At 52.3% G+C, this 121,896-nt stretch overlaps 10 protein-coding genes across 25 annotated transcripts in view; 3 read left to right on the top strand and 7 right to left on the bottom strand.

The window, feature by feature from the left end:
• The first annotated feature begins 7,138 nt into the window (after positions 1 to 7,138).
• Positions 7,139 to 9,970, top strand: DAZAP2 (DAZ associated protein 2). The gene is made up of 4 exons (XM_090128328.1): positions 7,139 to 7,265; positions 8,389 to 8,510; positions 8,897 to 9,139; positions 9,770 to 9,970. Exons 1-4 carry the CDS (start codon positions 7,139 to 7,141, stop codon positions 9,896 to 9,898), a joined length of 621 nt encoding a protein of 206 aa, XP_089984454.1. The 3' UTR covers positions 9,899 to 9,970.
• A 1,959-nt stretch (positions 9,971 to 11,929) lies between these two features.
• On the bottom strand, positions 11,930 to 18,507 carry SMAGP (small cell adhesion glycoprotein). Of its 5 annotated transcripts, none has more exons than XM_090128330.1 (4): positions 18,419 to 18,507; positions 13,475 to 13,547; positions 13,079 to 13,153; positions 11,930 to 12,998 (listed from the first exon to the last, which is right to left on the bottom strand). In XM_090128330.1, the coding sequence occupies exons 2-4, from the start codon at positions 13,503 to 13,505 to the stop codon at positions 12,826 to 12,828; spliced, it is 279 nt and encodes a 92-aa protein (XP_089984456.1). In that variant the 5' UTR covers positions 13,506 to 13,547; positions 18,419 to 18,507; the 3' UTR covers positions 11,930 to 12,825. The 5 variants fall into 5 exon arrangements, with proteins under 5 accessions (XP_089984456.1, XP_031459124.1, XP_089984455.1 ...); XM_031603264.2 differs by lacking the exon at positions 18,419 to 18,507 and adding an exon at positions 16,622 to 18,319; XM_090128329.1 differs by lacking the exon at positions 18,419 to 18,507 and adding an exon at positions 16,736 to 18,319.
• Positions 18,431 to 26,175, bottom strand: BIN2 (bridging integrator 2). Its single transcript, XM_031603261.2, has 11 exons — positions 26,021 to 26,175; positions 24,761 to 24,841; positions 23,733 to 23,787; positions 23,494 to 23,588; positions 23,300 to 23,395; positions 22,224 to 22,331; positions 22,054 to 22,139; positions 21,703 to 21,778; positions 21,192 to 21,274; positions 19,119 to 19,680; positions 18,431 to 18,694 (listed from the first exon to the last, which is right to left on the bottom strand). Exons 1-11 carry the CDS (start codon positions 26,093 to 26,095, stop codon positions 18,587 to 18,589), a joined length of 1,425 nt encoding a protein of 474 aa, XP_031459121.2. The 5' UTR covers positions 26,096 to 26,175; the 3' UTR covers positions 18,431 to 18,586.
• Positions 26,176 to 27,022: 847 nt separating this feature from the next.
• CELA1 (chymotrypsin like elastase 1) lies at positions 27,023 to 31,797 on the bottom strand. Its single transcript, XM_090128307.1, has 8 exons — positions 31,534 to 31,797; positions 31,350 to 31,432; positions 30,884 to 30,984; positions 30,131 to 30,256; positions 28,979 to 29,115; positions 27,806 to 27,951; positions 27,563 to 27,733; positions 27,023 to 27,034 (listed from the first exon to the last, which is right to left on the bottom strand). The coding sequence occupies exons 1-8, from the start codon at positions 31,571 to 31,573 to the stop codon at positions 27,023 to 27,025; spliced, it is 816 nt and encodes a 271-aa protein (XP_089984433.1). The 5' UTR covers positions 31,574 to 31,797.
• Positions 31,798 to 35,385: 3,588 nt separating this feature from the next.
• GALNT6 (polypeptide N-acetylgalactosaminyltransferase 6) lies at positions 35,386 to 58,829 on the bottom strand. 4 transcript variants are annotated; one of them, XM_090128312.1, is made up of 11 exons: positions 58,647 to 58,829; positions 50,014 to 50,417; positions 48,622 to 48,794; positions 47,249 to 47,398; positions 46,890 to 47,124; positions 44,711 to 44,828; positions 44,419 to 44,619; positions 41,616 to 41,747; positions 38,500 to 38,601; positions 37,869 to 38,021; positions 35,386 to 35,585 (listed from the first exon to the last, which is right to left on the bottom strand). In XM_090128312.1, the coding sequence occupies exons 1-11, from the start codon at positions 58,713 to 58,715 to the stop codon at positions 35,472 to 35,474; spliced, it is 1,851 nt and encodes a 616-aa protein (XP_089984438.1). In that variant the 5' UTR covers positions 58,716 to 58,829; the 3' UTR covers positions 35,386 to 35,471. The 4 variants fall into 4 exon arrangements, with proteins under 4 accessions (XP_089984438.1, XP_089984436.1, XP_031459118.1 ...); XM_090128310.1 differs by having other exon boundaries at positions 50,014 to 50,571; positions 58,647 to 58,824; XM_031603258.2 differs by lacking the exon at positions 58,647 to 58,829 and adding an exon at positions 57,805 to 57,942 and having other exon boundaries at positions 50,014 to 50,571.
• Positions 57,973 to 65,838, top strand: LOC116235241 (uncharacterized). Of its 4 annotated transcripts, none has more exons than XM_031603260.2 (4): positions 57,973 to 58,087; positions 59,952 to 60,074; positions 61,652 to 62,145; positions 63,014 to 65,837. In XM_031603260.2, the coding sequence occupies exons 1-4, from the start codon at positions 58,039 to 58,041 to the stop codon at positions 63,167 to 63,169; spliced, it is 822 nt and encodes a 273-aa protein (XP_031459120.2). In that variant the 5' UTR covers positions 57,973 to 58,038; the 3' UTR covers positions 63,170 to 65,837. The 4 variants fall into 4 exon arrangements, with proteins under 4 accessions (XP_031459120.2, XP_089984440.1, XP_089984439.1 ...); XM_090128314.1 differs by having other exon boundaries at positions 58,012 to 58,087; positions 59,834 to 60,074; XM_090128313.1 differs by having other exon boundaries at positions 58,028 to 58,087; positions 59,802 to 60,074.
• A 2,015-nt stretch (positions 65,839 to 67,853) lies between these two features.
• On the top strand, positions 67,854 to 87,040 carry SLC4A8 (solute carrier family 4 member 8). Of its 6 annotated transcripts, none has more exons than XM_090128299.1 (25): positions 67,855 to 68,021; positions 72,684 to 72,765; positions 73,894 to 74,028; positions 74,934 to 75,069; positions 75,142 to 75,302; positions 76,202 to 76,354; positions 76,518 to 76,606; positions 76,734 to 76,891; positions 77,334 to 77,421; positions 77,935 to 78,081; positions 78,170 to 78,261; positions 78,907 to 79,081; positions 79,267 to 79,400; positions 80,196 to 80,441; positions 80,537 to 80,642; positions 81,437 to 81,598; positions 82,559 to 82,672; positions 83,008 to 83,169; positions 83,715 to 83,966; positions 84,713 to 84,781; positions 85,323 to 85,496; positions 85,748 to 85,885; positions 86,296 to 86,396; positions 86,595 to 86,706; positions 86,884 to 87,040. In XM_090128299.1, the coding sequence occupies exons 1-24, from the start codon at positions 67,977 to 67,979 to the stop codon at positions 86,680 to 86,682; spliced, it is 3,207 nt and encodes a 1,068-aa protein (XP_089984425.1). In that variant the 5' UTR covers positions 67,855 to 67,976; the 3' UTR covers positions 86,683 to 86,706; positions 86,884 to 87,040. The 6 variants fall into 6 exon arrangements, with proteins under 6 accessions (XP_089984427.1, XP_089984425.1, XP_089984424.1 ...); XM_090128298.1 differs by having other exon boundaries at positions 72,681 to 72,765; XM_031603257.2 differs by lacking the exon at positions 67,855 to 68,021 and adding an exon at positions 70,524 to 71,254.
• Positions 87,041 to 90,627: 3,587 nt separating this feature from the next.
• Positions 90,628 to 94,046, bottom strand: LOC116235255 (exendin-3-like). Its single transcript, XM_031603278.2, has 5 exons — positions 93,996 to 94,046; positions 93,346 to 93,454; positions 92,518 to 92,652; positions 91,792 to 91,857; positions 90,628 to 90,764 (listed from the first exon to the last, which is right to left on the bottom strand). Exons 2-5 carry the CDS (start codon positions 93,444 to 93,446, stop codon positions 90,755 to 90,757), a joined length of 312 nt encoding a protein of 103 aa, XP_031459138.2. The 5' UTR covers positions 93,447 to 93,454; positions 93,996 to 94,046; the 3' UTR covers positions 90,628 to 90,754.
• A 12,642-nt stretch (positions 94,047 to 106,688) lies between these two features.
• On the bottom strand, positions 106,689 to 110,639 carry AQP5 (aquaporin 5). Its single transcript, XM_031603287.2, has 4 exons — positions 109,841 to 110,639; positions 108,480 to 108,644; positions 107,959 to 108,042; positions 106,689 to 107,419 (listed from the first exon to the last, which is right to left on the bottom strand). Exons 1-4 carry the CDS (start codon positions 110,201 to 110,203, stop codon positions 107,234 to 107,236), a joined length of 798 nt encoding a protein of 265 aa, XP_031459147.1. The 5' UTR covers positions 110,204 to 110,639; the 3' UTR covers positions 106,689 to 107,233.
• An 8,158-nt stretch (positions 110,640 to 118,797) lies between these two features.
• AQP2 (aquaporin 2) overlaps positions 118,798 to 121,896 on the bottom strand; it is a 4,305-nt gene continuing 1,206 nt past the window's right edge. The window contains exons 2-4 of the mRNA XM_031603286.2: positions 120,646 to 120,810; positions 119,775 to 119,855; positions 118,798 to 119,013 (exon numbers count right to left, since the gene is read on the bottom strand). Coding sequence (XP_031459146.1) covers positions 118,798 to 119,013; positions 119,775 to 119,855; positions 120,646 to 120,810 — 462 coding nt within the window. The remainder of the gene's footprint in view (positions 119,014 to 119,774; positions 119,856 to 120,645; positions 120,811 to 121,896) is intronic.

Here is a 121,896-nt window from a genome sequence, read left to right as displayed (position 1 = left end):
CTGCAGGAAGGTTGGGGGTCTGATCCTATAAAGGCTGCGGGGGAGGGGGGAGGTTCAGGTCCTATAGAGGCTGCAGGAAGGTTGGGGTCTGATCCTATAAAGGCTGTGGGGGGGGGGGAGGCTCAGGTCCTATAAAGGCTGCAGGAAGGTTGGGGTCTGATCCTATAGAGGCTGCAGGAAGGTTGGGGGTCTGATCCTATAGAGGCTGCAGGAGGTGATGGGGGTTCTGGTCCTATAAAGGGTGTAGGGGGGGCTGGGGGTTCTGGTCCTATAAAGGCTGCAGAAGGGTTGGGGGTCTGATCCTATAAAGGCTACAGGGGTGGCTGGCAGTTCCCATCCTATTAAGGCCGCAGGAGGGTTGGGGGTCTGATCCTATAGAGGCTGCGTGGGGGGGGGAGGTTCAGGTCCTATAAAGGCTGCAGGAAGGTTGGGGTCTGATCCTATAAAGGCTGCGGGGGAGGGGGGGTTCTGATCCTATAGAGGCTGCAGGAAGGTTGGGGGTCTGATCCTATAAAGGCTGCGGGGGGGGGGAGGTTCAGGTCCTATAGAGGCTGCAGGAGGGTTGGGGGTCTGATCCTATAAAGGCTGCGGGGGGGGGGAGGTTCAGGTCCTATAGAGGCTGCAGAAGGGTTGGGGGTCTGATCCTATAAAGGCTACAGGGGTGGCTGGCAGTTCCCATCCTATTAAGGCCGCAGGAGGGTTGGGGGTCTGATCCTATAGAGGCTGCGTGGGGGGGGGAGGTTCAGGTCCTATAAAGGCTGCAGGAAGGTTGGGGGTCTGATCCTATAGAGGCTGCAGGAGGGTTGGGGGCTCTGGTCCTATAGAGGCTGCAGGAAGGTTGGGGGTCTGATCCTATAAAGGCTGCGGGGGGGGGGAGGTTCAGGTCCTATAGAGGCTGCAGGAGGGTTGGGGGTCTGATCCTATAAAGGCTGCGGGGGGGGGGAGGTTCAGGTCCTATAGAGGCTGCAGGAGGTGATGGGGGTCTGATCCTATAGAGGCTGCAGGGGGGGCTGGGGGTCTGATCCTATAAAGGGTGTAGGGGGGCTGGGGGTTCTGATCCTATGGAGGCTGCGGGGGGGAGGTGGGGGTTCTGGTCCTATAAAGGCTGCAGGAGGGTTGGGGGTCTGATCCTATAGAGGCTGCAGGGTGGGCTGGGGGCTCTGGTCCTATAAAGGCTGCAGGAGGATTCAGGGTCTGATCCTATAGAGGCTGAGGGTTCCAATCATAAAAAGGCTGCAGGGGGGGCTGGGGGTTTCCATCTTATAAAAGCTGCAGGAGGGTTGGGGGTCTGATCCTATAAAGGCTGCAGGGGGGGCCGGGGATTCCAATCCTATAAAGGCTGTGGAGGGGCTGGGGGTTCAGGTTCCTATAAAGGCCGCAGGAAGGTTGGAGGTTCCCATCCCATAAAGCTGACAGGAGGGATTGGGGGTTGCCTTCCTATAAAGACTACAGGGGGGGGCTGAGGGTTCTGATCCTATAAAGGCTGGGCTGGGGGGTTGGGGTGGATCTTTAGAGACCCCTCCAATGGGGCGCTGGTTTTGTGGATGGGGATGCAGGGACGCAGAGCAGATCAGGTGCGACGTTACCTTAATTGTCACCGGGTAATTAATCACCAGCAGGTAATTAAAAGAAGGCAGGGCGCCGTTTCTGTGGTTTTTACCTCTTCCACAGCAATGTAAGCTTGGGAGGGGGACACCTTCTGCCTTCTCCGCTGGCTGAGTTATTTCTGCACCCCATAATACTCCTCTTGTGGTCAATCGTTGGGCTTTCCATCGCTTGCCCCCTGATCATTGTGAGAATGGAAAAAATGCGTTAGAACTTACAAAATGGGGTTCCTGTCGAATGAGAGGCTGGAATTGAGCCCTCTGGAGAAGAACTTGTGGGTCCCGGTGGCCAATGGGGTGACAGTGAGCCAGCAGTGAGTCCTGGTGGCCAAAATGGCCAAAGGTGCAATGGTTGGCTAATGGTTGACCAAAGATTGAGCAACACTTGACCAACATTTGACCAGCGGTTGACTACAGATTCACCATGAGCCAGCAACGTGTCCTGGTGGCCCAGAGGCCAATGTTGTCCTGGTTGACCAGTGGTTGACCAGCGGTTGACTAACAGTTGACCGATAGTTGACCGTGAGCCAGCAGTGTGCCCTGGTGGTCTAGAAGGCCAATGGTTGACCAACGGTTGCCCAATGAATGACCAGTGGTTGACCAATAGTTGACCATGAAGCAGCAGTGTGCCTCAATGGCCAAGAACACCAATGTTTTCCTGGTTGGCCAATGGGTCACTAGCAGTTGACCAACAGTTGACCAACGGTTGACCAATGGTTGACCAACGGTTGACCAACAGTTGACCAACGGTTGACCAGTGGTTGACCAGTGGTTGACCAATGGTTGACCAATGATTGACAAATAGTTGACCAACAGTTGACCAACGGTTGATCAACGGTTGACCAACAGTTGCCCAATGGTTGCCCAATGGTTGCCCAATGGTTCACCATCAGTTGACTAACACTTGACCAACAGATGGCCAATGGTTGACCAGCAGTTGACCAATAGTTGCCGAACGGTTGACCAATGGTTGACCAACAGTTGACCAACGGTTGACCAATGGTTGACCAATGGTTGCCCAATGGTTTCACCATCAGTTGACTAACACTTGACCAACAGATGGCCAATGGTTGACCAACAGTTGACCAACAGTTGACCAACAGTTGACCACAAGCCAGCAGCGTGCCCCGTTGGCTCTGAAGGCTAATGGTTCCCTGGTGGCCACATCACAGAGCGTGGCCAGCAGGAGAGAGTGAAGGAGGAGAAGAGAAAGAGGGGAAGGGGGAAAAGAAAAAAGGGGAAAGGAGGAAAAGAGAAAGGGGAGAAGAAAGAAAAGGGGAAGGGGGGAAGGAGGAAAAGGGGAAGCGGAAGGAAGGAGGAAAGGGGAAAGGGAAGGAAGGAGGAAAGGGGAAGGGAAAGGAAGGAGGAAAGGGGAAGGGGAGAGGTGCTCCCCACTCTGCTCTGCACTGGGGAGCCACATCTGGAACACTGGGCCACATTTCCATCCAGAATCGCATCGGATCCATCGAAGCACCCCCTCTGCACACAGCTGTTATTTGAGACCGCCGCGTGGTTCTGCTGAGAGCCCGCTTTGCATACGCTGTGCTGCGATTATGAATATTTAAACGCTTCCATCTAGTTAAATTTCTGCCTCATTTACATACATTGGCATACTGCTTAATATAATGCACATGGGGAAGAGGGTGCACGTTGCATTTTTAATTTCCCTTCGAGAGGAATTGATTTTACGAGTGCCGAAAAGCTTTTTTTTTTTCCTACAGGAAAACAACTTGTTGGAGGTGGGGGGAGGGGGGTGTTAATTAACTGTTTGATGGGAAGAGCTGGCAGAACTTAAACCCTGACTTCACCTTCCTCTCCTGTGCTCCTTTTGATGATTCGGCTGCAGAAATCACACACGGCTCCAGGGCAGGGAAGGGTTTGCAGCTGACCATGTGGATTCTGGCACATCAGATTTGCCGTATAAAACGTTTCCAGCCCTGCAAGGGGAACGTGCGTGCTGCAAAGCAACTTGTTCTGTGTGTTCCCAGAACTCAGTGATCGGTGTTCCAGATGTTCCCAGAACTCGACGATCGGTATTCCAGATGTTGAACATGCAGGGAGAAGCGCACCGGGCTGCTCTTGGCTTCTGTGCTGCCAAACACACAAAACTTCCACGAATCTGATCTTAATTGTGGCTTTTAGCTCTTTTTTAAAGGCTCTCTTCCCCATTGCATCGAGGGCTGAGCTCTGCTGGGTTGAACTGCAGCACGGCCATCTGCTGTGTGCTCAGCAGCTCCACGTTCCTCCTGCCTCCCATCACCCACAGGAGCAAAATTCCACTGGCACAGATCTGATCTTAGGGGCACTGATATCAGCATCTGAATTGTTCCACTTAAAGGAGAGATTTGTGAGGTGCACGAGGTTGTGGTGATGCTCAAAGGCTGCCTGGACTTCAAGGACCCTTCCAGCCCAACCATCCCATGGTTCTGTGACCTTTCAGGACCATTCCAACCCAACCATTCTATGGCTCCATGACCTTTTAGGAACATTCCAACCCCACTGTCCCATGGTTCCATGACCTTTCAGGACCCTTCCAACCCAACCATTCTATGGCTCCATGACCTTTTAGGAACATTCCAACCCCACTGTCCCATGGTTCCATGACCTTTCAGGACCCTTCCAACCCAACCATCCCATGGTTCTGTGACCTTTCAGGACCCTTCCAATCCAACCATCCCATGGTTCTATGATCTTCAAGGACCCTTCCAACCCAAATGTTCCACGGTTCTACGATCTTTAAAGACCCTTTGAACCCGCTCTATGGGTCTATGATCTTTCAGAACCCTTCCAACCCAACCATCCCATGGCTCTATGATCTTCCAACCCATTCCACGATTCCATGATCTTTAAGAACCCTTCCAACCCATCCTATGACTCTATGAACTTTAAAGACCCTTCCAATCCAACCATCCTATGATGCAGTGACCTTCAAGGACCCTTCCAACGCAACCATCCTGTGGTTCTGTGTTCTTTCAGGACCCTTCCAACCCATCCTATGGTTCTATGATCTTTCAGGACACTTCCAATCCAATCACCCAATGGCTCTGTGCTCTTTCAGGACCCTTCCAACTATTCCTATGCCTCTCTGGTCTTTATGCCCTGCTTTCACCCACCCCACCCCGCAGTGCCATGGGCACGCTTCCAGCCATTCTCCCACTTCGAAGGGTAAATACAGCTCTATCCCAACACACAGATGTGTACTTTGCAGCTCTGGCAGTGCTGCTGCGATGCACAGAGCTCTTCCCGTTGCATTATTCACGAGCCCTCCTAGGCACAGCAGCCAGCTGCATATTCATCAGCAATACTGCATTATTCACGAAGTGTTGGCTTACACCGGGGGGAACACAATGCCAGCACGGAAGGCAAAAAGCTGGAGAGCAGAGGGCTGTGCCCTGAGACTGCAGAAAAACCATAAAAGAGAGCTGGGGGTTCTTTGTTGGGTGTTAGGAGCAATTTCTCTGCTGGGAGAGTGGTGATGCGTTGGTTGCAAGGAGGGGTGGGGGGGTCCAGAGCTCCACATCTGGAGCTGCACATAAAGAACTCCACATCCAGAGCTGCACATCCAGAGCTCCAAATCCAGAGCTGCACATCTATTGTTCCACATCCAGAGCTAAACATTCAAAGCTCAACATTCAGAGCTCCAAATCCAGATCTGCACATCCAAAGCTCCACATCCAGATCTGCACATCTATTGCTCCAGGTCCAGAGCTCCACAGCCAGAGCTCCAAATCCAGAGCTGCACATCCATAGCTAAACATCCAGAACTCCACATCCATTGCTCCAAATCCAGAGCTCCACATCCAGAGCTCCACATTCAGATCTCCACATCCAGAGCTCCAAATCCAGAGCTGCACAGCCAGAGCTGCACATCCATTGCTCCACATCCAGAGCTTCACATCCAGAGCTCCACAGCCAGAGCTGCACATCCAGAGCTCCACATTCAGATCTCCACATCCAAAGCTTCATATCCAGAGCTGCACAGCAAGAGCTAAACATTCAGAGCTCTACATTCAGAGTTCCACATCCAGAATTTCATATCCAGACCTCCGCATCCAGAGCTCCAAATCCAGAGCTGCACAGCCAGAGCTCCAAATCCAGAGCTGCACATCTATTGCTCCAAGTCCAGAGCTCCACATCCATTGCTCCACATCTAGAGCTGCACATCCAGAGCTCCATATCCAGAGCTAAACATCCAGAACTCCACATCGAAAGCTCCAAATCCAGAGCTCCACATCCATTGCTCCAAATCCAGAGCAGCACATCCAGAGCTGCACATCCATTGCTCCACAGCCAGAGCTCCAAATCCAGATCTGCACATCTATTGCTCCAGGTCCAGAGCTCCACAGCCAGAGCTGCACATCCAGAGCTCCACATTCAGACCTCCACATCCAAAGCTTCATATCCAGAGCTGCACAGCCAGAGCTAAACATTCAGAGCTCCACATTCAGAGTTCCACATCCAGAACTCCATATCCAGACCTCCACATCCAGAGCTCCAAATCCAGAGCTTCACATCCAGAGCTGCACATCTATTGCTCCAGGTCCAGAGCTCCACAGACAGAGCTCCACATCTAGAGCTGCACATCCAGAGCTCCATATCCAGAGCTAAACATCCAGAACTCCACATAGAGAGCTCCAAATCCAGAGCTCCACATCCATTGCTCCACATTCAGAGCTCCACATCCATTGCTCCAGGTCCAGAGCTAAACATCCAGATCTCCACATCCATAGCTGAATATCCAGAACTCCACATAGAGAGCTCCAAATCCAGAGCTCCACATCCAGAGCTGCACATCCAGAGCTCCAAATCCAGGGTTCCACATTCAGAGCTGCACTTCCATTGCTCCACATCCAGAGCTGCATATCCAGAGCTCTGCTTCCAAAGGCGATGGATTTTCCTAACAGCGTTTGGACATAAAACATCAAATTAATTGGAGGCTGTGGCAGGAAACTTCACTGCCACTCTCGACCGTGGACTGGTTGGATTGGAAGGGTCCTGCAAGGTCACCATGGGATGTTTGGGTTCGAAGGGTCATTAAAGCTCTCTACCACTCTGTATCCCATCGTGGAATGGGTTGCAAGTTCGTTGTTTTGTTTTTAGGGTTTGTTTTGTTTGTTTTGTTTTAATTAGGGCTGTGCTGGGTGGGGCTGTGAAGGAAATGATGGCGTTCAGCACAGCACCATGGGGAGCCGCAGTGGGATGGGGGCCACAAAACATCCCCCCCCAGCGACTCCCAGGCCTCACCTCTCCCTCACAAATCATTCCTGGGCCACATATCCCCCTCCCCCCCCACCAAAGACCCCTGGGCCACCCTCCATTGACCCCCTCCCACCCCACACGCCCCCGCAGGCCCCACCTAGAGCCCCTCACTACTACATGCTGCCCCCTCCAAAGCCCTGAGTGGGCCCCCCCACTACTCTATGATCCCCTTCGCCCACCTGCCGCCCCCCCGTCTCTGAATTCGGCACTCCCCCCTCCCCCGTCTTTAGGGCTGCGGTCCCTTTAAGAGCGCTCGGCCCCGCCCCCTCTGCGTGATGACGCAGCGCCGTGCGTGCGGCGCCCACTTCCGGCCCGCCGCCCGCCGCAGTGACAGGCAGCAGTCAGAGCGCGGCGCGGGCACAGCGGGACCGCCGCCCCCCGCCGCCGCCATGAACGGCAAAGGCAAGCACCGCGCCGCGCCCGGGGCAACTCCGGGGGTCACGCCGCGCCGCCGCTGTCACCACCCGGGGGTCGTCTTTTAAGGGGGTCGCGGCGCCTTTAAGGGCCGCGCCGCAGCAGCGGAACGGACCAATAGGAGCGACGCTACGGGGGGCGGGCGCGCGTGTTGCCATGGCGACGGGCGGCTCGGCCGGGGTTTAACCCTGTGTGCGCCGCGGGGGACCGCTTGGGGGGGAATCCCCGGATGACGTCACGAGGGGCTGCGTTCAACGCCAGGGGGGAGGGGCGGAGCGGAGACCCCAGCGGATGAGGAAGGGGGGGTGGGCCGTGGGGGGGTAAGGGGAGGTATTGGGGGGGGTTCTCTCTTTGCGGGGAGGTCGACAGGGACAGGGGGCGTTGGGGAGCCCCTCCTGGGGGATGGGTTGTGGGGGGGGGGGGGGGGGGCCGTGGAGGAGCGGTTGTTCCCTCCTCCAGTACTGGGATTGGGGGGGGGGGGGGGGAGCAGCTGTATCCAATGTCAGGGGGTGAATGGGAAGGGGAGACCCCCAGAGGGGCAACGGGGGTTCGAACCCCATGGCACGGGGAAAACACCCCCTGTACAGGGGGTCACCAATTGCGGGGAATTGGACCCCACCGAGGCAGGGTAGGAAGCGACCCCCACCCTCCCTCCCACCTCCCACCCCCCACCCCCCAAAACAAAGGGGTCAGAGCTTCCCCTCCCCCATGGCACTGCTCCCCGTGCTCCGCCCCATAGCCCAGCATGGCACAGGGGAGACCCTGGGGCTCAGCACCCACGGACCGGAGGGGGCCCCCCTGCTTTGCTCTGGATCCGCTATAACCCTGCAACCCCCCCCGCTTCCTTCCCCCAACCCCAGCGTTCCCCCCCCACCCCGTGTGCCCCAACCCCGGCCCGGAATCAGCTGCAGCATTCCCAGCAGCTGCCCTCATCGCTGAGATTTCATCACATTTCTTCACCAGACTTCCCCTTTCCCCATCTCCCTCCATCCGGCGCAGCACCGAAACTCCAAAACTCCACTTTCCCGTGGCCAGAACCCTCCCAGCCTCCCCAGCAGGGATTTGGGGGCTGTGTGTGGGTCGGGCTGTGACCTCCTCTCTCCCCCCATAGGGCAGTACCCCACGCAGCCCTCCTACCCCGTGCAGAGCGCTGCCAACCCCCCCGTGTACCCACAGACTGTGCCCCTCCCGCAGCCCCCGCCGTACACCGACGCTCCTCCTGCGTACTCCGAGGTGAGCATAGTTTATTTGCTTCTGAAATAATAAGAATTAAAAGCAAAAGCAAACGAACAGCACAACAGCAACTCTGGGTACGCTGAGAAATGCATTTTTCCTTTCTGCCTGGGGGACTTTTTGCTGCCCCGATTGCCACCCCCTTAATCTCTCCGTGAGAACTGAAGTCTGAGCACTTTTGTGTTTTTTTTGGAGCAGAGGTGGCACAGAGCCCCTGGGTGCAGAAAAAACAACAGGGTGGGGGGAAGGGGGAGGGAAATTTTATAAGAATCAGGGTGGGGGATGGCAGAGCAGGAGGGTGAAAGTCCACCTGGAGGCTGAGGAAGCAGATGGGTGTGTGGGGTCATAAAGCCTGGAATAACGCCCTGCCTCGTGGCTCTGTGCAGCTCTACCGTCCCAGCTTCGTCCCTCTGGGGGCTGCCACCGTCCCCACCATGTCGGCAGCATATCCAGGTGCATCTGTCTTCCTGCCCGTGGCCCAATCCGTGGCCGTGGGGCCCATCGGTTCCTCCGTCCCCATGGCGTATTACCCCGTGGGACCCGTCTATCCGCCGGGCTCCACCGTGCTGGTGGAAGGTGGCTTTGATGCTGGAGCGAGGTTTGGGGCTGGAGGCACCGCCAGCATCCCTGTGAGTACAGACTGACCCCAAAACCCCGCGGGGAGGAGACGTGCCTTGATTTCTGACCTGGGAGGCGGGAGGGTGGGGGGCACAAAACTGCAGCTGCAGGCTGACTGTACCCTTGGCTGCATCAACAGACTGGGGGCAATGGGGCAGGGAGGGGATTGTCCCCCTCTGCAGTGGGGCATGGAGGGGGGTCGTGCCCCTGTGCAGTGGGGCATGGAGAGGTTTGTCCCCCTGTGCAGTGGGGCAGGGAGGGGGTTGTCCCCCTGTGCAGTGGGGCAGGGAGGGGGGTCGTCCCCCTCTGCAGTGGGGCAGGGAGGGGGTCGTGCCCCTCTGCAGTGGGGCAGGGAGGGGGGTCATGCTCCTCTTCAGTGGGGCAGGGAGGGGGTCGTCCCCCTCTGCTCTGCCCTGGTGAGGTCTCATCTGCAATGCTGCCCTCACATCTGCCCCCCCCAGCTCAGAAGGATGGGGTGGGGGGGCTCTGAGCACCTTTCCAACCCCCCCATCCTATGGTTGGTGACCTCCCCCTCCCTCTCCCCATGCCCCCATCCCCCATCCCAACGCATCTGGGGATGTTCTCCCACCCTTCCAGCCTTGGTTTTGACCCCCCCCCCCACCATGCTCTGTATTTTGCAGCCCCCCCCTCCCGGCTGCCCCCCCAACGCAGCACAGCTGGCCGTCATGCAGGGAGCCAACGTGCTGGTGACGCAGAGGAAGGGCAACTTCTTCCTGGGAGGTTCAGACGGTGGCTACACTATCTGGTGAAGAAGGAAAGGGGGTGGGTGGTGGTGGTGGTGGTGGTGGTGGTAGTGGTGTTGGGGGGGGGGGGAGGGGGGGGGTTTAGGGTTAGGGGGTGGGGGGGGGCTACGTGTGTGTAAGGAACGGCGTCACGTACCGTCAGCACTTCTCACCATGTAACTGCTTCAGTCCTGTATTAACCTGAGGTCGCAGAGCCGAGGTGTCTTCCTGCTCCTGAACCCCACCACGGTCGCCATCCCTCCATCGGGGTTTGAGGGAGGGGGGGGGGGAGGGGAGGGGGTCAGCACCGCTGCCTCTTCTTTCATCCCAGGGGTTTTTGGTTGTGTTTTTTTTTGGGGGGGGTTGGGGCACACGGAGGGGGTGGGGAGCGGAGCACTGAGACCTGCAGCTCACAGAGCAGAGGTGCAGTGCATCCTTCGCCCAATTCCCTCTGCGGACCCCCCCACCCCCCCCCCCGTGGGATCCCAGACCCCTCCAAGTACGCTTGGATTTCTTTGCACATGTAGGTCTAATCAAAGCCATGCTTTGGTGCCAGAAACACGATGCAACTCATGTCAGAACATTTCATTCGATGCTAACTCTGCTTTTAGATGATGCTTAATAAGCAGGTTTTCCCCCCCCTTATTCCCCCCTTCCCCCTTTATTCCCTCTTTATTCCCCCCTTTATTCCCTCTTTATTCCCCCCTTTATTCCCTCTTTATTCCCCCCTTCCCTCTTTATTCCCCCCTTTATTCCCCCCTTCCCCCCTTACTCCCCCCTTCCCCCCTTATTCCCCCCTTCCCTCTTTATTCCCCCCTTATTCCCCCTTCCCCCTTTATTCCCCCCTTCCCCCCTTATTCCCCCCTTCCCCCCTTATTCCCCCCTTCCCCCCTCTATTCCCCCCTTCCCCCTTTATTCCCTCCTTATTCCCCCCTTCCCCCTTTATTCCCCCCTTCCCTGTATCCCCCCCATTGTATCCCCATTTATCCCCCCCTTTATTCCTTCCCTTATCCCCCCCCTTTATTCTCCTCCCCCCCTTCCTCCCCCTCCCGTTTTTCTCCCCGTTTTCCTTTGCCCCCTCCCCCCCACCCTTTTTTCCCCTCCCTTTTTCAACCCCTGACCCCCCCCCATCCCACTGTTGTCAAACAGGGGCTGCCCCCCCCCCACCCCCCCATCCCCACACAGTGTCCCCCCACCAACAGCAGCGTGAGGGCAGTGGGTCATTATAGGAACACACACTGCAGAACAGCCGGGGGGGTGCGATGGAGTCACAGTAGGGTGATGAAGAACATTTCAGGGATCCTCAATGTTTCCTTTTCCGTCGTCGTCGTCGTCGTTGTTTTACGAAGGAAAACAAACAAACAAACGAGCAAACAAAGATCAGAATTCAGATCTGTGTTATCAGGAGGTTTCGGTTGGGTGTAAAATCCGCGTCCCTCTGTGTTGTGTTCAACCATCGGCCGACTGTTAAAGGAAGATCCGCGTTCCGTCTCTCTCTGTATTCACTGTGGTGCACTTAACTTGTGGATTTTTTTTTTTTTTTATACTAAAAAAAAAAAAAAAAAAAGAAAAGAAGAAGAAACGAGAAAAAAAAAAAAAAAGAAGTAGAATAAAGACTTATTTTGAAAATTTGAATGCGGGAGCACGTTTGCATCACTTCTTCCCTCCCCCCCCCCCCAACCCCTCGTGGCTTCCACCCATCGCTGTTTTTTGCTGTAGCATTGCAGCTCTTCCCCTTTGCTGCCAGTTTTGCAAACTTTCTCCTCCTTTGGCTTCAGTTTGGGGCGTGATGTGAAGGGGGGAAGTTTGCTGATGGCATCAGGCTGAGCAGTGCGGTGGGAAGGAAGGGGTGCCATCAGAGGGACCTCGAGAGGCTGGAAAGGTGGGCTGGGTGAACCTGATGAGGTTCAACACGGCCGAGTGCAAGGTTTGGCACTGGGGCCGGAGGAATGGCAGGCATCCATACGGACTGGGAGCAGCGGGCCTTGAGAGCAGCCCTGCAGAAAAGGACCTGGGGGTCCTGGGGGGTGAAAAGCTGAACACGAGCCAGCAGGTGTCCTTGCGGCTCGGGAAGCGAATGGGATCCTGGGCTCCATCAGCAGAGGGGTGGCAGCAGGGACAGGGAGGTGATTGTCCCCCTCTGCTCTGCTCTCGTGAGGCCCCAGGGCTGGAGCCCCCAGGACAAGAAGGACAGGGAGCTGCTGGAGAGGGGCCAGAGGAGCCACGAAGATGAGCAGGGCTGCAGCACCTCCCTATGAGGACAGGCTGAGGGAGCTGGGCTTGTTCAGCCTGCAGAAAAGAAGCTGCGGGGTGAATCATTGCAGCCTTCAGCACCTCAAGGGAGCCTGCAGACAGGAGGGGAGTCAGCTCTTGGGAAGGGGAGAGAAGTGCAGGACGAGGGGAAATGGCTGGAGTTGAGGGAGGGCGGATTTCAGCTGGATGTCAGGGGAAGTTGTTTGCTGTGAGAGCGGTGAGGTGCTGGAACAGCTGCCCAGAGAGGCTGTGGATGCCCCGTCCATCCCTGAGGTGTTGGAGGCCAGGTTGGATGGGGCCCTGGGCAGCCTGGGCTGCTGTGAAACGTGGAGGTTGGTGGCTTTGTGGGGTTGGAGCTTCGTGATCCTTGAGCTCCCTTCCAACCCAACCATTCTGTGATTCGCCTCCCAATCAGCCATGCTAATGAGCCGGCCATGCTAATGACCCTGCTGCTAAACCCAGAGCAGAATCGCTCGATTGTGTGGCGAGATAAGGCAAAACAACAGCAATTCTTGGAGCGTTTGTCACTGGGTTGTATTGAAGGCACCCAAGGGAGGGGATGGGGTGCGGAGCTGCAGGCAGGCAGCAGCATGCCTGGCCTTCACCTTCCTCTGCCTTAATTAATAAATTACAGAGAAAAAGAAAAAGAAAAGCTGCCAGAGATCAGACTCCGGGTGGTTCAGGCGACGTGAAGATGGACCCTATATGAAATATTCCTCTTTCTCCTTGGATGGGTCATCCTCCATCTGCACGGCCGCGTCCTCCTCGGCCACCGGCTGCTCGTAGGTGAGGTAGCTGCCCTTGTTTCTGTACAGGTAGATGACGATGACCACCAGCACCGTCAGCAGGGTGAGGAACACCAGCGTGATGACCACTGATGGGAGGAGAGGAGAGGAGCGGCGTTCAGCCCCGTGCAGTGTATGGGGAGCACTGGGGGTGGTGGGCAGCCCCTACCTGCGATGACGGCAGTGTTGGCTGCTTCGTGGGGAGCTGGGGGGTGAGATTTCTTCAGCCCCGGCGTTGTCAGCTCTTCTCGTGGAATGGCAGAATGGTTCCAATCGGGTTGGATGAGACCTCTGAGATCACCCCCTCCCACCCAAATGCATCCCCACATCCCTGCAGCTCTGATTCCCCTCTTTCAATGGGGATGGTGACCCCTTCCCCTGCCAACTGCCGACCCACCCCACCGTGCCCACTCATCATTCAGATGGGGGACAACACCTCCAAGGTCAAATCCGACCCCAACCCATCGCACCACGGCTGGTCATTCAGGTCATGGAGTCGTTAAGGTTGGAGAAGACCTCTAACAAAGCACAAACCCCAGTGCTCAGCCCCTGCCCCAAGTCTTACCTGGGGGGAGCGTGGGCAGAGCCCCCTCCATGGCATCGGCGTGGGTGAGCTCGGGCTCAGGGCTCCTTCACAACTGTGGAGAGAAGGAAGGGACGTGGTTAATGCTGCCATGCAGTGGGACGGGAGGGGAGCAGCGGGCACCTGGGGAAAGCATCCGCATTTCGCCTTTTGCTCTGCAAGGTGAAGTTCTGCGGGGCTGCAACACCACCTTCACCCCCACACCCTCGCAGAGCCTCGCAAACCGCACACCAGGAGCTGCTGCAGCCCCAACCGCTCATCAGAGCTCCCTGCCATGCACCAACCCCATCCCACCAACCACCTCTGCGACCCCGAAAGCGGAGCTGCGCCGCTGCAGCCCGAGGGCAGCGACTCCTGCACCGGACACGAGTGACTCAGCGCTCTGCAAAGAGGCACCGCTAGATGTCAGGAGCAAATGCATCTCCCCCCAAAAAAGAAAATCGATCAGTAAGAAGAGCGAACTGAGCGGCAGGAGGAGCGGGGCGGGCACGGCTCACCACGCCGACTGGGGTTTGCAAAGCGCGGAGCAGCGCTGGCGTTGTTGGCCCCGCTGTGACTCGGAGCTGCTCGGCTCGCTGCTCCCAAAACGCAGCGCTTTGCGTTCCCTGCTCGCAGGGTGCAGCCGTCGGGGCTGCAGGAATTCAGCTCAGCCCCTGCGCTGCTGGGTGCGTGCACCATGCCCGCCCCATTCCCGTTCCCATTCCCGTTCCCATTCCCATGCTCATTCCCATTCCATTCCCAGTCCCTCAGCACCTGTGCCGCTGTGTGCACACATTCCCGTTCCCATTCCTTTCCCATTCCCATTCCATTCCCATTCTCATACTCTCAGCTCCTGCCTCACTGTGTGCACAAAACATTTTCACCCCATTCCCATTCCCATTCCCATTCCCATTCCCATTCCCATTCCCATTCCCATTCCCATTCTCATTCCAATTCCTCTCCCAATTCCCTCAGCCCCTACCCTGCTGTGTGCAGGCACCGTGCCCACTCCATTCCCATTCCTTTCCCATTCCCACTCCCATTCCCATTCCCATTCCCATTCCCATTCCCATTCCCATTCCCATTCCCATTCCCATTCCCATTCCATTCCCATTTTCATAATCTCAGCTCCTGCCTCACTGTGTGCACAAAACATTTTCACCCCATTCCCATTCCTCTCCTAATTCCCTCAGCCCCTACCCCACTGTGTGCAGGCACGGTGTCCACCCCATTCCCATTCCCATTCCCATTCCCATTCCCATTCCCATTCCCATTCCCATTCCTTTCCCATTCCCATTCCATTCCCATTCTCATACTCTCAGCTCCTGCCCCACTGTGTGCACAAAACATTTTCACCCCATTCCCATTCCCTCAGCCCCTGCCCCGCTGCATGTATGCTCCACGCCTGCTCCATTCCCAATCTATCAGCCCATCCCTCTGTGCACATAACATCCCCACTGCATTTCCATTCCCATTCCATTTCCATCCTCATTCCCATTCCCTCACAGCTCCCGCCCCACTGTGCACACACAACATTCCCACTCCATTCCCATTCCCACTCCATTCCCATTCTCATTCCCCTTCCCTCAGCCCCTACCCTGCTGTGTGCAGGCACGGTGCCCTCTCCATTCCCATTCCTATCCCCATTCCCATTCCCAGCAGCCAAACCCTATTTTACCAGGACCCCCCCCAGGCCCAACCCCTTCCCCCCCCAGGCTGCAGCGCAGCACCGGCCGGTCCGGATGGCGACAAACCAGTGCTAAACCAGTTTGTGGGGCACAAGGCAGCCGGTCCTGCAGGCGCTGCACAGCTCTGCACTGAGCACCGTGTGGGGCAGAGGTGTGGGGCTTGACTGCAGGGAATGTGCTGCAGAGCTGGGAGTGCTCATGGGATGGGAAATGCTCTCTTGTTTGCACTGCTGGGTGCAAAGGGGGTTGGGGGAGGGCTCTCTGGGTGAGGGTTTGTTATGGACGCAGCGTTGCTCTTTATTCCCTGTAACCTCCCTGGAGCCCTCGAGTGGTTCCTGCAGTGCAGCCATCCCAAAAACTCAACGCAGGGGATGCGTGGCACCATCCCACCTCCAAACCCAGGGGAGGGGCCCACGACCCCGCTGTGTTCTGCTCCATCTCATGGGATTCCCCCTCTCCTGACTCAGCGTTCGCTCTGCCTTCTGCAGGGCTGAGTTCCACCTGAGCCTCTCCATGAGCAAAACTCCATGCACTCGATACCCAACACCCCATACCCAGCACCCCATACCCAGCACCCCATACCCAACACCCCATACCCAGCACCCCATACCCAGCACCCCATACCCAGCACCCAACACCCTACACCCCATACCCACCAGCCCATACCCACCACCCTGTACCCAAAACCTCATGCACTACACTAAAACACCCAACACCCCATACCCAGCACCCCACACCTAACACCCAACACCCCAAACCCAACACTCCATATCCAGCACCATAGCATGACACTAAACGCCCAACATCCCATACCCAGCACCCCATATACAACACCCCATACCTAACACTCCATACCCAACACCCCATATCCAACACCATGCACCCACCACCCCATACCCATCACTCCATTCCCACCACCCACCACCCAACACCCTACACCCAACACCCAACACCCAGCACCTCATACCCAAAACCCATACACCCACCACCCCAAAACCACCACCCCATACCCACCACCCCACATCTAACACTCCATACCCACCACCATGCACCCACCACCCCATACCCACCACTCCATTCCCACCACCCTATACCCAACACCCTACACCAAACACCCAACACCCAGCACCCCATACCCAAAACCCATACACCCACCACCCCACATCTAACACTCCATACCCAACACCATGCACCCACCACCCCATACCCACCATTCCATTCCCACCACCCTATACCCAACACCCTACACCAAACACCCAACACCCAGCACCCCATACCCAAAACCCATACACCAACCACCCCAAAACCACCACCCCACATCTAACACTCCATACCCACCACCATGCACCCACCACCCCATACCCACCACCCCATTCCCACCGTCCCATTCTCACCCCCCAACACCCCACACCCATCACCCCAAGCACAAAGCACACCCCAAATCCCCCCCACTCCCCCATACCCGTGCCGGCTGTGCGGGGCTGCAGGCACCATGTGCTGCTCCTTGCAGTGCAGCGCAGTGTAATGCAGTGCAGTGCAGCGTCGGCCTCGCCCGGGCGTTCCCTTCCTGCCTCACCTTTCCAGTTCCACTGCCCCTGATGATGACAGAGCTGCAATTCCTCCTGCTTAACCCTTTGCTGGTGCAGGATGGGGCACCCTGCAGCGGCACGGCCCGTGCAGCAAAGTGCATTGCACACACGTGCAGCCTGTAGGGAGGTGGGGCACAAATCCCATTTATGAACCTGTCTGTAAGACCCACAGGAGCTGCCCCATGGGGAACCCCAAAGCTGCACCTCTTTGCAGCACGGAGGTTTGCATGGGATGCTCCAGCAGTGTGCAATGCCAGCTGCAATGCAAAGCCCCCAGATTTGGTGCTGGGGGTGGAGCTGTTGTGCACCCCATATCTGCACCTTTGCAGCACAGAGGTTGCTCCAGCAGTGTGCAATGCCTGCTCAATGCAAACCCCAGATTTGGTGCTGGGGATGGAGCTGCAGTGCACCCCAAAGCTGCTCCTTCACACCACAGAGGTTTGCACGGGGTGCTCCAGCAGCGTGCAATGCCAGCTGCAGTGCAAACCCCAGATTTGGTGCTGGAGATGGAACTGCAGTGCACCCCAAAACTGCACCTTTGCAACACAGAGGTTTGCACGGGGTGCTCCATCTGTGTGCAACACCTGCTGCAATGCAAAGCCCCCAACTTTGGTGCTGGGGTTGAAGCTGTAGTGCACCTCAGTGTCCCTACTTTGCAGCACAGAGGTTTGCATGGGGTGCTCCAGCAGTGTGCAATGCCAGCTGCAATGCAAACCCCGGATTTGGTGCTGGGGTTGAAGCTGTAGTGCACCTCAGTGTCACGACTTTTCTGCACAGTGAGTTTGCATGGGATGCTCCAGCAGTGTGCAATGCCAGCTGCAATGCAAACCCCATATTTTGTTCTGTGGATGGAACTGCAGTGCACCCCAAAACTGCACCTTTGCAACACATTGAGTTTGCACAGGATGCTCCATCTTTGTGCAACACCTGCTGCAATGCAAGGCCCCCAGATTTGGTGCTGGGATTGAAGCTGTAGTGCACCTCAATGTCACGACTTTGCAGCACAGTGAGTTTGCACGGGGTGCTCCATTTGTAAGCAATGCCTGCTCAATGCAAACCCCAGATTTGTTGCTGGGGATGGAGCTGCAGTGCACCCCAGTGCTGCACCTTTGCAGCACAGAGGTTTGCATGGGGTGCTCCATCTGTAATGGCAGCTGCAATGCAAAACCCATATTTTGTTCTGTGGATGGAGCTGCAGTGCACCCCAAAACTGCACCTTTGCAACACAGAGGTTTGCACGGCGTGCTCCATCTGTATGCAACACTTGCTGCAATGCAAAGCCCCCAGATTTGGTGCTGGGGTTGAAGCAGTAGGGCACCTAAATGTCACAGCTTTGCAGCACGTTGAGTTTGCACAGGATGCTCCATCTGTGTGCAACACCTGCTGCAATGCAAGCCCCCAGACTTGGTGCTGGGGTTGAAGCTGTAATGCACCCCAAAACTGCACCTTTGCAGCACAGAGGTTTGCATGGGATGCTCCAGCAGTGTGCAATGCCTGCTGCAATGCAAACCCCAGATTTGTTGCTGGGGATGGAGCTGCACTGCACCCCAATGCTGCACATTTGCAGCACAAAGTTTTGCATGAGATACTCTGTCTGTATGCAATGCCTGCTGCAATGCAAACCCCCAGATTCAGTGCTGGGGATGGAATTGAGGTCCAGAAAATCCGACCTCCTCTCTCAGTGCATTTCCAGGTGCTGGCGCTGCCCTCTGCCTTTATTTCAGCCCTGTGTTGTGAAGCACATTCCGGTTACGCGCAGTGATCTGCAGGCAGTCCCATAAAGCTGCTCCCCCTTCACTGCCTGCACTGCTCTGGGCGTGGGGGCCACAGAGTGGGGGTCACAGTGGGGTGAGGGATTCGCTGGTGTCCTGGGGGGGGTCACAGCTCACGTCCTGCTCCAGTGGTTCGGGTGTGCCTTGCTCATGGGGCCCTTCATCCGACCCCACCTGTGGGGATAGCAGCGATGCGTGGGGTGGGGGCTCATACCCTGATCCCCTCACTCTTCCCCCCACCCCCCCAAAACCCCATCTCTTTGCATAACCCTCACTCTTCCCCCCACCCTCTCATAAACCCCATCTCCTGACCCTCCCATCCCCAAATCCTTGAATCCAGCTGGGGTTCATCCCCCCCTCCCCATGTCCCTGAACCATGGACCACCCAGGTCCTGTGTCCTTGAATCAGACTGGGCCTATCCCCAGACCCCATCCCTGCACAAAGCTGGGGCTCATTTACAGCCCCCCCCCACCCTCCATCTCCTCTATGGGGGCTCTGAGAACCCCAGGGCATCACCCCATGTGCCTCCATGGGGTGCAGACCCCAGCACACCCTTCCAAACCCTCCTCCCAGTGCCCTGACTTGTGCTTTGCTCACCTCTGGGGACACATCCGTCCCCTCCACGCTCTCCTCTGATCCCTCGGGGGGTGGACCTTCCCCTGCCCCCTCCACAGGGCTGGTCTCACTGTCGATGCTGTCCCCACCATCAGTGCCATCGCTGCCCTCCGGAGCAGCACCGGTGGCTGCAGCGATGGCCTCGGAGAGGATCATGGAAGCCATGGATGCAGCGATGCCCTCCACTCCCCCCCCGTCACCCTTCTCTGTTTTGGGGTGTTCAGGGCACCCACTGCCCGCGGACACCTCCATCTCTTTGGGGCTGAGGTCGATCTCATGACTCTCCTCGCTGCACTCCGACTCCGACGCGGACCCCACACTCGCGGGTGAGGCTGGAGGGGGTCCAGGCATGGGGACACCCGGCTCAGCTGGACCCGGTGCTGCGGGGCCATTGGGGACATCCTCAGTGGCATCGCTGCCCGCACCAGGGGTCGTTGGTGTTTGCTCTGCTCCTGATGAGGGGTCCCAGTTGGGTGCCTTCTCCGGGCAAGGGTAGACGGCTGGGGGGCTGACGGGGGCCGAGATGAGCAGTGAGCGGCGGTTGCTGCATAGGGGAATGACAGATTGGGTTCAGTTCCTGTGAGACCCTAAATGCAGCTGGACACTGCTCTGGGGTCGTGGTGACACCGTGTCCCCAGCCCAAATTGCATCCCCGACCCAAATTCATCCCCAAGCATCCCATTAGCTTGGAGGGGCACCAAAGCCAAAGGTCCCAATTCGTCACCCAACACTGGGATGTGCTCAGCCCCAGTTCAGCCCTATAGCACCCAGCACCAGGAGAGGATCAGCCCCAATTCAGCCCTATAGCACCCAACACAAGATGATCAGCCCCAGTTCAGCCCTATAGCACCCAACACCAGGAGAGGATCAACCCCAATTCAGCCCTATAGCACCCAGCACCAGGAGAGGATCAGCCCCAATTCAGCCCTATAGCACCCAACACCAGGAGAGGATCAGCCCCAGTTCAGCCCTATAGCACCCAACACAAGATGATCAGCCCCAATTCAGCCCTATAGCACCCAACACAAGATGATCAGCCCCAGTTCAGCCCTATAGCACCCAACACCAGGAGAGGATCAGCCCCAATTCAGCCCTATAGCACCCAACACAAGATGATCAGCCCCAGTTCAGCCCTATAGCACCCAACACGAGATGATCAGCCCCAGTTCAGCCCTATAGCACCCAACACCAGGAGAGGATCAACCCCAATTCAGCCCTATAGCACCCAACACCAGGAGAGGATCAGCCCCAGTTCAGCCCTATAGCACCCAACACCAGGAGAGGATCAACCCCAATTCAGCCCTATAGCACCCAGCACCAGGAGAGGATCAGCCCCAATTCAGCCCTATAGCACCCAACACCGGGAGAGGATCAGCCCCAGTTCAGCCCTATAGCACCCAACATCTCAGTGTGTCTGCATTCAGCTCCATTTCATCTCCACAGCACCCACAGTTGGGAGATGCTCAGTCCCAGTTCAACCCTAAAACACCCAGTGTTGGGAGATGCTCAGCCCCAGTTCAGCCCTACAGCACCCAAAGTCTAGACATGCTCAGCTCCAACTCATCTCTACAGCACCCAGTGTTGGGAGGTGCTCATCCCTATAATACTCAATTTTGGGAGGTGCTCAGCCTCAGTTCATCCTTCTCCCACCCAACATCAAGAGATGCTCAGCCTCAGTTCAACCCTGAAGCCTTCAGCATCGGGAGGTGCTGCAATTCAGCCCTGTAACACCCAATACTGGGAGGTATTCAGCCCCAGTTCATCACCCAACGTCAGGAGATGCTCAGCCCCAATTCAGCTCTACAGCACCCAGTGTGAGAAGGTGCTCAGCCCCAATTCATCCCTACAGCACCCAATGTCAGGAGGTGCTCAGCCCCAATTCATCCCTACAGCACCCAATGTCAGGAGGTGCTCAGCCCCAATTCATCCCTACAGCACCCAACACTGGGAGGTGCTCATCCATCCCCATTGGTCACAGGCAGAAATAGAGGAAGGCATTACATCCACCCCCTTTTTGGGGGAGGGGGCTCTGGGGCACCATGGGACCCCCCTTACCTGGAGACACCTTTGATGATGAAGACTTTGCTGGAGTGCTGCTTGTCAAGTTTCCCCATCACCTCATAGAGGTCACGGTTGAGCTGCGTGGGGGGAGAGAAACTCATCAGAGCCCCCTGGGACATCCATGGGTGGGGCTGCATCCCACAAAAGGCAAATTTGGGTTAAAAAGAGGTCATATGGAGGCCGGAAAGCACCAGCTATGAGGAAATGGCTTCTCCCATCCTTCCTCTCCCTGATGCCCTTTGGGGGTATATTTGATCCCCACGGAAGAAGCAAAACTCGAAAACTCTTTCCATTTTTTTTTTCCCCACCATTGAAACGATGGATAAAAAGACTTTTTTTTCATCCCAAAACTTGGTGGTGAAGCAGCACTGCTCACTGCTGACAGCAGCACCGGAGGACTCGAGGCCATGTAAATCCCCATCAACCCCAGAGAGCGGCACAGCACCAGCAGAATGGGGAGGGGGGGGGGCGAGGGGGTGTCTGTAAGGGGGTTTTGGGGTCCCACCTTGCTCATCTCTTTGTAGAAGATGTCACGCAGGTTGGAGATGTTCTGGAAGATGGTGACGTAGCAGGCAATGCGGCTGCAGGGAGAAATGGGGCATGAGGAGGAGGGGGCCGGAGGGGTGCAGCCCTTGACCCCCATCCTTGGGGAGGGGGTAAATGGGGGGCATGAAAATGGGATGAATGGGGACGGTGCTTGGAACAGCGCTGCATCCCAATGGGGTGGGTTTTGGTGTGGTTTTTTTTTTTTGGGGGGGGGGGGTAGAGGGGGGAGTTGGAATGCTGCATGTGTGTTTGCAAAGCTTTTTCAGGGGGGATTTTGGGGAGGGGGCTGCGGGTTGGGTCAGCTCAGTACCTCCCATACAGCACGGGCAGCTCGTCCCGCAGCTCCCGGTTCAGCTCCTCGAACACCGCCTGCGCTCTGTTGAACTCCTCCTCAGCCTGGGGGGGGGTCCGGAGGGGTTGTGGGGGTTAGGGGGGATGTTAGTGGGGCACAGCCCTCTCCTGGAGCAGGCTTGTACCCACCTTGGCAATCTTGGCCTCGTCCTTTTTCTTGGAGTTCTGCAGTGCTTCCAGGTGGTGCCGTGCGCTGTCGTAGTCCACCAGTTTGCGGCCGCGTTTGGCGATGCGCTCCTGAGTGGGGCAGAGGGGGCTCAGAGAGATGGAAAAGTGCCGTGCTGTGCTGTGCAATGCTGTGCTGAGCCATGCCACGCCGTGCCATGCCATGCAATTCTGTGCCATGCTGTGCTGTGCCATGCCATGCCATGCCAATGGCCGCGCCGTGCCTTTCTGCACTATGCTGTGCCATGCCATGATGTACAATGTCATGCTGTGCCATGTGTCATCCGAAATCACGTGCCATGCCATGCCATGCCGTTCCATACCATGTTGTACAATGCTGTGTTGTGCCATACCATGCCATACCATGTTGTGCCATTCCATGTCACGATATACACTGTTGTACTGTGCCATACCAAGTCATGGTGTGCCATGCCGTGCAATGTTGCACCAGGCCATGCTGTTCCATGCTGTGCTATGCCTTTCCATGCCATGCACTGCCACAGCATGCCGTGGTATGCAATGTCATAATGTGCCATACCATTCCATGCCATGCTGTACTGTGCTGTGCCATGCCATGCAATGCTGCACCATGCCTTGCCATACCATGCTGTGCCATGCCTTTTTGTGCCATGCCATGCTTTTCTGTGCCATACCATGCCATATCGTATCATGCCTTGCCACTCCTTTCTATGCTGTACCGTGCTGTGCCATGACTTTCTGTGCCATGCCATGCCATGCCATATCATATCATGCCATGCCATTCCTTTCTATGCTGTACCATGCTGTGCCATGCCATGCCATACCATGCTGTGCTATGCCTTGTTGTGCCATCCCATCCCATCCCATCCCATCCCATCCTATACCATACTATGCCATGTCATGCCATGTTGTGCCGTACCACACATTACCATACCACGCCATGCCCTGCCACAGCACACCATCCCATCTCATCCCATCCCATCTCACCCCATCCCACCCCATCCCATCCCATGCCATGCAGTGCCACGCCACTCCATGCCACACATTCACACCCCACATGCCTTAATGTCCCCAAACTGAGCCAGGTAGTTCTCCATCAGGCGCAGCGCCTGGTCGCCCAGCTTCGCCTCATAGTCTTCCCACAGCAAGTCGTTGCTCTACAGGAGGGAAGGGGATGGGAATCGGGGACGTGCCGGGCTCTGTCCCCGTGGACTCATCTCCGTGACCCCAACCCTCAGGGGACAGCAGTGCTCACGTCTGCGATGGCCTTCAGCTCCACGTGTCCGTCCCATTCGCTGCTGTAGATCTCCTGCAGCGTTTCGGTCACTTTTCGTGAGCTCTCGTGCATCACTGCAGGGATGGGGGGGTTGCAAAATATGGGATCGTGGTGAGGAAATGCACCTCAGGGCCTGACAACCCCCCCCACCCTTCCAACTCCCCCGAATGCTCTGTGCTTCACTGCCCAGGGTGTGCAAAAGGGGCACTGCTCTGTACCTTTCACCGCGCCAACAAAAGCCTTCAGGTCTTTGTAGAGTTTGTTGCCTTCATTCTGTAAAGCAATTGTATTGAGGGGGGGGAAGGGGGCAGGTTGGAGCCCCTGGGGTGGGGAGTACAGATAGGGTGTGGGGAGTGGGGGTGGGAGGAATGGGATGGGGGTGCATTGGGGATGGGATGGTGATGGTGTGGGGGTGGCACTGGGGTTGGATAGGGGTGAAACAGGGATGGCATGGGGGTGGCACTGGGGTGGGGTGGGGATGGAGCAGGGACGGGATGGAGGTGGCACTGGGGTTGGATGCGGATGGAACAGGAATGGCATGGGGGTGGAACTGAGGTGGGAATGGGGATGGGAAGGAGATGGAATTGGGGCGGCACTGGGGAGAAATGAGGATGGGATGGAGATTGCATTGGAGTGATGGTGGGGTGGGATGGGATGGGATGGGAGGGAGGATGGTACAGGGAAGGGATGACATGAAATGGGGATTACACCAGAATGGAACAGGGGCAGCACAGGGATGGCCATTGGGATAAAATGGGGATGGAGTAGGGATAGCATGGAGATGACGTGGGGATGGTACAGGGATGGAATGGGAATGGCATTGGGGTGACATGAGGATGGCATTGGAATGATATGACGGGTCAGGGATGACATGAGAGTGGTGCAGGGATGGGATGGGAATGGTACAGGGATGGCATGGGGATGGCATTGGCATGATGTGCAAATGGAATAGGGATGGCATGGGGGTGGTGTGGGGGTGGAACAGGAATAGGATGGGGATGGCATGGGAATGAAATGCAGATGGTGTGGAGATGGAGCAGGGGTGGAAGGGGAGGACTTGCAGGTGCCATGGGGATGAAACAGGGGTGGCATTGGGATGATATGGAGATAGCATAGGGATTACATGAGGATGGAATGGGGATGGTATGAGGATGGAACAGGGAAGTCACAGGGATGACATGCAGATGACATGGGGATGGCACGGAGTGTCCCTCTCCCCCCAGTCCCCTCTGCCCCCTGGTGCCACCTGCTGCAGCTGGAAGTTGTTCGCGCTCTGCTCAAACTGCTCGTCTTTGGTTTCCACGGTTTTGCCCAACTTCTGCAGAACCTGGGATGGAAAGGGGAGCATGTCAGCATGGAGAGTGGGCAAAATGCTGGAAGTGCCCCAAAGGGTGCCCAGGATCTGACTGTCTCAATGCGGAGCCCACCTGAACTGAGCTGTGCTTGAGGGATGCCAAACTTCTGCCCATCCCTTAATGCTCTTTATTTTTAGAGGAAATCTGTGGATTTGGGGAGCCAAACCAACACGGTGTATCCCCACTCAACACTGCCTTCATTTGTGAAATTCTACGGATGCAGCCCTGCGCTCCCCCCTGCACAGGTGCATTGGGATGACATGAGGATGGTATGGGGATGGAACAGGAATTGAATGGGGAAGGGATGGGGATGGAACAGGTACGATGGGATGGGGATGGTGTGGGAAAGGAACAGGGATGAGATGGAGATGGAACAGGGATGGTGTGGGGGTGGTATGGGGATGGAAGAGGAATGGGATGGGGATGGTATGGGATTGGAACAAGGGTAGTGTGGGGATGGAACAGGGATGGGATAGGGATGGTGTGGGAATGGAAGAGAGATGGGACGGGGATGGCATTCGGTGGTGAATACTGATGCAAATGAAGCCCTAAAGTGTTGCCCCAGTGGGAATTGGTGACACTGTTGCGAGGAGGAAGAAGAGGAATAGCTGTGGGTGAAGGCCACCCCAATGTCCCCACCGCAGAACCACGGAAGCGTGTCCTGGGCTGATATAGTCACGGAAGAGCTGAATTTAGCCCTAATGAGGAATCATGGGAGCTGCTCCTTCCATTGTTGGGGTTGAAATGTCCCCAAACCACGTCCAATCGCCCCATTTCAGCCCACTTCCGCAGCCCTTCCCCCCGCTTCCTGCCACAGGCTGCACCCGCACTGCGGGGCCACCCTGACCCCGAGTTCTGTTGGCCCTGGGGGACGTGGGGACAGTCCCATGGAACCCCCTTCCAGCATCACCCACCCCATGGCCTGCCCCACAAGTACTTCTGGGGAGAAAATCCCACTTCATGAAGCATTTCAGGGGGCACTGAGGAGCGGATTGCAAAACTGAAGCCTTGCAGCACCGTGGGGCACCCAACCGGATACCCATGGGAGGAGAGAGGTGCGTGGTGAGCACGGCCCATCGGGGCTGCCCCACCTCACCCTGCAAAAACCCAACCGAAAAATGAAAGTCGAGGGCGGTGAGGCCATGCCCTACCTTCTCCTGTGCCCGGCTGAAGTGCTTCTGGACCTGCTTGGCGAACAGCCCGGCCCCGCTCTTGCCCTCAGCCATGGCTGCTGATGGCTGCAGGGTTCTGCTTGCAGCATCAGCTGTGGTTTGGTGTCAGCTGCGGAAGTTCGAAGCGATGCATCCGCTGAGCTCGGGGCACCCCCGAAACACCCAACCACGGGGTGGGAGGGGAAGGGGAGAACACACAGTCGAGCCATGGCAATTCTCACCCACGTTTCTGTTTTGAGTTTCAATTTTGCTTTTGGAGTCACTTCTGCAATTCTTTGCTGTTTGTTTCCCACCTCGAGCACCATCAGCCACTCACCAGTGGGGTGCGTGGATGTGCTTCGACCCTACAGCACTGGGCGAGGTGATACCAGCACCACATCCATCCCCTCTCATTGCAAATGAATTTGCTCTGGATGTCATCGAGACCAATGGGGGTGTGGGGAGCACGAGGCACTGTGGGACACGGGGGTGGCATGGGGAGGGGTTGGGGATGGGGGTGGTGTGGGGGTGGAATGAGAATGGGCATGGGATGGGATAGAACTCGGGTGAGTTGGAAATGGAATGGGGATGGGGATGGGATGGGGACTGTAGCAGAGTTGAGGGACTGGGAGAAGTCCTTCCCCTGACAACTTCCTGCTCCTCAAGGGAGCAATTTTTCCCTTCTTTCACCCAAGGACACTTTGGCTTTCCAGGTCTGGTTGCTTTTTCCAAGACTCTGTGCAAGGCAGAAAGGGATCTGGCCAAAGGGAACCTGACAAAAGGGATACTCCAAAAGATGAGATTGGAGAAGAATTGCCTTAACGCAGGCAAAAGAGGTGGGGCAGGGCATCCCCAGCCTTGCTGAGGAGAAACAACAGCCAGCTCTCACTGAAGAACAAAATTTATTGATGCCAGCTTTGAGACATAAATGTCCCCAGCTGAAATGCTCAATGTCCACATTCAGGGCTGGGGTTGGGGTTCTCCTCCTCCTGCTGCTTTGTTCTAGGAGATCACCTGGAGAGACAACAAGGAGTGTAACCCCACAAATCCACAGTGCTCCCATTGAGTCACTACCGTGGCCCCAATGGGTGCTCCACACCCCACTGAGTTCTCCATTCCCCATTGGGTACTCCATTCCCCGTTGGATGCCCTATTCCCCCCTGAGTGCTCCATTCCCCTTTGGGTGCTCCATGCCCCATTGGGTGCCCTATTCCTCCTTGGGTGCTCCATTTCCCATTGGATACTCCATCCCTGTTGAGTACTTCACACCCCATTGGGTGCTCTATTCCCCGCTGGTTGTTCCATTTCCCTTGGAGTTCTCCACTCCCTGTTGGGTGTTCCACATCCCACTGGGTGCTCTATCCCCCACTGGTTGTTCCATTTCCCATTGGGTGCTCTATTCCCCATTGGGTTTTCCATTTCCTGTTGGGTTCTCCATTTCCCATTGGGTGCTCCATGCCCCCTTGGGTGCTGCACACCTTCCCAGTGGGTGGAGAAGCCATGCAAGTCCCCTTTGCACGACCCCACTGGAAAAAACAAAACCCTTCCACCCCGCCTCCTTACGCTGGATATCCAGGAGATGTAGGCAGAGACACGGGTGAAGACAGTGGGCTTGTTGCGTACGTTGCAGCCCAAGCTGGAGACGAAGCTGGTGACGCCGTGCACTTGGTACACCCCATTGACTGCACAGTGCAGGGGGCCTCCCGAGTCGCCCTATGGAGGGGCATCCATCAGAGAGGGGCTGTAATGGGGCTGGGGGGTGACAGTGAGGTGACAGGGCTGTACCTGACAGCCGGAGCGCACGCCGTCCCCGCCGGCACAGATCATGGTGCTCTTGACTGTGGAGCCCCAGTAGGAGAAGGTGGAGCAGGTGCTGTAGCTCACGACGGGCAGGTACGCCTGCTGCAGCACACTCGACAGCTGCCCATTGGCTGCAAGTGAGCAAGGATCCATTAAAACCCACAGATTCCAAAATATTACCTCCCAAAATATTCACACGGCAGCACCCAACCTTGAGCGTCCCATAGAACCTCTCAAAATATTTGCACAGCAACATCCATCCCTTGGGGGACCTCCTCCCATGTCCAAAAGTGATTGACCTCCTCCATTTTCCCACATTCTTAATGAATTCTGATGAGCCCTATAAAACTCCCCAGTATTTTTGCATGACTTCATCCAACCTTGAGCATCCCCGTATCTTGTAGGACCTCATCCCACTTCCAAAAAGGATTGACCTCCCCCATTTCCCCATTTTGTTAGGGGATTTTGGTGAGCTCTATAAAACACCTTAAAATATGTTCATGATTGCATCCAACCTTAGGCATCCCACAAAATCCCCCCAAATATTTGCATGACTACATCCATCCCCATGCATGGCACCTTGTAGGACCTCAACCCACTTCCAATAACGATTAACCTCTCCCATTTTTCTCACATTTTTAGTGAATTTTAGCAAGCCCTGGAAGACCCCCCAAAATTTTGCATGACCCCAACGGGGGTTGGACTCGATGATCTCTAGAGGTCCGTTCCAACCCCTACAATTCTGTGATTCTGTGATCCAACCCTGAGCATCCCCATGTCTTGTGGGACCTCAACCCCTTTCCAAAAAGGATTTACCTCCCCCCTTTCCCCACGTTTTCAGTAGGTTTTGACGAGTCCCTTAAAACCCCCTCAGTACATTTCATGATCCCATCCAACCCTGAGTATTTTCATGCCTTGTAGGATCTCAATTCGCTTCCAGAAAGGATGAACCTCCCCCATTTTCCCACCTTTTTAGAGGATTTTGTTGAGCCCCACAACACTCCCCTATACATTCCCACCACCAAATCCATCCCCACGCACAACGCCTCGTGGGACCTCAACCCACTTCCAAAACCCGACAAGCAACCCCAATTCCCCCCAAATTTTCAGGGATTTGGGGATGAGTGTCCCTGGGACGCCCGTGTTGGTGGCACTCACTGCGGGTCAGCCCCCAGCCGCTGATGTAGCAGGGGTAGTTGTTGGCCAGCACTGTGCCCTGGCTGGGCAGCACCGCCAGCTGCACGTAGCTGTTGAGCGTGGCATAACCCGACAGGCGGAGCAGCGCGATGTCATAGCTGTGGGCAGGATGCAAAGGGCAACTTAGAGCACCTGGAGAAATACCCACCCCCCTGAAGTGCTCGATGACGGAATCGAGTGCACCCTCAGCAAGTTTGCTGCTGGCACCCAGCTGAGTGGTGGGGTTGACACGGTTGAAGGACGGGATGCCATTCAGAGGGACCTCGAGAGGCTGGAAAGGTGGGCTGGGTGAACCTGATGAGGTTCAACACGGCCAAGTGCAGAGTTTTGCACTTGGGCCGGAGGAATCCCAGGCATCCCTACAGACTGGGAGGAGCGGTCCTTGAGAGCAGCCCTGTGGAGAAGGACCTGGGGGTCTTGGTAGACGAAAAACTTAACATGAGCCAGCAGCGTGCCCTTGTGTCTCGGAAGGCAAATGGGATCCTGTGCTCCATCAAAAGAGGGGTGGCCAGCAGGGACAGGGAGGTGATTGTCCCCCTCTGCTCTGCTCTCGTGAGGCCCCAGGGCTGGAGCCCCCAGGACAAGAAGGACAGGGAGCTGCTGGAGAGGGGCCAGAGGAGCCACGATGATGAGCAGGGCTGCAGCACCTCCCTATGAGGACAGGCTGAGGGAGCTGGGCTTGTTCAGCCTGCAGAAAAGAAGGCTGTGGGGTGAATCATTGCAGCCTTTCAGTACCTAAAGGGAGCCTACAAACAGGAGGGGAATCAACTCTTTGAAAGGGTGGGTGACAGCAGGACAAGGGGAAATGGTTTTAAGCTGAGGGAAGGGAGATTTAGGTTGGACGTCAGGGGGAAATTCTTTACAGAGAGAGTGGTGAGGTGCTGGAACAGCTGCCCAGAGAGGCTGTGGATGCCCCGTCCCTGGGGGTGTTCAAGGCCAGGTTGGATGGGGCCCTGGGCAGCCTGGTCTAGCATTAGGTGGGATGGTTGGTGGCCCTGCGTGTGGCAGGGGGTTGGAGATTCATGATCCTTGAGGTCCCTTCCAACCCTGGCCATTCTGTGATTCTGTGATTCTGTGCTCCCTCCTGACAAACCCCCTCCCCGGGTGCGTTACCCTGCTGCAACGTTGTTGGAATTCCAGTTGGGGTGGATGTGGATGCTGCTGACGCTGAAGGTCTGCTCGGTGCCCTCGCTCTGGTAGATGTTGTGGTCACCGGCGACGACGCGGAAATTCAGGTTACTGCAAAAAAGCACGGGGTCAGGATTTGGGGATCCACACTTAATGCTTCAACGGTTCACACAACAGGATTGAGGAAGTGACTTGGCTCTGATGAACAAACTTGATGAAGAATAATCAAATCGTGTTTTCAACTCAACATTTCTCATGTATACAGTCACGCTTTCTCTGCGTGTGCAATAGAAACTCCCAATTCTTTATTGACACCATGGACATAGGGATAGAAAGAAAGAATAATAATCCTATGGTTCTATGATCTTTCAGGACCCTTCCAGCCCAACGTTCTATGGTTCTATGATCTTTCAGGACCCTTCCAGCCCAACGTTCTATGGTTCTTTGATCTTTCAGGACCCTTTCAGCCCAACGTTCTATGGTTATGGTTCTATGATCTTTAAGGACTCTTCCAGCCCAACCATCCTATGGTTCAGTAGTGAAGAGTCATCCATGCAAGAAGATGCTTGCAGGGATCATTCTCCTTAGTGGAAAGATCAACAAAGACCCCCAGTCCTTAACAGAAAGATCAGCAAGGACTGCCACTCTCTGGGTGGCGACAGCTAATTTTTTCCTTTTTTTTTTTTTCCTGGAAAAATGGCATTTTCAGGAGACAACGGGGCTCCCATGGCTGCTCACCTGTCTACGCAGTGGGCTGCTGTCAGCACCCAGTTCTGTCGGATGAGGGACCCTCCACAGGTGTGGTGCCAGCTGCCCCCGGAGTAATACTGGAGGGAGATCTGGGGGGAAACAGCACACGGTGAGATGTGGGGACAGGAGTTCCCAGGGGATGGGAACACAAAGGGGAAAGGAGACCCAAAGGGGATGGGAGACCCAAGGGGAAGGGAACCTGAAAGGGACAGGAGACCAATGGAGATGGGATACCCAAGGAGACAGACCACCAAGGTGATAAGATACCCAAGGGGATGGGAACTCTGAGGGAATAGGAGACCCAAGGGGATGGGTTACCCAAAGGGGATGGGAACCGAAAGGAGATGGGAGCCCAAGGAGATGGGAGATCCAAGGAGATGGGAGATCCAAGGGGATGGGAGACCCATGGGATGGAATCCCACTGGGTTCATCACCGGTCCCCAACCCAACCCACCTGTGAGGGCCAAGCATGTGATTTCGCCTCGGTCCCCCCAACTACACGTTGCATCCCATCAGTGCCTGGCTCTGCATGGCATCCTGTGGGAAAGGGTCAGTGACAGCCGTGCACCCATTGCTCCCTGGAGCCCCACATCTCAGAGCTCATTAGCAGCCCATGAGCCCTTGGCACAGGAACTCACCACACAGCGCGAGGGCAGCGAGGAGCAGGAGTTGCAGCATGGTGACGACGTGGCCAAGACTTCACCTCACGCTGCTTTATAGGGGATGGAGAAGGAGGTATGGGAGCCCCACAGGTGGCCTGGCCCTATCAAGCAGCCTTGGTCCCTTTTCCAAAACACATATGGCCATGAAAGTTGGAAGCCAAGAGCTAAAAGTACTCTAAATGCAAGCAAGCTGTGGTAAACTCATTTATTTTTAACTCATTTTTCACAATGGGGACAGGATGCGCTCACCTGGCTTCAGCTATCAGCACAGTGCACCTGCACGGCCATATCTACACCTGTGTATTTGTTTAGCTGAAATATTTTGGTTTGTCACAAGGAAACTGACTTTTGGCAAAATGAATAAATTAAAAAAAAAAAAAAATATCCAGCCTATGTATATTTTTTGCCTGTTAGAAATGAACAGAGGCTGCTCTGGGGTCCCTTGGCAATGGCACACTTCTTGCAGGGTGCAATCCAAGTGAAGGGTGGACTGTTGGGTGGAGAAGGAATTGGTTGGATGGTTCAGGTGGAGGTGGTGATGGGTGGTGATCAACAGGGGTCTGTCTTGGGAGTGGTGCTTTTCAATGTCTTTAACAGCGACATCAGGGATGGGATCAGTGTGACCTCAGAACGCTGGCAGATGGCACCAAGCTGAGTGATGCAGTTGGTATGACAGAAGGAACCATTCTACAGTTCTATGATCTTTAAGAACCTTTCCAACATCCTGTGATCTTTCAGGACCCTTCCAATCTAATTATCCTATGGTTCTATGATCTTTAAGCAACCTTCTAAATCAATCATCCTATTGTTCTATGATCCTTAAGGACCATTACAACCCAACCATTCTATGGTTCCATGACCTTTCAAGACCATTCCAACCCAACCATCCTATGGTTCCATGACCTTTCAGGATCATTCCAACCCCACTGTGCCGTGGTTCCATGACCTTTCAGGATCCTTCCAATCCAACCATTCTATGGTTCCATGACCTTTCAGGACCATTCCAACCCCACTGTCCCATGGTTCCGTGACCTTTCAGGACCATTCCAACTCCACTGTCCCATGGTTCCATGACCTTTCAGGACCCTTCCAACTCAATCATTCTATGGTTCCATGACCTTTCAGGACCATTCCATCCCAACCATTCTATGGCTCCATGACCTTTCAGGACCCTTCCGTCCCAACCATTCTATGGCTCCATGACCTTTCAGGACCCTTCCATCCCAACCATTCTAAGGTTCCATGACCTTTCAAGACCATTCCAACCCAACCATTCTATGGTTCCATGACCTTTCAGGACCCTTCCAACCCAACCATTCTATGGTTCCATGACCTTTCAGGAACATTCCAACCCAACCATTCTGTGGTTCCATGATCCTTCAGGACCATTCCAACCTCATTGTCCCAAGGTTCCATGACCTTTCAGGACTCTTTCAACCCAACCATTCTGTGGTTCCATGAACTTTCAGGACCCTTCCAATCAAACAATCCAATGGTTCCATGACCTTTCAAGATCATTCCAATCCAACCATTCTATGGTTCCATGATCCTTCAGGACCATTCCAACCCCACTGTCCCAACCATCCATGACCTTTCAGACCCCTTCCAACCCAACCATTCTGTGGTTCCATGATCCTTTAGGACCATTCCAATCCAACCATTCTATGGTTCCATGACCTTTCAGGACCATTCCAACCCCACTGTCCCATGGTTCCGTGACCTTTCAGGACCCTTCCAACTCAATCATTCTATGGTTCCATGACCTTTCAGGACCATTCCAACTCCACTGTCCCATGGTTCCATGACCTTTCAGGACCCTTCCAACTCAATCATTCTATGGTTCCATGACCTTTCAGGACCATTCCAACGCAACCATCCAATGGTTCCATGACCTTTCAAGACCATTCCAACCCAACCATTCTATGGTTCCGTGACCTTTCAGGACCCTTCCAACCCAACCATTCTATGGTTCCGTGACCTTTCAAGACCCTTCCAACCCAACCATTCTATGGTTCCATGACCTTTCAGGAACATTCCAACCCCACTGTCCCATGGTTCCATGACCTTTCAGGACCTTTCCAATGCAACCATTCTATGGTTCCGTGACCTTTCAAGACCATTCCAATCCAACCATTCTATGGTTCCATGATCCTTCAGGACCATTCCAACCGCACTGTCCCATGGTTCCATGACCTTTCAGGAACATTCCAACCCTACTGTCCCATGGTTCCTTGACCTTTCAGGACACTTCCAACCCAACCATTCTATGGTTCCATGATCCTTCAGGACCATTCCAATCCAACTATTCTATGGTTCCATGACCTTTCAGGACCCTTCCAACCCAACCATTCTATGGTTCCATGACCTTTCAGGACCCTTCCAACCAAACAATTTAATGGTTCCATGACCTTTAAGGACCCTTCCAACCCAACCATTCTATGGTTCCGTGACCTTTCAGGACCATTCCAACCCCACTGTCTCATGGTTCCATGACCTTTCAATACCATTCCAAGACAACCACTCTATGGTTCTATTCTATGGGAGAAGCAGCACCCAGGTTTTGCTCCTCCAACGGAATGGGCACAGGAAAACAGCACTGGGCGCACATCCCAGGTTCCATGGGCACAAGAGAAAAAAAAAAGAAATAGGAAAGAAAAGAACACACCTGTCACATTTCTGCTCTTATCGCTGTAGGAAACATGAGATTTCATGGGGAAAAATTGTCTCCAAATAATCACCTCTTCGTTTTTATCAGCACAGAAGGGCACACACAGCAGAGGCAAAACCCAACTCTTCCCATGGCAAGCCTGAGCCCCCAGAAGTTCAACACCTTATTGCAAGAATGGGGCTCCAAAGGGGCATTTGAGCTGCAGATAATGAAGAGGACTTCCAGGGCAATGGAATCAGAGCAGGGCTGGGGACTTGGGGGCAGTTCTGGGGGAGGAAACAGAGCCGAGATGGGGTCTGTAAAATAAATCATCTCTTTATTTCAGGTCACGTACCCAAAGGTGGACCCTCCCCATCCATTTACAGGAGGAGCTTTCCCCAACTATCAATGAAACGGTACCAAAATTGGAGTGGGGGGAGAAGTGGGGCTGGGGAACAGCAGGGACTGTGGTTGGGTGGCCCCAGCATAGCACCCAGGAGCACCCCACAGCCCTGCCCCTTCCTCCTGCTCAGCACGAGGACCAACGGAACCACCCCAAAAACAACGATCACAACATCATAATGACCAAAATAACAACAACCCTCTAATGTTTCCCCTACAATCAAGGCTGAGATTTAAGGCAGGTGGCCCCAGAGAGCTGCCTGAGGATCCTCTCCCCGACCATCAGTGGGGACACTGGATGCTGGTGTGGGGCTGAGTCCCAGCAGCCACCCCATACATCCCAGCTCCTCTCTATAGGGCTGAGCCCCTACTCCATCTCCCACAGCCGGGCCAACCCCACTGCCCTCCTCAGGTATAGGGAAGGGGCAGATGTGGGGCAGCTGTGACAGCTTCTGGAATGCCCCAAGGGCAAGTTTGGAGTTTCTTCGATGAGTCCAGCATGAGTCCAGCATCATCTCTCCCATCCAGGCACTAAAATGCAGCACTGGGCTCTTCCATGACCCTTTTTGGGCTCCTCCATGACCCCCTTTTAGGGTTCCTCCACAACCCCACTTTGGGGTTCCTCCATGCCCCCTCTTTGGGGCTTCTCACATTATCACCCCATCTCCACGGGGTTTGCAAAAGGCATAAGGGCTGAGTTCAAGGCCAGACGTGAATTGCAGCATATTTAAGGCTTTTTGCTTCTTTTAAATTAAAAAAAAAAAAAAAAAAAGGTAATAATATTAAAAAAAAAATAATAATAATAACGAGGGGAAAGAGTTGGCTGCCAGTGCCCTGAGCGTGGCTGGGTCCCGGTGTGCTGCCATTAGGTGAAGGACCAGAGCTGGTGGGGGTCCGAGGGGTTGCAGGGGGCCATGGCTGGGTGCTTTCCACGTGCTGTCAGACACATCCGGGATGCATGGTTCTTAATGAGGTGGTCCTGGATTGAGAGAGAGAAAAACAGAGTCGAGCTCAGCTTGGCCCTAAGGATGCAAGCAAGGAGATGCATCGATAGCATGACGAAGGGACGCAGCACTGAGTGCTGTGTGGGGATGCAACAAGTGCGTGGTGCAGCGTGCAGTGTGGGGTGCAGCAGTGAGCACATGGTGCAGGGCTCCAGCACTGAGTGCGTGGCACGGGGGTGCAGCACTGAGAGCACAGCATGGAGATGCAGCAACAAACGTGCTGTGTGGGTTTGTAGCACTGAGCAACAGTGCAAGGAATGCAGCGTTGAGTGCACAGCGCTGTGGCATCAAGTGCATGGTGCTGGGATGCATCACATGCATGGCCCAGGGATGCAGCAGCGAGTGCAGGGCTGCAATCGAGTGCAGAGAGAGGGGACACAGCACTGAGCACAATGCACTGTGCAGAGCTGCAGCACCGAGTGCAGGGATGCAATACCCTATGCACAGCAACGGGGTGCAGTAAGTGCATGGCTCAGGGATGCAGCACCAAATGTGCAGTGCCAGGAGGCAGCACCAAGCCCTCGATGCAGGGATGCTCCAAGTGCATGGTGGTGGGACGCAGCACCAAGTGCAAGGCACTGTGCAGGTAATGCAGCACCAAATGCACAGCACAGGGATGCTCCAAGCACACAGTGCAGGGATGCAGCATCAAGTGCACAGCCTGGGAATGCAACACACAGAGCACAGAACAGGGCTGCAGCACCACATGATCCACGTGTGGATGCAGCATGGAGTGCACAGTGCAAGATGGCACTGGGTGCCAGAGTGCAGCAGCACAGGCACGGTGCAGGGATGCATCGAGTGCATGGTGCTGGGGTGCATCATGGTGCTGCAATGCTCTGAGTGCATGGTGCTGGATGCACTATGGTGCTGGGATGCATCACGGTGTTGGGATGCACTGAGTGCATTAAGGTGCTAGGATGCACTATGGTGCTGGAATGCTCTATGGTGCAGGGATGCACTGAGTGTATTATGGTGCTGGGATGCCCAATGGTGCTGAGATGTTCTGAGTGCATTATGGTGCTGGGATGCATTATCATGCTGGGGTGCATCACGGTGCACTGAGTGCACAGTGCTGGGATGCACTGTGTACATCATGGTGCTGGGATGCATCAAGGTGCTGGGGTGCATTGAGTGCACAGTGCTGGGATGCCCTGCATGCATCACGGTGCTGGGGTGTAATATGGTGCTGGGGCGCATTGAGCGCACAGTGCTGGGATGCTCTATGGTGCATTATGGTGCTGGGATGCCCTGCGTGCATCACAGTGCTGGGATGCATCATGGTGCTGGGATGCATCATGGTGCTGGGATGCATCACGGTGCTGGGATGCCCTGCATGCATCACGGTGCTGGGATGCATCATGGTGCTGGGATGTCCTGTGTGCATTATGGTGCTGGGATGCATCATGGTGCTGGGATGCTCGATGGTTCATTATCAGGGTGCTGGGATGCCCTGCTTGCATCATGGTGCTGGGATGCATCATGGTGCTGGGATGCTCTATGGTTCATTATGGTGCTGGGATGCATCAGGGTGCTGGGATGCCCTGCATGCATTATGGTGCTGGGATGCATCAGGGTGCTGGGATGCCCTGCGTGCATCATGGTGCTGGGATGCTCTATGGTTCATTATGGTGCTGGGATGCATCATGGTGCTGGGATGCCTTGCATGCATTATGGTGCTGGGATGCATTATGGTGCTGGGATGCTCTATGGTTCATTATGGTGCTGGGATGCATCAGGGTGCTGGGATGCCTTGCATGCATTATGGTGCTGGGATGCATCATGGTGCTGGGATGCCCTGCATGCATTATGGTGCTGGGATGCATCAGGGTGCTGGGATGCCCTGCGTGCATCAGGGTGCTGGGATGCTCTATGGTTCATTATGGTGCTGGGATGCATCATGGTGCTGGGATGCCCTGCATGCATTATGGTGCTGGGATGCATCAGGGTGCTGGGATGCCCTGCGTGCATCAGGGTGCTGGGATGCTCTATGGTTCATTATGGTGCTGGGATGCATCAGGGTGCTGGGATGCCCTGCATGCATTATGGTGCTGGGATGCCCTACGGTTCATTATGGTGCTGGGATGCCCTACGGTTCATTATGGTGCTGGGATGCTCTATGGTTCATTATGGTGCTGGGATGCTCTATGGTTCATTATGGTGCTGGGATGCTCTACGGTTCATTATGGTGCCGGGACGCCCTGAGCGCACAGCGTGGCGACGCTCGGAGCACCGGCGATGCTCGCAGTGATGCTCACCTGTGTCAGCTCCCACTCCTCATCGGGGGGCACACGCGTGGGCTGCCCACGGAAGCGGCACTCCCCGAGCTGCACCGGCCCCGCGCCCGCCCGCAGGCACAGCTGTTTGCCCACGTTGTGCCGCAGGTCGCGCTGAGTCGTGTACTCAAAATACTGCGGGGGGAAGAGAGCAGAAATGAAGGGGGGGGGGGGCACAGCAGCCACGTGGGAGGCAGGGATGAGCCCTCGGGGCAGGGGAACGCCCAATAAAGGTGACTTTGGGGGGGGGGGTATTGAGGGGAAACAGCCCGTAGGGGTGAGAAACCATTCAGAGTGAGGGGAAATTATGGGGGAGGGGGGACATGAGAAAATAGCTCTGGGGTGGGGGGGGGGGGGAACGGATAAGAGCGCCTGAAAGGGTGGGGAAAAGATGAAACCAACCCTCAGCGTGTGGGGGAACACAATGAAATGAACCTGAGGGTGGGGAAAAGCAGCTCCGAGAGTTGGGGGGGGGGGGGATAAGATCGAGCTGGGGGGGGGGGGGGGATGAAATGAGCCTGAGGGGATGGAGGGATCAAATGGCTCTCGGTGGGGGGGCGCTGATAAAACAGCCGTCGGTGGTGGTTTGGGGGCGGGGGGGGCGCTGGCCCACCTGGTTGCCCCCCATCCCGTGGCAGGGATACATGATGAGCGGCTTCCCCCCGTGGTTGTTCTCCCCCACGTCCAGGCAGCTGTTGGTGCCGCCGTTCTTAATCTGCGCGGGGAAAAGTCATCATTGTCAGTGTTAAAAAAAAAGAAGAAAAATCAGTTAAAAAAATTAAAGTGAAAAAAACACATCGAAAGAATTTAAAAAAAATAAAAAAAAAATATCGAATTTACACAAGTAAAATGAAAGAATAGAAATACTTAGAATATAGAAAATAAAACAACAAAAAAAGGAAAAAATACATATTTAATTTTGTTTAATTTTTTTTTTTATCTAGCATTAAAAAAAGTTTTAAAAATAAAAAGCCGTACGATTAAAGGAAATAAAAATAAAATAAAATATAGTATGTACGATTTAAAAAATAAGGAAAATTGAAAAAAAATCTGTAAATTAAAAAAATGAAAATAAAAAAGATTAAAAAGATGTAGAATTAAAAATTAAAAATTAAAAATTAAATAAATGGAAAATATATAAAATAAACAATGAAAAACAGAAAAATAAAATAAAAATATAAAATTAAAATATGTAAAATTAAAAATTAAAAATATATAAAATTAAAATAAAAAATTAAAATACATAAATTTTAAAAATAAAATAAAAATAATTATAAGATTAAAAATATGTAAAATAGAAATAAAATAACTAGATAATAAAATAAAATATAAAAAAAGTTAAAATATATAAAATTAAAAAAATAAAAAAGAAAGCAAAAGTTAGAAATATATAAAATCAAAAAATAAAATTAAAAAAGGTAAAAAATAAATCTAAAAATTACAAAAAGAATCTAAAAATCACAAAAAGGCCTAAAATAAAAAAAAAATTAAAAATATATAAAATAAAAAAATCTAAAATAAAATAAAATAAAAATCTAAAATAAAATAAAATAAAAAAATCTAAAATAAAATAAAATAAAATCTAAAATAAAATAAAATAAAAAAATCTAAAATAAAATAAAATAAAATCTAAAATAAAATAAAATAAAAAATCTAAAATAAAATAAAATAAAATAAAAAATCTAAAATAAAATAAAATAAAATAAAAAATCTAAAATAAAATAAAATAAAAAATCTAAAATAAAATAAAACAATAAACCTAAAATAAAATAAAAAACCTAAAATAAAATAAAAAATCTAAAATAAAATAAAAAATCTAAAATAAAATAAAAAATCTAAAATAAAATAAAAAAACTAAACTAAACTAAAATAAAATAAAAATCTAAAATAAAATAAAACAATAAAATCTAAAATAAAATAAAAAATCTAAAACAAAATAAAATAAAAAATCTAAAATAAAATAAAATAAAATAAAAATCTAAAATAAAATAAAATACCTAGAAAACGTATAAAATTTAAAAATTTTAAAAAAATATATAAAATAAAAGAAAAAAATATTGGGAAATAATTAAAAAACCTTAAAAAAAAAAAAAGAAAAAATATTAAAAAAAAATTAAGAAAAAAAACACCAAAAAGGAAACACACAGCACAAAAAGGGCAGCTGCCCCTGTGCTGGCTGTGGATCTCAGCCTTGGCGCTGGCTGCCCGGCTGCGGCTCTCCTTCCTTCCCAGGCCCTGGTGAGGAACGGCCGGAGCAGCGCCTCCCCGGCCATGGGAGGTGAGCAAAGGTTGAGGAAACGAAAGAACAGAAAAAGAGCAGCGGGCAGAGCTGAGCCACGTCACCACCAGCAGGGCCACCAGCAGGGCGGCCACCAAGCAGGGCCACCAGCAGCAGGGCCACCAAGCAGGGCCACCAGCAGCAGGGCCACCAGCAGCGCCACCAGCAGTGCCACCAAGCAGGGCCAGCAAGCAGGGCCAGCAAGCAGGGCCACCAGCAGTGCGGCCACCAAGCAGGGCCACCAAGCAGGGCCACCAGCAGCGCCACCAAGCAGCGCCACCAAGCAGGGCCACCAGCAGCGCCACCAAGCAGGGCCACCCAGCAGGGCCACCCAGCAGGGCCACCAAGCAGGGCCACCAAGCAGGGCCACCAGCAGGGCCACCAAGCAGGGCCACCAAGCAGGGCCACCAGCAGCGCCACCAAGCAGGGCCAGCAAGCAGGGCCACCAAGCAGGGCCACCAGCAGCGCCACCAAGCAGGGCCAGCAAGCAGGGCCAGCAAGCAGGGCCACCAGCAGCGCCACCAAGCAGGGCCACCAAGCAGAGCCACCAGCAGCGCCACCAGCAGCAGGGCCATCAGCAGTGCCACCAGCAGCGCCACCAAGCAGGGCCACCAAGCAGGGCCACCAGCAGGGCCACCAAATAGGGCCACCAAACAGGGCCACCAGCAGGGCCACCAAGCAGGACCACCCAGCAGGGTCACCCAGCAGGGCCACCCAGCAGGGCCACCAGCAGGGCCACCCAGCAGGGCCACCAAGCAGAGCCAGCAGCAGCGCCACCAGCAGCAGGGCCATCAGCAGTGCCACCAGCAGCGCCACCAAGCAGCGCCACCAAGCAGCGCCACCAAGCAGGGCCACCAAGCAGGGCCACCAGCAGGGCCACCAAGCAGGACCACCCAGCAGGGCCACACAGCAGGGCCACACAGCAGGGCCACACAGCAGGGCCACCAGCAGGGCCACCAAGCAGAGCCACACAGCAGGGCCACCAGCAGCGCCACCAGCAGCGCCACCAAGCAGGGCCACCAGCAGGGCCACCAGCAGCGCCACCAAGCAGGGCCACCAGCAGCGCCACCAAGCAGCGCCACCAGCAGGGCCACCAAGCAGCGCCACCAGCAGGGCCACCAGCAGCGCCACCAAGCAGCGCCACCAGCAGAACCACCAGCAGGGCCACCACCAGCAGCGCCACCAAGCAGCGCCACCAGCAGCGCCACCAGCAGCGCCACGCCGAGGGTTGGCCACCAACGCACCCATCTGTGCCCAGTGATGATGGCACAGAGCTGCAGGAAGCGTTCGGCTCTTCCTCCCCCCCTCCCCATTGAGGCCACACAACATCCCTGGCGGCCCCCGAAACCAGCTCTGCTGGATTCCAGCTCCCAGCTGAAGCAAAAAAATAAAGGCTTCTTTTTTTTTTTTTTTTTTTTTTTTTTGGCTCTCCTTCGCGTTCCTGCACTTACTGCTCCGTAAAAGGTGGGGTTGAGGTCGGGGACGAACATCTCGGGGTAGATGTTCTGCAGGTACCAGGTGAAATTCTTGCAGTGCAGCCTCTCCCTCAGCCTGCGCCGTTCTGTAATGTCACCATACGTCTTCTATCGGCAAAGTCACGTGAGAAAATTAAACTGATCTCCAGAGCCAGCAGGAAACCCCCCCCCAAACCAACCCCTCATCCCCCTCCAAGGCCAAAAGTTTCGTCCTCCCGCCCACTGCAGGACCCCAGTGGGACCCAGAGCAAAGCTGAGCTGTGACAAAACACTTTGGTGGTGTTAAAAAAAAAATGCATCTAGAAAGCGTTATGGCCCAAAGGATTTGTTTTCTTTGGTTGTGTTTTCCCATCCGTGTTTGATTTCATTGCTCTAAGCTGAGCCTGCAGAACTTGATCCTGTTGATCAGCTCCAAGCTCTGGGCAGGAGCTCAGACCCCAGGACCTCACAGGAGGGGCTGGAGCTGGATGGGCTTTAAGGACCCTGCCAATCCACCCCATCCCATGGTTCTGTGATCTTCCAGGACCCTTCCAACCCAACCATTCTATGGTTCCATGACCTTTCAGGACCCTTCCAACCCAACCATTCTGTGGTTCCACGACCTTTCAGGACCCTTCCAACCCAACCATTCTATGGTTCCACGACCTTTCAGGACCCTTCCAACCCAACCATTCTATGGTTCCATGACCTTTCAGGACCATTCCAACTCCACTGTCCCATGGTTCCATGACCTTTCAGGACCCTTCCAACCCAACCATTCTGTGGTTCCATGACCTTTCAGGATCCTTCCAACCCAACCATTCTGTGGTTCCATGACCTTTCAGAAACATTCCAACTCCACTGTCCCATGGTTCCATGACCATTCAGGACCCTTCCAAACCAACCATTCTATGGTTCCATGACCTTTCAGGACCCTTCCAACCCAACCAATCTATGGTTCCACGACCTTTCAGGACCCTTCCAACCAAACCATTCTATGGTTCCACGACCTTTCAGGACCCTTCCAACCCAACCAATCTATGGTTCCGTGACCTTTCAGGACCCTTCCAACCCAACCATTCTATGGTTCCGTGACCTTTCAGGACCGTTCCAACCCAACCATTCTATGGTTCCGTGACCTTTCAGGACCCTTCCAACCCAACCATTCAATGGTTCCGTGACCTTTCAGGACCCTTCCAACCCAACCATTCTATGGTTCCGTGACCTTTCAGGACCATTCCAACCCAACCATTCTATGGTTCCATGACCTTTCAGAAACATTCCAACCCCACTGTCCCAAAGTTCCAGGACCTTTCAGGACCCTTCCAACCCAACCATTCTATGGTTCCATGACCTTTCAGAAACATTCCAACTCCACTGTCCCATGGTTCCATGACCTTTCAGGACCCTTCCAACCCAACCATTCTATGGTTCCACGACCTTTCAGGACCCTTCCAACCCAACCATTCTATGGTTCCATGACCTTTCAGGACCCTTCCAACTCCACTGTCCCATGGTTCCATGACCATTCAGGACCCTTCCAAACCAACCATTCTATGGTTCCATGACCTTTCAGGACCCTTCCAACCCAACCATTCTATGGTTCCACGACCTTTCAGGACCCTTCCAACCCAACCATTCTATGGTTCCACGACCTTTCAGGATCCTTCCAACCCAACCATTCTATGGTTCCGTGACCTTTCAGGACCCTTCCAACCCAACCAATCTATGGTTCCGTGACCTTTCAGGACCCTTCCAACCCAACCATTCAATGGTTCCGTGACCTTTCAGGACCGTTCCAACCCAACCATTCTATGGTTCCGTGACCTTTCAGGACCCTTCCAACCCAACCATTCTATGGTTCCGTGACCTTTCAGGACCCTTCCAACCCAACCATTCTATGGTTCCATGACCTTTCAGAAACATTCCAACCCCACTGTCCCAAGGTTCCATGACCTTTCAGGACCCTTCCAACCCAACCATTCTATGGTTCCGTGATTTTTCAGGACCCTTCCAACCCAACCATTCTATGGTTCCATAACCTTTCAGGATCCTTCCAACCCAACCATTCTATGGTTCCGTGACCTTTCAGGACCCTTCCAACCCAACCAATCTATGGTTCCGTGACCTTTCAGGACCCTTCCAACCCAACCATTCTATGGTTCCATGACCTTTCAGGACCCTTCCAACCCAACCATTCTATGGTTCCATGACCTTTCAGAACCCTTCCAACCCAACCATTCTATGGTTCCATGACCTTTCAGAACCCTTCCTACCCAACCATTCTATGGTTCCATGACCTTTCAGAACCCTTCCAACCCAACCATTCTATGGTTCCATGACCTTTCAGGAACATTCCAACCCCACTGTCACATGGTTCCATGACCTTTCAGGACCCTTCCAACCCAACTATCCCATTATTCTATGATGTTTAAGGATTATTCCAACCCAACCATTCCAACACTCAATGGTTCTAGGATTTTTAAGGACCCTCCCAACCCAACCATTCCAATATTCTGTGGTTCTATAACCTTTCAGGACCCTTCCAAACCAACCATCCTAGAGTTCAGTGATCTTCAAAGTCTCTCCCAATCCAACCAACCCATGGCTTCGTGATCTTTAAGAACCCTTCCAACCGAACTATCCTACTGCTCTATGATCTTTAAGGACCCAAGGTTCAGTGACCTTCAGGAACTCTTCCAACTCAACCATCCTACAATTCTACACTCTTTAAGGTCCCTTCCCACCCAAACCACCCAGGGATTGTATGACAGTGAGACCGCCTCTGGCGTGCAGGTACCTCTCTGGCCATCTGTGCAGCCTGTTGGTTCCTCCTGTAGAAGATCTCCTTGTAGTCATCCATCCAGACCTCAGCCAAACGAACCTGGTTCCTGGAGATGACCTGAGTGCCCTTGGGGAAGGTGTGGGGGCTCTTGGAGCGGAAGACATGGCCCACCACGGAGCAGGGGATGATCTCCAGCTGACCCCCACACTGCCAGACCTGCAGGGATGAGACGTGGGGGCTGAGCAGCCCCAGGATCGAGGATGTCCCCCAAAGCAGTGCTCTGAATGCCCTGCCCCCTCGGCCTCACCCTGAAAGACATTTCCACGTTCTCTCCCCCCCAGATCTCCATCTGGTCGTCGTAGGAACCGATGTGCTCAAAGTATGACCTGGAGATGGCAAAGAGGCCACCGGCGAAGGTTGGGGACCTACAGGACAGGGAGAAAACATAAGGCTGGAGGGCCTCCATCTGTAGAACAGGTTCAGAAAACACCAAAACGCAGATCAGGGGACATCACAGAGGGTGGCACTGGGCAGCAGCATCCCCTCAACCAGCTGCGTGCCAGCCCTGGAAGTGATCCCTCTTGCTGCCATGGCCATAGCAGAGGGGCACCATGGGGACGGAGCCACTGCCAGGAGGGGACAGCAGGAACACAGGGCAGCATGGCACTGAGGGGCCTCACTCTGCTGCCTCGGGATCCAGAGCAAAGCACAGTGGATTTGATTACAGAAAACCTATCGCAGCAAAGAAAGGCAGAGATTAGCTCAGTGACCAGGCACCCCATTCACTCCTCTGGCTTTTCTAATCTGTTCCATCTGATCTTTAGAAAAGGGAGGCTGGAACAGAAACTTGCCTTTATTCAAGGGGGAGAAAAAAAAAAATAATATATAAATATGAGGACAAAAAGGAGCTCGCTGAGCAGCCACGTTCCTGCAGAGAGGAGCGGGGAGAGATGAAACGCTGCTGGGAGCCAGCACAGCTCACAGAGAAAGGGACCTTTATTGGGGCCAGGACGTCTCCCAGGTGACCTCTGCACAAAGCCAGTCCTGCTGGACAGGATGCAGCCGCAGCCAAACACAGTGTCAGGTATCCCCACATGGCAGTGGGGCTCAGCAGCTGGAGGAACCCCGTTGCCAATGTGGGGATACTGGGCTCCCAGAGCCAAGGCTGTCAGTATTTTTAATTTTATTTTTCCTAGGAGAAAGCCCATTTTTTTTCCGGATGCTTTCCCTCACCTCCTGCAACACGCAGCTCTGTGGCACTGTTGGTGTTTTCACAGCTTCACCATCAGCTGCATGGAGCAATTGTGGGATGAACTTTGGGGGGGCACAAACCAACCCCTCAAGCATCCTTCCTGCACCTGCTGGTGTCCCTGCCTGCTCGCTGTGGGCTCAGCTTGCTGCCTGAAGCCAATGCTGCAAGCCTGCTGCAAGCAGCCCCAGCACACCCAGCAAAGGGTTTGTTTTTGCTGCATAACCCCATGGGGAGCAGGGAGCTCTGCAGCAGCGCTTACCCGCTGTAGCCTGCAAACAAGGCAGCGTGCTTTGGTGCTGGGGGCTTCTCTGCTTGCAAAATTGGGTTGGAAGGGAAGAAAAAAAAAAAAAAAAAAGAAAATCAGTGCAGCCCAACCCACAGGTAGCATCCTGCTCGCTGCTCTGCCAGCTCAATACCACCCCATGCCCAGGTAGCGGGCTCTGAGTGCAAGAAGAGAAAAGGCAGCAATTAATCCCTTAATGAGAGGCTTTGCAAGAACTGAGATTTAGCTGGATCTGGAAGCAACTCAGGAGGGCTTTCCTTCAAAGTCACATTTGTGTCTGTAGATTCACCGAACCTACGCTGAGGTTTCCCTCCTGCCCAAGCATCAGCCACCAGAGAGCTCCTGGCCCCAGAATCCACGGGGAAACCATGCTGGGAATGTAAAAAGTCACGAAGCAGCAAGAAAAATGACAGCTCCAGGCCCCCACCATCTCTGGACCCTCCATGGGGGGCTCACCCAACTGCTCCCTGTCTGCTTGAACTGGGTCCAGTGCTCCAGATGGGGTCTCCCCAGTGCAGAGCAGAGCAGAGCGCACCTCCTTCACCCTGCTGGCCATGCTCTGTGCAGTGCACCACAGGGAACCACTGGCCCTCTTGGCCACCGGGACACACTGCTGGCTCGTGGTCAGCTTTTGGTCAACCACTGGCCAACTGTTGGCCAACCATCAGTCAACCAGGACACCATTGGTGTTCTCGGCCACTGGGGCACACTGCTAGCTCGTGGTCACCCTGTTTGTCAACCCATGGCCAAAAAGAACACCACTGGCCATCTTGGCCACCAGGGCAGACTGCTCACTCATGGTCACCCTGTTGGCCAGCCAGGACCCCAAGGTCCTTCTCTGCAGAGCTCCTTTCCAGCAGCTCAGCCCTTGACCTGCACTGGTATGTGCAGTTGTTCCTCCTCAGGTGTAGGGCTCTACATTGGCATGAAACACCCCATGCTCAGGCTTACTTGATGGGGACAGTCTCGTCCTTCCTCCTCTGCCTCTCACGGGGTGGCACGACCTCCCATCCAAAGGTGAGACTCCAATCGAAATTGCCCCGGCTGTGCTGCTTGCCATACTGCACTGGCTTGGAGAACTCGAAGGTGTTGAGGTCTATGGTGGTGATGTCGGGGCTGACGACAGCTGTGGGCTCCTCAGCGATGCGGGACAGGAGGGGCTCCAACCACCCATGGAAGCACTCACCTGTGGAGCACAGGGAAGGGTGAACCGACCTCACCGGCATCGCTTCAATGGGATGCGCCAGGACTGGGGGCTGCATCCCGACCCCATGGGCACCCAGAGGGGTGGTGGGGAGGCAGACACTCACAGTGTGCATCCAGGAAGGTGAGCACCTCGCCGCTCGCCACGCTGGCTCCCAGCAACCGGGCTGTGATCAGCCCCTTCCTCTCCGCCTGCCGCACCACCCGCACAATCTGCAGCTGCTTCACATAGCGGTCCAACTCGTCCTTCAGATATTCTAGAGGAACAGAAGAGGGTGGACAGCCTCAGGGTGAGCTCAGCCCCCACTCCTCATCCCCATTCAGCACATCGGGGTCCCCACAGGGAGGGAAAGGGCGTCCCTGTTCCCATTTGCATCCTGCAACGAGGTGGGGGTGACACAAGCCCTTCCCGTTCCCCCAGCCTGAGAGGTTTTTGATTTGCTAAAAAAAGAATCATTGAGGTTGGAAAAGACCTTTATGACCATCCGGTCCAACCATCAGCCCATCCCCACCGCGTCCACTAAATCACGTTCCTAAATAGAAACATTAAGGTTGGAAAAGACCTCGAAGGTCATCCAGTCCAACCACCAACCAAACCCCACCATGCCCACCAAATGGAGTTTGCAATGTCACTGGCATTTTGCCATCACCAAGGAAGCGGTGGGGGGAAAAGGGCTTTTGGCTCTGTGGTTAAACTGCCATTATGACTACACAGAATTTCATCACTGAGGAATGGATGAGGAAGGCTGTCCTGGGCTCAGGTTTGGAGCAGATCCACCTAACCAAAGGAGGGGTTTGGGAAGGGATACCCAAAGTGTTCAGCAGAGAGCTGAACATCCCAGAAGAGACCCCAAATCTCAGGGGCACCCAACCCGTGTCCCCATCACAAAGTTCCTGGCTCCACACTTGGCTTTTCCAAGGATTTCTCATAGCATCTCCCACCCTGCCCATGTCTGCACATAGCCAGACCACAACTTCTTGGCCAAAACACAACCCGGATCTCGCTGGGGCGGAATGGGAACTGCCACACCGTGAGTGCACAGGGATGAGCAGTGCTCAGGGCAGAAAACCCAGCAGAGAGCAGAGTGCTGTGTGAAGAAAGCACCACCGCACCTCTCCCTGGGATGCTGCACGCTGAGCAACGCGTCGCTCTGCCCCAGGAGATGCTTCAGGTGCAGAAATCCCTTTATTTTCCAGGTGCAGCACACACAGCTTTACGCACCTTGGGAGGCGGAAGCAGAGCGCGAGGGTAAAGTCTGCTCCTCTCCCAACACCTCACCGTGCCATTCGTTTGCTTTGGGTGGAACTCATTAGCGAGCCATGTAACGAGGTATGACGTCGGATGAGCACCTGGGCTTCATCCAGACGGAATAAAAAACCCAACGGCGCTCAGGGCGGTAGGAAACGATTCAGAAAAGCCCAGGAGCGTTTTGCTCCCCATCCTGCAGACCCATAACAGCCCCATAACAGCCCCACACACCGTCCGTGCTGGCGTCGTCCACCAGGATGATCTCCCTGAGCAGTGCAGCAGGCGAGGCGTGCAGGACGCTGTACACCGTGCGCAGCAGCGTGGACCACGCTTCGTTGTGGAAGACGATGACGACGCTGGTGGTGGGGAGGGGCGGGCAGCGCTTGAACTTCTGGTCGATGCACCTAGGGGAGGGGAGGATAAAAAACAAAACAAAAAAAAAAGCAATAAAAGGGAAGAAAAAGCAGAATTTATCGTGGCTATGCACCAGGCATGAAGAAGCAGCGGGGTTGGCGTGCCGGAACAAAACGCCGTCGTCCCCCACCGCGGCATTCTGCATGGGGGGGCAGCGACACCGGCAGCCCCCGCAGCTCTGCCTCTTTGATTTCCATTGGGTTTACCTCTTTTCTTCCCCTCCCTTTGCCCCCGTCGCCTCCGGTCCAGTGAATGACATTCCCATCCCACCCCGACCCGGTGTTCCCCCATTGTGACCGCTACACCTGCTAGGCACGGATAATCGCCGGCCGGCGCGGCTTCTCCTTCCTATTCAGAGCTTTTTTTCTCCAGGATTCCCCCCCCCCAAACCCACCCCCGACCAGGCAGGGGTTGGGGGCACGCTCTAATCCGGGCGGGCGGTGCTGAAGCCGCTTCCTTCACCCCCTGCCTGGGGCTGTTCCACTCCACTAAGAAAAGAAAAAGTCAGCTTAGGGCTGGGCTGGAAGAAAGGAGGGGAGGGGGGAGATGCTGGAGCCCGGAGCAGGTACACAAAGAGCTGCTGTGCCATTTCACCCGCTGCAATTACAAATCAAGCATAAAGCAGACAGAAATCGAGGAGAAATTTGGTATTCCCAAGGTGCCAGGCCCCTCAGAAAGTGGTTTGCAGCCTCTTTGCTGGGCTGATGCACCTGGTGGTGCATGGGGCTGCTGCTGCAGCACGAGGTCATGGAGCTCCTGCAACAGGCAGCTGCACGGAGAGTTCATGGAGCTCCTGCAGTATGCTGTTGCAGAGCGAGGGCATGGAGCTCATGCAATGGGCAGCTGCATGGAGAGTGCATGGAGCTCAAGCAATGGGCAGCTGCAGAGAAAAGTCATGGATCTCATGCAATGGGGATCTGCATGGAGCTCTCGCACCAGGCTGCTGCATAAAGCATCCACAGAGCTCCTGCAATACGCTGCTGCAGAGCAAAGTCCTGAAGCTCCCGTGCTGGGCTGCTGCATGGAGCTTCTGCAACAGGTAGCTGCACAGGGAGTGCATAGAGCTCCTGCAATATGCTGCTGCAGAGCGAGAGCATGGAGCTCCTGCAGCAGGCAGCTGCAGGCCCATCTCTGCTTTGATTTCCTCTTCACTTTGCCCTGAACGGAGCCGAGGAGGCCGGCACACTTTTGGGAGGAGGGGGCTCTTACTCCGGAGGGCGGCTGTCGGGTCCCAGCGCACGCTGCAGGGAGATGCGGTCACTGGCAAAGGCGTTGAAGCAGTGCTTCTCGTAGCCTCTCTCCTTCTCCTTGCTCTCCTCTGCCGTCCACTGCTCTTTCTTGAAGGCTTTGCCATCAGCCCCAGGGCCGGAGGGGTCTTGGGGGGGTCGTTCCAGCAGCGGGCGCAGCTCTGCCGCCGTGTAGAAGCCAGAGGGACAGGAGCGGGCGCTGTGGGGCGGCTCCTCCGGAGGCACCGGGGCCCCGATCTGCAGCTTGGGCATGGAGTCACGCAGGTTGTGCACGGCGCCCAGCATCAGGTCGATGACCTGGTCCTTCCCATCGACGATGTTCTTCAACCAGGGCTCCTCGCGCGGGTCGCCGTCCCCGACGTCCCTCTGTAGGATGAAGAGGAAGAGGAGGAAGACGGCGCCCACCAGGGCCACCTTCAGCGGGCTGTAGCGGCGGCGGAGCAGCCTCATGCTGTCTGCAGGAGCTGCGGTGCACGGCTCAGGGTCGGGGGGTCCGTGGGGGCTTCATGGCTCCGTTAACCTGGAGGGGAGAAACGCAACAAGGGGTTAATTCACCCATGCAACCTGCAAAGCTGTCAGCGGAGCAGCCCGGCGTTGTCGGAGAGCAGAGCCCCTCCCAGAGCTCTTCTCATCACCTGCACCCTGCAAACCTGCCCTGAAACAGCTGAAACAGGTTGGAAGGAGGCTGCAAGACGCAAACCGTCAGCCCCAGCAGTATTCCCTGCAAGCTCTGCACGCAGCAAAAGCATCGACGCGATGTGCGACAAAGCTAAAACATTAAAAAAAGTTTACTCCAACATTTGGGACGCAAGGACAGAGCCTTCCCCTCGGGCACTTCTCCTGCCTGGGAAGGAGTGCAGATCTGTCCGAGCTGTGCTATCTGGGAGCAGCAATCCCAGCACCCGGGGCTCTGCCCCATCCGCCGACCATTCCTCCCCGCTGCTCTTTGTGAGCCGCTGCCACCGGAGCATGGAGAAGCTCCGCGGGAGCCATTCACCGCCATCTCCTCCTCCTCCTCTTCAGGATCACCCCCTCCTCTCCCTCCCCCTCTCTCTCTCTTTTTTTTTTTTCTTTCTTAAAATGCTTTGGAAGCTGCTCAGCCCTCCCCCCCCCCCAGCACCCCGCTGTCAACTTCAAGGGCAGGGAGCTCAGTGCGGGGTCCCCATTCTTTCACGGCCCCATGAGGTTTAGGGGCGGGGGGAACGCAGCGATGCGCTATAGGGGAGGGGGACACTCCGCCTCCGGGTCACCGCTTTCAGTGCCCGTAGGGCTCCGGGATCAACGCCGCCGTTCAGACAGTGCTTTATTGCCCAACGTGGAAGGAAAAAAAGCAGAATTAAGGGGGAGAAAAAATGAATCTCTGCTCAACTTCCGCCCCCCTCTTTCATCCACCCGGATCTCCGTTCATATATTGTTTCTAATCTGAGCTCCCCCCACAATTTCACCCTCAATGTTCCTGGAGCTCTGTGCAATGAGGTGAAGGCAGCGTTGGTGCAGAGGAGGAACCCCAATTCCACCCTCCCCAATCCTCTGCTGGCCCCATTGCCTTGATCACACTCACGAGCACCTCGTTATCTGCTAACGAACCTCAGCGCAGCACCATGGGGAAGGTGCACAGCAGCTTCAGCCCCAAAGGGTCCATCCCTCGGGGAGGGGAAGAAGGGGTCCTACAATAAACCACCACCCCATCTCCTTCCCTAAAAGCCGAAAAGAGAAGCCCCCCCACAACCCAAAGCAGCAATCCGCCCCCTCGGCGCTGACATCTCACATCAGCCCTTCCCCAAAACTCTCCTTTCCTTTCCCACTACAGTCCCGAACGCGGGGTGGGGAGAGGGGAGGGGAGCTCACGGGGTCCCCGTAAGAACCGCACTGAGACGTGGGACGTTTCCCCCCCCCCGCTGCCCCCCCCCCCCGTGTTCCATAGGAGCGCGGTGACATCGTGACAAACTCCTGCAGGGCTGAGTCACCCGCAGGGCGCGTCCCGGGGGTGGGCATTGCCACGAGGACATTTCCAGCCTTGCACTGCACAGCCCCTTCCCAAGGCTCAGAGCCACCACCGATCCCCCCCCCATAGCACCCCCAGAGCCTCCCTTGGCCCCCCAACCCCAAAAACTCCCGAGACCTCCCCAAAACCGTCCCCAGGATGCACGCAGCAAGAGCAACACGTGCAAGCTGTTCGGAGAGAGTTATTAAGCCTGTTGCATTCGAAAGAGGTTTTAAAAGGAAGGAAAAAAAAAAAAAAGAAAAAAGAAAAAAAAAAAGAGAAAGAAGAAATAAACGGGGGGGGGGGGGGAGGAAAGGGATTTAAGGAAAAGGGTCACCAACACGGTCACAGCCACGGGTGGCAGCAGGATAGTGCCCACGTGATGGGACAGCTGCTTCCTCCTTGGTGACAGAGGGAGGAACTCCAGAGGTTGAAATAGAGATATTCTCTCCCCCTCCTCCCAAAAACAAGCAATAGTGGCAGAACAGCAAAATGATGATGATAATAAAAAGAATAAATAAAAAGGCAGAGACATCAACACAGCAGATAGCACGGCCTCACCCGACACCACCCTCAGCTCCACGTGGCAGCGTGGCCACGTTGGTTGGGGTGCCAGTGGTGTTTGGGATGGCAAAAAGCCAAGAGGTGTCGCAGCCCCACGGGTGGGATTTCCTCTCCTCTCTCCCCCTGTCATTGTGGGAGTGTGATGGCACGTCTTGAATTTTGAGCAGATTGAGAAAAAAAGGAGTGATGCTGGGGGGTAGGAGGTGGTTTGAGTGCTTTGGGGGATGAAGGGAGACCCCAAAGATGCAATAGGGTGGGAATGGGACTGGGATCAGGGAGTGGGGCATGAAAACCAGGGATCCAGTACTGGGAAGGAAGACTGAAGACTGCGGCCAGGACTTGGACTCAAGACCAGAGAATGGGGACAAAGGACTGAGACAGAGACCCAAAGATCAGGGAATGGGACCCATGACCAGAGAGTCAAGGACCGGGACCAGGAATGGGATTGATGATCAGAAAAGGAACTGAGCACCAAGGTCTGGGACCAGGGAATGGGACCTGAAGATCAAGAACACAAAGAAAGGGTCTGGGGATCTTAAAGAGCAGGTGCCTGGGGGATCCAAAGACTAGACTGAGGATGTGGGGTATCAAAAGATTAGGGACCTGGTGGAACCCCAAAGACCAGGGACCCAGGATACTCCAAAGACTGGGAACTGGGGACCCCAAAGACTGGGGGAACCAAATAGCAGAGACCCAGAGGGGACCCCAAAGATCAGGATCAGGGGAACCCTGAAGACTGAGGACCCCAAAGACCAGGGACCCAGGAGACTCCAAAGACTGGGATCAGGGGGACCCCAAAGACCAAGGACCCCTAAGACTGGGGACCCAGGGGGACCCTAAAGACTGGGGATACCAAGGACCTGGGGGACTCCAAAGAGTGGGACTAGGGGCACCCCAAAGGCTGGGGACCCAGGGATCCCAAAGACTGGAACTAGGGAGACCCAGAGGACTCCGAAGATCAAAGAACTCTGGGGACCCAAAAGACTGAGGACCCCAAAGGCTGGGACCAGGGGGATCCCAAAGACTGAGGACCTGGGAGACCCCAAAGAGTTCAGAACCCAAAGTCTGGGGACCTGGGGGGACCTGAAAGACTCGGGACCCCAAGGATGGGAGAACTGGGGGACCCCAAAGACTGGGAACCCCAAAGTCCGGGATTCAGGAGGTTCCCAAAAAGTTCAGACCCCAAACATCGGCGACCCAGGAGGACCTGAAAGACTGGGGACCCCAAGAATGGGAGACCTGGGGGACCCCAAAGACCGGGGACCCCAAGGACTACGGACACAGGAGACCCCAAAGACCGGGGACAGGATCAGAGACAGAAAACTGAGATCCAAGCCAGGACCGGGACTGAAGACCCAGGACCGAGATTGGGACCAGGACCGAATTCTGGAACAAGGAACCGAAATCCGGGAACCCAAATCCGGGACCGAGCACCGAGGACCCGAGACCGGAACCCGAAACTAAGACCGAAAATCGGGACGGAGCGAGCCGGACTCAAGAGCGGGACGGAGATTCCAAACCGACACCAAAAACACAAAAACCGAAACCCACAAACAGCCCCCAAACGACCCCCACTCACCCGTTCCGGAGCGGCGGCGGCCGCGGGTTCGGGGCCGCAGGTGCCGTCCGGGGGGCGGGGCGGGGGGCGGGGATGCAGCCGGTACCTGCCTCGCCCCAGGGCACAGGTGAGCACCGCGAGGTCCTAACGCCGTCCTCGGCAACGGAGGGATGGAGATCGTAAGGGACCCAAGGGCTGATGGTGGGAGTCCGGAGGTTGGGGGGGGGTCTATAGGAGTTATAATGGGGGATGGGCTCGAGGTGAGGCGCTGGGAGGGGTTTGGGGAGAGGCTGGGATGCTGTGGGGAGTTTGGGATTGTGGTGGGTTGACATCAGGGTGCTGGGAGTAAGGGAGTAATAAGGTGTAAGGGAGTGATATGGGAGGTGTAGGGAATGAAGGGGACGTGAAGGGGACAATACGGGGTTTTGCACTTGGGATGGAGTAATTCCAGATACAGAATCACAGAATCACAGAATGGTTGGGTTGGAAGGGAGCTCAAGGATCACGAAGCTCCAACCCCACAAAGCCACCAACCTCCACGTTTCACAGCAGCCCAGGCTGCCCAGGGCCCCATCCAACCTGGCCTCCAACACCTCAGGGATGGACGGGGCATCCACAGCCTCTCTGGGCAGCTGTTCCAGCACCTCACCGCTCTCACAGCAAACAACTTCCCCTGACATCCAGCTGAAATCCGCCCTCCCTCAACTCCAGCCATTTCCCCTCGTCCTGCACTTCTCTCCCCTTCCCAAGAGCTGACTCCCCTCCTGTCTGCAGGCTCCCTTGAGGTGCTGAAGGCTGCAATGATTCACCCCGCAGCTTCTTTTCTGCAGGCTGAACGAGCCCAGCTCCCTCAGCCTGTCCTCATAGGGAGGTGCTGCAGCCCTGCTCATCTTCGTGGCTCCTCTGGCCCCTCTCCAGCAGCTCCCTGTCCTTCTTGTCCTGGGGGCTCCGCAGTGCTGCAGACGGGGCCTCACGAGAGCAGAGCAGAGGAGGACAATCACCTCCCTGTCCCTGATACATGTACAGACTCCCTGCAGAGAAGGACCCAGGGGTCCCATTGGGTGAAAGACTGAACATGAGGCAGCGGGGTGCTCTTGAAGGGCAATGATCCCTCTGAATGGGATCCTGGGCTCCATCTGCAGAGGGGTGGCAGTGGGACAAGGTGGGGTTCTTTTAAATACCTTCCAGTATTTAAAAGTGGATGATAAAAAGGAAGGGAATTGATGTTTTACGAGGGTAGGCAGCGATAGGACAAGGGGAACTGTTTTAAGCTCAAGGAGGGAGGGGTTAGATTGGATGTTGGGGAGAAGTTCTTTAATATGAGATTGAGGTGCTGGAACAGGCTGCTCAGACAGGCTGTGGATGCTCCATCCCTGGAGATGTTCAAGATCAGGTTGGATGGGGGCCTGGACAACCTGGGCTAGTGTCAGATCTGAAGGGTGCTGGCCCTGCCTGTGGCTGAGGGGTTGGAATGTGATGGTCTTTGGGGTCCCTTCCAACCCAAGCCATTCTGTGATTCTTTGAATAAGAATATGGCCGCCCATAGTGGCCATTCCCATGTGCTGGGAATGAAAGGCTTGTGGAGGTCATTGAGTCCTATAGAGGCCATATGGCCTATTGTGGCCTGATACCAGTATGCTGGGAATTACCAGCCTGGAGAGGCCATAGGGGCCTGGAGAGGTCATACATGCCTATAGATGCCATAGGGACCTATAGAGGCCATAGGGGACTGATAGAGACCTATAGAAGCCATAGGGACCTATAGATGCCATAGGGACTTATAGAGGTCATATGGGCCTGGAGAAGTCATAGGTGCCTATAGAGGCCATAGGGGACTGATAGAGACCTATAGAGGCCATAGGGGTCTGGAGAGGTCATAAGTGCCTATAGAGGCCATAGAGACCTATAGAAGCCATAGGGGCCTGGAGAGGCCATAGGGGCCTATAGAGGCCATAGGGGACTGATAGAGACTTATAGAGGCCATAGGGACCTATAGATGCCCATAGGGATCTGTAGAGTTCATAGGGGTCTGGAGAGGGGGCCTATAGAAGCCATTGGGGCCTGGAGAGGCCATAGGGGCCTATAGAAGCCATAGGTGCCTATAGAAGCCATAGGGGCCTATTGATGCCATAGGGATCTATAGAGGCCATAGGGGCCCGGAGTGGTCATAGGTGCCTATAGAGGCTGTAAAGACCTATAGAGGCTATAAGGGACTGATAAAGACTTATAGAGGCCATAGGGACCTATAGGTGCTTGTATGGGCCATAGGAGCTGATGTGGGGTGCTGAGACCCAGTGAAGCTCTGAGCCCAGGTGTGCTCTCCCTACTCGTGCTCAGTCCTCGTTCCACCTCATATTTGTTATTATTCTCACTGTTAATTACTCCGGCTCTCCAAAGCCTCCCTCACCCGTAGCTCAGTGGTTGCACCGTGCAGCGGTGCGAACCCTAAGGTCATTTTTATCGGGCTGTGAGAACTGCTGGCAACGTTTCTTTGGGTGGGTGGACACACAGACCATCGACGCTGGGATTTGCTAATTGCTCCCATCCCTGTCATCCCTATTGAGCTCCTGATGGCACCACTTTGCTGCTCTCCAGCTGTGCTGCTACAGGGCTGCGATGGAGCACAACCCCAGCTCTGAGCACCCCGTTTCCTTATCCTCCAGCCCCACGTTTAACACTAGGTGGTGGTATCACCATGAAGATTCCAGCTGAGGGCTGAGGGTGGCTGCTATGGCAGGAAAAGTCCCTGGGAAAGCAGGGAAAGTCTCTGCTGTACTGAGGACTCCACGTTAAAGCTGAGTTGGCTTTAAGGTCCCTTCCAACCAGAGCCCTTCAATGGTTCTATGATCTTGAAGGACTCTTCCAACCCAAGCCCTTCTATGGTTCTATAATCTTTAAGGGCTCTTCCAACCCAAGCCATGCTGTGATTCTATGATTCTGTGGTAGAGATGGTGTGACAGAGTTGTTTGCAGCCCCTCTGGAAGATGTGGTTTGAACAGTGTAGCAGGTATAGGCACAAGCAACCCCATCAGCAATGGATTTCGATGCACGGAAAAAAAATCATAGAATCACAGAATTGAAAACATCCTCTAAGACCACCCAGCCCAACTCCAACCCATCCCACCATACCCACTGTCCCCAAATGCCACGTCCCCACAGCAGGATGGCACATCCCCACACAGCCCACCACCTCCCTGGGCAGTCTGTGCCAATGCTTGGCTGCTTTTTCAGACAAAGCAGAGGATGAGAATCCCCCGAGTCTTCTGTGCATCCCAGCAGTGGTTGAGATGCACAGAAGGGCAGAGGAGCGCGAGGGAAATGCCAGTGGGGAAACCCCAGGGGCTTCTCCAGGCTCCTGAAAGCAGGAGGCACAAATGCTGGGAGGGTTTTAATCTCCTGCTGAGCATTTTGTGTTGGCTCCCATGCTGTATGGAGGATTTGAGGGATTTGAGCTGGGGTGGAGTGAGAATTACTTTGGGATTATTGGGATGTGAGGTTGAATATTAGCTGCCTTACGGAGGATAAGTCGGGCAGGGCTTTGAGGCAGCCGGCATCGCAGATGTGCAAATCCCCAACACATTAAAGCACCAACACGTTGCTTGAGAAGGGCAGGGGGAAACTGAGGCACAGAACAGACAACGGCTTACCTGGCACGGAGCAGAGGAGAGCCCAAACTCACCACCGTTGGCCTTCAGCATCGCCTCTCGGATTCTTGAGAGCTAATTTTAAGCCCTGGGTTTGCTGCCTGTAATTCACTGCTGCTATATTTCCTGTCTCTCAGCAGCGCTGAGGTTTCACTCTGAGCACTGAAAAACTGAAGGGAAATTCCCTGCCCCGGATTTTTCTGTTAGAGAAGCTTTTTCAGTTGCGCCCAGAGGCCGATGCTGAGCTGTGGCCACCAGGACGGGGGCAGGAGGGCCCCCCACCACTGTAAGTGTGCTCCCCAAATTGCAGCCCTGGGGCTTCACGGGGTCCCCATTGGGTTATAAGGAGAGGTGTGGGGTGGGGGTTGGGATTTTTGCTGTGTTAAAGCAACTCCATTCCCCAGCACCGAGGGAGAACGTGGGTCGTGCCCCTCTGAGCCCTGATCATCTGCTTCTTTAATTGCAATTTTGGAAATGCTTCTTTGGTTTACGTGAGAGGTTAAGATCTCCCGTCCTCTTAACGACAAAGCGGTAATTTGGGGGGAAATTAAGACGTGGTTAACTACTGAGAAACCAGCAGGGCTCGTACAAAATCAATATGGGCTTGTTGGGAATGGCAGCTCCAAGTCACACACTTCTTAATAATTAATTGGCACGGTTATATATAACTCCTAGACAAAATATATCCTCTTAATCTTTAATTAGTTAGCTGCTTTGCAGGTTTCGTGTGCTAGGTTTTTAAGCACCAGTGGGGGCCCAAAGAGCTGAGAGCACAACGCAGCTCCCATCACAGCTCGTTTTGGGGTGAGAAACACAGAAAAAACCTTTGCTGAAGGCAACCTTACCACGGTGTCTGCAGTTCTCTTGGTGCTCGGAGCATTCCCTTCAGCTCCATTGGGATTTTTGCCCTTCATCCTTCTTGGGGAACCCACGTTGCTCTGGGTGGCAGAGGAGTTATCCCCAAAGCCATCAGCTGAGCCCCTAATTACAGCACCAGGGCTTAAATTCGCAGCGCTGAGCGGCGGTGAAGCTGGAAAATATGACGGGAAGCAAAGCTGATTTGCATGTTTATGCTAATTGCGATTGCACAAATCTTTCAAATCAAAGCGTGCGTTGCAGATGGCTTGCAGATTTACACCACGCTTTGGCTTTATTTATTATCTTTCAGACTGGTATTAATTGGTGCAATATGGTAAAACTGGAAAGTCGAATCCACAATACAGCTGTTAGAGCAAGGAGAAATGTGCTGAACACAACATGGGGAGGTTATTCTTCGTAGTGACAATATTTGGCTAAAGGATACCTCGTGGGCATGGGCTGGATTTTCATGTGGAGTATTTTCAGGAGCAGAATGGGCAGCTCAGGGCTGAGTGACTGAAGAAATGGGAGTCGTGCCCCCGTGCTTGGACCTCCTTCCCCTTTGGGGTTCATTGCCAGGAGTTTGTTTGCTCTCACACCGCTGCAAAAAAAAAAAGAAAAAAAAAAGAAAAAAAAATAGTTATTTCTCCAAATCATGGAATCACAGCATATCTGAGGCTGGAAGGGTTCTTAAAGATCACAGAACCATAGGATGGTTGGGTTGGAAGGGCCCTTAAAGACCACAGAACCGTGGAATAATGGAGTGATTGGGTTGGAAGGGTTCTCAAAGATCATGGAACCATAGGATGGTTGGGTTGGAAGGGACCTTAAAGATCACAGAACCATAGGATGGTTGGATTGGGAGGGAACTTAAAGATCTCAGAACCTTGAGATGATTGGGTTGGAAGGGTCCCTCAAGATCATAGAACCATAGGATGGCTGCTTTGGAAGGGTCCTCACAGCCCCCCACCCCTCTCCCTGCTCTGGACAGGTCCAATCCCTCCATCAGGAGGCCTTGAACTTCTCTCCACTGTGGGCTGAGAGATGGAGAAGCCCAGCTCAGCAGTTGGGTTATCCCCTGTTTTGGACAGCATCACTTCCCTTTTCAGCTTTTTTTTTTTTTTTTTCTTTTAAATTGCAAGAAAACTGCAACTACAACTTCTTTCCATCACAGTGAAGCACTGACATCTCCAGAGATCCCACAGTAGGACGGAGCACCGTGCTCCCCATCACCACGTCCCCTCCTTGCTGCCTTTGGATAACGCACAGCTTCTTGCTTCCTCCCTGACCAGGTGTGATGGAAATGGGTGAAGTATTCCTCCAGCTGTGCCAGGAGGTGGCCAGGCTGCGGGAGCTGTGCTCCAGGCAGAGCGAGCTGCTGCAGAAACTGAGCGCCAGGAAGGGCCCCATTGTGGGTGAGCAGCGGGGCTGGGGATGGGGGGAGGTCATGCTGAATTGCTCCTTCACTGCAAAGAGCAGATACAGGCTGATGGGAGGGGATTTCAACCTTTAACCTCATGCTGCCGAGCGGTTTGCTGCCAAAAAGGGTGTAATGAGGAAGCTGGCTGAAGGCACAGCTCCCTGTGCTGGCTGTCACGATGTTTTGGCTTTGCCTCTGCCATCCAATGCATGGCCACGTGCGTGTGCCTGCTGAAAGCCATGCTAAACCACCACAGGCTGTGATTTACTCTGGGAAAAGCAGGGAGGAGCTGTGCCAGATGGTGCTGATGGCCTGGAGACTTTTTGGGAAGCAGGCATGGTGGTGGTGCAGCCTCCAAGGGCTGCTCATTGCCTGTGCTAATGCTCTCACCCACCCCAGCAGCCTGCATGGCTAACCAAGCCATGGCCTTCCTGTTCCCCACCGTGCTCTGGGTGCTCATCTGCTCCCCCTAGCACTCCAATTAATGAATCCTGCAGGGTCCTACAAGCTTTCCCCAACCTTACAGGCTGTTTCATGCAGTCAGAAGGTCTTTGCCCAAGCAAAGAGCTGCCACGTGCTCTTTCAGCCCTGTGGTCACCTCATTTCCCCCACAACGAAGCGGGTGAGCCTGCAGCATCGCCTCTGCCCTCGGCACGGGGCTGGAACACAGATAAACATCTCCAAGCAGCACCCAGACCAAAGCCATCACGCGAGGACACAGAGATATCTCATCATCTCCCCTGGTGGGGCAGCTGATGCTCTTCCTCCAGCTCTCAGCCTTCTCTATCTCTCTCCATCTGCCACTTCATGCTGGCCCAGCCTTGTATTTCTTGCCATCCCTTGCCTGTGGGGGCAGCGAGCTTTGCTTGCCCACCCCCCACAAAGGAGATAACACTGGGCTGTTTCACTACAGCACAAATAGAGAATGAAGCAACAGGAAGGGGAAAAAAAAAAAACCATAGATGGGATGCAGCCCAAACTCACCCAGCCCTTGGTGCAATGCCTCTTGGTTCCAAAGGACCTCACTGGTTACTGAAACTACGAGATGGGGGGTTGTTAGGATGAGTGAGTTTTGTGAGTGCTGGATGAGTTGGCACCAAAAGGCAGAAAAGGAAATTGTTTTAGTTTGGATGCTAATTTAGTTATTTGTGGTGGGGGTAGAAAAATTAGTCAGCTTGCTGTAATGTGTTGCTATATTTAACGATCCTTTTAGGCTGCTTTCCCTTAATTGCGTATCTTGTGGTTATCGCTGGTAGGAAGAGGCTCCCAGGTAACAGTGATAGGATGAGAGGTGATGGCCTCACATTACACCGAAGGGGTCAGGTTGGGTATTTGGAACAGGTTTCTCCTCTGGGAGAGTGGTGATGCATTGGCATGGGCTGTCCAGAGAGGTGCAGGGCCAGCATTCCTGGGGGGTGTTCAAGAAGCTGCAGAGATGTGGCACTTGGGGACGTGGTCAGTGGGATGGTGGGGTGGGCTGGGGTTGGACTGGGTGGTCTTTTCCAACTTTAGTGATTCTCTATGAAAGCTCAGACCCCAAGACTGACCTGTCTGGCTTGCTTTCTTTCCAAGACATCCCCATGTCACTGCCCATCCAGTGCACAGAGGACGCTTGGACAGAGGGAGGGGAGCAGCCAGCAGCCAGCCCCCAGGTGCACCCCAAGGCCCCACAGGGCTCTGCCCACCCTCTGGCCCCACCAAATGCTGCCCACACACTGCCTGGTGCCAGTGGTTGGTACCCAGCTTGCAGTGACCTCGGGGCTGGAAGAGCCACCCTCCCAGGGGCTTTTGGCAGCAGCCAGGTGGGGAAAAAGGAGAAGATGCTGGTAGACACATGGCTGGAGGACTGTAGGATGACTTCTACCACCAATAGCCCCGAGGAAGGAGTGAGAGCTTGCTGCAGCCCACAGGAATTTGTGGCACCGAGCAGCGAGGCTGAGCACTCCTTTCTGACTATCCTGGACCTCTATGAAGCCCCAGAAGCTCTTGGGAGGGAGGATGCTCCCAGCGACGGCGCTCTGTCTGCTGCAGAAAAGGTGCCAGTGGAAATCCGGGGACCTCTGAAGGTAAATGTGAAGGGGTCAGAGGTTTCTGTCAGCCAGTTCTGCTGGCTCTTCCCAGCGTAAGGGCACCTGTCCATCTCATCATCATCCTCTCCTTCACCCTTCCTGTAACGTGGGGAGCTGTGGCAGAAGGTTGTGGTTATGCCCTGAAACTGACTGTGCCATTTCAAGTGGAGTCAGGTCCATGAAAACCCCATTCCAGCACCTGGTGTGCATTGGGAGAAACCCAGTGACCCTTCCCAGCTGAGGGATCCTTGAGGCAGTCTGTATCGACCTCTGTTGGATCTGCAAATTAAATAAGCTCTTAATTATTTCCTCCAGTCTCTCTGATTCATACGCCCCCAAACACTGATTCCAAAATACATCCTGAGATGCATCCCCTCAGCCTTCCATGTGTGTTATGTGTGGGGCACCAACACTGGGCTGACCACTGAGGGTCTCTGAAATGCCAAGCTATTTTCCTTTAATTTCTTTTCCCAAATGAGACCCTTAGAAATTATTTCGTGGCTGTTGTGGTGATGTATCCATGGGGAAAGCTATTGATTTTCGGCCTGGGTTATATTTAGAAGCTGTTTTCTTCTTAAGAAGAAGGAGAAGAAAGAAAGAAGTAGAAGCACTGTCTGTCTGGTGAAGTCCTAATGTGCCTTATCAGCACTCAAATGATAATGGCACAGGAGGAAATTAATGCTGCTCCCCATTTGGCTCCGTACAAAAGCACTTTTCTCACGCTCTGCCTCGGGGAAAGCAACAGGTGATGGGAAGACCCTTGCAGGATCCTGCAATGGATGTGGGGGGTCTGGACGCAGCTGAGGGCTCGAGGAGAGGCTGTGTCTGCATTCCCACTGATCCCTTTCCCCTTTGCTCCCTACAGACCTCCTGGACGCCAGGATGGATGCTGGAGGACGCCGCGCTCGGACCTGGTGCAGCTGCAGCTGCTCAGATGTGTGACATTTGCCAGGCGACCTTCCCTGCAGACACCACAGCTCAGGCTGACTATTTAAAGCATGTCTTAACCCACATGAAGTAGGGCTTTGGGACTTCACGCTCAGAAAGCCACGTGTGTGCACCTGCGAGCAGCACAATGGGCTCTGGACCTGCATGAGATGCAGCTGCTGGGTCAGCTCAGGCTGCAGTTCCATTCTGTGCCACCCGGATCAGTTCCTGCTGTGCTGCCCAGGGGCTCAGCGGGGGTTCTGGTTGTGTTTCAGCTCATTGAGCTTCATGGGTATCAAAACTGCTTCTGTGCTGAGCTCCAGACGTGTGTAGGAGGTTTTGGGAGCTGTAGCTTAATGGGAAATGGACGTTTTTCCAAAGTTCTCTGGAACTGGAAAATGTTGATTTTTATTTTTTTTTTCCTTGAATAGAGACATTTGAAAGCTGCATTGTTGCTTTTTCCAAGAACACAGGAGGGGGCATCACCATGTTTTCATGGCACTAAATCTGAATTCGCCAGGGTGTCAGCATTGCATGCATGATGCCACCCGCCCTGCAGCAATGCAAAGCTCCCATCCCATCACTATGAGGGGCAGAACTGAGACCCCTCCTCGCTCCTCATTAAAACCTCATCAGTTCTGGCTCGTTAGCTTCTGGGGTTGTAATTGCTATCCAGGTGGGAGGAGGCTGCTCAAAGCCCATAGGTGTGGGGTGGGCTGATGGGTGTAGGGAACAGCAGAACAGGAAGGAATTCCTGCAGTGCAGCTGTCAGGTGGGCGTTATTCTGCCATATCCCTTCTATCTGGAGTGCCATCTGCAAACCCAGAATGAACGTTGCACTCTTCCATTAACAGCACACGTGATGTTGCTAGTCTATATTGTTTTCTCTCAATGCATACCCATGCGCTTTGCAGAGGAATTCACCTGCAGAGCTGAGGAAACAGAAGGGCGAAATGCTAATTAGCTCCAAATCATTGTATTCTGTTTTTTTTTTTTTTTCTTTCATTTGGAAAGGTCTTATCACAGACCTTTATGCTTAACAAGTAGCTCTGAAACAGATCTGGCATCTCATCTTCGAGACAACTTGCATTTAAATCAACGTCCGACGTCTCTGCTTCCATGGATCAAGATTAATTCCTGTCTCCGGCTCCAGAATCTCATATTTAGCAGCACAGATAACAGCAATGACTCGAGGCTCTTCCCAGAAGCGTAACTGCATGATGAAGCAGTGGAGCTGATGATGAACATCTGTGTGTCCCGAGGGCAGGGACTGACATGCATGGGGCAGCACTGGGTCCTGACAGTTTGGGATTTGCAGATTTAGGGTTTGCAGTCTGGGGACCATTTTCCAGGATGGAGCCCTCAGCTCTCTTTGAGCTACATCTCTGGGCTCAGTTCCTTCCATGCAGGTTCTGGAGCTGCTCCTCGCCCTGAGCGTGAACAAGACCTTAACTTGGTTGGGTTTTCTTACAGTGCAGCTTCCCATTGGCATCTCCAACAGCTCCAAGCTGCTTCCTGTGGCTCCCTGCTTTAATTAGGCAGTGGCATCATTCTATGGTGTTTTCTGCCCTTCTATAGGGCCTGGAAGAAAATATCAGTTTGCAGCTTGCAGAATTACTAGAAGCACAGCGCTCTGCGTCAAGAAGGGCCATAAATTCATTTGGCATGAAATTGTAACAGCCATCCAGAATTTGCCAGAAGGAAGAAAAACCAACCCAGTTCCTCCTGCTCTGAGAGCAAGTCCAATAAATTTAATTTAAAAACTGTGAGCACAGATGGCTTTTCTCAAGAGTCAAAGCAGTCGTGGCAGAGGGCCGACTTCTATGAGATGCGTTTTGTGATGGGATGCAGGTGTGTGTGCGTGGCACAGTTCAAATTAATGGGAATAGTGTGATTGTAGAGCCCTACACCCAAAGAGGGACAACTGCATGCACCAGGGCAGGTCAAGGGCTGAGCTGCTGGAAGGGAGCTCCGTGGAGAAGGACCTGTGGGTCCTGGTGGCCAACGGGGTGATTGTGAGCCAGCAGTGTGCCCTGGTGGCCAAGATGGCCAATAGTGGCCAACAGGTTGACCAAGGGTTGATCATGAACCTGCAGTGTGCCCTGACGGCCAAGAAGGCCAATGGTGTTCTGGTTGACCAACAGTTGACCAGCAATTGACCAACCATTGGCCAGCAGTGTGCCTTGGTGGTGGAGAAGGCCAGTGCTCGATGAGTGGTTGACCAGCAGTGGACAAATGGTTGACCAACAGTTGACCAACAGTTGACCAAAGATGGACCTCGAGCCAACAGTGTTCCCTGGAGGCCAAGAAGGCACTCTGTTGGCTGCACAGAGCATGGCCAGCAGCGCAGGGAGGTGCTCCTCCCCTCTGCTCTGCACTGGAGAGGTTTTGGGATTCTGTAACAAATAACTCTGAGCTTGTTTAGTGTCACCCAGACCTCGAATTTTGGTGTGATGCTTTGCCTGTCCTCCTTTCCTGGTGACTCAGGCTAGGGCTGAGCTGTAGAGGTTCTACCACCATCTAACTTCACCGCATGAACCTTTCTCAACGTGCTTTAATTGTATTTTTAGATGTTGAGTTGTACGGTGCAATTAGTCACCCCCCTCCCAGCCAGATGGTCCACGGTGACACAGGAGTTTCTTTTTTTAATCCCACACTTTCCATTGGTGTGAGCATGCTTCTGCTTCCCAAATAACCTTAAGTATAGGGTGTTTGTTTTAGCTGCAGAGTGGGCGGTGTTATTGTTTTCCCCAGGTCCGCTCACCGGGTCTGTGGTGTTGTCATTTCTGGAAAGGAATGGCAGATTGGTGGCAGTTTCCAGTAAGGAGAAATTGGAAAAATCAAGGCTGGATTGGAAAATCAAGCAGAATTACGCCTGTTTTATTTCTTGCTGCTGGGTGCATGCCTTGGGTTGGGGGTCAGCGCGTCCTCCTGTGGCTCTTGGTTTCAAAGCAGGGCTGGGAGAAGGCGATGTCACCATTTCCCAATGGAAACCAAACTTTGAAACTGCAGCTGGAAAACAGATCAGGGTGGGAAACGTTCAGTTGTTGGGTTTTCTAATGAAGAATACTGGGCTGTGGGGAGGGAAAAGGGGATACGGGCATCCTGGCCATGTAAAATCATCCACACGCTCCAGTATCAGAAACATTACGACCACATCTTTACAGGACCCAAAAGCAATCAGGATCCCACCGGACACAGGAGAGGGAATGCAATACCTCTAATGGGGAATGTGGTGAAATATTTACATTTCCTCCATCGATAGCAATATTTCTTGAAGGAAGGAAGCTGCAGTTGTGCCCAATCCCCCCCCCCCAGCTGCTCCCCATCCCCAGGGGAAGGGGTTCACCACCCCACAACCCACAGCAGGAACACACCTGCGCTTCCAGAGAGGGTAGGAAACTTCTAATGGCTCTGTTAATTAATAACTGACCCTCTGTTTACATCTCCCATTAATGGAAGAGAAATGTTTTCCTTATCCCAGACGTGAGCTCAAGGAGTCTGAAGCTGGGACACGAAGCAAAGGGCGTTTCCAATCAATTAATAACATCAGAGCATTATCACCGGCAGAGTATTATGTGTGAGGGCTGAGAGCCGTGTCTTGGGCAGGGGATTTGGGAAGGGGCTTTTGACTTTAGGATTTGCCACTGAAAATAAAGCAGGGAGCAGCAGAAGGAGGTAACAGTGCAGTCCCTGCAGCGGGGTGAGACTTGGGTGTGATTTGAGGATCTTTTAGGACTTGGATTCCCTTGAAAACACTGCATTTGGGGGTCGTGGAGGATATGAAGTTCCCAAACTATTTGGGGAAAAGCAGTTTTTTAGGTTTTTGCCAACACTTCTGCAAAATGCCCATCAGAGGGGGAAATGTCTGCCAGCCCCCTGTGCTTCTGACCACTTTCTGCTGGAGAAATGGGGCCTCTAGGGGGGACTGGTCCTGTCTCTGGGGGATGGAGGGGGTACTGGGGGGTGGTAAGTTGAGGGGAGGATGCTGAAGGAGGCCAGGAAGGAGCAGGGAGCTGGGCATGAGGATGGAGGGCCAATAGATGGTGAGGATGGAAAGAAGTCAGGGGGATGCTTGGAGGGGGTCTGGGGGTGATTTTGAGGGGAGCTTGGGGGATGCTGGAGGGGGAGCAGGGTGATACTGGAAAGGGAATTATGCTGGAGGGGATTCAGGGGGTGATGCTGTGGGGATGATGCTGGAGGTGGGGTGATGCTGGAGATGGGGGTGATGTTGGAGGGGAATTGGAGGTGATGTTAGAAAGGGGGTGATGCTGAGGTGGAATTGAGGTGATGCTGGAGGTGGGGGTGATGCTACAGAGGGAGTGATGTTGGGGGGGAATTGTGGGGTGATGCTGGAGAGGAGGTGGTGCTGAGGAGGAATTGAGGGTGATGCTGCACAGGGGTGAATTGGGGGGGTGAATTGGGGGATGATGCTGGAGAGGAGGTTGATGCTGAGGGTGGTGATGCTGTAGGGCTGAAGGTGGAGGGAGCAGGGGTGGGTGCTGTCTGAGTGCTGTGGGGCTGCTGCTAAAGGGGTGGGGGGCAGGAAGGGAATTGTTGGGGGCAGCATAGAGACGTGGGGGTGATGATGATGGGGGTCTCGGGGGGGCGATGCCAGGGAGCATAGAGGCCGTGCTGAAGGGGATCTATGCGGGGGGACCGCGGGGTAAGAAGGGAGGCTGTCAGCGGACCCGGCCGCGCTGCGCTGCCCACCAGTGTCCCCCCAGTACCCCCCCCTAACTGGCTCTGCCTCCTTCCCCCGCCCCCTCCCGGCCCTGGGCGGGGTCTGTCCCCGCTCCGGAGATGGTGGAGCCGATGTGAGCGGATCGGGGTGCAGAGCGGCTGCGGCCCCCCCTGGCCCCGAGCCCCGGGGGGAGCCCGGCCCCCCCCACAGCCCAGCTATGCCCGCGGGCAGCACCGAGCCCGATGGCATCCTCAGCTATCAGGTGGGGGGTGCATGGAGGGGGGGTACCCGGTGCGGCCGGAGGATGCTCTGTGGCTGCTCACTGCGGCATTTCCAGCGGCGGGAGGGGAGGGGTTGGGGGGAGGATACGGGATGGGGGGCATGCAGGGCGTCTGCTAGGTTGGGGGCAAAGTATCTGCAAAGAGGGGGGGGGGTGTGATTGGTCTGCAGTGGGGATGCAACGTGTTTGCAAGGGATGGGGAGGGAATCTGTAAAATGAGGCATAAGGAACGAGTGGAGGAGGGGGAGGGGGGGGGCAGGCTCTGAAATGGGGGTGCAGAAAGGAGGCAGATGTAAGGCCGAGGGGTGGAGGTTGGGGGGTGCGGGGGGATGCACAAGGTAGACGCAAAGAGAGGTGAAAGGCGTCTGCCTGGGAGGGGCACAGAGGGCGTATGGGGGGGTGTCCATGGCTGGTGGCACCTCCCTGGGCCCCCCCTCCGTCCCCTCCACACCTTTGTGTGGCCACAGCCCGTTGGAGCGGGGACAAAAGCCCCACAGCACGCAGTCCCGGGAGGGGTTTGGTGCAGCAGGGAGCAGCAGGGACGTCCCCCCCATTTTAGCATCATCTTATCTGGGCTGTCCCCAGGGAGCACCTCCTGGCCCCACTGCACCCATCTGCTGAGCATCCATGGGACCCAGCACCTCATGGGACCTGGCACCTCCCATGGGACTCCATGCAACCCATCAAACCCCATTGACCCCGTAGAATCCCGACCCTGCACCCCAGGGAAGCCTGCGCCCCTCATTGGACAGCATACCTCCATTGCATCCTGCACCCTCTGTGGGATCCTTCACCTCATGGGATCCCCTGCATCCCTCAAGGACCCTATGCATCCCTCACTGGACACCATGCACCCCCCATGGGACCCTATGCACCCTCCATGGGACTTCATGAACCCCCAGTGAGACCCCATATGACCACTGGACCCTGCTCCTTCTATAGGATCCTGCACCTCATCTGACCCTCTGTGCCCTCCATGGGACCACATACATCCATTGGTCCCCATATCCCTCATGGGACTCCATGAATCCCATGGGATCCTGCACCCTGTGACACCCTGCACCCCGCATGGGACACATGCACCCATGGGATCCTGCACCCTCTATGGGAACCCATGCACCCAAGGGACCACACAGCAGCCCGGGGTCCCCCCTCATATCTGGAGGAGCTGCCCTCAGTGCCAGATGTGGGTGTGGGAGTGAATTCACCTTCCCTGAAATGGGGGGAGGTAAGGATGGAGGGATGGGGATGGGGATGGAGCAGGGACTGCTCTCAGACCCTGTCTGCCTCCTTCCAAGATTGGCTCCATGCAGGCAGCTGTCCTCATCCCATAAGAACCCCAAGATCAGACTTATTAATTCCATTTGGGTGCAATTAATCCCATCTCATTGGCTCATGGACCCTCACAGACCCCATGCTCCCATCACTGTGGCTCTGCTTGTGTGGGGTGGGACAGTGGGGAGGGGGTTCATGCAGTGCTTTCTTAACTGGAGAAGCTGCACTGAGGCAGGGAAACTGAGGCAGGGCAACCTATTGCAACATGAAAATAAAAGAGAAGTTTTTGCTCAGCTCCTGCTGCTCCAGGGCTACAAACAAACCCTTGAAACTCAGAGTCCCCTTTCCCATATTGTGACAATTGGATGTTTTATATGAAACCATGAAATCTTCCCATTTCCCCAGAGAAATAACCACTCAGGGTCCGTGCCTTAAGGGACAGATTATTTTCTCAGGGCCGTTTACTTTGATGGCACCATTACACGATGCTTCAAAGAGGGGATGGGCTGCTCAGACCCCAGTCAGACTGTGGGTTTGGCACAGGAAGGTGCCCCCATGTCCACTTCCTATAGTTGCACCGAATGCTAAATAATACAAAAGCAGCAGGATTGGAGCTTGGATCCCGATGGGATTTGTGTTGAGCAGAGCTCGGTGTCGGCTTCCCTCGCCGTGTTGTCTTACAGCTGCCTCACCTTTCAGGGCCAGCACTTCACCTCCATCCTGATAGCAGGAGGGGAATGTGCAGCACAGAGGGATGAGCTCAGATCAGGACATAACACGGGGCAGTGGAGAGCTGAGGAAGAGAGGAGGTGGTCACCTGGAGGGATCCCACATTCTTGTGTTCCATGAGGGTTCTGGGCAGTGGTTTCACCAATGTGGGGCGCAAAGCTGCAGGGTATGGAAATAAGAAACCTTTGCACAGGGCTCCGCTTTGCTGCATCCTCACCTGGGAGGAGGAGGAAGTTCTGCTGTTTAGAAATAGGCTGCTTGCTTTGAAAATTTGGAAGAAGCTTTTTTTAATCCTTTACCATCTTCAGTCCTGTGTTAGGGCTCAGTTTGACTAATAAGGATCTGGAGCTAATTGAAGCCGTGCCAAAGTGAGACCTTCCTGAAATGCTGCAGTTTTCACAGGAAATTGCCACAAAACCCAGTACCATCCCATAATATTGGTTTTCCCAGCAGTTTGCACGTCAGCAGCTCAGATTTTAAATGCCCAAACGACCTTCAGCTGCTCCATTTTTCAGCCCCGTTAACAGATGGGCTCCAACCAGAAGCACTTTGGGCACTGCTGTCCTTGGCTCAACCAAATCCCTCATCCCGATGGAATTCCAGCAGCATTTTGGCCACGACCTCAGTTCCTGTGGGATGTGGGATCAGAATTTTGCAGCAGTCCCAGGGGTTGGAGGGCATTGGCTGGTGGAAGTGTTGGTGAGGACCATCATATTGGTGGGGACATCATGGTGATAAGAGCATCGTGTTGGTGGGAACATCGTGTTGGTGGGAGCATCATTTTGGTGGGAGCATCATATTGGTGGGGACATCGTGTTGGAGGAAGGATCATTTTTGTGGGGCTATCGTACTGGTGGGGACATCACGTTCATGGGACCATCATTTTGATGGGACCATCACGTTGGTGGTGACACCGTGTTGATGAGCAACTCCCAGTTTCGGAGTGCGTGTCTTTAATTAACCTCATGGCTGTGCCCCATGAATTCTGATTCCAGAAAACCCACCCGTGTTTGTGCGGTTGGGACTGGGGGCGTCGCTGGGTTCCTCCTGGTGGGGGCAGCTCTGCTGGGTGGTGTAGGATCCACTCGGATGTCCCGGAGGAGCCTGGCTCCATGCAGGACCCAGAGGCTCCAACTGCCCCCAAGGGTGATGTCCAACAAGGGGCTGAGCCAGAGAGTAGCTGCAAGAGAACCCTTGTGGAGAAGCTGAAGGTAGCATGGCCAGAGCTCCTTGCACCAACACCCAGAGGTGCTCTGGGGAGATGGTTTGTGGTGGGCAGGGTGGTGCTGATTGGTGGTACCCACTGAACGCACCCAGGCTTGCAAGTTGGCAGTGATTTTATTCTGCGCTTTTTCTGAGGTTGTTTTGTACAAATCTGTTCTGGGGGAGCTGAATTTGCTGCTAAAATGGGCTGAAGGTAAGCAAATAAGGGAGCCATGAGTGCTGCTTTGGCCATGGGAGCATCAGGTCAACCCCAAGAGCAGCACTGCTATCCAAACACATCAATCCAGAGAGCAGCGGTGTGGAGAGACCCCATTCCCCTTCCCAACACATAACCACAGACCCAGGGGTGAGCATCTTCCTGAGCACTTCTGTTGCATCAATTTTGGGTGCAAATCTCCAACAAAAAGTGCACCATTATCGTCTGTTTGAACAGCCCACAATCCTCTGGTGGCTGTGATGTCAGCTGGGTACAGTGAATGGGAATTCACAGCTCCTAGCCCTTTGTCATCCCCCTTCATGAAGGAATAATTTGGAAACCAGTGGAAACACAACGGTGCTCACTTGGAGGTCGCAGTTTCTTTTTGCATTGGTGAAAGCACTGCGATCCTTGTGGGTGAATTCCTGTCCACGAGTGGTCATGAATGGAGCAATAGATTTTTGGCTTTTGATGCACAAATGCTCTCCTGATGCAGCGATGGTACCTCAGCCCAGGAAGGCATCAGCTCTTTTGCAAGGGGAAAAATCACATTTTCCAAGGAAGGCAACCAGGGCTTCCCGTGCCCTCACCGTGCTGGGGATAGAGCTGCCCTTGTAGGTCTCTGCTTTTGGAGTTGGTGATGGCCATGTCCTGTGGCCAAGTGCCACCTAGCGAGCCCTGCAGGGATCTCCATCCAGCACAGCTGCACTGCATCTTTAGGCATGGAAAAGTGCATTTCCCCCCCTAGTCTTGAAATCTCTTTATTTATTTCATAGAATCAGAGAATGGCTTGGGTTGGAAAGGACCTCAAGGATCATCAAGCTCCAACCCCCCTGACGCAGGCAGGGCTGCCAACCTCCACATTTAGTACTAAACCAGGCTCCCAGGGCCCCATCCAACTCCAACCTGGCCTTGAGCACCTCCAGGGATGGACGGGGTATCCACAGCCTCTGTTCTAGAAAGCTGCCAAGGGGCTGCAAAAGCAAAGAAGTATGGGTTTTGTCTTTGAGCGACCCCATTCCCCTTCCCAACACATAACCACAGACCCAGGGGTGAGCATCTTCCTGAGCACCTCTGTTGCATCAATTTTGGGTGCAAATCTCCAACAAAAAGTGCACCATTATCGTCTATGCTACCCTCTCCTCCTGCAATAAATACTGGCAGCCTCATTTTCTATAAAAACACAAGAATAAAATGTAATCCTGCTCCTTGCCCAGCAGGGACCCGATGAAGAGGCCGTGGTTGACCAAGGAGGAACGAGCAACGTTGTCAATATCCACTATGAAAAGGAGGAGCTGGAAGGTGAGAGGTTGGACTGGATGATCTTTTCCCACCTTAGTGATTCCGTTAGGCTATAGCAGAAGCTGCTGTGCCCGTTAACCAAGAAACACGCTTCCTTTCACGATTTTCATATTATTATTTTTTATAATGCAGGAGGGCAGGGTGAATTCCAGAACAATAGGGGCTGGAAAGAACCTTTGGGTTCCTTCTGCTCAGACAGAACTCTATGGGCTCTATGCCCTTGTCCTGGCTCTGGGCAGCACCACACAGATCCCAGCCCCATCCTTCTGGGTTCCTCCTTTAGATGTTGATCAGCACTGCTCAGGTCCCCCTTCCCTTTTTCTCCCCCAGGAGAGCAGCCCTCTCAGCCTGTCCCCACCAGGAGGGGCTCCAGGCCCCCAGTAGCTCTGCACCCTGTCTGCCCTGAACTGGGAGCCCAGTGCTCCAAATGGGTTCTCCCCAGTGCAGAGCAGAGCAGGAAGAACCTCCCTGCCCTCCTGGCTGTGCTCTGTGCAGTGCCCCACAGGGAACCTTTGGCCAACAGGGCACACTGCTGGCTCATGGTCACCCTGTTGATCGACCCTTGGTCAACTCTTGGTCAACCCGTTGGCCACCATTGACCCTCTTGGGCATGCTGCTGGCTCACAGTCACCTTGTTGGCCACCAGGACCCCCAGGTCCTTCTCTGCAGAGCTCCTTTCCGGCAGCTCAGCCCCCAACCTGCACTGATGCGTGCCCTTATTCCTCCCCAGGTGGAGAACATGATTTTCCCTCGGTGAACCCATGCTGACTGCCTCTGATTTTCCTCCTTTTCTTCCATCATCGCAGCTCCCTTTCTCAATGAGGCTGCTCCTCACTGGATGAGAATTGCAGACAGGGCTTCAATTCTTTGTTTTCCTATTGTTCTGGAACTCATTATCAGGAGGGTGACCTGATTATCTCACCACCTTGTCCTGTACAGAGATTTTAAGAACAATCCCCTTCGTAACGAGCAACTCTGAGCGTTGTCCAGGCAAAGCTTGAGTTGGAGAAGAGATTCAACGCTCCGGTGGTACTTTTAAAGAACCGAGAGCCAAGGCTTTTTGTCATTGCGTTGTAGCAAAACTCGAGTGAAATAAACCAACTGTGTCATGGTGCTGCTCTCCCACAGGACACCGGACCCTGTACGTGGGTGTGCAGATGCCCCTGGTGAGGCAGAGCCACCGGCACCACCGGCCCCGCAGCCAGAAGCATCGGAAGCGCGAACGGGCGAAAGAGGCAGCCCCCGAAGAGCAGGGCTACCACTGTGAGTCCTGGGGATGAGGAGCTTTGAGGCTGAGAGGTTCCATGTGTGAGGTCTGTGGGGCGGCCTCGAGGGCTATAGCTGCTATTTGGGGTCAAAATTGCGTTACTGAGCGAGGGTTTCTATTTGCAGAGCTGGAGTTGGGGAGCTGTGGGAGTTGGGGATGTGGTTACTGGGCATGGTGGGGGTGGGTTGATGGTTGGACTCGATGATCCTGGAGGTCTTTTCCAAGCATCATGATTCTGTGATTCTTGTATTGATTGAGCATGGTGGTTGGATTTGGTGATCTTATAGATGCCTTTTCTGACCTTTATGATTCTGTGATTCTCGTGCTGGTTTGATGCCTGGCCAGCTGCTATTTTGGGGGAAAATTGCATTACTTAGAGCAAGAGCCTGTGTTCGCAAGCTTTTCTTGAGATTTGGTTTTTTTTTTTCCAGACAATCAAATGCATAGACTCATCTTCGGGAGTCTATGTGGGAGAGTCACATTTATTGGAGGATGTAGAATAGATTGGAGGAGACTGGGAGGGAGGAAGACTTGGAGGAGACTTGGAGGAGGGAAAAATTTATTTTCCAAAGGAGTGGTGATGCAGTGGCACAGGCTGCCCTGGGAATTGGTGGGATCACCATCTCCAGAGGTGTTCAAGAACCATGGAGATGTGACACCTGTGGGCATGGTGGGATGGGTTGGGGTCAGACTGGGTGATCTCAGAGGTCTCTTTCAACGTTAATGATTCTGTGATTCTGTGATTCTGTTTAGGGACGTGGTTAGGGGGCACGGTGGGGATGGACTAGTCGTGGCACTTGGTGATCTTAGAGGTTTTTTCCAACTCAAGTTTTGCCTTTAGTGGATGTTTATGGCTGACCTGGTCCCATCATGTGCATTGGGGTCTGTGCTTCTCCCGCAGACACGCCGTCCCAGAGGGTGCAGTTCATCCTCAGCACCGAGGAGGACGAGCAGCACGTCCCTCACGATCTGTTCACCGAACTGGATGAGATCCGCGTGAAAGAGGGCGAGGGCACGGAGTGGAAGGAGACGGCGAGGTAAATGGCAGCTCCTCCTGCAGCAGGGCTGTCTGCAGTGCCATGGGGCTGACCCCGAGCGATGCCCTGCAGGTGGCTGAAATTCGAGGAGGACGTGGAAGACGGCGGCGAGCGCTGGAGCAAACCTTACGTGGCCACGCTCTCCTTGCACAGCCTCTTTGAGCTGAGGAACTGCATCATCAAAGGCACAGTGCTGCTGGATATGTGTGCCAACAGCACCGAGGAGATCGCAGGTAGCGCTCGGGGTCGGGGTAGGACCATGCACTGCAAACCTTTCCCCCAGCACATCCTATCTTTCAGAAATCCCGTTGCACTTTTGTGTCTTTTGTTGGGGTTTGCTTTGGCCTGGCGGCGGGGTGAGCGTTTTCTTGCAACGTGGGACCCTTCTGAGAGCCTTTTGTGGGGCTGGAGAAACAACTTGGAGAATATTTTCCATCCAAAAAAGGCGTTTGCAATCAGGGCTCAGCAGTCTGCTCGTGGAACCATGGAGTTTGCAAAGAGCTGAACCTCTTAGAAATGAACACAGCCTGCATAAGGGCTGAGCCTCGTTAAAGAAATTAGTTATTACCAGCTATTTCCTCACATTCTTTTTTTCCCTTTTGCATTAACACTGAGGATTTGGGAGCTTTGAAGGCAGGGTTTATCTGGCAGATGACCAGGCAGTGTGTTTCAGGGTGAGGGGAGGAGGAAGATAATAGAAGTTAATTGGAAAAGCAGCTTTGGAGAAATGATGGTTGACTGGTGGTCTCCATTCAGCCCTTGCAGGAGGCGGTGGAGTCGCAGCCATTCTCAGCACATTTCTCAGCAAATTGCAGTCATTTGGTGGAGGGAACTCAGGGAAGGTCTGTGCTGTGGGTTGCATTTAATTTGGTTAGATACGTGGAGTAACACTGAAAGACCAGACCAGGCGAGGAAATTGCATTATTTAGAAGGAGAAATAATTATCATAGTTGAGCAATGAATAAGCACTTTGACGCTGTTTTTTAGCAAAAGAAAATTCTTGCTTTTGTTGCAAAAGCTCAGTTGCATTTAAAATACCTCATGGAGTAAAAGCTGTGCCCGTGCTGAGCTGTGCTGCATTCCTCTTGGGTTCTGCAGGGGTTCTCCTCTCACGTCCCTTTCCCACCCTCAGATATGATCCTGGACCAGCACAACCACTCCAGTGAGTTCGATGAGAGCATGAGGGAGAAGGTCCGGGAGGTCCTTCTCAAAAAGCACCACCACCAGAATGAGAAGAAGAGAAACAACCTCCTCCCCATCGTCCTCTCCTTCGCTGACAAGCCAGGTGAAGGGTCCTATAGGGCCGAGCAATGGGTGGATGTTCCTGTAGGGTTTGGCACCAGGTGAAGGTTGTTGTAGGATCTGGCCCCATTGGACTTTCCCTGCACAAGGATAAGTGTCCCGATTGCTCCTTGTCTTTCTTTCTGAGTCTTTCTTTCTCCTCCCAGCCCAAACGCTCATCCCCCATCCTCCTCCCACCACCATAGAAGCTAAAAATGGGGTAAGCCACGACACCAGCCCCATGGATTTAAGCAAGGTGAGATCCTGTCGCTCTCTTAGTCCTTTAAGGCTGGCTTTGCTCTTGCAAATGCGTCTACAGCAGAGTGCTGTGGGCTTTCACTTTGGGGTAAGAGCCTGAAAATCCCTTTATTTGTCGTGCACAGGCAGAGCTGCACTTCATGAAGAAAATTCCCACCGGGGCTGAAGCAGCAAACGTGCTGGTGGGAGAGCTGGATTTCCTTCAGCAGCCCATCATGGCCTTCGCCCGCCTCACCCCGGCCGTCCTCCTCTCGGGCATGACAGAAGTCCCCATCCCAACCAGGTCTGAAGGAGAAGCACAAAGTTTTCTTTAAAAATAACAACAAAAACCGACATCTAAATTCATCCCGAGAGAATGAGGCCAGCAGGAGCAAGTCTACAAGCACACTTCCCCCATCTCTCATTCTCCACCTTCATTTCTCCCTTCCCTGCTGTGGTTTCTAAAGGCATTGGCCGATTGTAGCGAACATCAACCCCAAAATTGTAAAATGCATTGGCCAGCTGTAATGAACGTCAACCTAAAAATTAAAAACTGCCTTGGCCAATGTTAATGAAACTCAGCCTGAATAGTCAGTTGTGAAGGTGATCAGTCTTGATGAGTTTAAAATCCAGCACCCGTGTGCCCAGTCTTGGGTTGAGCTCTGGACTGGGAGCTGCTGGGATTTCTTTGGGCACTCCCTAAGCAAGGATCTGTTCTTCTCTCTTGTTTTGTTTTTCTCACTCAGGTTTCTGTTTGTGTTGTTGGGACCAGAAGGAAAAGCCCATCAGTACCACGAGATCGGCAGGTCCATGGCCACACTCATGACGGATGAGGTGTGATGAGATAATTGAGATCCCAGGGTCGTTTTTGGCTTTCTTCCTCTCTCCCCAATCTCCACTGCAGTGAGGATTTCGGACCACCTCCACTGTAGCAAGGAAGCAGATCTGGAGAGCTGAAAGCTCCCAAATTTTGTACCTAAAGCCAACACCTGGGGTCTGCATCTCCCCATATAGAGGGCATGGTGGAGATGAATCGACAATTAGATGGATGACTGAAGTGGTCTTTTCTAACCTTAATTATTCTATGATTCTATGATTCTATCCCAGAGCCCACATTCCCACCCTCGTTACAATCCTGCACCTCATTCCTGCTCTGCAGAATCCCCAACATGCGAAACCTCTTTAAGATGACTGAAGGATGGGAGGAGATGACCCCATATCCCACAAATTTTTCCTTTTGGGGAAACTTGGGGGAAAACTCTTTCGCATTTATCTGGGAACTTTTCTTTGCGCTGGTTAGGACACCAGTGCTGCATTGTCCCTTCACCAGTTGTCCTCTACCTGCAGGTTTTTCATGATGTTGCCTACAAAGCCAAGAACCGGGCTGACCTGGTGGCTGGCATCGATGAGTTCCTGGATCAGGTCACGGTTCTGCCACCGGGAGAGTGGGACCCATCGATCCGCATCGAGCCCCCCAAAAACGTCCCTTCTCAGGTGGGTGCTGCTGTGGAGGGAGGTGTGAGAGGCTGGGTGGGAGACTTACAAATAAATCTATCTTTCTGTCTTATGGCTGTTTGTATAGAAAAAAAGGAAGATGCCCGGAGCTCTGGATGACAATGCTTCTCACAGAAAGCCTGAAAAACATAGCGGCCCTGAACTGGAGCGGACGGGAAGGTGGGAAGCTCAATATTCTTATTTATAATAAAAGGGGAGATTTGGGTGAGATTTGGGGTGGAAACTCTTTACCCAGAGGGCAGTGAGACCACTTCTGCCCATAGAAGTGTGGGTGCCCCATCCCTGGAGATGCTCAAGGATACAGATGGGGCTCTGGACTGCTGATGGAGGGGTGGGACCAGCCCAGGCAGGTGGTGGAGCTGGAGAGGCTTTGAGAACCCTTACAAGTCAACCATCCTATGGTTCTGTGATCTGGAAGGACCCTTCCAACTCAACCATTCCGTGGTTCTATGATCTTTAAGATCGCTTACAACTCAACCATCCTATGACTGTAAGATCTTGAAGGACCCTTCCAACCCAACCACCCTGTGGTTCTACGATCTTAAAGGACTCTTCCAACCCAACCATTCTGTGGTTCTGTGATCTTTGAGTTCCCTTCCAAGCCAAGACATATTGTGGTTTTATGGTTCCATGGTTCTATGATGGGGTCTCAGGTCAGCTCTTTTTCATTGTTGGAGGGTTTTTTTGGTGTGTATAAAATGGGAGAGGGACACTGCTTTTTAGCTATGAAAGCTGCTCTATGTCCATAGTTGCACAAAATTCTCTGTTCTGCCAGCACTATCTATTTTCTTGTCCCTCCTCCAGACTCTTTGGAGGTTTGATCCTGGACGTGAAGCGGAAAGCACCGTGGTTCTGGAGTGACTTTCGGGATGCACTGAGTCTGCAGTGCCTGGCATCCTTCCTCTTCCTCTACTGTGCCTGCATGTCCCCTGTCATCACCTTTGGGGGGCTGCTGGGGGAGGCAACCGATGGCCACATAGTGAGTGTGGGGTGATGGGGAGGTGTGCATGGCTGTGATACAATGGGACATGGCTGGCGATGGGACTTGTTGTGTTGGCAGTTGGGCTTGATGACCTTATAAGTCTTATCCAAACTAAATGACGCCATGTTTCTATTTGCTATTTCTACCCACGTGATTTAATTGCTCTTCTGTTCCCTGGGCAGAGCGCCATGGAGTCGCTGCTGGGCGCATCCATGACTGGCGTTGTGTATTCCCTCTTTGCTGGCCAACCTCTCACCATCCTTGGCAGCACCGGCCCTGTCCTCGTGTTCGAGAAGATCCTCTACAAGTTCTGCAAGTAAGGTTGGATGCACGGAGCCTTCTGAGGGCTGAGAAGAGATTTTTTTTCAGTTATTTTTCTTAATGGTAGCTGTAAGATTGGAGTTGATCGGGGTTGGCTTCTGTGGCATGTGCCTAGTGCATTGCATGTTCCTACATCCAGGATGCAAGGGTTTGTGCAGGGTTTGTAGGGTTAAGGCAAAACAGGAGGAGGAGAAATCACATGTATAGAGATGTCCAAGATGGGACGCATGAGTGAAAGGAAACAAATCACTCTGTTTTGGGAGCATGAAGGAAGATTTGCTTTGCTCTCAGCACAAAACCGGGCTTTTTTTTCCAAAAGTAGAAGTATGTTTTGCCCAAACAGCCTTACAATTTTCCCTTCTGCTGAAATATTTTGAGATTTGATGATTTTGTGGAGAAAGCAGGAGCTTTTCATGCAAAATGCATACTTTCTGTGACAGCCATTGGCTGTGATGACAGTAATTAGTGACCCTTGCTGCAATTAATCACTCACATCATTCAGGTAGCAGGCTCTGGGTGCCCAACCAGAGGGTTTTGGTGTTGGCATAGGGTGATAGGCAAACACAGTGTGCTCCCCTACAAAGACCTGACCTCAGCTAGCCTCTGAGATATTAACACCGCATCACTGTTAAATAATGCTAATTACCTCATTGGCCTCTCCACCCGTGGGCCCACACCCTGCAGCCCCACGGCTCTCTGTAGTACATGCAAACCGCATTCCTTGGCACGTTCCTACATCTCTCTGGATTTTCCCTGAAGGAAAACCCATTAGGTTTCCCTCCCATCTCAGGGACTACGCACTCTCCTACCTGTCCCTGCGGACGTGCATCGGGCTGTGGACTGCCTTCCTCTGCATGGTGCTGGTGGCCACGGATGCCAGCTGCCTGGTGTGCTACATCACCCGCTTCACCGAGGAAGCCTTCGCCGCCCTCATCTGCATCATCTTCATCTACGAGGCTCTGGAGAAGCTCATCTGCCTGGGAGAGACCTACCCAGTGCACATGCACAGCCAGCTCGACTTCCTCACCCTCTACTAGTGGGTTTTTTTCCCCTCAAACACCCCACTGGCAGCACCTTAGGGCTGCACCTCCATTGCTCCTCCTTCCCTTCCCCTTGGTTCTCTCCTCCCAGCTGTAAGTGTGCAGCTCCCACCCATCCCACCAATGAAACGCTGCACTTTTGGCTGAGCAATGAGGTCAACCCTGCAGCCATCGCCTGGGAAAACCTCACCGTATCTGTAAGTGCCCATTGGTGTCAAGGCGGTGCCAGAGCCCTTCGGGTGATGTTTTGCTTCAAACTGATGTGAAAAATCACTGCTGAAGTGCAGTGTGTGTGGTTCCCACCTGTGGTCTTGGGAAGGAGTGCACCGTATTCTTAGCCCTGTGGTGATGGCTGTCACCCCCAGGCATGCTGCAGGGTGGTATTTCTGGCTGGGAGTGAGGTCAGTGGTGGCGTGAGCACTGGAGGAATTGGAGGTCTTAAGTTCATGCTTGAAGGTGGTAATTGGTTCTTTAATTGGTCCTCAGTAACTCCAGGGTTAGTTCTTATTCAGCGCTGTCTGCACCTACGTGCATAAGTCTTAGTGTCTGAGTGTGCATATATCTGCATATCTGAGCGTGCACACATCTGTGTGTCTGCTGTGTCCCAGGGATGAGCCCTGGGAGATGATGCTTTGTCTCTCCTTTCCTACCATGGTGGTCACCGCCCTCCTTCCCCTTTTTCTCTTTACTCTTCCCCCAAGAATCCCCTTTGGGTGTCTCATCCCCCTGTGGTGCCTTCAGCCATGGCTGCATGCAGTCCAAATGGAGAACGTGTCATGGCTCTGTGCCCCATCACAGCCCATTTCTCCCTCTCCCCTTTGTTGATGTGTCACTCGTTAAGCTCCTGCAGCTCCTCAGATATAAATGTCCCCTGCCAGCAGCAGGCACAAGGTCATGGATCTTGGACCAAGGCCCCAAACCTGCCCCAGTTCCCCAATGTTTCCCTTGAGCACATGCACCTCTTTTGTGTCCTCATGCTCTGTTTCTCCAGGAATGTCGACATTTGCATGGAGAATTTCATGGACCCGCCTGTGGACATGATGGCCCCTACACACCCAATGTCCTCTTCTGGTCCTGCATCCTCTTCTTCTCCACCTTTGTCCTCTCAAGCTCACTGAAGATGTTTAAAACCAGCCGCTACTTCCCAACCAGAGTAGGTAGAAGGTGGGGGCCAGCAGCGGGCCCCACACTCATTGACCCAAATATTGGAGCATTTGTCACTACTGGGTCAAGAACTGCTCATGGAAGAGCCTTGAAGACCATGATCTCTATTGGCTTGGATGGGATCTCCACCGACTTGGATGGGATCTCCATTGGCGTGGATGGGATCTCTATTGGTTTGGATGGGATCTCTATTGGCTTGGATGGGATCCCCATTAGTTTGGATGGGATCTCCATTAGGTTGGATGGGATCTCCATTGGTTTGGATGGGATCTCCATTGGTTTGGATGGGATCTCCATTGGCTTGGATGGGATTTCCATTGGCTTGGATGGGATCTCCATTGGTTTGGGTGGGATCTCCATCGGTTTGGATGGGATCTCCATTGATTTGGATGGGATCCCCATCCATTTGTTTCCTCACCATTTCTGTGAGCTCAGTGTCTCTGCATTTCCCACCTGCCTTAAGGCCGGTCCCAGTGCAGTGTAAAATGATGACATGATTCTATGAAATCAGATCCTCCAAAGTTATTTTTTTTCCCCTCACCATTGTTACTCTAGGGGAAGGTTGGTTCAAATGAGGAGCTGCCATAGAAGAAGAGATATTTCTTCTTTGTAGGGAACAAATATGCCTCAGTGCCTTATTCCCATTTCAGCAGTGAGAGTGGCTGCCGTGGCAGATGTTTATTTCCAAATATTTAATAATGATTAAAACAAAAAGAACTAAAGCATCCCTTTCCCCTTAATTAAGCTGTTTTCTTTTCTATGTGACACCAGATCTCACAGGGACAAACACAGCAGCAGTTTCTATCCAAGGGATTCAGCTCACGTCCTCAGAGTGGTGGGGTTTTGTTGATCAGCCTTCATGTTGTTCACATCCCTAAGCTTTTTCATCTCGTGCTGCTCCTGTGTTTTCATGACCCTTTCTTTCAGCACTGATTTCTTGCTCCCATAGGTCCGGTCTACGATAAGTGACTTTGCTGTTTTCCTCACCATCGTCGTCATGGTGGTCATTGACTTCCTCATTGGGATCCCATCACCAAAGCTCCACGTCCCCCATATGTTCAAGGTAATGGGGAGCTTTGGCACAGGGTTGGCTTCACCCCATGCCTGTGCTGCTGGGGACATCAACCTGGTGATAATAGGGCTGGACAGGGCTGAGCCTGAGAGAGGTGCTGGTGGTGTGACTTTCTTCCACCTTCAAATGCAACGAGAAAACGACCCTAAAACTTGATATGTACAGGAGAAAGATCTATGGGTAAATATCTATGGCTTGTAAAGAAGACACCAGTGCTGCTGAACCCCATAGCAGAGAGTGATGCAAAGCATTGAGAATGCTTCAAAGTGGAGATGGAGGGGAAATCCAGGCTGGCAGATGACGCTGATGCTGGTGCTTTGTCCCAGCCCACCAGGGATGACCGTGGGTGGCTCATGAACCCCATAGGACCCAACCCATGGTGGACGGTGTTGGCTGCACTCATCCCAGCCCTGCTCTGCACCATCCTGATATTCATGGACCAGCAGATCACCGCCGTCATTGTGAACAGGAAGGAGCACAGGCTGAAGGTAAGGGTTGGAAGCAAGAGGAGAATCCAACCCCAACCCCAAAAAATGCAAACACATTTGTTTGGGACAACACAACTCTGCTTGGCAGGATGCTGCTCTGCATTAATGATGTCACAGGGAGCAAACAAGAGGGCAATTTGTACAAGCAACCTCTCTGAGGCAGCAAATTAACCTCGTAACAATAAGGAGGAGTGTTTCTGTTTTAAAATGTCAGCAGCAAATCTAGGGGAATGAATCGTTTTAATGCAGTGCCAGGAACCTGCCAGTCACATCTCACTTGCGAGTGGTGGGAGTGTGCTGTAAGAATGGGAAAAAGTCAATATTTTTTGACGAGTTAGGAGTTGTACTGAAAAAAAACCCACCCTAGAGTCTGCTTTGTCTGAACTCCTGACAGATTTTCACAGGAAGAACTTGTGCAAACCTGAGCGTATCTGTAATTGTTTCCAATTATTTTAAATTTTCAAAGAGTTGACTCGGGCTCGGGCAAGCTGAGGGTTTACCTCATTGCTCTTCTGCTGTGGGATGCTCTGTTTCTCGTTCTGCAGAAGGGATGTGGGTACCACCTGGACCTCTTCATGGTGGCTGTGATGCTCGGGGTGTGCTCAGTGATGGGGCTGCCCTGGTTCGTGGCTGCGACCGTCCTCTCCATCACCCACGTGAACAGCCTTAAACTGGAGTCAGGCTGCTCAGCTCCTGGAGAACAACCCAGATTTTTGGGGATACGAGAGCAGAGGGTCACGGGATTGATGATCTTTGTGCTCATGGGCTGCTCTGTCTTCTTGACTGCTGTGTTAAAGGTGAGAGGAAAATGCAAAGCACCCAACAGCCTGGAGGAATTTTTGGAAATTGCACAAAAGTAGTCCCTAGTCCCCTCTCTCCAGGTCTGAGGGGCACAGCAGGTGATCCCAAAGCTTGAGGTGTGAGCCATAATAGCAACTGGCCCCACTTACACTTCCCAGCCCTTCAGACCCCAGTCGGGCATACTTGAGGGCACCAAGCCACATCATTTTTTGATTGCCTTTTAGACCCACCTGTGTTTATGGGCTACAACCTCATGCATTCAGACCACTACATCCACTCTCTTTCCATCAGGCAGTAAATGGACAGGTTGCATTGTGCTCCCCAGTGCCTCAGAGCTGCCATTCCTGGTGGCTAAACATGCTGCAGTCATCTCGTGCACATCCCTCCCACAAAGTAATTTCATCTCCAGGCTGAAGGCAGGCATACCACCTCTGCATGTTGCCACAGGAATATGTAGAGCTGTTTTCCTGCCGTCACAGAGTGCAGCATATGGTAGCATGGGTGAAATCACCTATTTTCCTGCATTCTTTCTGGAAAACTGGATTATTCTGATGAAAAAGTCACTCAAAAGTTCTGCCTAAAGCGGAGCATTTCTCACACGCATGCACAAAATGTCCAATGGATAAAATTCGACACGTCTCCAGCCCTGTGGAAGCTGGAAGGCTTTGGGCAACTTTATGCAGAATGAAAGGATAAGATTGAAAATGCAATGGCTTTACTTAAAGTAGCATTCCCTTTGCAGTTTATACCAATGCCTGTGCTGTACGGTGTCTTTCTCTACATGGGGGTATCGTCGCTCAGAGGAATCCAGGTATGGACTGTTGCACCATGCAGCTGTTTGCTCCCTGATATTTCATCTTACTGAGAGAAGGGGAAAAAAAGGTCTTGCAGTCAGCAGTGGGGGAAAAGGGAAAAGCCTCTTCAAGTGCAAGAGATGGAAATACAGAATCACAGAATGTCCCAAATTGGAAGGAACCCATAAGGGTCATGGAGCCCAAATTCTTGGTTGGAGGTGGTAGAGGCACAGGGGGTCTGCAGGGCTGGGAGGACCAGGTGGGTTTGGTGCTCTCTGTGTTATAGTCTCAGTGCTTTGTTATGTGAAAATGGGAGAATTTGATGCAAGTGGAAGGAAATATCCCCCTCTCGTGGAAGTTGTTGTTGGAGGTTTCATTAGGCAAAGGAAAATTAATTATAGACTCATGTGGGATAATAACAATTTGGTGACAGCTCTGTGGGGGTTATGTTCCCATAAGAAGAGATCAACACTTTTTGTGAGAGCCCTAATAAACAGGTCTCAGTAAGGCCATCAACTCCCTACAGCCCCATGGTGGCATCTCCTCGTTGTTTTGCAGTTCTTTGACCGCCTGAAGCTGTTTGGGATGCCGGCCAAGCACCAGCCCGACTTCATCTACCTGCGGCACGTGCCGCTGCGCAAAGTGCATCTCTTCACCCTGGTGCAGCTCACCTGCCTCGTGCTGCTCTGGGTCATCAAGGCGTCCCGTGCGGCCATCGTCTTCCCCATGATGGTTGGTGGCTCTCAGCAAGATGCTTGCAGCATTGAGTGGGGTGTAGTCATGCCTCTGGTCTCACCATGGTTTCCCTTTAAGGTCCCTTCCAACCCAACCATTTCATGGTTGTGTGACCTCTAAGGACTTTTCCAACCCAACCGTCTTATTTTTTTGTGATTTTGAAGGGCCCTTCCAACCCAACCATTCTATGGTTCTATGATCTTGAAGGACCCTTCCAGCCCAACCATCCTATGTTTCTGTTTCTGAAGGTTCTGGCTCTCGTTTTTGTCCGGAAAGTCCTGGATTTCTGCTTCTCAAAGCGAGAGCTCAGTTGGCTGGATGACCTCATGCCAGAAAGCAAGAAGAAAAAGTTGGACGATGCCAAAAATGAAGCCAAAGAAGAAGAGGTAATGCTGCTGGGTGCCTGGGGGCTGTGAAATTTCTATCACAGCCAGTCATTAAATGGTGTGAGGAGTCTGGAACTAGGCAGAAGGAGACTCCAATGGCTTTTGGCAACCATTTCTTTACTCTAAATTATCACTTGAACAGACATACAATAAGCTTAACTGTTGAACAATCATACAATTTTTAAAACGCCTTTTAAAATAAAATTGTTTGATTACTGTCGTTATTTTTATCATTATTATTGGAAAGATTTGCTCACAATGGGTCTTTAAACCCCCAAAATTTTTGGACCGGAAGGTTTTCTTCCTGCTCCATCAGTGCTAAAGCTGCCAAGGATGGGGAGGGGCAGCATGCAATGTCTGTGTGGGGTTTTTGCTCAAAGGCAGGAGGTTGATCTTCCCCTCTGCTGCAGGAGTCTCAGCAGATGATGGAAGCTGCTGCTGCAAACTCAGTCCAGCTGGGCCTGGGGAAGACGAGCTACGTGGGTGTCCCCAAGCAGAACAGCAGGGACAGGTAAAGCCCCCCCACATGCCAGGCATGGAGGGATGGGTTGGGGTTGGACTGGATGATCTTATAGGTCATTTCCAACCTCAGTGCTCTGTGATTCAATTCAGGGACATGGTGAGTGGGCTTGGTGGGGACGGGTCAAGGGTTGGACTTGACGATTCACGAGGTCTTTTCCAACTGTAATAATTGGTTCTATGATTGCAGGACTGACCCTTCTGAGATCAACATCTCAGATGAAATGTCGAAGACAACTGTGTGGAAGGCTCTCACCATGAACGCAGAAAAACTCTGAATCCGAGGAGGAAAAAGGGAAAAGGTAATGATAATGGTGAATGTGACCATGCTGCTCTGCAAGCGCAGTGCCAAAGAGCTCATCCCCAGCAGCAGGCAGCAAGTACCGGATGAGATTGGAGGATGGCAACCATTTTGGAGATCTTTCCAACTTTAATGATTCTATGTTTCCCTCTTTTTCTTTTTCTTTTTTTCCCCTCAGTTGTCCTCTGTAGGGATCTTGGCTTTGAAGGAGAGGAGCGAGAACGTGACTCAGGGATGAGCCAGCGCAGCTCTGTTGGGTGGAGGAAGCAAACACGCACCCTCCCTGGTTCTCTCCTCCAAGTAGCAGGATTCCCATTAAAGCCATTTAAGACGTTTCCAGTTATCCTTGGTGTGCTTCAGGCATTCAGTATCTCTAGACCAGCAATCTGAGGTGCACCTCGCTGTCAGTGGGAGCTCGGTGTTGCTCAGCCTCCGTGTGTACGTGTGTGTGCGTGTGTTGTCGCGGTCTGTGGTGGTAGAGGGACAGCTACCGCTTGGTCATTCAGTGCTATCTAGTTTTTTTTTTATATATCTAATCTCCTCCCACCATTCCTCCCCCCCCACATTTCCCTTTTTCTGTCCAAATATAAACTCTGAATGTACAAAATAATTTTCTGTTATATTTGACGCATTCTACACTTTCTTCTTCGTCACTGCCAGATTTTGGGTTTGGTTCGGGGTCCTTGTTTGGATTCGCTCTTCCCTTCTATCTCTTACTGGTGTGGGAGAGATGTCCTCTGTCGTGGGAAATGCAGAGAGAAAGGAGAAGTGTTTGTTCCAGTTTTGTCATCATTTTTTGCTTTGACTCTAGAATCAGCAGGTGCCCACGGAAGGGGTTGGAACTGAGTGATCTTTAACAACTCGACAATCCTGTGGTTCTATGATCTTTGAGGTCCCTTCAACCCAGTCTTCCTATGATTCTACATAGGAATCTTAAGATCCTTATGATTCTACATAGAATCATAAGATTCTATAGATCTTAAGATCCTTTCCAACCCAACCATCTTATGGTTCCATGATCTTTGAGGTCCCTTCCAACCCAACCATTCTGAGTTTCTATGATTTTTTCAGGACTCTTCCAACCCAAACCATTCTATGGTGCTTTGACTCTAAAACGCAGAAATGCCACCTTCTTGTCCCTGGCTGTGAGTTGATATAAGGAAACTCCTAAAACCCACTGCTTTGAATAAACCATATGGTCACGGGAGCAGCCAGCCACATCCATTGCTTTCCTTGCTTTACATTCCCAGAATACTCCGCTCATTTTCTTTGCCCCCCCCCACCCCATGCAAAAAGCCTCCTCTCTCTCCAGGTAGCATGGACCATCAGGAAAATAAATTGTCTTCAATGTCCCTTCCAACCCAACCATTCTGTGATCCTATGAAAGCAGGAAGAGGTTTTTCCTTTTTGCTTTCCCTGCTGCCCTGAGGGAAGATGCTGTTGAGCAGGGATGGTACCCATGTGCTCCTCACATTTTGGGAGCCATTGGGCTGTGCTCTCACCCCAGAGACAAACTCCCTTGGAGTCTGGAGGAAAGGGAACACAGAAGGGACAGTTGTCCTGTCCCCATCCCCATGTGAAGTGGCTCCAGGCAATTGGAGCTGCTGCCATCTCCTCATCCCATTTGCTGTCCCATCCACTGGTTCAACATTTCCATGCATCAGACGAACCCAGAACTAATAAATGGGTGGGGGAAAATAATCTTCTGTAAGGATGTCAGTGGTGCATCAGCAAACGGGGCAGAAAATCACTGGTTTGGATTTGCAAACTGTGCTTTGGTGGCTGGTGGTTGTCAGAGAAAGGGATTTACTTCTTGATGGGAAAAATAAAATTGAATTGAAGGAAGGAAGGGGTGCAAAGCCTGAGTTTGCTCATTTCATGAGAGTAGTGCAGCTCTGACCTCGGAATTATTCACCCTCTGTCTGTAGGACAGCTGCTTTCTGTCTGTTTGCCTCCATTTATGAGCAGAAAGTTGGTCTCCACTCCTGTTCCCCCCAGAAGGGACTGAGGCCAGGGGATGGGATTGTTTTCTACATGCACTCAGCGTCCCACAGCTGGCATTGCTCCCTTGGAGGACCAGAAAAGTCCCAGCCATGAAGGCAAATGTTGTTGGTTCCTTATGTTAAAAGCAAACTAGGCTTCCTCAGAGTATCCTGGCACAGGATGCTCAAACATCTGGATGTGAAATGATTTTTTCCCCTGTTTGCAGGCCTAGTCTTCTCTCCTTCATTGTACTTTTAAGCTATTATTTCAAAGGAAGCAGAGTTCTAATTCATAATGCCATTGTTGCAGTTGCAGCTGCAGTTCCCACTGCTGCTGCTCCGTTTACTCACCACCAACCCATGCATTGCTCTGTATGAGGCTTGGTTGGGGTTGGTGATCTTAGAGCTCTTTTCCAACAGTAATGATTCCACGATTTGGGGAGGATTTGATATTTCCACATAGGGGGCAGGGAGCATCCCAAAGGATGGAATGCTGGAATCAGCATGGGATTAAAATCACCTCCTTGCAACGTGCCATGTTGGTTCGGTTGGCAGCAAACTCCATTCCCCTGATGCAGGATGGGTGCTGGGGTTCATCCTCATCTCTGGTGCCTTAAAACAGCTCCTGGGGCCATGCACAAAAAGGGGCTTTGGAAACACTGGGGGTGCGAGGAGGACGAGGAAAAGGAGGAGGAGGAAGAGGAGGAGGAGGAAGAGGAGGAGGAAGAAGGCTCGCCACCAGCAATGCAAAAAGCAAAGCTCCCCTCTCCCATAGGATAAAAAAAAAAAAAAAAAAAAGAAGAATCCCAAATGAATCCTATGGAGAGTCCTAAGTGAAGAAGGGTGGGAGGAAAGTAAGAGGGTAATAAGTTTGGTGCTGGCACTTCTGTTTTGTCCCGGTGTATTCTCCCTTCTGCCATTCTAAATGTAGAAATAGAGGAATTATTTTTGTTCCGGAGATACTGAAATGAATTTATTTTTGTTGCAAGAGATGATCTAGTTTGGAAACGCACAGCGTTGTAAATAAAACGGGGAGGAAAAGAAATCATCCGACCAAATCTGTGTTGTCTCCCAGTTCCGAATTTTAATTTATATATTTTTAAAGAATTTGATTTATTTAGAGCTCATTCTGTGAAACCCAAATGCCATCACTACGTGTCTCTGTCTCATGGTTCCCGTCTTGAATTGTTGCTGCTATTGACATGCTCCACCATCCCAGCCCCATCTGCTGTGAGTTTTCTCTGTCGTTCACTGACCACGATGGGAAAAATAACCCAATAAAATCTGTTTGTGTCTCTGTGCTGCTCTGGTGTCTTTTGAAGGGCTGTGGAGCTGATGGAGAGGATTGGAGGTGTTCCTGGAGATGTTTATGGGTGTTTCAGACAGGTGGAGGAGTGAGCAGCACTGATCTGGGGGAAATTCATCCCCACTGGGCCTTGTGTGTTGATGGGAAAGATGTAATACTGTTTTTTTTTTTTTTGAGCAACATCACTTTATGTCCTCGATGTGTAGCAAAACCCCATCCAGAGAGAGCAGTCCCTCTGTCATGTGAGGTTTTCTTTTGGTAGCGTTTTCAATACAAACAGGGCAGAATTAAACAAAATATACTCTACTTGTCATTCATATACTCCTTTATTTAATCTTAGAGCCATAGGTCTGAGCAGATGGGACACTCAGGGGGGTCAGGAGAGTGCATCCTGGTTACCATCTACCTAAAACTGAAGGAATTTGGAGAAAAACGGGGCACGTGAATGAGCCCCTGGTCAGAGCTTGGTTCTCCCAAAGTCCTCAGGCAGCAGCATGCAGGATCCCCATGGGTGGCTGGGGTGGGTCAGAGCTCCCAGAACCAGATTTAGGAAGGACAGCACAGCAGGATTGGGGTAGAGAGGAAATAAATTGGGAAGGGATGCTGAGCGGCAGCGCTGATTTCAGCGGGGGATTGGGAATCACCACGCGGGTTCGTGCAGCTGTTTCATGGATCAGTCCTTCTGCAGAGGGTCTGATTGCTGCTGGTGATGCAGGGGTACAACAGCCATGGGTGCACACTGGAAAACCTGGGGTTGCTGTTTAATTGTACCTTTTAAAAAGGAAGTAATAAGTAAGTAAGTAAGTAAGTGAATAAATAAATAGAGAAAGGAAGGAAGGAAGGAAGGAAGGAAGGAAGGAAGGAAGGAAGGAAGGAAGGAAGGAAGGAAGGAAGGAAGGAAGGAAGGAAGGAAGGAAGGAAGGAAGGAAGGAGGGAAGGAGGGAAGGAGGGAAGGAGGGAAGGAGGGAAGGAAGAAAGAAAAGAAGGAAGGAAGGAAGGAAGGAGGGAAGGAAGGAAGGAAGAAAGAAAAGAAGGAAGGAAGGAAGGAAGGAAGGAAGGAAGGAAGGAAGGAAGGAAGGAAGGAAGGAAGGAAGGAAGGAAGGAAGGAAGGAAGGAAGGAAGGAAGGAAGGAAGGAAGGAAAGAAGGAAGGAAGGAGGGAAGGAAGGAGGGAAGGAAGGAAGGAAGAAAGAAAAGAAGGAAGGAAGGAAGGAAGGAAGGAAGGAAGGAAGGAAGGAAGGAAGGAAGGAAGGAAGGAAGGAAGGAAGGAAGGAAGGAAGGAAGGAAGGAAGGAAGGAAGGAAGAAAGAAAAGAGAAGAGAAGAGAAGAGAAGAGAAGAGAAGAGAAGAGAAGAGAAGAGAAGAGAAGAGAAGAGAAGAGAAGAGAAGAGAAGAGAAGAGAAGAGAAGAGAAGAAAAAGAAAGAAAGAAAGAAACTGAGCACCAAACAGTTTAACAGAACAGAAACTCTCCCAAACACGAAGTGAAAATGGCTGAGCACAACTCAGTGAATGCAAAACCACTTCTGCCCCATTGTTGATGGTCGGGCTGCATTGATGGTTATATGATCTTGATGGTCTTCTCTGACCGTAATGATTCTATCATTCTTTCATCTTATAAACTATTTAACCCCCACCCCGAAAGCTTCACTTTCCTCATTGCTCTCTTATTATTGCAAATAAGCACTGGATGAAACCCACATGAGAGCAAAAGGAAGAGGTGGTGTTGGGAAGCTTTGCACCAAACGCACCCAATATATGGATGCATTTTGAAACGATCCTTTTTGGGGCTGGATGACTTACTCTGCTGGCAGCATGGTCAGGAAGGGTGCACTGCGGGGCTCCTCCCTCATGTACCTCTTGGTGGAGCTGTGGAAATAAGACAACAGCCATAGCAGCCACAACACGAGGATGCTCCGATGAGAATGTGCTGGGGACTTCACAAAATGCTTTTAATTGCCTCTGGAAATGGGGTGAAGGAGGATGTGTAGCCAGAAATCCAACTGTACCCAACGTGGCTGGTATCTGTTGGGTTTCAGCACTTTGAAGTTTGTTTTTTGGCCGTTGGCAAAATTTAAAATATGGGCTGCTGCAAGAATGGCATTAGTAAAAGCAGAAAATAACTGTTGCATCAGGAGTGGTTCGGGTTGGGTGTTAGGAGACATTTCTTCTTCAAAAGAATGGTGATGCTTTGGCACAGGCTGCCCAGGGAGGTGGTGGAATCCCCATCCCTGGAGATGCTGAAGAACCACGGAGATGTGGCAGTTGGGGATGTGGTCAGTGGGCACGGTGGAATGGGTTGAGGTTGGGTTGGATGACCTTAGAGGTCTTTTACAATCTCAGTGATTCTATGATTCTATTTGGAGGCATGGTTTAGGGGGCAATATTGGTGGTAGGTGGATGGTTGACCTGGGTAATCTTAGAGTTCTTATCCAACCTCAGTGATTCCATAATTCTATGATTCTAGTACTGTTATCCTTTTGCACTGGGGTGTTTCCCTGCATCGTCCTGCTCCCCTCTCCCCTCTACCTGTATCGTTTGGTGTTGATGAGCCAATGCACAAAATCCTTGGCCTTCATCTTGTCCAGGTAGCGAGTGAAGTCGCTGGTGAAGGTGCCCTCCGAGTGCCGCTTTGTGTTGGATGGGGCTTCGTATGAGGGCCATCTGATGGCAAAAATGGGGCAAAATGCAGGGATTAATGCACATCAAATAGAAGGGCTCCTGTGCCCTCCCTGCAGGGGGCTGCAAAATGCTGCAATGAGCGGAGCAGTGTCCAGAAAATCTGTAAGAACACATAAAAATAACAGCAGGGATCTGACACTATTGTCCCTTAAATACGTGTGACGTCCTGTTCTGTGCCCTGGACCTCGCTTGGCTGCAGCTTTATAGACACTTTCAGCTCTCATCACTGCTGCTCTCAGATGTCTGCAGACGGGGAGCAGAAGGGCCAGCCCCTCCTGGCACAGAGACCACAGAGGGTTTCCCACCTGCACAGTGTGGAGATGGGCTCAGCACTGCTCTTGGTGTCTGCCTCTGCATCTCCCCACGCAGCAGAAATCTCTGCTCTTCACAGTGTCCTGCCATAGCTAACAGCTCCTGACGCATGCTGCCTTTGGCCTCAGGGGGGGCCAGTTGCCTTTGTCCCCATAGGGATGGGAAGGAGAGAAGCACCCAGCCTTGCTCACTACACTGCCAACACAACCTTTGGGTCTGGGCAACGTGAAACCCCTGTGGGATGTGGCAATGCGGGCTGGCAGAACGGATGAATCCAAAGGAATCAGGCACAGCTCAATAGCGAGGGGCTCAGCTCTCAGCCTGCAGCAGCTGCTGCTCACAGCCAACCACCCAGTGCCATACCTGAGAGCATCCCCTGTGTCCCTCGGAACCACCTGCCACGCTGCTGGGATCAGCACAGCCAACACCAGCACAGAGAGGTACAGCCAGCGGATGAGCTTCATTTGTCCTCCTGGAATTCAGGTAGAAAAGTACAGCTTGCCATCGCTGTGTAAACCCCTCTAACCCTTCCAGCATGTTAAGGATGGATGTAGAATAAGAGATCCCTCCCAGGAGTGCTGGCAGCATTGTGCTGGGTGCACAACCAAAAACCCATTCCCATCGCAATCCATCCGCACATGGTCCTGGCTGTAGGCACACAGGCTTTGTAAGATCCAAAGACAAAATTCAACGCTATAAACTCCATTGCCAGCCTCCTCCTCCCCCCCCCCTTTCTATCCAGGAGCAATATTCCTGCCTCACACTCATCACCATGATACTGTGGGACTTTCCCCACCATCAGCTGCTCAGAGAAGCCGCGTTCCAAAGAGTTGGCTAATTAGGGTTCTATATTTCCTAACGGGGCTGCGTGGCTCAGAGGGATTAAAATACAACTCCCCCCCCCCCACACACCTCTCGTTTGCAGAAAATTGGATTTTTGGTCTATCATCAGGCACTCTCATTACTTTAATTTCTTGAGGTTGGTAGGAAAGAAGGCAGCGAAAGGCACTTACCTTCTTGCGAGGACAACCGCTCCCCTAAAAGCAAGATCCTATTTCCCTCCTTCGCTGGTTGTGGCTCAACTCTACTCCTTCCTGGTGCTTTTAAGCTTGTTAGCAGGATGCTAAAAGCTGACAGGTAGGTCATCGGTGCTCCTCTTTTTAGTTGGATGGGTCATTATGAATCATTACAGGATTTTTTAAGAGGGGCCGTTGCAAAAATATAGTTGTTGCCATATTTTTCAGCTTACGCCTTCAGCAATGAGTTGATTTGGTTGCTTTTTTTTTTTTTTTTCTTCTTTTCATTTTTTTGGTCATTTCTTCTTCTCTTATCTTTGAATTTCTTTTCTTTTTTTTTTTTTTTTCTTTCATAGCTTGGACCAAAGGAGTGACCCACGGGTTTCAAGCTTCCAGGTGCAATGGTCCCCATTGCCACAGCACATCATGCACACGGAGGTGATTTCTGTGCCCATAGGACTGCCTTTCCAAACACCTTTGGTGTGAGTTGAAAACATTAAAAATGAAAGGAGGAAAAAAAAAGAAAGGGAATGGAAAAGTATATGAAGCATCTGGGTGCATGAGCACTCACTGCTGCTTTCTGCAAGGTGAAATTTAGGCTCAGAGCTCCAAAGATGGGCAGACACCTTTCTCAATCCAAGCCCAGTGCTGTCCCTCAAGGCCAGGTCAGTTATGGGGCTGTTCACCACCTTTTCTTCCATTGGGGGTGAGCAGAAGCAGCTGCAGATCTGAGTCAGAGCTTTATCCCATGGGACATCTGGGCTCAGACCAGGGGCTGGGGAACATCTGGAACTCATCAGGACAAGGACAATGGTTCTGCTGGGGTGCCTCCTGCGAGCTGGGCTCATCCCTTTTAAATCCATGGAAACAAGGCTGGAGGGGAGCAGAACTGCCAGCTGTGGGGTGCTGACAGCCCCTGATGGACACAGCCCTGAGCTCCATGGCCACCCCAGGGGGGTCTCCTGAGGGAGCACTGGGGGAACTCTATGTTTCAGTGCCCAGGGGCTGAATGTGCCCATTTCAGCCCAAGTGCCCGTTTCATAGGTGCAGAGAACAGCAAGCCTGAGGGAGACGGGCCACGTTTCTCCCTCACCCAGCACCACCAGGGGATGAAGGCTCTAATCCCCAACTTCCCCACTGCTTACTGTCTCTCCCCTGGGACCTTTCTTCTCACTGTTGGGCAGTTATTATTATTCTACCAAAGAGATTTCTGTAATTATTGTCACTGTCAAAATACGGCTGGTGTTCAGGGGACACTCAGCTTGAAGAGCCTTTTAATTAGGGCCAACAATGGCCTTACGAGGAAGCCTGACATCAGAGGAGAAAGGTAGGAGATTAATTAGCTCAACCTTCAGAGGAGAGGTCCAGATGTCCCACCCATCACTTGGATGGAATATTTATTAATGCCACCAAATTAGCTCTCAGTGGCACTGTTTGTGGTGCCCCTGGGAAGGGGCATGAGATTTCTGTGGCAGTGCAGAGGAATCCAACTCAGTCCACGCGACGCTTCCATGGTGTGTCTCAGTTTTCTCTATAGGGGTTCCAGGTGTCAGAGTGATGTGTCCCATGGGACTCTTTCTCTCCTCATTACCAGGTAATTTTCTCTGGCCCTTTGGGACACATTCATGGAACATCTCGAGTGGAAGGGACTTATAAAGATCACTGAGTCCAACTCCTATGGTAGTCTTCCCGTTCTAGGCATCTTTAGCCCACCAGTTAGTGGCTCTCCCATGCTGGATGATGGCATTGTGGGGGCATGGACCTGTGTGTTAAGTGACACGCACAGATCTGGATTTTGCACTTTTTTAGGGCTCGGAGAGGTTTTTATGGGCAGCAGGTGGCAGCCTCTCTCTGCCTGCCCTTTGTCTATCTGCCCTTCTTCTGCCTCGCTGCCACCATCTCTCCGTGGATCCCAAAGAACACACTTGTCCTGCTTGCTGCACCTTGCCTGCAAGGAAAAGAGAGGTTGGGAAAACACCTGGGCCATACTGCACACCTCAGGTTCATCAGCGCTTGGATAAACTCATCCATCTTCTGAAGAAGGGCATTTTCCCATTCGGTTCCCTCAGGACTGAGCATGTGATTGATCTCCCAACTTTGATATCTGCATCTCTGGGAGAAGCAGGAGTAGCCATGAAGATCCAATGGGAATAATGGGGCATGGTCTTATAGGGTTGTTCCAAAATCAGGCCAGGAACAAGATAAGTTTAGGCTTGAAGTGCAGCAAAGACCTGCTGAACATCACACTGCCAGCAGCTCTGGGGCTTGGATTCTCTGCCTGGAATGATGGGATGAGGATAGCATCCCTTACAAAAGCTAGAAAGCAACCATGAAGGCACCTAAAAAACAACAAACCACCCCGATACTCCCATCCTGTAGCTGCAGGCACAGCCAGACTGAGCAGTGGTTAATTTTGAAGGGATTTACTGTGATTAAGAAAGAATAAAAGGCTGAGACTTCACCTTCTTGGATCCTCTGCCATTCCACACAGCTCTGTAGGGACCACGTCGGGTCCAACCCAGCTGAAAAGAGCAGAGAATGGGAAGTCCATCCCTGTGCAGCCCCTATCCCACAGCACAGAGCCCCATGGATCAGCTTTGTGCTCTCCCTGCCCCTGTGGCTGAAGGTGCTGTTGGCCTCCCCCTCCCCAGCCACAATTAGAGGCAATTTTATACCCGTCTGTCAGAGCTTGCTGTTGCCAAGGCATAACAGAGCACAGAAAGCCCTCCTTGGGTCAGTGCTTTCACCTGAAACATCTCCTTCAGGGTGACCCTGAGGGCATGGTTTCAGTTTCAGCATCGTTTGGACTTTTTCCCGTTTTCCTTCACAGGTGTTCTTTAAAAGCAAAAGGAAAGCCATTAAAAAAGATACTCTGTGTTCCCAGCAAGGTATGTTGGCAACTCTTGAGGATCCTGGCTTATTTTGCTGCCTCTTTTTCACCTTCATGCATGTTTTTTGGGGCAGAACCCAATATCTGCCTTTGATGCTGCAGCCTCCTGCTCGTAGTTGACCTTCACTGCCAGGAGGAAGAGTGCAAAAGGGTGCAGAGATGGGGCTGAGCTGTGGGGCAGGCTATGATGAACTGGGTGGGAACCATAACTCCATAAGAATGGGGGATCATTGCTGTGTAGCCCTTCCCAAAAGCACTCCCAGGCTGTATGCACCCTCATGGTGGATCCCCATTTTGGATGAATCTGTAATTTTTCTCCCTTTAGTGCCAACAAAGCAGAAGGAAACTGGGTGAGATCTCTCTGGATCTCCCAGCTCCCACTGCTCTCCTAGCCCTGAGCACCAAAAATCCACGAGACATGCATGGAAAGGAATGCTGTTGGTTGTCATGGCCAAGGGCATGCATTCCATATGGGAATGCAAGCCTGGAGAAGTGGAATGGGTTTTGGTAGCTGGTAGAGGGAGGAGAAAGTTGCTCGTACCCAAAAACAGAGCAGGGATGGGTGGGCTAATGGAGAACTGTAAGCAGGGGCCATAGGGAGCTCACAGCTGGGAGATGGGCACCCACTGTGTATCCCATGCTAGTGACACCTCCTGAACAGCATCTCTGCTCCCTCTCATCAGTGGGAAGTGATGGTCACTGGGGGCCACGTGAAGCCCAAGTCAGAGGCTCTGTCCTCACTATTGAGTGACTCCATGCATTAGTGGGCACTCAGCACGATGCCCTGTGATGCACTGAAAGGTGGGTGCTTCCCTGTTGCATTTGGAGGTGCAAAGCACACGGGGAGCTGCCCGTGGGGCTGGGTGCTCCTGGGGCTGTGAAGCTGTGGGGTTTGACTCGCTGCAGCAGCCAAAATCCCAATTTAGGGCTGCAGGTTCTTGTTTAATTCTACTTTCTTATCTGAGGCAGAGGGGTGGTGGTTAATGGCTTTGATATGTGGAAAACTTTGGCAGCCTTCTCTTACCGGCTTTCTATTTCTGTCCATAATGTTATCAAAATCTTATATAAGCTAACGAGAGAAGTTTACCTTTGTGCACAGGTTAAAAAGTCCACAGTGGAGTCTGTAACAAATGCATTAGAGGCTTTAATTTCACCCCTTTGGTCTCTGTGTGCCCCTCACAGACTGTGTGTGATTCAATAACCCTTCAGCTTTGCAAAAATACACCTCCTGAAGTCCTCCTGTTGCTGTTTGCAATGCAGCTTCCAGCTTGGCAGCCGCCTCTGCTAACCAGCTGATTAAACCTGATCTTACCATAAATCAAAACTTCTTCGCATTCAAATGTAACAATTAATCCTGGGTGTGTTGGTGCAATTAGATGACAAATTATGCCTCGAGATTCACTTGCTTGTTTAGATAGGGAAGCTGTGTTTGCTCAGCCAGGGATGTTTGGCTGTGGCTTTCAATCCACCCCAGGGGATGCAGAGTGATAAACTCAGGGAGCAGCATCTCAGAACTCAGAGCTCCATCTCCTTGCCCTGCAGACTGGAGGTTTGTCTGCTTGCAAGCATCAGTGCAAGGTTTGCCTGCAAGTGTCAGCGCTGCTTCGGATAACTAGAATATCTGAGCTCTCCTTTCTCTACGATGTGAGTGCAGAATGCATGATCTCAATGGTCTTTTCCAGCCTTAATGATTCAATGAGTTACTCGTGCAACGTTGTGGAGTATTTACTGGAGGTGACTTATTTGTACGTCCACCTCTTAACAGAAGGTAAACCTCCATGGTGGAATGCAGGGGATAATCCATTCTGTGATAGTTCCCTAAGCAACGTGACCTGCGACCTTGCTGTTAGCAAACACCTGGGAGCCTGGTGTGCTGACTAGAAGATAAAGCCAACACGAAATGTGGGGCGGGTGGAGGTCCTGCAGGGATGGGGACGTGACAGCACCGTTGGAACTGATAAAGTATCTTGTTTTTCTGAGCCAGCCCTGAGCCAGCACTTTTCCACCTACACAAAAACACATTCTCAAGTAAACTTTACAAGACAAAGGTACGTTTGAATGGAGTCACTGAAGCTCCACCTGAAAGTAAGAAATGGTATAAAATGGCTTAAGAGAGGGATTTGGGAAGAAGGTGCAAGCTGGGAGGACACTGCTGACTTCCAGGACCTTCAATGGGCTGAGCTTCTCTTCACCCTTACAGGGAAGGCTGTTAGGTGAGATTTGCAGTTATGCTGAGTGCTTCCCCCAGAGAACCTAAAAATCACTGTAGAGTTATTCCATGATTTAAATTGATTGTAGTCAGCCATATTACTCACGTTCTTGGTGAACTTCACATGCTTTGCTGACAATAAAAAGAATATGCGTTCCGCTGCTTTAATAAAATGCATTATTCACTAATCAAGCCATAAGAGATCTCATTGGTCATGGCCAAACTCCTTAAGGGTGATTGTGAGAGCCCACTGGAACATGGCTAAACTGGGCAGTGCACTATTTGCAAATCTGTAATCAGGATAGTTGACTTCAGCAAGGCTTTTGGCACTGTCTCCCACAACATCCTTGTGATGAAGCTTAGGAAGTGTGCAGTAGATGAATGGACAGTGAGGTGGGTTGAGAGCTGGTGGCCAGCAGAGCTCAGAGGGCTGCAACAAACCGTGCTGGCTGGTAGGAGGCTGTACCTAGTGCTGCTCCCCAGTGATGAGTGCCGGGTTCAGTCTTGCTCAGCATCTTCATCAGTGGCCTGGATGAAGGATAGAGTCCACTCTCAGCATGCTCAGTGATGGCACAAAGCTGGGAGGAGTGGCTGAGCCAGCAGAAGTCCATGCTGCCATTCAGTGAGCTGGGCAGGTGGAGAGTTGGGTGGAGAGGAACCTGATGGGGTTCAACGTGGGGAACACCTGGGGAGGAAGAACACACACATCAGTTGTGGGTCAGGGGCTGAGTTGCTGGAAAGGAGCTCTGTGGAGGTGTCCTGGTGGCCGACAGTTAGACCACAGGCCAGCAGTGTGCTCTCAGAGCCAGGAAGGGCAATGGTGTCCCAGCTGATCAGTGACTGACCAACAGTTGACCAACAGCGTGCCAAAGGTTGACCGTGAGCCAGCAGTGTGCCTTGGTGGCCAAAGTGGCCAATGGTTCACTGGGGTGCTCTGGCCAGCAGATTAAGGGAGATGATCTTCCCCCTCTGCTCTGCCCTGGGGGGACCACATCTGGAATACTGTGTGCAGTTCTGGGCTTCCCAGTTCAAAGCAACCAAGGATGGTCTAGGGAGAGTCTAGTGGAGGGCCACAAAGGTTAGGGGCCTGGAGAATCTCCCATTTGGAGGCAGGCTGGGAATGTTCAGCCTGGCTGAAGGGAGATCTGATCAGTGCTGATCAATACCTAAAGGGTGACAGCCAAGTGTATGGGGCTGGGCTCTTGTGAGAGGTGTGGGTGGGCACAGGATGAAGGGCGATGGGCAGAAGACAGAAAGTTCCACACAAACACTCTGAAGACCTTCTTTCCTGTGAGGATGACAGAGCTCTGGAACAAGCTGCCCAAAGAAATGATGGAATCTCCTTCTCTGGAGATAGTCAAGACCTATCTGAAGTGCTTTCATCTGTTATGTATTGGAGTGAACCTGCTTTTAGCAGGAGGGGAACTCAACGGTCTCCAGAGGTCCCCTCCATCCCCTATGATACCCCTATGCACCAAATTAGGTTCAGAATCCGCTCCCAGCCACCCCCAGCCCTCTGAAGACAAATGAGAATGCATGGGGCTTATTTTCTGCCAAACTCCCCACCTTTTCCATACATGCTCAAGCCCTGTGCAGAAGGAATTGCGCAGAGGTAGATAGGAGGTTGAAGGCAATGGTTGCCTCCAGACCTGCAGCTCCTGTGCTCTCCTGGAGGCCATGGGCACCCATTTTGTCTGCTTTGGTCTGTGTCTGAGACATCAGGACTGGTGCTAAGTGGCAATGACACAAGCTGAAGCCCAGCAGCTAATCAGCTCTCGGTGATGCTAGCGCTAAAGGAAGTCTCATTTACAGACAGTCCTGCAGCAGGCTTTGATGTGGGTGGATGTTCTCTGCGGTGAGGAAGAGCCTTATTAACACAGAACGTGTTGCTCTGCTGATCCACGGGGAAGCTCGTGTTGCTGAGATGCGGCGGTGCAAAGATGCGTTCTTTGGGTGCATTGCTATTTCCATGTTTAAAAAAAAAAAAAAAAAAAAAGAGTATTTTGAGGCTGGATGATACAGAAGGGATGAGTAAATAGGAGAACAGGGATGCTGCCTGCGGGGGGCTGACGTTCAGCTGTGGCTTTTTGCTCAAAATCCAAAGCAAAATCATGAGATGGTCACCGTGGCGAAAGCAAGGACAAAGCTGTATGGAAAACAAGCCTGCTGATGTCAGCTGTGGTAATAGGTGCATATTTACACACTCCACTTAAATGGGAGGCTTTAGCTGCTGATTAAGTGCTCTTATGGGATTTCTTTGCGAAACACCTGACAAATGTTTTTTTTTTATGCCCTTGGAACAAAGCAAGCTGATAGCGTTTATATCCTTTTCCTCTCTGATGGCAATTAGCGCTGATTAAAGAGTCCATAATTCATATGAACTCTGAGTTTGGAGGGGAGGGGTGGGCAACGGCTCTCGGTGTGGGAAAGCAATTGGCCGTTTTGATAACCAGATTAAAAAGTAATAACTCCTAAAGGAACAGAGCCAGGACTCGCTGCCTGCAGCTGCCATTGCTCTGCCACCAAGGAAATGCCGCCCTGGGACAGGCGGAAAATCACAGCTGCCAAAAGCTGAAGGAACCACTGGGGAAGGGGAATCGATTTATTTGTGGCCTCGTATTAAAGGGTGAATTGTGCGGGATGCTTTGAGTTCGTTCTCGTCCAGGTTTTTTTTTGTTTGTTTTTTTTCCAGGCTGCACAAGAGGGCATTATACAAACCTGCAGCTGCACCTTGCTCGTGGGCACAGAGCTCTTGCTGGCATGCCAAGCAGGATTAGTGCTGTGCCAGCAGAGGAGGGCTGTATCCTGGAGGATGTGTGCCAGAGGCTTTGCTTTGATGGCTGCTTCTCCGGGTGGGTTTGGAGCTGGTTTCCCAGCCCCTGTGTGCAGCTCTGCATTTGTTCTTTGTTTCTTCATCATCCCACAACGCTGTGCTACTGGAGGCGGAGGGCAGGCACTGACCTGGGAAACCTTTTGCTTTGCAGCAAACCTAAATGCTGAGCATGTGTTGTTCTTTGGATGGGAGCTCGATGGCTCTCAGGGTCTGTGGTGCAACAAAGATGCATTTAATCCTCTCCTTGTTTGCTAAGTCTTTGCATCCTCATTGCTCTAGGAAACCCTCCTGGCTCTGGGCTGACCTTTCCCAACAAAGCCCTTTTGTCAGATGGACCTTGAGGCTGAGGTTTGCTTTGTTATTTTTCCCTTCTTTCCTTTATCACTCTTTATTTTATTGATGTCACCACCACCCAGCAACACAAGGACCCATTATATCAACCACCACCGGACTTTGCTTGGTGGCAAAAAGGAGATAAGGAGCAGCAGTGGAAGATATAATGGGGAGCTGAGGCCAAAGTTGTGAGTAAGAGGAATGCTGGCACAGGGAAAGCAGCCGTGATCCAGGCAGTGCTCCCACGTGCCAGGCAAGGAAGCCTTGCTCTCACACAAGGTCTCTGCCTGAGCTTTGTGATGGGAGCATTAGGATTTTCCATGGGTTCAAGTGAGGATTTCCAGGTGCTGCTTCCCATTTCCTTGGTGCATCCCAGCAGAGGGCAGCAGGAGGTGCCCTGGGCACCCATGGGTGCTGCTTTGGGTGTCGGGGTGTGCTGAGCCCATCCACTCCAGTCCCACGATAGCACTGATAACTTTGAGCTCAGCCAAGAAGAGGCACTTTGGGGCTGTAGGAGGTGCTGAGGTGGGAATGGAGACTCCATGAAGATCTATTTCAATCCTACTTGGTCTCTGGACAACTCCTTCCAATCTTTTCCATAATTGCACGTGTTTTAGGGTGCAGTACTCATATCTACCCATATTTCCAGTGCTAGTGCTGCACCTCCTCATCCCACCCATGCAATCACAAGGATTAGGCATACTGCTGGAAGCAGCGAGGACCAAGCAGGGCCCCAATGCCCCACATCCACCACAACCTGACTCAAAGCGCTCATTCAGCTCAGTCCAACCCCAGACAAACGCAATGGCAGCTTCTGATATTCAGGCGGAGGCTGTGGAGCTGGGGTGCTGCCTGTTGACAACAGGAAGGGTGGCTGTGAGCTGTCTGTTGGCTCGGAACAAAGCGGCACTGCAGCATCCATGGGCTGGGCAGGGGCTGAGTGGGAGGGAAGGTTGGATTCTGTGCCCAGCAGGAGATGGGTGCTGGTACGGGTTGTGCCATGACTCATGCCAACACCCATGCCAGCTTGTGCCATGCCTGTGCGCAGGGTTTCTGCACAATCCTTGCAGGATGCACTGGAAGTTTTCTATTTATTTTGCAAGCCTTGGGTTATCTCCTAGTGCAGAGGGAGGATGTCTCTGCTTTTTGGTGGTTTGTGGAGATCCTACATTGGTCCCTGGGTGCTCTGTGCTCTGCAGCAAAGCAGTGGCACTGCTCCTGGAGGGGACTCTGCTGTCCTGTGCTGCTCTGACTTTCTGGCAGCACTCAGTGTTGCAATATTTCTGCACTGTGTCATTCTGCCTTTTTTCATCCATCATCCTCTTACCAACCAGCAGCATTCTGCTTTGCTCTCCAGCTGGAAAACAGCCTTATGCTTTCCCCACGAAGCTGGAAACTTTAAGCAAAGCACTGAGGGCTGCAGAGCAGTCCACTCTCAGAGGGGATGCAATCCCAAATAGCAGCACTTTTCACCTGGGTGGTGTTGCAGAGAGCAGGGACTGTCCCTTTGCAGCCTCCTCTGTGCTTCAGCCCCATGCAGCACATGGAAAACCTTTGGTTGCTTGAGATATTCCCATTGGATCTCACTGTTTCTCAAGCACTTGGTCCATCCCTGCCCTTTCAACAGCCTGATGGACACCAAGTGATTCACAAACAGCTGCTGCAGACCTTCTTTGCACAGAATAAAGGCTGCTGGTGCATATAAACACGTAAGGTTTGAGCTGTCACAACACGTGAAAATAGCTGAATATTTCCTCCCTGCCAGAAGAACGTGAAATTCTGAAAGCTTTGCGGTAACTACCGACCAATGGAAGAGATGCTCAAGGATGAGAAACAACCTGCATAATCTTCTTAGTGTGAAAAAATTGCTCGTAGGTACATTTGGGAAATAACTGCATCCATTCCCACCCTTTAATTATGGCACATATGGACGAGAACGGCGTGTCAGGGTGTTTTTATGCATTTTGCTTGGCTGCATATCTATGCGTTCTTAAAACCCAGACAGCTGATAATGGAAACCACCACTATAGCTGACTGATAAGCACTGTGTATGGCCATAAGGAGATGCAGCCAATGTAAGAGTGTAGATATTTTTCCCGACATTGAAATTCCTGTTTCTGGCAGAAGCTGGGGAACGAGTGTGGCACAGCCATGATTGTGTTATCATCTGCGTAACGCAGCCCATAATAGGCACGACAGGTAAATCTGGTTCCAAACGTGCAGGGATTATACCAGCCCTTATGAAGTTGCTGAAATCGTTGTTTTTCGTGAAATGGAGATTTTTTTGCAAAGGGGTGCAGAAAACCCTGGAAGGTGTTTGGGTGTAGTAATCCCATTAAAAGCAGGGACAAACTGTAAGTGCTGGGGGGGGAGGGGGGGAAGGGAGGGGTAGAGCTGGAGGAAGGACAACAAACAGAAATTCATCTTTCATATGTTTTAAAGCATTGTTTCCTCCCATGGGAGGGTAAGAGAAGGTCTCAGGGTTTTTGTCTGGGACCAGGGGTGAGCCCTGCGCCCATCCTGGTGTCTGTTGGATGCATTCAATCCAACCTCTGTCCAGATTTAATGCAGCACAGACCATTGACAAGGGTGCGAGGCATTCTGCTGTGAGGGGATGCTGCTGGCATCACCCATGTCCTGTAATCCCTCTGCTTTAGCAGAGGGAAGTCCCTCCTATGAACTGGGGAAGGGTCTCCACCTCCAGTGCCCCCATTCCCCCTGCCCCCAGCCCTGCGTGGAGCCGTCCCACTCGTGTGTCCCATCTGTGCTCTGGGTGATTTTAGTGCTGACACAGAGCTGCTGCTTCAGAATCCTCTGATTCATCCCATGGAGGGCTCACACCCAGGCTGGGCTTCTTCTCCCTGTTGGGATCACATGGCAGTGCTGCTGTGGGGTCCGCTCCTCAGTGGGTACAATCCCCACCATGGGAAGGGGTGTGTGGTCTGCCAGAGCGATGCTGTGTCTCTTTTCAGCATAAAGGTGGATGGGATCTGGAGCAGTGAAGCAAGGAGTGATGGACAGGGATGATCCCTACATCCTCAGGGTCCAGAGGCTGTGTGCTGCAGCTCTGGGGATGCCAACCTGCTTCTATGAGCGCTGGGTGCTTCCCCAGCTTCATCTTTCACATGGTCACTGTGGTTTTGCTTCTTGCCGCTGATCCAAAGTCTCTCCCCCTTCCTCTTCTCCTCCTGCTTGGCATCTTCCCCTCCTACAGAGTAGGTGGGGGTGGCAAAGGAAAACAAAGCACGGGGATGTGCTGCTACCCAGGCTCATGCAGTGCCATCACCCGGCTGGCACAAAATTCGGCATGCTAAAATACAGCTGGGGATAACCTGCCTTATTGCAGCCAGACTGCAAATGGTATTGGGGTGCACACAGGCAAGCATTGTCCTCTTCATCCCTGCAGCACGTGGAGGGGCTGTGGAGGTCAAGCTCTGCCCAGGGTGGATGCAATGAGCAGGCAGTGCCAGTGCAGCATGCCGTGTTGCAGCCCGGGATAGATGAGCTGAGATGCTTTGGCAGAAGGTTGTGGCAGAACTGGAAGAGCAGGGCCCTGGTGAAGGTCAGGGTGAAGGGGTGTGTTTGGCAGTGGCGAGGGGGCTGGGAAGTGGTGCAGGTCAGTTTTTCAGGGCACCCGTGGAGCCGTGTGGGAGAACTGGAATGGCAGAATGCCATGCCTGAGTCAAAGAAGGGAAGGAGCGTTGGTCGGGGCTCCTCCCAGCTGCACCCTCCTCCAGAAGGGCTTCAGGATGCCCAGAGCTGGGCACAGTCTGCTCTCACCCCACACCGGTGCCTGTTCCTCCATTCTCAGGATTAATACCTTTATACCCTGCTCATCGCCCTCCTTTACCCATAGCAAGATGAGAGTGGAGACGTGGTACTAAGGAGCACGATTTAGTGGGCAATATTGGTGGTAGGTGGATAGTTGGGTTAGTTGATCTAGAGGTCTTTTCCAACCTTAACAATTCTATGATTCTAAGAATACGATCAAACCAGACATTGGGATGGGCTTTCTGCTTTATGTGTCCAAGACATCTGCATTGCCAAATCCCCCTCTGGGTCCTGCCAAGGGCTGGCTTTCTTCTAGCAGGTCATGATTTGAAGATGTTACCTCTCCAGGCAACCTCTGCTTCAGCTCCAACCCTTGGGAGATGCCCTCAGGGGAAGGCAGCCTTTGGTGTTCTGCTTCCCCTATGGCCAATGTGGCTTCAGCCATTGGGTGCCCCAGGACTTGGGATCAAGTGCCACTCATTGGGATGGTTTGCATCTGGTTTAGTCCATTTTTGTTCCTAAAATTTGACATCTGAGTGTGCTCGCACCTGTGGTTTGATTTGAATTTTCTTTATTCACAATAAATAATAGATGACATTACAAAGAACTCACACAAAATCAAAAAAATATATATATATAATAATAATTGCATTCTTTCTGCAGCCACAAATAAACAGGATGCACCAGCACCAACTAATGCGTGAAAGAGCATCTATGAGCAGCATAGGTGGGGAGAGAACTGGGGGGACTTGCTGTGCCCACCTGCCCAAAGTGGTCATTTCTCTTTGCTGGTGTCTGCACTGTGCTTCCATCTCCTGGGTCACCAAAGGTGGGGTGAGATCCTGCGTGTGCCAAATGCGTGGTCTCAGGTATCCCTGAATTGTGCAGATCTCACAGCTTGAAGGGCTGCAAGGGATGCGGCTGTTGGGTGTGGGACCACCACGGAAGGCTGCTCTGGGCAACCTCCTTTGCTGGGCTCAGTTGGCTGCAGTAAAGCTGGGAGAGCTTCTAGTGCTCATGCTCATGTAGAGGGGTTATATACACACACTGCAATGCTCCGTTCCTTCTTAGTCACGGATGGCCTTTGCGTTAGAAGGCTTTTGCTTAAGAGTCTGCTGTAGCTGGATGTGTTCACGCGCACACATGAGCCCATGTGTGGAGTTTCCTCCTCCGATTCTGCTTGGTTTTCCCGTTCGCTCCTATGGTGGGGTCAACTCCATGGATTTCTTCCTCTCCTCTCTCTGTTCTTCCCATTCCTCCTCTGACTCGTAGGTGCCCTTGACAATGGCCACCCTGTCTGACATGTTCATGCAGTAGGGGACGAGGATGTAGAAGTACAGCAGAGCAGCCAGGCAAGCCCCAAGGATGGGCCCAACCCAGAACACCTAGAAAGCAATAGGGGAGAGAGTGAGAGTGGGTCTTGGAGGCTAGCACACCAGATCCAGCCATCACACAGCATCCACTACTACTCCACATCTCCTGTCCCTGGGAGAGGTGCAAATACCCCCTTCCAGTGGACTTCTTGTGTTGAAGTCCCCTCAACTGAAGACATCAAGCTCCTTGAGGGCAATGATGTGATGTTCTGACGGATGATGGTGAGCCTGCAGGTACTGCTGGGTGAGTGGGAAGCCTGAGCAGGGCTTTTCAGTGTGCTGCGCTGACCTCATGTGATGTCCTATGTGATGTTTTCCATTGCGCCAAGGGTTATCCTTGTATTCCTGCTCTGTCCCAGGGGTTGATCTTCTCTCTCCACTCTGTGTTTGGGGTGAACAACCTCCCTCCGTTTATTCTTTCAGCTCCAGAATCAGCTTTGAAACTCCCAGTCCCATATTCCTATAGGAACTACTGCCCAGTCCCTTTGTCACTCATGCCTGGCTCCGGAGGATCCTCACCCTGCCCACCCCAGTATGCAGCTGAGGCTCACCCAGTGCGTGGAGCTGAACTTCCTCACGATGACTGCAGGTCCAAAGGACCGTGCTGGGTTCATGGAGCAGCCAGTGAAGTAGATCTGTAGGGGAGGAAAGGAGATGGGGGTCAGGATGCTGCATCACTTAACAAATATGAGCGACTTTGCCCTACCTGCAGCAGGGACTTGGAACTAGATGAGATTTCAGATCCCTTCCAACCCAACCACTCTATAGTTCCATGGCTCTGTGGCCTTTAAGGACTTTTTCAACCCAGCCATCCTATGATTCTGTGATCTTTAAGAACCCTTTCAACCCAAACATCCTATGGTTCTATGACCTTTAAGGACCCTTCTAACCCAATTCCGAAACGGCCCTCGATGCTATTTCTGTTGCAGAGATGTGGGGATCCCCATGGTATGGAGAAGGAGCCCGTGAGGTCTATTTAATGCAAATCCCTCTGGGGTTGTCTGCACGAGACTATTCTGGGGAGTCCCACTGTATAGAAATGCCAGCCCCATCACCCTCCCTGGACACTCACCCCCACCAAATGGCCCACGGCGACAGAAAGGCCAATAGACAGTGCTGGGGAGCCCACGTTGCCATTCCTCCTGTTATCCGTGGATGCAAAGATGCAGGCAGCCAGCTGGAAGGTGAGAATCATCTCCACCACGACTGCCTGGCCAGGGGTTGTGTTGTTGTTGAGCTGTGAGCCGTTAAGAATGAAAATAATTAACCATCTGCCAGGCTGGGAGGGCTCTCAGCTCCCTTTATAATGGATTTCAGTCTGCTCCCTCAGCACTTGATGCTTTCCCACCTGCATGCTTAATCCGCTTTTTCCCTGCATTTCTCTCCCCGTCTTGCTCGCTGCAAGCCATACTAACCTGATTCATCCCCCATCCACTTTGTGGAGGAACTCCCCAAGAGGTGGGGGAGCAGCCACTGCAAGGGGGCACGGGAGGAAGAGTGTGGGCTGAGATGAAGATCTCTCACTGACAGAGGAACAGGGAATGTCACAGGGGTAATACATGAGGGATGTCTGCTGTGAGGTGGACTCAACCTCGTCAGGCATGGAAAAAGCCAGGTGACCTGAGCTTGTTTTATTTTCTTTGCTTTTTCTTTTCTTTTACCTCAAGGTGACTGATCTGGGACACGTATTGCATGGCAGCAGGATGCACTGTGGCACCTCATCCCAGCGATCCAACCTTTTGCACAGTGCCTGTACTACTCTGAGGGGTCCGGACTGGGACCAGGCAGAGCAGTAACCCCACTGCTCCCATTTCAGCTGTTTCCCAGCACTGCCCCCAGGGTTTGGGACACACCGTCTGCCTTTGCTGCTCTTGCAGGGTCTCACCACATCCCCTCCTCTGTCAGGAGAAGTCCCTGCCCCTCACAGCCCCTCCGTGCCCTCCCATGCATTGCTCCTCACTGCACATTCACCAGCTCTTCTCCACAGACCCTCTCCATCCACTCCCATTCCCAGCTCCCCATGGTCCTGCTGAGCTCCCACTGCCTGCATTGGTTTGGCTGGGCTCTGCTCCCTGCCCCCCTCTGTCTCCTGGCACAGCTCCTTTCCTGACACTAATCTCCAGGTGGAGAGGCTGCACTCAAGAACAGCTCAATGGTGCTGGTGACTCACTGGGGCCCTTAGGATAAAGGAAGCGCTCATTAAGGGAGAAAAAACCACACCATCTATCACACCACACAATAAATCTGTCAGTGCTCTCTGGCTACGTTGGCATTTACTCCAATCTCATTCCCGTCCCCTCTGCATACGGGACAACACGCCAAGACCAACCATCCTCAAGGATTTGGCTCTCCAGGTCAGCACCGGTGCCAGAGAAGCAAAGCTTGTACATAAGATGAGCATTCAGGTGGATCATCTCCAGGTCGGAGACTTACCGAATTGATGGCCAGGTTGCCACGGGTATTGGCTGGTGTCACACCGTAGAGGATGCCAGCCCCGGCGATGGCCCCGACCAGCTGAGCAATCACATAGAAGAGTGTCCGGAGGAAGGAGATCTGATTCCCAACAAAGAAGGCGATGGTGACAGCAGGGTTGATGTGGGCACCACTGATGTGGCCAAACGCCTGCACCAGTGTGCCGATGGCCAGGCCAAAGGCCAGCGAGATCTGCAGGATGCTGGGGAGTGCAGATGGCCACTTCAGTGCTGAGCCGAGGCCGATGAAGACGAAGATGAGAGTGGAGATGAACTCGACGAAGACGGCTCGAGCGAAGGCCAAAGTTAATATTTCCCTCTTCATGGTGGGAGTGGGTGGAGGGCAGCTGGGAAGGAAGAAAATTTAGGTTTCCTCTGTCTCCAGGCTCTTCTGTCTGCACCGAGTTGTAGGGCCATACCTATCTATATATGCAACAGCAGCAGGGAGCTGTGTTACAAGGCGGTGGGTGGAGCCGAGGAGTTAGCCAGTCCTCCCAAATTATCATGTGAAACTGGAAAAGTTTCCATCTGAAAATAACTTCGGAGCCTCTTGGTGAACCAATGACTCAGATATTGGTGGTATTTCTTTCTTCTTCCCTCTGCAAACAAAGAGCCCCTATAGGGTGTCTCCGTGGTCGTTAGATAACACGGTTGCATAACGATGCTGCGCTCCCTCCTCTGCTTTTCCCTTTTACTACCTCTTGTCAGGTGCCGAGTGTTTTGTTAGCTGAGGTGTAGCTGTTATTCCCTTCCTCTATGTGCTCGTGGAGCAAAGAACACTGCAGCTTTGCTTGAAAACTCCCATTGCCGTTGTTGGGCTGGAGGAGCTGTCCCAGGGCTGTGCTCCCACGCTTGGCCAAGTGCATTGGATTTAGATAAGAAACGAAATGTTAAGCAAAGTTAAGCACCTGGAGCTGCTCCCGGGCTGTCAAGATAGCTCAGAGTCAGAAAGCAAGTGTTTTGTGATCACCCCAAGGGCAGGGCTTGGGGGACACTGTCAAACTGGAGCTTCCCTGAGGTGCCCACACGGGGGCCGGAGGAGACGGTATGGCCCAAGAACAGAAGGCTGATTTCAGTCTCTGAGCCCCTTTGCTGCCTTTCTACTCTGCTGCTCCTTCCAGAGACTGATAAGCATCAGGTGTGGGTTTCACCAGCGTTGGCAGTCGGTGGTGCTCCGTGCCAACACCAGGGAGGGTGCATCCTACCCCGTCATCTCAGGTCCTTTCTTTTCTTTTTGCTTTCCAAGCTCTTGCTCAACAAAGTCAATTATTTTACTCATGGGAATGCCAGCACAAAGCCACAGGCATTGCATGAACACAAGCCACATTTACATGTCTCTTCTCATGTTCATATGGCACTGGTCTCCATTCCAAATCCATCTGGCTGGAAGTCCTTGGCTGGCAGGGAGCTGCTGGGGGCTGAGGTTTGGAGGCAGAAAATGGCTCCGGTGACACTTCACAAAGACTTCTTGATCCGTTTGCAGTTGTGTGCCAGGATTTACATTTGTTTCGAATGGGTTTGGGTACTTTTCTCTGCTCTCCTTGCTGTTCTCCAGCACAGCTGATTGACTGCATCTTGCTTTTCTCAGGCAAGCTGATCTCTCCATGCAGGGAATATCCAAGGCTGCAATGCTCTTCTGCAGAAGTAGTCACTCTCCAGCACACAGCAAGCAAAGCTCCACGTGCATTTTTGGTAAAAAGCATTTCAAATCCCTCTTTGAATTTAAAAAGTGCTGAAAAATTGCATTCACTGCTGCCTTCTGCTGGGTGCAGTCAGACTTGCATGTAGCCAGTTCCGTTTGGGGTCAAAGCCAGGAGGGATTCCCTTCTTCAGAGCCAAAAATAAAGGAGCCCTTTTCCTCCAGCTGGGTCCAGAGTCCTGAGCTCAGCACACAGATCCAGCGCTCCTTACAGCACAATTCCTCCTCATCATTTCCTCCCGGTTCTGCTGGTCCTGGGGATCTGGTCAGGTGAAAAACCAGCTCTGTTATCCTAGAAGCACCTGGTCCGTTGGCGTGTTTTGGTGAAAGTTTTGCAAGCTGGTTTTTCAAGATACCCTGGCCAGATTCCAGTTGGAGTAATTGCTCACCACTTCCCTTCCATCCTCCTGTGGTTCCTCCTGGATTGGATGCACCTTGCTCTCCTCCTCCCACCCTTTTCATAACACAGCTCTCCGTGTGTGGTGGCCGAGTTTTGCCATTTGTATTGATATAGGCTGGTGATTTCGGGTGACAGTGTGGCTTCTGCTCAACACTGGCAGCACCGAGCTTGAACTCACTCTCCCAGATTGTGGATAAGAACCTCCAAAAGTAAGAAAGTCCTCCCATCAGACTAGGGGATGTAATGAAATAATGCTGAAAATGATGGGGAAAATCTTGTAGAGAGGGATGCAGGATGTTTCTCAAATACAGACCTTGCAAAATGGGTTTTCCCGTGGTTGTTTGAAGACTTTCCAGGGTTGTCATGGTTTTATGATTTTTGCTACTCTGTCACGGTGTTCCTGCTTGGCTTCTCTGGTGTCTGACCACGAGGTGTTGGGAAGGCTTCCTTCCTCTTCCCTTCTATATGCCCTCCAAAGAACCTGTGTGAGCTGAAAGTGTCTTGGATGCATCAAATGTAATTGAGTTGTGCAAGCAGGCGTTGCACAGGGCCCTGCTGACAGATGGACTCCCACGTGCCACGCATACCTCACTTCTCCCAGTGGATTTGGGAGGTAAGGAGACGTGGAGGCTTTGCCATCATGGGAAGAATGGCTTCAAGCCACTCTTCTCCTCGTTGGCATCTGCAAGCAAACAAAGCACAACCAATTTATCCCACTGCGTTGCAGGGGTGCATGGCTTGGTGGCACCTTGGGGACAGTGTGCAGGAGGCAGACAGGACCTGAACCCACTGCTTGCATTGCCTGAATGGGAGGAAGGCAGCCGTGCCTCAACCTTGCCCGGGGCCCTGCAGCTCTGCCTCACCCACAGAGGTGTGTGTGTCATTACTGGATACGTGTGCAAGCCCCTGTCATCCCTGGGTTGTTGGTTGCATTTCTGAACCTGCACCATGCTTCTATTAATTCATCTTTTCCACAGCAGCCCCAGTTTCTGACGGCTTCAGCTCTGTGTCGGACAGCAAAGCCCAGCAGATCAGCTTGCATGGGGTTGAGTTTGGGCTATAAGTGCTGCTGAGATCCAGACTAGCCCAGTTTTTGGGCTTGCCCTCTCACCTAGCTCCATACTTTGACCAAGGACCTTCCAGCTGGCACGGGAATACAAGCAAGGATAACAACAGCAACAGCAGCCAACTCCTTCTGCTGGAATCTGTGATTAGTTGGGATTAGATGGCTGGAGGAGAAAGTTTGCTTTGGTTTGTTTTTAAAGAAAGGCTGTTTCTTGCTGGCTCAGCTCTGGGATCTTGCAGCAAGGTATGAAATAAGTCAGGTGGGGAATTCAAAGCAGAGCAAGCAAACTTTTTGCTTTTCATCCTATTCCTGAGGCTGCTGCTTTCTGCGGTGGGGTTGGGGCAAAGCCTCATTGCACCGTGGTGTCTCTGTGCAGGCAGGTTCAGATGAGGCTTTCAAGGATTTCTCTAATCTACCCCATGATCTGCCCGTGTTTGCTTTAAAGTCGAGGGATTGTTCTGCTGGCCAGAGGCAAGTGACATCTCCACCTTCCCCTGCCCTGCAGGCTTTGGCTTCCCCCAGTAACCTGATCTGGTGCTTTGGAGCAAAAAGCCCTTGAGCTCCACCAACCAACACCCAGCTGGGAGCCTTTGCTGTGGATGTGTCCAACGTTGGCAGCTTTGGGGTTGGTTGAGCTGCACTCAGTTTTGGGTCTTGATTTTCGGACAGGCAGAAGGGATGGGCTGCAGCACTTTGTGGGCCAGGTTTACTCTTGAGATGTCCTCATCTGTCTTGCTGCCATCCCACCATGCAGCAGATGCCACTTTGGCTTGCAAAGGTGGTCGGAAAGTTGCCATCCAGCCCTTGCTGGTCACAGACTTTGTAACCCAGACCTTGTGTGTAGGTAGGGCTGATGCCATCAAAATGCTGAATAGTGTTAATGCTTAATAACAGCATTGCTCTGCTCCTCGCTTCGAAATTACTTGGCAGTCTCTAAGGCATCCAAGTAAGTGGATGCAAATGCTTTGGGGCTGGTCTGCAATGGAAATGCCAGCATCCTTAATAATTAATTTGCATCATAATAATCATTAAATTGACACACGGGGGTAATCACATGTAGTAGGGAAAGCAAAGCCCGATTAGAAAAGAAATCTCTGCAGATCAGCCAGGATGAAAGCTGGGCCTGAAACCCTGCTGTCCTGATTTTCAGGTCTAGCCCTTTCCAGTGATGCAGATGCATCTGTGACATTAGGAGGCTGCATTTCTGCTCATCTAGGTAAATACTTTGCATTCTTAGGCCAGCAGCCACTCACTGGGATTCAGACAGACCTGCATTTGTGAGATGGTTTTCCTCTTGAAATGTATTTGCCATGGAAGTCTCATCTTTGCCCACACAGTCTCCTTGTAGGGTTGTGAGGAGTCTGGGCTGCATTAGGGCAGAAGGGACCTGGAAAACAAGACCAGCCTCCAAAGCAGGTAGGATGCAGTAGGTAACATAACAAAGAATAGTCTGGAATCTCTTAAAAGCTGAAATTTTTGCATCCTGGCTCCAAGAGCTTAGGACTTTGCCAAGCAAAATGTTTGTGATAATATGCTGTTAGCTGGTGAACTAGAAAACAATTATTTTCACCCCGTTCTGCCTCTGAGGCCCAGATGAGAGGGACTGAGAAATTTCTCACCTAAGAAGTTACAGATAATTTACACTGATTGGGATTTAAAGAGACTCGTGGTCATGTGCTGGTGGAGCTGAAGACTTGCATTGAGTGGTCTCTGGATAAATGTCTGATTATCTTCAAATTCCTCATGTTCCTGGAAAACCATGCTGAAATTTGAAGCAGAGCCTCTGGTCTCACACCCAGATTCATTGGCAGAGTCTTGGTAGACAGGCCTCTGTAGGAATTAGCTGGGGACTTGACTTTCCCTATGGACCCCCACTATTGCCAGCCACTTCTTCGGGCCAGAGGTTTTGTAGAATCATAGAATCATAATGGTTGGAAAAGACCTCCCAGACCATCCAGTCCAACCCCAGCCCATCCTACTGTGCCCACTGATTATGTCCCTAAGTGCCACAACTCATAGATCTTGAACACCTTTAGGGATGGTGACCTCACCACATCCCTGGGCAACCTGCGCCAACACATCACCACTCTTTTGGAGAATGAATTGTTCCTAATATCCAAACTGCAGCTACTCTAGCACAACTTAAGGCCATTCCCTCTCATCCTAAAATCATCATGGGGCAGAGTGTCACCATGCAACGTGGTGGTCCAACTGGTATCTACATGAAATCACATTTTCCTGCTGAACACCTACTGTATTCTGGCCCTTCATTGATATCTTAAATAAATGGGTTGAGCTGAATATGTGGCAACCAAGGAAAGGGGTCGGGGCATGTCCAAAATGCCCTTAAATTCTAACAGCAACTTGAGGACCCAGTAGGCTTTGCAGGATGGCTGCCCCAAACCTGGTCAAGATGACAATGTACGGGTGGAAAAACAGAACAGGAGAGGAAGAAAAGGTTTGTGGGCACAAGTGATGGCAGGGCATAGGAAGCAATGAGATCTGAGGCACTTTGTACAGTGACTTATGTTTGGATTTCATGGTCATATTATTTATCACAAGTCCATGATGACACTAATAAGGGTTAATTTATGGTGCAATGAATGTTGCAGATATTCATCGTGGGGAGTCATGAATTCATGGGTGGGAATGCACAGGTTGTTTTGAATCCTGGGCCAAAGCATTCCTATTGAGGTCTAATACAAAAAGTGTTATCAGCTTAGTGAGGGTTTTGGTTGGTCTGTGGCAGCTCTGATCTCTGGGTGGCTGAGATCTCTAATTTGAACAGCACTGGTGTAAGTCTGGAATGACTGGCTTGGTTTCCTGACAGTGCAAGTTTTGGAAGTGTCATTGAAGACAATGATAGCTGCATGGAGAGGGAAAATGTGTGTGCCTGATTGTCTCGAGAGGACTCAGGCTGCTTTAGCCATCTGAAAATCTGGTTCAGTGAGATTGCTTCATGTTAACACTGCATGCCAAGAGCTGAATTCAGCCAGGGCAGGAATGGGAGCAGCATTAGGTGCTCAAGGAGGAATGGTCCTTATTTGGTGGGTTGGTAGTTGGAAGATGGGGGCTACGTTTTTACTGTTATTTTTGCAGATCAATAGGCTGTCGGCTTGAAGTTGGGCTGCATAATACATATATGAATACATATATGACCACACATATATTATATGACCACAAATGTGAACCGAATAATAACGCATATATAAATTCATTGGGTAGTAGTGAATTTAAAGCACTTTATTTGAAAGAGCATAGTGAGTTATTAGACACTAAAACTCATTTGTAGGGCTCTTCGCCGTTTATGTGTCTTAAACATTGTCATGGTACATAATAAATTAAATGGTTGGATCTGAAGGCATATAATTAACTTCAACATTGCAGGGAAAAAAAAATCATGAATCAGCTGTATGGTGTTGTCTATAGAAGCTCATTGGCAGGATAAATTCTGAGTAAATGTGTTTGGGTTTTCCTGGAACACATAGATAGTTTTTCCTTCAAACACCAGCAAAAATATGAACTAATTTTAAAAATGAATAATTGGTGATTTATAAACGACTTTACACTCTGTCTGAATGGAAATGTGATTGAATGGAAACCTGGCAGAACTTTAAGGAAGCTTTTCTCAGCACTTAAGAGCTCTCCATCTCCAGGTATAGCAAGTCAGGAAAGGAAGGCAAGAGACCGGCGTGGCTGAACTGGGACCTGCTGGTTAAACTGGAGCGCAAGAAGAAATGCACAGGTGGTAGAAATAGGGACAGGTATTGTGGGAAGAGCATTAGGAAGCTGCTAGGCTGTGTAGGGATGGGGTCAGAAAGGCCAAGGCCCAGCTTGAACTGAACCAAGGGATGCCAAGAATAAGAAAGGCTTCTACAGGTACCTCAACCAGAAAGGAGAAGTCCAGGAGCTTAATGAAGCAAAAATCTGCATATTGGAGCTGATTCTCCTGGAAGCTAGCTAAGGAACATGGAAGACAGGAAGGTGATACAAGAGAGCTAGCATGGCTTCACCAAGGGCAAATCCTGCTTGACCAACCTAGTGGCCTTTTATGGTGGTGTCACTGCATCAATGGACAAGGGAGGAGACACTGATATCATCTACCTGGACTTTGGTGAGGCCTTTGACACCGTACCCCACAACATCTTTCTCTCCAAATTGGAAAGAGATGGGTTTGATGGGCGGGCTATTTGATGGATGAAGAACTGACTGTAGGATTGAGTCATGAGAGCGATGGCCAACGGCTCCACGTCTGAATGGAGATCCGTGATGAGTGCCCAGGGCCTGAGCAACCTGATGTAGTTGAAGGTATCCCTGTTCACTGCAAGGGAGTTGAGCTGGATGGCCTTTAGTGGCCCTTTCCAACTCTGAGGATTCTATAATTCTACAGTTTCATTTCTCGTTGCTCAGTCTAAGAATAGATAAAGATTTTATTTAAAAAGCCAAACAAACTATTTTTGAAATAGTATTCAAGTGCTCCTTCCTCACTGAACAACCAAGGTGGAGGACTAGAACCACTGGGACAAGAGGAGGAGGAGATGGGTACAGGTAGAGAACAGTGGACAGATGAAGAGCATCATTTGATGGTGGTTCCAGTCGAAACAGTGGGAGAAGGAAAACAATCAGTAATGTTCTCTAGGGTTTGCAACTGATGCACATCTTCTTGAATACTTCCATTAGCAACCTTAGCAGAAAAAATCCCAAATGAGGTGGTGATGTTCTGTGACGGTGCAATGCAAGGGAGACATTGTCAACAGAAAGAAGCACGAGGATGTCATGCGGGAAATGCATAACTTTGAGGCTGAGTAATAGAAATGAGATTAAATTTAATGCTTAAAAGAGCTAAGGCATGTCCCAAAGACAAACCCAAATTCTTTGACTACTCTAGTGGCTGTAACTGGGCTCTGATGAAAGGATGGGATGGTCAAGAGCCATTGGTGTGGTGCATCTATGAAAGCAAGAGTCAGAGAACCTCATATCTGAAATGCTTTGTATTACTCATCCGAAATCAGGGTGGGATAGGAATGGAGGAAAGAAAGCAAAATCTGGGTAGAAAGAAGAAGTGTTGAAGCTGAGGGACAGCAGTGGTCCAAGAACAGCCAAGCTGTGGATTATCTGGGGCTGAAAATCAGGAGGTTTCTCATCACAGGAGAGAGCAGTTGCAAGAGCTCCCCAGTGGGGTCAGAGGGGACTCGAGGACACTCTTCCAGTCTGCAAAAGCAAAGGGCATCTGCATTCCACTATGGGTCATAAATGTGCTTGGGTTCCTTGCAGCAGCAAAACTTGCAGGTTGTGAGATCCGCGTGGCAAGGAGCAATTCTCCCAGTGTGTGCAAACAGCTGGGCAGCGAGAAGAAATGGGAGAAGGGTGAGCAGAGTGCAAAAGCAATGAGGCATCGGGTGGCAACCTCCACACCCAGCAAACGCCTGTAATAACACCTCTCTGCAGAGCCTCGAGAAGGGCAACGAGCTCCACCGTGCGCGCCTCCTGCGAGGGGGACTTGAAGGTGGGACTCCAGCATGTGCTCATCCCTGCTGCTACACCGGTGGCTTTGCTTTAACGGTGCTTTCCTCTGAAGTTAGAAAACCTGCAGACACAGAGCTGGGTGGCAAAGTTGGGCCATCACAGCGCATCTCCCCATGATGAGGCAACACGAGACCCCAGCAAAATAAAAATGGAGAGAGGAGAGAGGTGAAGCACTGTTTGGAACATCGGGGTTCCCTCAGCTCCTCTCCTATCCCTGGGTTGGCTCGGCTATACCTTCTCAGACATCCCCCTTGGCAGGGTCTGTGGGGAGTGCAGCTCCACTGACTGCCGCCGGCGTGCCTCGCGCTCTGCCCAGTCCTCCTCTGGCTCCATGCCCTTGAAGATGGCGAGCCTCTCCGAGAAGGTTTTGGATTGTGGGAAGAGAATGTAATTGTAGATGATGGATGCGGCCGCTGCCCCAACCAGTGGGCCCACCCAGAAGACCTATGGAAAAAGGAAAGAGAAGAATGTGGTAAGCAGGAGCCTGCCCGTGCTTGGAGGACGAAGAGGAGCCTGGGTCTCTGAGAGCATTACAGGGATCTTATGGACCTGTTCATCCTGTTTTGCTATTAAGAACAAAATGCAGAAGACAGATCTGCCCTGGCCGTCTCTGTTGACTTGGCCATCTCTTGTCTGTTCCCTTGTTGTTACGCCTGAATGTACATGCCCACTCTCTTCTGTCTTTTCCTGCTCTGGGAGTGAATGCTGTATGATCTCCACTTACGACAGCACTGTTGTGAGCACAGTAGTGGTTTGGGTTGCTCTGGAGATGTCATCCTACTCATTTACACAATCCTATGGAGAGGAAGAGGCTCCCAGCTTGGACACCTCTAAGCACGGCCACAGATCCAATGCTGAGCTGGCAATGCCTGGGAGTGTCCCTAAAAGAACTGATGGAAAATGCATGCCTGGATCCAACTGCAACCAGGAAAGGTCTCCAGGATGGTGAGAAGAGCTTCATTCTCCATTGGTTTTACCTCTTTTGTTAAGTCATGGTCAACAAACCACACCCCTTTTTCTGTTGCAACTCACCCTGCTTAGATAAGCTAATTAAGCACCCAGCAGCCCCACCTCTTTCTGCAAATCTCCTCTAAACAGGCGCTGGTGCTGAGATGCTGGACTTGGTTGGCTCTTTGTTTTTCTAAGAATACTGATAACCTGGGGGGCCCATCCCACTGACCCAACACCAAGACCACAATTCCTACCCAATGGTCACTGAAGTCTCCAACGATTACAGCTGGGGCAAAGGATCTGGCTGGGTTCATGGAGCAACCAGTGTAACGGATCTGCAGAGAAACACCACGCTTAGTGTTAACATTAAGCCCTTTTACCACATTTTAATGTATCCCGGTGTGTTATTAGCATGATTCATCCTCCAAGCCAGTGTTTCATATCCCAGCATACCCCATTCCAGGAAAAGAAATGCTACCAGCTTCCAGAACCTGAGTCAACACACCCAAGTCTTATTTATGCATCTCTGGTGCAAGCAGATGTGACTGCATGGTGCAAGTTGGGTGACGTATACTGCAATGGGAACACGTTTCTGCTGTGCCTGTTCCTGGAGCACATTGCTACTCCTTACCACAGAGGATTGAAGGAAAGTAATCCCACAGCAAGCCATACAGGCTTGCATATCATTAAGGATGGAAGGTGTGATGCAAACATTGTTGTTCTAATCCTGAGAGGCTGTTGGAGGATAATGTGTTTTTCTCCCTGCAAAAGTTAGCTGTGAGGGGTTTCCCTGGCTATCCATCCTACATAATAACCAGTTTATCATGGTCTTGAGAGTCACAGTTGCTAACATGTCCGCTCCAAGATAGAGGACCCCATGGATCCCTGGGAGCTCTCAATGGGACCTGAGGAGCAGCAAATCCAACAGGTTATGGATTTTTTTGTGAGCAATAACAGCTCAGCTCAGGCTATGGTTGTACTATGGCTTGGGTGGAATTTTCCTGCTGCACCCCCTTCAAAACCATGAGTACTGCATCAGTTACAAACCCCCCGCGAGTTACAGACCTTTTGGCAGAAACACAAAGATGCTCCACCAAGCACTGAGCTTTGACCCGTTCTACTCACCCCGAGGAGATGTCCAACGGCAACAGAAAGGCCAATGGACAGTGCAGGAGACCCCAGGTTGTCCTCCCGGCGTTCATCAGTGGAAGCAAAGATGCAGAGGACGAGCTGGAAGGTGAGGAAGAGCTCGACGGTCACCGCCTGCCCTGTCGTCGTCTCGTTGTGCAGCTGGAAGGGGAGAAGACATCTCAGGAATGGGCAAATTCAGTGCCTGGACTGGAGATTTAGAGGAGAAACCCAGAAAGGCAGAGGAACAGGTGAGATTTTTGGAAGAGGAGGAGAATTTTCCCAGGAAAAATGGAAAGTGCCTCAGTGGGTAATGTTTGATGGACATGGAGAGAAGTGCTTTTGTGTCACTCATTTGGGCATTGTTTTTTCCATTCTCTCTTTCCCCTAGAGGATTTTTTTTCTCTCTTTACCTCATGCTTGAAACTCAAAATGCCTCTTGGAAAAAAAAAAAAAATGAAGTGCTTTTCAAAAATGTAAAAAAGAGGTATTTTGGCACAGAAAAAAAAAAAATAATAATCCCATCTCGCTTTTTCCCACTCTTCTTTGACTACAAAAATATTCTGACTTGGTCTGGAGCCATGCCTGTTGCACACCCTCTCCTCCAACTCTGCTTTCTTGAAGGTTTTAATCTGGATCTGGGTGGATCTGGCAGCAGCTATCTCTTCCCTCCGCCCATCCTGGCACATCTATGCCTCTTCTTGCCCCATGTCACCCCCTCTTTGGGTGTCCCCCCAAATGCTGATCCCAAGAATGCTTTGCTCAGTGACACAGCACAGCAGCAATCGTCCTCCTGCCCAAACCCAGAGTGGGATCTCACTCTTCTCTCCCTGATATTCCCCTAATTTTTGAAGGATCTGTGCAGGCAGCTGCATGATGAACAGCCCACAAGGGAAAAGAAAATCTCTTATTTCAGTTGCTTTGTGTTTTCAAACAGCATTTTGGAAGTCTCTTAGAACCCCTATTGCTTTGTTGGGTTTATTAAACCTCAGCTATTATCAATATAGTCTTGTTCAGACTAATCCTCAGTTCCTTTTCAACCCTTTAAATCTCTTTGGCAGTGAAGCTGGGTCTGGCAGTGCCAGCTGACTTCTGCAAGAGAAAGGATTTCCCCGTGCTGCCTCCTGAAACACACTGCCTTCCTCCTCCTTACCAGTTCTGGGTGATGCTGCTGCTGGCAGAAGTACAGCTGCTCCTACCCATGGAGAAGGGAGTTACACTGAACGCTGACTTTCTCTTTCAGTCTCT

The sequence above is a fragment of the Phasianus colchicus genome, chromosome 33, assembly GCF_987193195.1.
Source record: "Phasianus colchicus chromosome 33, bPhaCol1.hap1.1, whole genome shotgun sequence".
Classification (NCBI taxonomy): Eukaryota; Metazoa; Chordata; class Aves; order Galliformes; family Phasianidae; genus Phasianus; species Phasianus colchicus.
The sequence above is the reverse complement of the archived record's forward strand: the minus strand, read 5'-3'. Positions and strand labels throughout refer to the sequence as shown.

What these genes read in the sequence shown, in the direction of transcription:
- DAZAP2 (XM_090128328.1), top strand. Translation starts at nt 7,139, where the DNA reads ATGACGCAGCGCCGTGCGTGCGGCGCCCACTTCCGGCCCGCCGCCCGC. An exon ending in CTCCTCCTGCGTACTCCGAG is followed by an intron (nt 8,511 to 8,896) that starts GTGAGCATAGTT and finishes GGCTCTGTGCAG; the next exon opens with CTCTACCGTCCCAGCTTCGT. An exon ending in GAGGCACCGCCAGCATCCCT is followed by an intron (nt 9,140 to 9,769) that starts GTGAGTACAGAC and finishes TGTATTTTGCAG; the next exon opens with CCCCCCCCTCCCGGCTGCCC.
- BIN2 (XM_031603261.2), bottom strand. Translation starts at nt 26,095, where the DNA reads ATGGCTGAGGGCAAGAGCGGGGCCGGGCTGTTCGCCAAGCAGGTCCAG. An exon ending in TCTACAAAGAGATGAGCAAG is followed by an intron (nt 21,275 to 21,702) that starts GTGGGACCCCAA and finishes CCCCCCACGCAG; the next exon opens with CTCAACCGTGACCTCTATGA. An exon ending in ATCATCAAAGGTGTCTCCAG is followed by an intron (nt 19,681 to 21,191) that starts GTAAGGGGGGTC and finishes TCCCCTATGCAG; the next exon opens with CAACCGCCGCTCACTGCTCA.
- LOC116235241 (XM_031603260.2), top strand. Translation starts at nt 58,039, where the DNA reads ATGCTGAGCTGTGGCCACCAGGACGGGGGCAGGAGGGCCCCCCACCAC. An exon ending in CAGGAGGGCCCCCCACCACT is followed by an intron (nt 58,088 to 59,951) that starts GTAAGTGTGCTC and finishes CTCCCTGACCAG; the next exon opens with GTGTGATGGAAATGGGTGAA. An exon ending in AAATCCGGGGACCTCTGAAG is followed by an intron (nt 62,146 to 63,013) that starts GTAAATGTGAAG and finishes TGCTCCCTACAG; the next exon opens with ACCTCCTGGACGCCAGGATG.
- LOC116235255 (XM_031603278.2), bottom strand. Translation starts at nt 93,446, where the DNA reads ATGAAGCTCATCCGCTGGCTGTACCTCTCTGTGCTGGTGTTGGCTGTG. An exon ending in GACACAGGGGATGCTCTCAG is followed by an intron (nt 92,653 to 93,345) that starts GTATGGCACTGG and finishes TTTTGCCATCAG; the next exon opens with ATGGCCCTCATACGAAGCCC. An exon ending in ATCAACACCAAACGATACAG is followed by an intron (nt 91,858 to 92,517) that starts GTAGAGGGGAGA and finishes TTATTTCCACAG; the next exon opens with CTCCACCAAGAGGTACATGA.
- SLC4A8 (XM_031603256.2), top strand. Translation starts at nt 71,156, where the DNA reads ATGCAGGACCCAGAGGCTCCAACTGCCCCCAAGGGTGATGTCCAACAA. An exon ending in TGAAAAGGAGGAGCTGGAAG is followed by an intron (nt 72,766 to 73,893) that starts GTGAGAGGTTGG and finishes GCTCTCCCACAG; the next exon opens with GACACCGGACCCTGTACGTG. An exon ending in GAACTGGAGCGGACGGGAAG is followed by an intron (nt 78,262 to 78,906) that starts GTGGGAAGCTCA and finishes TCCCTCCTCCAG; the next exon opens with ACTCTTTGGAGGTTTGATCC.
- AQP5 (XM_031603287.2), bottom strand. Translation starts at nt 110,203, where the DNA reads ATGAAGAGGGAAATATTAACTTTGGCCTTCGCTCGAGCCGTCTTCGTC. An exon ending in GCAACCTGGCCATCAATTCG is followed by an intron (nt 108,645 to 109,840) that starts GTAAGTCTCCGA and finishes AACGGCTCACAG; the next exon opens with CTCAACAACAACACAACCCC. An exon ending in CCGTGGGCCATTTGGTGGGG is followed by an intron (nt 108,043 to 108,479) that starts GTGAGTGTCCAG and finishes CCTCCCCTACAG; the next exon opens with ATCTACTTCACTGGCTGCTC.
- GALNT6 (XM_090128310.1), bottom strand. Translation starts at nt 50,501, where the DNA reads ATGAGGCTGCTCCGCCGCCGCTACAGCCCGCTGAAGGTGGCCCTGGTG. An exon ending in GGACGACGCCAGCACGGACG is followed by an intron (nt 47,399 to 48,621) that starts GTGTGTGGGGCT and finishes CTGTTCCTCTAG; the next exon opens with AATATCTGAAGGACGAGTTG. An exon ending in AGGAGTGGGAGCTGACACAG is followed by an intron (nt 35,586 to 37,868) that starts GTGAGCATCACT and finishes CTCTCAATCCAG; the next exon opens with GACCACCTCATTAAGAACCA.
- CELA1 (XM_090128307.1), bottom strand. Translation starts at nt 31,573, where the DNA reads ATGCTGCAACTCCTGCTCCTCGCTGCCCTCGCGCTGTGTG. An exon ending in GCAGCCCACTGCGTAGACAG is followed by an intron (nt 30,257 to 30,883) that starts GTGAGCAGCCAT and finishes GCTTTTTTGCAG; the next exon opens with TAACCTGAATTTCCGCGTCG. An exon ending in TCCAACAACGTTGCAGCAGG is followed by an intron (nt 29,116 to 30,130) that starts GTAACGCACCCG and finishes TCCTGCCCACAG; the next exon opens with CTATGACATCGCGCTGCTCC.
- SMAGP (XM_031603262.2), bottom strand. Translation starts at nt 13,238, where the DNA reads ATGTGGGGATGCATTTGGGTGGGAGGGGGTGATCTCAGAGGTCTCATC. An exon ending in CAACACTGCCGTCATCGCAG is followed by an intron (nt 12,999 to 13,078) that starts GTAGGGGCTGCC and finishes TCCTCCCATCAG; the next exon opens with TGGTCATCACGCTGGTGTTC.